This window comes from Pelecanus crispus, chromosome 6, assembly GCF_030463565.1.
Source record: "Pelecanus crispus isolate bPelCri1 chromosome 6, bPelCri1.pri, whole genome shotgun sequence".
NCBI lineage: Eukaryota > Metazoa > Chordata > Aves > Pelecaniformes > Pelecanidae > Pelecanus > Pelecanus crispus.
Window position 1 is genome coordinate 29,155,953 of NC_134648.1, and position 121,896 is coordinate 29,277,848.

The following is a 121,896-nucleotide window of genomic DNA, read 5'->3' on the forward strand; positions in this document are numbered from 1 at the left end:
GTCAGAAGCTTGCTTTTGAAAAAGGGTGAGACATGAACGGTGCCCTGAAAGTGCACTAACTGCAAAGAGAAGGTACCAGATCCTCAGCAAAATCTCTGGAGAGGGCACATAAAAACATCTCTGGAGGGCCCACATATGTAAGACTAGCTGTTAAGCACTGACAGATGGGGCGCAGGCAAGCAGAGAAACAGGGACAGACCACACAGACAGAATGCGGATAGGGGCAGGAAGATTTTAAAAAGTTCTTCCCAATGAAGGTGGTCAGGCACTGGAAGACATGTCCAAGGTTGCTGTGTTATCTCTTGGAGATTTTTCTGAGGCTTAGCTGGCCTCGACCTTGAGCAACCTGATCTAATTGTGAAGCTTTGAGCAGGAGGCTGAACTAGGTGACCTCCAGAGGTCCTTTCCAACCTATTGTTTTCTATGATTCTACGATTCAGAAAAAAAAACAGTATCAAGGGATAACAAGTGAATCAGAGGGAGAGCCCTCTTAAGTGTGTGAGAGGAGCTGTGAGGCCCCAGCAGCAGGCATTTTTGCCTGCTGTTTGGTGGGAGCCAAATGCAGTAACGCTACTGCCTGGAAGTCCTGCTCTGACTCATCCCAGGACACATTTCTGCAAGGCACAGCAGAAAAGGAGAAGTGACTGCTGAGCCCTGAATGGGGGGGAGGGGAGCTGGCCCCATGGAAGCTCAGAACAGGGAATTTTAGTCTTACTCATCATATTATTTTTATATTTGGTTTTTCAGATGTAAACCTCAGTGTTTCTGTCAGCATATTAACTCTGTGTGCACCACAAGTTTGTCCGCTAGCCCCAGTGACTCCTTTGTGCCTGCCTCCATGCACAGATGCACAACTTCCAGCTGGGAGCTCTGTCTAACCCACTGCATTTTACTAGTGTTTGTGAGGAATAAATGGACTGCCTGGTGAGTGCTATTTAATCTGGGCAGATTTCAGTGTCATGCTAGAGAAAGAATTAAAAAGATGGGCCTGGTCTGGGAAAGATATAGCCAGAGAGCAGGTTAGGGCGGATGAGCGAAATGTGGCAGATGAGCCATAGAGGATTTACAGAAGTTGGAACTGAGATTCACCCTGAAAAAAGTGCTCTACCTAGTCTTAACAAATGTAAGCGAGAAAAGGAAGGGAAATCTATATAACCATGAGCAACTAATAGTGCTGGAAGGTCTAGCAGAATCTAGACCTCTAGCAGAAGACCAGCAAGGGATTGCTCTTTGCTGAGGTTTCAGACTTAAATCATGAGGCCACAATATTACCCTGCCAAGATGGGTATCAGTATGTGTTATGTGTTTGATACATGGTCTTTATCTTACCTCTAAACGTAGTTAATGCTGGGTTCTGACCATTCTTACATTCTTCAGTGCTCAACAATGAAAACCCTGATTTCTACAACCTAACACATCTTCTTCATGTCTCCAGGATACAGCCCAAACAATTGTTCCTGCCTTTCAGTTGACAAGAGGACAGGTCGCAATTCAGTATGGATGTTTCAATATCAGTGTTGCAGGCATGCAAATACTTTATAACCAACATTCACACTTTCGTTCTCTGCACAGAGTGACATCTACATCCCTCCCTAGCGAGGTCCATATTCCGAAAGCTAGTGCCAGGATTCACACTCTCAGTTACTGCGAGTAGTGAGACCTGTGCTGTCACTCACCCCGAGTGCTGCAAGCTCCAGACTGTACAGTGCTACATATGCTGTAAGTGGAGTAGCCGTCCCTTGGCAGAGTTGTAAGATTAGTGTTTACACTCTAAGGCATGGTGTGCAGAAAGGGTTAAACATCAGGCCTCTGTAACAAAGGGGTTCATGGAGTGCAAAAGGATCTCCAAGCAGTAATATTGTGATTCAGAACAATGCCCACCTCAAGCCAGCAGAGACGTAATTAAATTCTCCAGCTTCTTAAATGCAGGAGGATCCATTACTGGTATTCACCACTCAAATTCTACATCTAGGTATTACAGCCTAGTCCAGTTTTCTTCCAATGAGGAGGCCACAACAGTGTAGAGGTCAATGGTTTACAGTCTCCTTCCAGACTCTTGATGAATCTATGCAGTCTCCAATTGGGTTAAATACAAAACTACTCAGTGGGTTGGTACAAACAGTTCTTTAAGAAGACCAAGGAGAACATCTCCTGCTATGTTTCCATCTGACATGCTGCATTATGGAATACCTTCTCAAAGACGGAAGAAAAGTATGAGATCAGGGTTTTTCCATTTCTGTTTGTCTAAGGTGACAGAAGTTGTATAAAGCTGGCACTAAAAAAAGTGCAATTGATAGCAAAGTTCATCTGAGGTACTTCAAAGTAGGTGGGGGAAGCCCTTTTTTTTTTTTTTCTTTTCTAGTTGGCAAAGGAGCCCAGGACTAGAGCAATAGTGGGAGTGCCACAGACAACACTGAAACTCAGTGGCAGACATTATTATGGAGGAGGATTTAGAACAAGAATAGCAAAGAGAATTGCCCTTGAAGTTCAACTAACATTCATTGGTACCAGCAATCTGAAAAACCTAAAGTTTTGGTTACACAGAACAATTCATACGCAACATCCAAGATGAGCAATCCAGTACACAGCAATGGTTTCCTGGTACTATGACTGGTGATGAAAAGGTACAGGCAGAAGTAAATTTAGCAGACACATCAAGAGGAATGATTAGAAGAAGGAAACAAGCAGCCTGGGGCAAGAAAGGTTGTGCAGATACCAACTCAAAGTAAGTCTTAGGAGGAGAAAATTGGGATGCAGGCATAGCATCTCAGAGATAAGGTCTAGAAAACTGATCTTAGTGTAGTTGGACATGGAAGGTATCAGATACAATAGTGATAGAGAAAAGACAGCTGAGAAAAGTTGTGAGAGACAGTACTGCCAAATCCTTTTTCCCCACAACTGCACAGTAAGTGTTTTGTATTTTATCCTTTGTTTTGTGTTCTCAGAAGCCAAATCTCTCGGCATACTGAGAGGTCCTGTGGAATCTCAGTTTCTGTTTCTTTCAGAAGTCTTTTATCAGGCAGCTTGAAAATTTTGAAAACATGAAGCTGACAAAATTGAAAAATCTGAAGACGAAAAAAGAAAACCCCAAATTAATATTGCAAGGACCTAAACATGTTTTAACCAACCATGACATTTTTAGGTTCATCCTGTATTCTGAGCTTCGCAAATTTTGCACTATCAGAAACGGGGTATGCTCTGAACAGTGCACAGCACATTTTTTCCAGCACAGGCATTTACTTTCACTGAGCAAATGCATCTGCTGGTTGGCAGAGGCAGTGGCCCCACAAAGATCATAGATCCTGAGTTTGAAAGCTTATCTGCCACCCTCATTTCTTGCTATTGCCACAGACCTCTTCTCAGCAGTCTGGGGCTTTGCTCCCCTAATGCTGGGCTTGTCCTACACAGCTGCCCACCCCTGATAACACAGCTGAGGAGCCCAGAGGAAGTTGTACAAGATGCTTTTGTCAACACTCCTTCCCACACAGACCATCTCCCGTCTCCTTTGTTACTGTAAATTGACATCAGAGCTGCTGAATCATGATACGGGAGTCACAAAAATGTTATTTATGCTGTAGAAACAAGGCCCCCTCCCTCTCATTGTTTCCTGCCTGTGTCAAAATGGAGTCACTGATTTTTGTCCTAGCTCCTCCTGCACTGGCACTGCGGGTGAAGCTGGCTGAGTTCTCCTCATTAGGGCTAGGATAAAATACATGTACAGATACAACCAAGATTTAATTCTGGCCTGCGAAAAGATAGCCTTACGGAGCAGACACTGTCTGGACAGTTCACCATGAAAAGCCATTTGGAACCAGTTTCTAAGAGATTTGCCTACAAGGTCAGAGCCCCAAGGGAATTTTTCAAATGATACACTGCACATTTGAAAAGTTGGCCTCCCACACAGAACACTTATTTGCACTGCAAAAATATTTTGTTAGGGTGCTTAGTTACAAGAGGCTTTATTCCTACGCCTGTAGATGGAGCTGAACTATGGTTTGCCTTTTCAGCACTGTAACTGGATTCCTAACAAACCAGTGTTGAGGAAAGAAAATGGTGCAGTACCTGGAGAGGGATGCATGGGATAGAACGACTTGGAAAGCATTAGACAATGTAGAAAGACACAAGAAGGACACAGAAAAGAGAAGAATGAGGCAGAGGGAGCCATGGTTATAGTCAGGGAGACATTGATGCCCAGAGACAAGAAGTTACAGAGAAATAAAATATTAAAAATATACAGGGAACGAGAGTAAGTTATGTCAAAGAGGAAGTCTGAGAGGCCTGGCAAAACACAAGGAAAGGAAGAGACTATTATCAAGCCATCCAAAAAACTTCATAATGATCAAAATTTTCTATGTATAAAGTCACAAATATTTAAAATTTTTATGTGCAGATAAGTGCTTTTCAAAACCGTATTTTCATAGCCCAGTGAGATTTAACTTTCCTACTTTAAACTAATACATAGACTCCATATAGATTTGCTAAATTATGCAGGGGAAACTTCCAGACTTTGACTGTCTAAACAAATTTATCAGGAAAAGATACCTATAGATCTTTTGCAGAAATTCAATTTAAAACTGTCATATCAGTTAGAAAAATCTAGGAAAATTCACAAATGAAAAGAACTAGTTTAATTCACAAATGAAAAGAAAGTTGTAATTTCTTTCACTGGAATACTGTTCCTCTGCTATTCTCTGCCAAATTCTTATTTTACAACCAGCTAACAAGACAAAGCTGTACTCAAAAAGAAAATATGGAAAAGCAATAAAGATTTCAGTTCTTCATTTACTGACAGTCTTCCCCACTAACTATGACTCACCCTAAGATTATCAAAATACATAATAAAGTCAAAATAACAAACTACTCTGGAATTATGAAATACCGTAGCCAACACAAATAATTGATTTTCAACACATTACGAAATTATTATTGTTGCTATTATTATTTTAGCAGTAGGTGAGAACAACATTTGGATGAAATGACACGTGTGCAAGAAAAATCTTGTAACCTAACTTGAAATCAAATGCAACAAGTGAAGGACAGAACCTATAGAAGAAATTATTGGAGAGAAAAGAAGATAAATTAAAAAAAATGCGGCTAGTGACTTACATTAACTGTGTGACTTAGGTCATGTGAAAAATTTCTTTTTTAACAACAAATGAAATCATCTCCCTTGCTCAGTTCAACTATCGTTGTTTGGCTCATAGCACACTAAAACCCAGTACAAAATTAAAAATACTTACATAGTCATTACTAAGTGGTTTCTTAAAAACAGACCTTAAAACTCTGCATAAACTTCCCTATCACGTGCTTTATGTATCTCATAGTTTCAAACATATCCATCCCAATTCTATTGAGAAAACACCCTGTTGTACCATGATTATATGAAGTTTTATAGAACTGTGCTATAATGTCATAGGCTGTTGAACTATCCTCCCTTTCAAATTGTTAGCATATGCTCAGTAAAGACAACACCACTTTTGGCACCATATTTCCATTAAATGTAGGGCAGATTCAAGACCAAGCGGGTGATTTATGCCCTGTAACTGATAAAGGGTGAGTGACAGCAGTGGCAGTGGGAGGAAATCCTTCCCTGTATGTTTTTTTCCCAGATCTGTATGGATTTTAAGCTCTGTAGCACATTTCAGCTGACTTTTCTTTGTGGTAGTAGCATTTAGTGCATATATTGCCCCCTTTTTTTTTTTTTAAATCAACAGATCTCAAAACATTTTACTCTTCTTTAGTTACAGTATTTTACTTCAAATAAGGCACTGAACATGGACCACCCCACCCCACCCCCCCCCCCCGCCATGACTGACAAGGAAAATAAAGGTGTAGAGAGTGCAAGTGGCCGGGTAATGAGTCAAGGAGCCAGAAAATTAACCCAATATCCTAGATTACAAGCCAGACCCCAAACAGTGGATCATACTCTCCTATGTTAGCATTTCCAGTTCCATTTACCTTTCCACACAAGTCATTTGGAGGTTACAGGTAATTAAAGTGACATTTTTGCAAGCATTTGAGGATTGAAAGAGAACACCAAATGTAGTAGGATGAGATCTCAAGAGAGAGGTGGTCAGGAAAAGAGCACAGCAATGTGGCTTTAGTAAAAAGGTAAAGGCAAAGGAAAATTTTGGGGGTTTGGAGGGCGATATTATTGGAAGCAGTAGATTAGTCACCTTTCATGTTGGGGAGGACTTATTTATAGCTCTTTGTTTTCCACATGGTTTGCTGTGGGACTTTGACAGAAAACACATGGGTTTGTTTCTATGTTTGGCAAGATGGGGAAGATGATAGACTGGGCTTAAGAGCCAGACAAGACTTCAGAGCTCTTATTTTGCCAATGCAATTAGTAGTTTTCCAGCTGTGGCTCTTCAAAAAACTACTATTGAGTATCTTTAATAGTTTGCATAGGATAAAATAAAAGGATTTAATTTTGGATAAAATAGTCTTGGACATACTCTTGAATGGCCACAAAATTTATCCAGTTACACATGGAACATTTACTTTGGATTTTTTCCTCAGAATTAATTTGAAATTGGTCAGATTATCAGCAGGAAATCAGGATAACTCGAGTACAGATTTGTCATAAAGTCTCTAAAATTTGAACTTGTGTTTATCAACTGTTTAATACTCTCCATTCCGAAGGGACTGAGAGGGTAAGCAGATGGTCTGCAAAGCAAAACTATAATATTTGAGGCTTTATGGGAGATGTGCATTTTGGCCAAGAGGCATGTACAGTCTTGCCTGCTATTTATTTCCTCTAACATTTAAGACACACATCCATCACTCAACAAATTGGCTGCAAAATAGCTGTTCCTAGTCATCATATGCCTATCCTAGGATGGGCTTTGTCATGTAATTGAACCTGCTGTAGAACAACAAAGGAACAGTCATTATTTGGATAATACAGAGCAAAATGGTAGTTTGACAGGTCTTTCAAATACAGAGGATAGGCCTATTTCTGTTGCAGGATGGACACAAGTTCAAATTAGAAAAGGTGAGGCAGAGAGTGATATCCGAAAAGGCTTTTTCCCTGCGAGGTTATTTAAGAAGAACAAAATCTTAAAGTCACCTATATCTGTCTTGAAGGAGCTGCTTTTTCAAAGTCTGCTAAAAGGGGGCTGGCCCTGCTAACAGGCGAGGAGATGGTCTCAATGCACTAATGGTTCTTTCCATCCAAATTTCCTGTGTGTGTCACAGCTGCTGGTCTGTGCAGCTGTCTCTGGTTTGGTTTCTTTTTTTTTTTTTTTTTTTTTTTTGCCTACCCCATCTCATGTTTATAAACGGCTTATCATTTTATGTTGCAGATCAGGGAGATGAAGAGTAAGAAATACTATTCTGATTTTTGCAACATACTGATCACGAAACCCTCAACAACCAAGTATCTGTCTTGTTTGTTAGTAATTAAATAGTGAATACCAACACATTCTTACTCAGACAGACTTTTACGCTTAAGCTTTAGATTTTCCTTTGTTTGCTTTTTGTTCTCCAGGCACATACGTTCAGGGATTTATCCCTTGCCAAAGGCTTTAGAAGGCCTCACTCCTTGTAAACTCCAGTAAGCACCACTCTTCCCCATGCAGAGATGATTTACAGGAAATGCATAAAACAGTACAATCAGTTTCCCTACTTATTTGCGGGGTTCAACAAATTTCAAATCAGATGTAGGGTGATGTGACCTTTTAGTGATGGAACCTTATGGGAGCTGCCACCAGCCTCCGGGTACAATGAATATATCCCCCTGGGGCTTGGGGGGGGCACTGGTTTTAGTCATGGGTGCCTTCCGGCAGACCGAAGCAGGTGCTATCACCCTTTAATTCCTTCAGCTTTCTCTCATTTCATTCAGCAGTTGTTAGTCAAATTCACTTCTCATCACCTAGAGGTGAAGATAATAGCTTGAGACAAAAAGAAATGACTGATGAAAAGCCCATCCCAACCACTCCAAAGCCTACACACTGTGGCAGGTAGTAGATTGGCACTGGTTTTTAAGAGCATTGCTCCATAATTGTTAGTCCTCATGCTGCCCACCCATCTTGTGTTCATGTCATCCTCCTTTTCCCTTTCCATTCTTTGGGCAGATAGACCTCAGTTGCTGAGTGTTGCTTCAGTGTAAAATAACACGTGGTGCTTGTGGTGTGGGAAGGAAGCTGGCTGTGAGAGATAAAGGTTGAGGTTAAGAGCAGACCGACTGTTATGCTCCTGGGGCTTTGCTGCTCTTTGTATAACCTTGGTGTGGCTGGGTGATACAAATCAGTACTACCTTTTCTGATAAAATCCATCTACCAGAGGCGAGCAGCAGCCATACCTCCACATCTTTTTGTAGTTTATATAGCCCTGGCGTTCCAAAGGGTCTGGATGGTCAAAGGTTAGTTTTCCATTATATTACTGAAAGAGGCGGACCAAGTTTGGTTGGGGCTCAGAGACTTAGGAAAGAAACTGAAGAAAAAAAAAATATCAGAGGAGCTGCAAGAAACAAAAGCCTTCAGGGAAATTCCAAGATTGCCAAAGAAAAGAACAGTCACTGAGAATGTTTGTGCAAAACCACCATCTTTTCCTTCCTTCCCACAAGGACTCATGCAACTCACTTTGAAAGAGAAAGAAAGACTCAAGAGAGCACGATGCATTTCACCCAGCTGTCCCCACTCTGCAAAGCCCCACTGCTTTACTTCACCCAAACCAGCAGGCAGGCAGAAATGCAAAATCATGCCATTTGTGACCTACAGAAACAAAGCTCAATGTTTGCATGGGTGGGGGAGAGACAGTCAAGCTTATCACCCACTGGAAAAAATGCAGAGTAGAAATGTTCTGGTTGCTTTATCTTTTTTTTTTTTTTTTTCTTTTTTTTTTCCCCCTTCATGCATGCCTTAATTATTTTTATTATATTTTCATCAGGAAATGCAAATCCTAAATGAAGCCCAGCTTCATTGCACATAATCATAGAGACCGAGACTGATGGTTTTGAAGGCTAGAGACTGTAACTAATGGTTCTGGAAGATGCTGCGCCAAAATCAATCTTCAACTCTTTAGTGGAAAACCATAATTAAAAATAAGACAGGAAGCATTGAAAAACCAGAGAAGATCTGAGCTGATCTCCCCAAAGTGGTCCTTAACCCATCTTAAGGAAAATCTTCTACCTGATCTGCTGAAGTTTTATTCAGTAAGAAAAGTTCTTACATTCCTGAGGGCTATAGAATAAGCATGGATACACCAGGCAGGTCTATGGCAGCTGCAGTCTCCCTTTGCAATGTCCAGAGCAGAACAAACATTGTCCTTGGACAACCTTGTCCAACCATTCTGTCATCTGATTCAGACTCAAGCTGTCTGCTCAAAGGGAAAAAGTACAGTGAGCATCTGCATAATTGAAACCTGGGGCAAGCATAATGTTAAATAAGGCTAAAACTTCCCTTCACAAAGAAGGGAAACAAAAATCTGCTCTTTCTCTGAGGTCAGGTCTATCCTGAACATAGCTCTAGCTCTGTCACATAATCCTGACATAAGGAAGTTACTCCCTCTAAGAAAATCTGGTGTAACCAGAATGGAATTGGCATGTAGAAACCCTCTGTCATTCAAAATTCACAATTTGCATATTTTAGATACTGATTTTATTAAACCAAAGCTAAAGCATTTGCTTTAAGCAATAAATAAAGCTAATGACGCTTTTCCCCTTAAGTTCTGATTACATCAAGAAAAGCTGAAAGTATTTTTCTGCACTGGTTTAGCTTCAAAAGTACTACTGATCCTATAAAATACTTTATAGATCATATGCAGCTCTGAAGAGGATTAGATTATTTATTGGTAAAATATCTAGTAGTCTAAACGTTCCAACAACTGCAGCTGAAATCAAGAGAGCTCAGGACTATGAAAATCAAGTCTTAAGTGTGTAAGCAGAGAACAAACTGTTTCCCTTTCACACTGTAGAAACTGTAAACAGAGTCAGAGTTTGAATTAACCAATTATGCTTCAAATTAATATCATAAAAAATATGTTTTGACCTAAGGTTGAATTGAGAAATTGATGGACTAAAATATATGTTAGTGTGAAAGTGATGAAACTGTGTTTTGAGCCTTAAGCCTTCCTTTCATTTTTCTGTTTCTCCATTGCTCCAATTCTTTTTTGGTCTGTCAGTTTTGTCAATTAATGCAAACAACTAAACAAAAAAAATAACCAAATAAACCTGAACCATATTTCACAAAATGAGTTCTAAAGAGTTCTAGCTTAGCCAAATTAGGTTCTGAGGGGTTAAAAGAAGCTGCTGACTGCTGAAAATACAGTATAGATACAGAACAACCAGAGTGATTATCTTGCCAGTGAATTTAAGAACAAGTGAAGGGACAGACGGAAGTGTGCAGAATACTTTTCAAATTAAAAAAAAATCAAAACAGGTGGTTTTGAAGTAAGAAATGTGTTACGGAATGGCTTATGGAGAAATGATGCTTTCTCTTGCTCTCAGTGAAGGCCTATAAAGCTATGCATTTATGGTCCTTACCTGAGGCCTTCTATCGTCTTGGTAACAACAGCTGAAAGGAAAACTAGAGGAGCCAGCTCTGAGGCTGCCCAGGCAGAGTCATAGGCAGGAGGGATACCAGCAGCCTGGCATTTTGAAAAAGTTCTCTCTGAAAAAATGGTAAGAAATAACTGATTGAAATGTAATCAAACGTAACTAACTTAGCCTCCTGTATGACAGATTTTGTTCTTCAAAACACTGATCAAGTCCACATTTTAAAGACTGCTTTTGATTTTCCAATCTGCACCCACATGATACAGTTTAATATAAGTTACACCTTTGTTCACAGAGGGTGTTTTTTCTAGCTTTAAGGGCAATTTTGTACCTCCTTGACTTGTAAAGGGCTATGTCAAATCCAATCAATCAATGCCTTCTCCACCGAGAGGCACGGAAAAAGTCTGACTACAAGAATCTCTCAGCTTCCTAAGCACTTAAAAGTCACTAGTCCTGAACACTTTCTGAGTTCTTTTGCATAAAGCGCACCCCTTTCCTTCTATTTCTTGCCTCACACATTAGATTATTTTCATACTGCATATTAGACCACTAATAAGGTACACATTTCAGAGAGCATGATCTAGTCTAATAAGCACACAAAGTTTAAGGGGACTGAAAACCCCCAGTTTCCCTGATCATCTTCATTGGCTCTGTGTTTTAGTGCAACAAAAATGAATGATAATGTGTGATTTTTCCTCCCAGAACTTAATTTTTTATCTGCAGAAGTTAATAATACTCACTTCAGACAGGTCATAAGAAAAAAATAAGTCTCAATAAATGTTAAGCTAGAAACAGGTTGAAACAAATCATCAGACCTCTGGAAAACATCTAGAAGCAAATTGTGAGTTGTAGTCAAAGCTGAATAAAGTAAATGAGGAAGAACTGGTGGAATAGTTTGTTTCTGAATGTTTGGTTTCCAGGGTGCATTTTCACAGTAACAGGCATGACAAGGATCTCCTCCTTGCTCAGAACACGCTATTTTTCACATTTACATGGCCAGGAGATGGAGTCCCGGAAGTCCAATCTTAAGTACATGCACAATATTCCCAAAGGGACAGAATTCAGTGCAGACCTCAAATTTAAGTGAGCTAGTGATTCTTTTTTGTGTGGATGCAGAGTGGTAAGATATATCTTGGAGTTTAAGGATATGCTGATTTGTCCACAAAAAAAATTCATTAAGCCCTCCATGGAAAACCTGTGACAAGTGTGTGAACTGGGACATTTTACTAGAAACAAACAGGATCAGCCGTATATTTTGCCTAGTCTGCCACCAGGAGAAAAGGATAACTGTATCACAGTTTTCAGAAGAAAAGACATGAACAGTACAGCAGTATTCTGTCCAGTAAACTTCATGGTTTTATTATTATTTTTAGAACTTTGAAAATAGCCAACAGACAGAATAACCAGAGATGTTAGATCAAAGAGAGATGTTAGATCAAAATGAAGAGAATATGGATGTGTTAATATTGGAACTAGTCATGTCGCTAATCTCTGTGCACACTTGAAATGAAAATGTATTTCATGGCAGGAAAAAAAAAACACAGTTATGACCTTTAGAAAAATTCCGAAGTGCATGCTGTTAAGAGAGTTAACGTAATGAGGGGAGTTACAAGACAAACTGAAGTTGCCTGCTGAATGACTGTGCAAAACAGAACCAATCTGTATAGAATGAGTTACTTCAAAAGGAAGTATTATGAAGTTTTCATCTCAGATTAAGTATTTTCAAAAGTAAGCTGTGCTGAAAGTGTTATAAACTCCATTCTAAAGCAATTTGGAGAACAGAAATCTGGATAGAAGACTCCCCATAGTAACAGCAGCAGGTAAAATATTCAATTTATTTTTGGTTGAACTGCATTTCTATTCGCCGTAAAGATCAATTGAACTGCAACAGAGAAAGAAGACACCTAGGAGCTAGTGCTGAGAGACAAAGCATTTATCCACTCTGCTGAATAAGATATTTGTCTGTAATCCACATCCAGGCAAGATCACTTAAAGATTCTACATATAACTTGCTGCTTTAGTAAAACCCAGCCAACTCCCTAGGGATATTTATCTAATGTTCTGATGACATTGTCTTCAAATCTACATTTACTCTCTGTGTAGGACTTTCAGCACTCTTGCAATATAGCTCTTAATATTCTCCATCTTCCAGTAATGCTGAAGACCAGAGTTCAGGAATCTGACTGCTTTTCTCGGTTTGGTTGGAGTTGTGGGAATAACTGACTTTTACTGGCTGAATCAAAAAAAGGAAAATGAAAAAAAAAAAAAAAAGAAGGAAAGCTCAGGAATTAATTTTCACTCTAAATAATTTTTACAATTTTTTTTACAAAAATGGAAATCCCCCAAGATTTAATTATGAGTTGAATGAAACATTTGTTTCAAACCAAAATTACATACTTTTCAATTTCAAACTTTGTTAAATTTTGAAACGAAAAAATTCCAGCTTTCAAAAGCTTCAACAGTTGACAAAACAATTCAGAGAATTTAACAAGAATTTACAAATAGTTTGGTTTCCAGGACCAGATTCTCAAGTCTGCATTTATTGGACAAATGAAGCATCTAGCAGAAAAATAATACCTAGATCTAGTCTCAATAGCTAACATCACCTTCCATTCCTGATCCTCTCCTGCCTTCTTATTATTGCAGTTCTTTTGCAGCAGCTTCTCTAACTCACAAACACTGCTTTTTTAATTTAAAAGTCCTTACTAAAATTTTACTTGCCCATCATCCAGCATATAAACTTGCATTTTTTCCCCTTTGATTTTGCAGAACAAATTTTCAAGATTATTTTAGTACCCAAACACAACAGAAAACCTCAAATTTCAAATCTTTTTGCATGTTGTATCTCTCCTGTCTCCTTTGCTTGTTGTGGAATGTCCTGTTCTTCTCTTTCAGCCATTCCTAGTTCTATTCCATGCCCCACAGCATCCCCAGGGAATGGTGTTTTCTACTTAGAGCAGTTCATCATGCTCCTCCTTTTATATGCAGAAGGCACCTCTATTCTCTGAAATGTTATGGTACAGTCCTTTCACTGTAACCATAAGAGTGAGAAATATTTTTTCTTGTTTAATATGAAAAACATCCAAATCACAAAACATACATATAAATCTCCACCCTAAAACCACCCATTTCTTCCATGTTGCCAAGGAAATGAGTACATAGTTAATCACGATGAACAAAACACAGTCCTCTCCACCTTCTCTATCTTTCAGTCTGTCAGCCCTCCAGACAAGAAGCTTCTTACTGCATTTCTGTATGAATTTTGGGGATGAAACAAAATAATTAAGAAAAAGTCTTCACATTCTGGGTAAGACCATCCTACCACAGAGGGTTTAAGCTGCAATGACTGAGAAACACAGGACATGTTGGTGACTGAGTTAGGCTATAGGCCTGAGAAACTGAAGCCAGGAATTGCACAGGCACCCAAAGGTCAGCAGATTTCTCATCTCTTTCTCTGTGTACCCTGCAGTGTTCTGTTAACATTTTGCAATAGGTTCAGCAGCTAAGTTTTTGGGGTGGGTGTAAGAGTGCACCACTTCCTGTGGTGGCCGTTGTGCTTCCTGTTTTCTCAAGGCTGATGGAGACGAGCTGGCGGGGCTGCTGATTTTGAAACAGGGGCAGCTGCATGATTGTCTTGTGAGAGCTCAGAATGAATCACCATCCCATCCTTATAGAAAAATCCCGAATCTTTCCAGAGTTGGAACTCTAAATCTGGTGGTATTGGGCTACCTGCTCATGCATTGAGAGGAGGGTGGGGAATGCCCAGAACGCCGAAGAGTCAAAAATCAAGAGCCAGACCACAACAAATCATGAGATCAGTTCAAAAATCCTACAACTTTTGGAAAAGATTTTTTCTGGTCATTTAATTTCCATTCTTTGAGATACATTCCATTCTCTACAATAACAGCAAAAAATATTTTCTTTTTTAATATGAAAAACATGAAGTATCACGAGACTTTTAATAAAACCACAAGTCAGTAACAGTAGATGGACAGGAAGGCTACTGAAACACAGAACTACCTTTACACAGACTTTTGACCAATAAACATTCAAACCAGTAGAGGATTCAAGGATACACTAAATACAGTTTGTTGGTAAAATAAGGGAACTTTTTGGTAAATGACAGGAAAGGAAGGGAAAAGAAATTGACAAAAAAAATCCTCGGATGTAGGATAAAAGATGCAGAATAAATTTATCCTGTTACAACTTTTTCTGGTTATTATTATTAAAACTTTAGTATCAATATTAGACATTCTCCATACCTATTTACAATTAACTACAATATAACCAGGATTACAGAAGGTGCTTCCTTGAGCGGGACACTCTTAAAACTGAAATGAATATTTGAAGCACCTGCTTGCAAGAACAAAAAAAAAAGAACAAAAAAACAAACAAAAAAGCAGTTAAATTCATACTGTACTTTGAGCTTCAGACTCACATTCGCCCCTAGATTGTCTAGAAATTTGAAGCTAACACCTGTTAGCTAACATATGTTAACAAATATGCTTGAGAAATCTTGCATAGACAAGGCAGTGTGCATTTTACCATGCACTAAGCTCACTGAATTAAATATTAGGCTTTCCTTTATGCTTTAAGTTATCCATCAGAGCACTAGATGTTTTTGGCAAACTAACATGATTTTTTTTTTAAACCTGTTTCAGTGCAGATCCAAGCTCCCCAGCCTGCTCCAGACCGTTTCACGACTAAAGCCTTAATTCATTGCTGTTGTCTTCAGTGCCATGCCCAAAAGCAGCCCAGGTCTACGTTTTGGAAACAAGACCTATGCAAAATGAAAAGGAGATAGTGAGAAAATAAGAGCCTAGAAAGGCTGAAAGGAGCATGGCAAAAGGAAGGACTACTGGGACCCTCCTGGGGAGATATGTGTGGTCACTCCTGACATTTGGAGCCAGCCCAGAGAGGAACAGAGACTACTATTTAAACCAAATAGCTCTGTTACTCCTTGATCTTATTGTAAGTCTCATGCCTCAAAACGATTGTACGTTCAACCCAGCTGACTGTCAAACGTTTACATTGTGCTGGATGCATTTAACACACATACTAGAGAATGCTTTTATATTCCATTACCTGTATGCTAACACCTCTGCTTTTAACCATCTATTTGAATCACATGCTACATTGTCTAAAATACTCCCAGATATTTGCACACCATTTTCTACTTACTGGACCTTCACACCCTCCTACTCTTGCCTGCTCCCCCATAATCTGTGTTTTACATAAATATTCAGTATGGATGAATGTCCCTTTGCTTTCTGAATTCCTGTCACGGGTCTGCCCTGAGTTTTCACAGAGAAGTGAATACAAAAGAGCTTGAGTTCCTCTCACCACACTGTATTTGTTTCACTTTCTCCTCTTTTCACTCACCGATTTAATCTGAAGCTCTCTGAGCTTAAGTGTACGGTTCCTGAGTTCCCAGTTCATAGGATGAAGACATTGGCGCTGCTGGAGGATGCAAGAAATGAGGACATGCCGTTAGATATCTTCCTGATCCGGCTCAGTGGCCCTACCTTCAAGCATCCATTTCTCTACTCGCATTCTTCTCTGAAAATCTCATCAAGCCTGCTTAGCGGTATCTACACAGAGTTTTGCATATAAAACACTAGAATAAGGAAGGGCACATCCCAGTTTCCCTACTATACCACTGAGCAAAACTCTTCTGAGACTCAGTCTATGATACATTATAAGATAACTTACTTATTTTTCCTTCCTTCCTTTCCTGCAGTCCCCAATCTTTGACAGTCTGGCATGCAGCTCAGTTTGCAGCAATATAGAGCTAGCATGGTTCTTGCAGAGCAATTCCTTATAACCTCAACTGAGGTGTTCAGAAACAGGAGAAGCTGTGTAGAGAGGTACAGGTCTTGGAACTTGAGAGGAAATGCAATGCTAGAAGATGTGGAGGGTGGTAAAATGGACGTGGATGGTGGTAAAAAAAGAGAAAATCTGGGGGTATGTCATCTATGGATTTATCAGTGTCCCTCATTTTGGATGACATGATGAATGATACTAACTTTCCCAAAATGTCCAACAGTGTTTTCTGGAACTGAACTAACACAGAGGATCAAATCACATCACTTTGCAGTTACTGATGTACAACAGCAGCTCCAAAACTTCTGCATGAGGATGCAGGCCTTCACAGACCTGTGTGATAAACTTGCCCAGTTCTTTGGAACCACATACCATGAGTGACAGAGCCCATACTGACCAGAAAGACAGGCTGCTATCTGGAAACTGGCTACCCACGACTGCTACAAGTCCGTGGCTAACCATCAAGTCAACTGTCAGACTGCTAGATGGGGGTGGGGGGGTTGCAGTGTTGTTATGAAAGTTGTTTATCCACTGATTATCAGCAGCAAGAATGTACATGAAATAACAGCAGGCTTTTACAGAAAGATCCTCTAAATTGCATTATGGTAACAGGTGATGCACTGTGTCCACAGTTTGTGCTCCAGCAGAAGTCCATGAATAACGATTCTATGATTCTATGATTCTAAGTTAACTAAAACCAATCCTACTCCTCTCTTCTTCAAGGCTTGATAAACACAGACTGATCAACACCAATGTGGACAGCAGTAGCAAAGTGCGGGATGTGGGAGTTCCTGGGAAATCATGCATATGCAATGTTGGGCAACCTGGAACCTTATTCCTTCCCATAGAGATAATCATCATCAGAGTCCACTCCGGACACTGCTAGTCTGCAGTCTTGTCCTTTCACATAACATTGGTGTTTTCACTTCAGATGGTCAGGTGGTACAGGCACGAATATAAGCTTGAGCTTGTATCTATCAGTTAGATAAATCTTAAGTCTGTTAAAGAGGAAAAGTTGCGGTGACAGAATTTCTCAGAATTTAACAAATTCATATTACTGCATAAAAGAACATATTTGTGAGAAGTTGCAGGGCTGGGCTGGATGACAATTGAAAAAGTAGTTAGGAATTCAGGGCCCAATTCTCATTTTCCAGGTAACCCTTTTCCTCTGCTCAGGACAAAGACCATGTGAGTATATCAAACCTACAAGTTTTTTAATTGGGATAAAACGGTATGGAATATGGAAGATGAAGAAGAGCTTCTGTTCTTATGTACAAGGCTCATAAAAAGATACTACTACTTTTAAAAAGAAAAGTCCTTTTCTTCATCTTGTTTTCACTCTTGCTCTTCAAGTTTCTTTCCTAATCAAACTGGGAGAACAAGTAGTATGCTCTTAACACTGTAATAAGAAACTAGTAAAAAAAAAAAAAAAAATTCCTAGCCTGGGTGAAACCTCTTTGACTCCCTTCTATATAGAAGCTTCTATATATGAGCATAAGCATATGCTGGAGACAGATACAACCAAAGACACTGCAAAATATGAAAGGAGTAGCCACTGCAAAATATGAAAGGAGTAGCAAAGCTCAGCAACAAACTGTTCCATGATATGTTTTCTGACATAATTTGAAGAAACTGGACCCAGGGGAAAAATGACTAAAGAAATACTTTGCGGAAATTCCTTGCATTTCCAGTCCAGTCAAATACAATAAACATGCTCCCCTGAAATATAGTCATGAAATCTAGAGATAAGTCATCTATGGATGTATCAATATCCAGAGAAGGAGAGGCTCTGTTTTAAGAAAGAAAGAAAATTCCTCACCTGTGCAAGGCTGGTGAACATAGGTCATACTTGTGGTGCACATGTATGTGTGAGAGGCCTTAAATTTTTTGTCCAATAATTGGTACTGAGCAGGATGTGTGCCCTTTATCCTTATACAGCTAGAAGAAAAATAAAGTAGTACCTTGTCCTAGTAGCCAGATGTTCCACAACAAATCCAACATCTCAATGGTAAAAGGCATATAACAAATGTAAAGGAAGAAAGGGGCTTGGGGATCCATACGCACACAAATAGAAGAACCAGAAACTGCAGAAGTACATAATCATTTTAAAACCACTTCAGATGTTTTGTTCATATTGATTCCAAGTGGATTCCCTAATGACAAATTAGCAATTTCTGACTGCAAGGAGAATCTGCCAAGAGAGCTTATATTCAGACAACTTGCCTTTTCTGAAGTGACAACAACAATAAATAGTTTTTGATGAAAAGGTGGTAAATAAACAGACTATCACAGATTTCACAACATTTGGCTTGTTGTTGATCTTTGGGTTTCCAAAATGGAGGTGGTTCTCTATCGGAAAATAAACATGAATCAGACTTGAGAAGAATATAATGCCTTTTAAACTTTTGAGGACTATAGGCTAACATATCTAGTTTCAAAAGTTAAGTCTTGATTGTTTCAAGAATGTAAAGAATAAAGATTTTGAAAATTAATCTGGGATGTATTAAGACTTTACTTGAAAAACTTTACTGAAAATGGTTTACATATAATTTTGTTGAAACAGCATGATAATGACTTCCTGATTTGGGTTATTTTTTATATTTCAGTCAAGCATCTTTCATCAGTGATGTTCCCAACACCAAGCCAGATGTAGTCCTTTGGGGTCAAGGTGAAAAATTTGTCCTTGTTTCTTTGAAAACATATCTAGACCATTTGGTGATGACTGACCATGAAGGTGTTGAGGATCTGTTCACTATTCTTGTCTCAGGAATCATGGTTTTATGAGTAATTACAATAGCTGCATCCAGTTTTGATCTTTCTAAGAACTGATTGGATCAGGAGAATAAACAGAAAAATATTTAGGAAACTTTCTTTCCATGATAGCTGAAAGGCAGCTGGGAGTGATCCCAGGCTTGTGCACACTGCAAAAGAACTAAGTGTATTTGTTGGATGGAAAGGGAGCTACACAGTGTCTTTCTTCAAGCCTACACACACTGGCCATAAAGAAAAGCCTGGTCTCTTCTGACCTCATACAAAATGGGAATGGAAAGAAATGGGGAATGTTCTCTGAAGGAGATTCTGAGGAAGAATACATATCCATTAGGCCATCCTTTCGTCATCAAGAGGTAACTTGCGAAAGGAAGTAATTTTAGCATTGTCTCTCTTGAAGGTTTGATGTTAACGTTTCAGCAGGAAAAAAAAAAAAAGCAGTGCAGATCCCACTACCAAGTCATAGCTATTTGCTAACCATAAAGGGCTCTGGCACCAGAGCTGGAAACACCTTGGTATATACTGGCATTTCAGGCACTACAAGCAAATGTGCTAATAGGTTTGGTGCCAAAAAGTCAATGATAAAGGGAAAGAAATCATTATTGGAAAGTCTGGGTGCTTAAACAACCCTTTGCAACTATGTTCAGCATTCTAGCTGCCAGGAAGTCATGGGATTCACGTGTTCTGTTACTGTCTTTTGCCTCCCACTTACAGAGGAGAGTTGGCTAGTGTTGTGACCCATATTGCAGCAATATAGGTTGACTGCAGATTAAACGTGTCCTCAGTTTATCCTCAAGGATCATGTCCAATTCTTCTAGGGCATGCCAATGGCAGCCCTCTTCCTAGGACTAGCATAGCTACTGAAAAGATGATGACATCTTTGTATGGTTTTCATTTTGATTCTTTGTGTTCAGATTCAGAGCAATGAACATGAGAGAGACTCTGCCAGGTCCTTCTTTCAGAGAGCTAACTATACAGTGTAACACAACATGCAGGTAACCTGCAGAGCCCCTAAGGTCTTTCCCTTTGCAATGTCTTCTTCTTCCTGAACTCTTCTGACTAGCTCTACAAGAAGTTAGTCCCATCTCAACTAAAATACACAGAATCAAAGCTGTGATCCCAGAATGACACAAAATAAAGGAGACTCTAATCCAACTAATTTTAATCATCAGCCTTTCTCACATTATTCCTCTGCTTTCTGGGTTTAGCTTTCTAGTTACACTCCCCCTTTCATGCAGTGTATCTTCCATCACCTGGCTTAGCGCTTGTAATAAGACCCAAGATAGAACTTCACAGGAGGCTTGCCTTCTGGCTAGAGAACCTCTGATCAGCTAGATTTCCTTCCCAAAGTGAAAGGAGTCAGTCTGTGCCCCAGTCCCCAACTGAGCTCTTCAAGAGCACCTTCCCATAGTCCTAACACCCAGTACAAGACAATGCAGTCAATAGTGCCTTAGATGATTTCCTGCTACCAGTGGTTTGAGGATGAGAAGCAGTCTTACACTTTTCATAGGACAAAAAGAATAATCAAGTGAAATCCACAGCCTGAAGTGGATGGGAACATCAGGAAACAATCTCAGGAGAACAGCTCAGCCTATCATGCAAAGGAGGAGTAAAATGGCAAAAGCTGTTCTAGTAAACTTCTATTTACTGGCATGCTATTGAGCAATAGTTTTGGTAACATGGTGTATATTCATACTTACATACATACACAGATTCTCACATATACGCACAAAAACATAAAGAAGTCCCTTAGAATTGGGACATGATTTGCAGGTGGTATTCAGAAAGGGATAAATATTGTGGGGCTCTCAGTTTGTGAGGTTACCGCTGTTCTTCACAGCACCCTCAACAGCAACTTAGAGCCAAGTCTATTTAAAAACAGTAAAGGCAGAGAAGTGAAGTTGCCTTTGGTTGTGCTTTTTTTTCTTTCGCGTTGTAGCTTCCTCTTTCTCTTCACCAGCTCAGCACTGCTGGCAGCTTTTTATAAACCACGATTCCTACTGCTGTCAGCTTGTTTGGAAACTACATGGTGAGCTCAGTCCAGCAGCTACTGCTGTGGGTTTGTGTTTAACTGCAGACCGGATTTGCTTTAAATTTTGTACCCACCACCATAATTTTCACTCCAAAATACTCAGAGAGCTCTGCATATTCAAAAATATTCAGTGCAAATCAGAATTCTGCACTAAATGTATGCAGTTATGTAGCATAAACTAAAAGTGGACATGTATTCCCATAAATAAGTAGTAAAGAACTTCTGCACAATGCATATGGGAGTGATGGCCTCTGGAAGGTTAAACCATGGCAGGGAGGTCAGTAATGCTGGGTTATTCTAGGTTGACAGTAATCTGCACTGAGCATGCAAAGTGATATCATGACCAGAACAATAGCTGTGAAGCAAAAAGCAATACTGAGATCTTCATTTGTAGAGGAATCTTCTACAATACCTGACATCTTTAACACCAGAGTCAGGGTGGATGGGTGAGCAGAGTGCTGTCCAGAAAGATTATGATTACATGAATGATTAGGAATAAAACAGTGAAAAAGCTTCATCTAGCCATAGCATCAAGGAGAGATTACTAGGAAAGCAGGCAGAAGCAACAACGGGGAGGAGCAGGAGCAGGACTAAGGAAGCACTGTGGGTTGGGATAGTGAGATAAACAGCACCAGCACTTCTGAAGTCTTTCTTCTCTGCCTGCTGCTCCAAAAGCAAACTTTTCCATTTGTTTGGTGGAGAAACTAACTTGGGACAGATGCATTATATTTCTTCTTACCACAGTAGAAAAACTACAGACAGTTAGAGACTGGGGGATGATGGCAAGATCTTGGCTGGAGGCAAATGGTACTCAGAAGAAAAAGCTATACAAAGAAAAAAAAATTGGAGGTTCCTCTAGGTCACAGAGTTCAAAAACTTCTTTATTTGCAGATCTCTAAAATGCTTCCATGTAGGTGCAAACACACATGCAATTTACATTGTCAGTGTAAGTCCACTGATAACAGGGTTACTTTTTGTTACTTTTCTCAGATCCCTGAGAAATGGATTTGCAGAGGCTTACAAACCATGAGTTGAAAAGTCACTAAATCATGACTGGAAAATATAGGTCTAAACGTAGTACTTGTACTAGTTAAACTAACTTTAATTTCTGTATTAGTGAATTAAATTTAAACAGCAACATTGGTAATAGCATGCTGCAACTGTAAACTATGTTAAATTTAGTCACTGTTTAAAATACAGTATTTGAATTAAATTTTAAATAAACAGTTAAGGCTTTGTATGTAGGTGACGTCTGTGACTGAAGAGACAAAAAACTTGAGTAAGCCCAGGGGCACAGGAGGGGGAATAAGGTGACTGCAGAAAAGTTGAAGCTCCATTTATCAGCAGAGCACATTTTATCAGCAGCTTTACCTATATTTGCCCATGCTGTACGTAACTGCATGTAGTATTCCTAATAGAACTGTAACTATTTCAGCCTGTTGTGTTACCAGTCACAATGGGTCACAATGGATACTAACAAGACCCCCTTCAATGGATAAAGCCATTGGGAAAGTCTGTCCCCTTCTCATCTGGCAGGAATCCTGCAATCTGGGGACAGAGTCAGCTAAGTTATAAATACTCAGCCGTGGCTCTGTTTTGGTGTCTACTCCTCTGTCTCCTACCATCTCCTACTCAGAAAAGAACCATTTCCCTTTTCTTAATGACCACTGAAATCATTTAGGGAATTTCCAGCACACGGTGTACAGATTCTGATTCACTTTAACCCCAGAAAATGTTTAACTCCTTCTGGGAATTATTGTGAATTGATCCAGTCCTACAAACTAAGATACCCCAAGTTCCTCTTCCCTTTTTTCCCCTTTCGCCATATACAAGCACTTAACACCCAAAGCATTCTGCTCCTCTGCACCCCTCTGTCACTGTAGTGAAATCTTCTTAGTCACGAGACCTTAGGCTCTCCACACTGTTAATTGGGTCAGATTTGTGGAGGTCACTTGTCCTAAAATGGGAAGATAATTTCATTTTTCTCATTTTCTGAGAAACACATATACCTCTTAGCTTATTCTTCTGTAACATTCTTTAAATGTTTCACTGCTACCACTAATATAACATGGGCAAAACAAAACCTCTGTTTTCCTTACCTTCTACCTTCTTCTTCTAGCAAAGCTATTCTTCTTACTCTCGCTGTCACTTGGGTGTTGTCTCTGACACTATGCCAATCTACACAAGCAGGCTTTATCAAGGATGTGCAGCTTCCTCTTGCAGGACACCTGTAAGATCAAATTTTTTCACTTTCATTGCCTAAACTCTCATCCACCAATGGCCTGAACTATGGCAGTTCTCTTCTGCCAATCTCCTTCTCTCTGGCCTTCCTGGCTTCAGACTGTCTTTTCCCTTTCTCCAATCTTTTGTATTTCTCCACTATATTTCTCTCAATTACCACATCAAAAACAAATTTGGAAGTCCTTTTAAGAACCTTCACGCTACTGGTCCTCCCAGTCTTTGTTTAATGTATAATACAATACAATAATGTAATTGTTTAATGTTTGATGTAACACTTCTGACACAACAAGAAGAAGAGTTAAATACAGTTCAGTACAGTCAAATACTGGACTCTAGTTACAGAAAATTGCTTGTATTAAAAAAAAGATTGCAAAATTAGAAGAGCAATAACCACAGTCATGAGAACAACAGGAGGGAGGAAATAAAGTATCAACCCATATATTGTTAGCAGAATGACTTTACAAAAAATATAGTACCAAAATAGAGAGCAAAACAACTGCAACAACACAAACAATTATCAACTCCTTCAATGGGCCTGCAGTCTTTACATGGCTGATGTAGCATTTGTCAAAGCAGTAAGCAAAAAAAAAACCCCACCAAACCCAAACGGCTTCAGATGGAGCTACTTATCTCTAGATTGTTAATTTATTCTACCAGAAGATTAGTGAAAGATGTCAGCTCTTTACCAAGCCCTGCAGATTTCAAGGCACCTGAAAAAACCCACAAGCAAGAAAGAAAAATGAAGACTAAAGAATCTAACTGCATGTGACATATATTAAAGATGATCTAAGGTTACAAAAGAATGAAATGTAATTAATTCAAACACAATTTTTCTCATCAGTAACTACTTCTGTAAGAAAAATGTTTCTATAGATAATATACTACAGAGTGTGTCGTACACACCTGTCCTAGTTATACACATAAAGCTGTGACATGAGGCTTGCATGCATGCTTCACCTCTTATACAGCCAAATGTCTACTGTGAGGATGTATAAAGAGCACTGGCGTCTAGTACTTCAGTACCTCTGTTTATGCAAAATTCCAGACACAAAGTCCTTGTGAAAGTGGTGGCAGAGAACAGGAAGTGCAGCTGTAAACCCACCAGCTACCTAAAGACATGTTTATTTGTGAATAGCGTTTTTCTCTTTAGAATTCTGAGAGATTACTAAGAGATATAATCCCAATAAGATGCAAGTCTGGAAAGTATTATTTACATTAGGAGAGCAAGGCTTCTTCCTAGGTACAGCTGCACTCTCAAGAAAGAGCTGCTGCCTAAATATCCAAATCAAACTCCATACAGCAGAGGTATTTCTGATGCAGCTTGGCGCAGGTCACTATGGACCCAGGGAAAGAATCTTCTCTAATGGTGGGTGTAGATCAGCAATTTAGTTCAGATCATAAGAACACTTCTAAAATTAATCTCCCCGCTTAGTGTACTTTAATTTGCACCACATAGCAGTATCAGAGCACATAAACTGGATTCTTTTCAGATGAAACTGAAGATGTGGCTCAGGATTCCAGCTGCAAATGGTAATTCAGTCCACAACATCAGACTAGAGCCAGTCTGAACTGACACCCAGTAAAGGAAATACAGGGTGGTTGTTGAGCCTTCAAGCAACAACATTTTTTTTTCTCTACAGTGCTCTTATTGAACCATCTCAGGTGCACCTCATCCTTATAGTTTAATTTTGACTATTAAAGTGTCTGATTTGTGGTGGGGGGACCTCAGTTGTACTGAAAGTTCAAGGCGCAACTCGATGAAGGGATGTTAGACAATACTGCTTGTATCTTACTGGTGCTACTGACAGTACATAGTATGTAGACTGGATGTAGACTTCAAGAGTAGATGGTATTAGAGCACTCTTCCATGTTAATTGCTTGAAATTATACAAAAGTTTTGAGAGATTGGATGACTATAAATGAGCAGGAATGTGTAAATTGAAAATCTGTTGCCTGCAGAATGCAGAAGATCATTAAAAACTGACATAAAATCTTATAGCTATTTGAACGTGCCTTAAAGCCAAAACAAGTTTTTCCAAATACAGTAAATAATAAAATGTAGCTGAGATGTAAACAGATCTTGAAGCCATATAAATTGCCAAAGGGAGATTTTCTTCTTTGTTGAATTCTGCTTTATGGACAGTTTAAAAGTTACTAATAAAATGAGAAATTAAGTGCTTTTAATTTCCATAAGTGGCTGCATATCATAATGGTTCTTAAAAAATCCATGAGGATTTCTGGATTAGTAGTGACTGCAATTACTCCTCTTTCTCCCAGTGAAAATGGTTATCCTCATTCTGATATGGATTTAGTCTGGTCTATGCTTGAAAATCTTTGCCAATATAGTAAAGTTAGTTAAGACTGTGATATTTTAATGACATTTTTATGACATTTCCCACTGTCAAAAGTCCTTGTACAGATGCTGTTACATAAAACTCAGGAACTCATGAAAGCTGGACTGTCAAAAGCACTTTTTTGCCACTAGGAACTGCATCAACTCTAGGAGGGGATGCCCACATAGTGAGGAAAAGTCGTCGTTCAAATGTAGCCATGGTAATAAACCTGTGGGTATCTCAAGGGAACATCAGTGAGTGATAACCTATCACAGTGGAAAGGGGAGCACATATTTCAGTGGAGTCTACATTCAGACTGTTAAGGATCCTAAGGTGAAGCTCCACATGAGAAAAGTGGTATCAAATTCTTCTCAGCCAGTAATTTGCAGCAGCCATTTTCTGGCTCCTACTCTCTCATTATGGAAAAACGCAACAAAGATATTTCAACTCATATCTTCAACCCAGTAGCAGTATATGTAATGAAGACTTAAATGTGTAAGATTGTGCTCTAGAGCTCCAGATCCCACAGGTTCCACAGTCAGAGAGACCCATAGTGTCCCTTAAGAGAAGAGGGCAGACTCCTCCATGTTGTCTGAATGGATATTCAATGTTAAAGTATGGTATGCAAGACCCACAAGCCATATTACCTCTAGCTAAAACAAGTTCAATGGCAAACATAGCTCTGGGAAGAATATGGAACATACAAGGGAATCCCTTGCTTAAAGGTCTTGTCTTACTGTTACAAGAAAACTCAGTAGCAGTAAACACCTGTTTCTGATTAAAAGACTTCAGGATGAGTGATGTTGTATGTGGTTTTAGCAGGGAGAAAAATTACCTTCCAAGCACCAAACAAGGTTTGAGGTAACGAGACCTCTCTGTGATGTGGCTGTGAGTTGAAAAACCCTTTTGCTTTGGTAACTTGCGGTTAGAAATAGCTTGAAGAATAAATGGGTAGAGGTAGGGGAAGAACTGTTTCAAAAAAACTGCACACAGTGAGGTGATGCTTAAAGGGAAAATCTTTCAGATTAATATGAATGTTAAGTGTTTTCAGAAATAATCTTTCAGAAACTTAATCTTTCAACTCAGCAGGTTTTTCTCTGGTTCTCCAAATTCTCATCATGGAGAAGGATCCCTACCCTACTTCAAATGCCTCTTTGAAGGCCAGATTACACTCTGTGAGTAGCAGTTCACATCACATGCCTCTGTAAATCGGTTCTCTGCTATACAATTGCTTGGTAACTTCATCTGTTTTCTGCAAGTAAGTCATCTAATAAAGTACTGCAAGGATCTGGGCCAAAAGTATAGTCTGTAGTAGACCCTCCATTAGGAGTGAGAAGATTCTGTGATTACAAATGTAAGATAAAACACCAGTTATATGCAACAGTGGGAAAGTAATCTATGCTGAATTTTAGCATGATTGTTACTAGTGATGTTCCTATACAAATATGATAGTGTAAACAAGCATTTTATTTTGCTTTTAGCATTCCCATTTATGGACATAGTCTTCTTCCTAAGAAGCTTATTCAACTTCTGGACTTTCTGCTGGTTCTCAAGCTTTATGGCATATTATTTGGTTCTAATTCATCATACAGAGAATCAGTTTCATTATTTATATTGATAACCTTGGTGCACTTATGATTAGTCACATGTTAAACGTGGTTGATAATGTTGGTAATCTAGCATTCCCTGAGTGCAGTAAGGCTGGTGCAAAATATCTATCCTTATTAGGTAATTTCCTGTGCTAAGAGACAGCACAGAAATATCCTCCAGCATATGAAATATAGTTGCATTCCACTTTAATAGAAGCCTCTCTGTGTAAAACACTACATTTTTAAACCTTCCAGTAGCTGCTTAAGATATCTTTCGGTGTACGATAAATCCAATAGCATATCTTCTTTGTTCTGAATAACCTTTTTAATAGACACACAATTTCCACAATTACTTTTATCACCTCTTATCCAGTTACCCACTTTAAGATTTGTGTATGCTATTGTTCACTCCCTTCTCCTCTGTTTGCACTGAATTTTATCATCGGGACTGTACTTTGCTTCTCTCCTTTTCCCCCAGGTGGTTCTGATCACTTCCAGGCTGGTATCCAAGGGGAGACTTGAGAACCATCTCAGAGACCGAAGTGGACTGTTTAGCAGCTTGCTTATCTCTAGGTTAAAGTCAAGATTTCATGGTACAACTAAAATCAGAATGAAATGCTTATGTATCAACTGATGCTAGTGAAATTCAGTTTGGGGCTTGAAGAGTTAATCTTCCATCATGTTCTTGATCTTATCCCATTGCTAATATGGTTTGCTTGTTGAGTTCCTTAAGGTGGGGAATGAGAGGAACTTGTGAGTGGCCTCTGGTTTTACCAGTGTACAAGGGAGGAAGTCTGTAGTGGCTGAAATTCCCCCTCACACATAGACCCAGGTGAGTGGTAAACAGGCTACTTTCAAAAGCAGAACCTGTGGCACATGGGCATAGATTGAAGGGGAACAACCCAGACAAAGAAACTTGACTTTTCCAAGACATTAGTAATCAACTGCAAAGCAAGAAGGCATTTTGCAGAATGAGAGCATTCTCCCCTTGTAGCAAGGCCCCACCCTCTACATCCTGCCCTGTGGTCCACTCACCCCCTGCCCCTGCCAGAACCTCAGTACGAAGACCATTCGTTCAGTGCAGCCAAATGCAAGTAAAACAGTGGGATAAAGAGAGGGGAGAACACCATGAGAGAAGAGCTAAAGCAAAATCTCTACAAGAAATTTAAGTAACCTGACTGTTTAGACACAAGTCTACAAATCTTGTTCTCTGCTCACTGTTAAAGGCACTCAGAATCTGAGAGAAGTCAAGTCATTGCATGGGACATGTAACACTTGCTCCTTTTCCCCACTCACTTTCTCCTTGCAGGAGCTAGAAAAGAAAAGAAATCCCAAGAAACAAGTAAGAGGACTAAGTATCTTTTCACTGAATTATTTTGCTCTGTTGCAAAGTTTATGAAGCAAGTCTCGTGGGCTTAACTTCAGTGTTTTGTAGAAACCTAAGACTATATTTCAAACTGCATACTCTTTTTTTCCTTTCTGCTAACTATTGCCACCTAATTCCAACACAGGACTATTATTAAAGCAAGTCTATGCCACTGCACTGTTCTCACAGAAGTTGTCAGGACTGTGTCTCTATGATACATCATTAAACCAGAGAGCAGCACCATCGTTATGGTTCATCCACAGTGGGAAGCACGTAGCCTTCCACAGAGCACTGCACCCATATGCTTGTTTATTGGTAGCAGGCCCAGGCTCTGGGCTGCTGATTATACAGTAAGCACCTGCCCATGGTAGATCTGGCTTAGGGCAGACTTCCTGAAATGAGATTTATGCAAACTGGCTACAAGCTGTGATGTCACAGCGCACTGATAGACCCAAGGGCTATCTCCCTTCTACAGACATTTGATAAAATCAGGAACTTCGCATACAACTCGGGAAGAAGTTCACCTCAGAACCTATTAGGGCAAACTATGAAAACTTGTTAGGGTCCTTCTCCTATCCTGAGATCCATCACTGCAAAGGGACTTCACGGAGTCCGAGGATCTCTCTTTTTTCCTTTTTTTTTTCTTTTTTTCCTTTTTCCTTTTTTCTTTTTTTGTTTGTTTCATGTGATTTTTTCAAGTCAGTTATTCTGGATGTTTGAAAACTGAATTAAGAAAAATTCACTCAGAAGTTGGCTGAATGTTGCAAGCTTGCAAAATGGAAGGATTTCCCCTCATTCCCCCTGTGAGTATATGGGGTTTATTCCTAATATGGATCATTGGGCTCAGTAGCAAAAGGCAAAGTAAATCAGGTTTTATTATTTGAGAATATCTCTCTTTTGGTCTTTATTTGTAATGCCAGGAAGTTTGGCTTAGGTCAATATATAACGCTAGTGACAACATTGCAATGAATGGGAAATTAACGTTTCCTCCCAAAACTTGTATCTGATTCTGATCTCCATTTGTTTTCACAGATTAAATGTATGGTATTGTTGTACAGTATGTGTATAGCAAGTCAGTAAATTTTTTTCTTCAGTGCCGGCTTTGTGATATAAGGCCGAGTCTTTCTTCAGGTTGTAATTCTTAATAATCTGGAGTCTCTGACATAGTTTATGTATTTAATTATCTACCAATCTGTGAGAGAAGAGTTGCTGAATGCTGATTTTACGTATTGCAGATTTTAGGACTCTGTGCTCTTTGCAGTGATGGCATTTTAGTTTCTAACTTCAGCTTCTCTTGAACTGAATTCTCTTTGAATCCACTTGCTATGAAAAAGCAATTGGTGAATGAGGGGAAAAAACCCACAGCCCTTAGTCGGGTCTTCCAATGTTTTCTCTAAGATACAAATTTTTCTGTATGCTTATGAGGCTGTTTCTATCCTTTCTTTAAGTCTGAAGCATTGTTACACTGCTGTAATTTATCATATGGTGAGTTTGGAAATTATTATTTACGAAGAACGTAATACTACTAACCTGTTGTTCAGAAACAAACCTTAATGGGAAATCTCTAACCAGAATGGGTAAAAGAGGCCCTAACTAGATTTTATTAAGTTTGTAGAAGCTGAAGAGATGTCAGATAAGGTGTTTTACTTGGCTTTTTATGAGGTAGATGACTTACGGTAATTGCTATATGTGTTCAGAAAACAGAAAGAGACAACACAGATCCAAGAGTCCTTTTAACAAAACTTGTATCAAGGTTTCTTTTTGTCTTGTCCCATCTAATGGGACATTAGACATGTTTCCTTATCTTCCACCCAGAAAGATGGCCCTTTGAATTCCTTTCATGTTTGGTATCCATGTTGACTGAAAAAATACGTCGTCTTTTCGGGAGACCCTTTATTCTAGCAGTTCATTATCAGTGTCCCTGAAATCCCCTATCTCTCCAAAGGGTGAGAAGACCCTAAAAATCTTTTTTCTTTTTCTTAAAAATACACCGAGTTGCCCAGTGGATCTACTGTAAATGCGTCAGGATAGAAATCCAAAAAGAAACTGAGAAGATTAAACAGTACACAGAGATTTCTCAATCTGTTACTTGTTGGACTTAAAAAAAAAAAAAAAAGAAACAAGAAACCCAAACTTTGTCCTCAACTACCCCAGAAACCAGCATCTCCATTTAAAAAAAAAAAAAAAAAAAGCTAATTTTCTGTCCACTCATTCACTCATAGCCAACTTTTCTGGACTCTTTTTCTCAGTATTGAATTCCAGTGCATACATTGAATAAATGGAGTGAAAATCTAACACAGTTTGGCCCATGTTCTAATTTGTGTTGCAGTTAATATTCTGTCTGAACTCTGTTCAGATGAATGATACAACAGGCAGTGAAAATACAATTATGTCTTACAGGAGCACTTGACAGGGCAACTTGGTTTTTACTTTTGTGATTAAAATGTCCAAAAATTACTAATTTTGTGTTTTGTACTTTCAAAATTGTTTTAACCTGACTTTGAGCACTGCCAGTTAGAGCCCCACATGGCATCATTATAAATGTCTGTGCCTCCTGGGACTTTTTCAGAGGGGAGACATAAGCCTGTTTCTAGACAGGGGTTTCTGTGAAGCAATACTTCCCTCCTCTGCCCCTCCCCTTTCAGTTGAGGGTGGGTCAGTAACTGCCTTCCTCTTGACTATGCTAGGAAACTCTTACCCTTCATTTGGAAAATGCTGCTCAAATGGTTTAGGAGTACTGCATCTTTCTCTGAAGATTAGGAATTTTGTATGGAAAAGTTCTGCAACCTGGGCCCATGTCTTCCTGTGCATGATAGAATCTAGTTGTGCTACAGGGCTAATATTAAGTCAAACACCTTTGCCTAAAGAGGGCCCAAGTTATATGTGAACCCCTAAGCAGCCACCTGTAGAAATCACAGCTTTGAATGAAATTATATTTTTATGAGAGTGAAAATGCCCCACAGAGTGCTTTTCCACATAACTGCGTTGCCAGCGTGGTCCAGTGAGGCTGGCCCAATGAGTGATCATGCTAATATTTTTACTCATCTTTTCTAAAATAGTTATACTGTAATTTTTTTCCAAGGAAACATGGTTAATCTTGGCCTTAAAACTTGTCTCAGCAGCACATCATTGGAAACTGTGTGGAGTATTTCTGAATCACATGCCAGTGAATAGCTATGTCAGGATAACAAAAAAAGATCAGCATTTAGTGAATTTACAATCACCTGGAATCATCTGACAAAGTCCTGGTGAATAACAAGAATTTTCAGATTGTTATTCAGTTGAATCCTCTGTATCTCTCTCAACCAATGCCAACCAAGCTTTCTCCAAGTAATTTTGTGGCTTTTCTCTTGCTTTTCAGCACAAAGAAGGAAGATGGAGGCAACTCTCCATTTATCAAAGTCTTGCTTGTTGACCTCTTGCTTGAGGCTGGAATATGGTTTTAGATAGCGTACTGCACCTCATGGCATGTAGGAAAGGAGGTATCAACTTCAGACCACAACTATGAGTTGCTCATAAAGCTTTCTGTCACTCTTTTACATGAAAACGATAGAACAAATGGCCACTGACATCAGTTAAATATTAAATTGTCACATAAGCCATCCTTTGCTTTTTGTCAGGGGAAACAAAACAGTTCAGTGTCATGGAAGTGCTATTAGTAAGTAAGATGATGAAATGGGTGTGTGGGTGGGGAGGTTCCAGAGAAGGACGGAGCAAGTGGGTAAAGATTGGTACAAGAGGCAACAGCAGCACATGGTGAAACCTCTTCTCTCTAACTATAGAAAAAGCTTTTAATAAAACTTAAAAAAAAAACAGAGGGAGATTAAAAACAGGTTCTTGGAAACAGTTTCTCTAATGAATAGAGGAGAATATCCCACCTTCCCATAGGATAAAGATGATCAGAGAGAACCCATGCTGTACTGTTTCCTTTGACCACCATCTGATTAAGATTATGATACATAAACTTTTAAATATTTAATATACGTCTTCCCATATTAGTTACTGTACCCTTGAAGATCAGACACCAAGATGGAAAGTAGTGGCAATTCAAGTCCCTTGTGGGGATGGATTGGTCCAGGTTGCATGAGTTAACAAGGATATACACATATATGTTTTATCAAATGGATCATTGAGCAGAAAACAAATTCAAGGAAGAAAATTCCCACAATCCATAATAAAAAGATTTTAAGTCCCAGACTTTCAAAACAGGGTGTGTAAAAAAACAATTATCTATGTAAAAGCAGACTGGTTTTTAGATGTTGAGTATCTGCAGCTCACTCTGCAGTCAGCCAGATCTGTAAATATTAAGGGAATCACTTTTTTAAGTCTCTTTAACACACCTTCCTTTAGCTCTGGTCATTGAATACACATCTGAACTTGTAAAACTAGCTTTTGAATGGTAGAAATACTTCATTCTCAGCTCTCAGACTGTGAGACACTATTGCCTGTTACAGTATATTGGACTGAAATGGGGGAGTTTGGAAAATCTTAGGGAAGAAGAGACAACAAAGGACGAACGGAACTAGGAAAAGTCAAACGTTCTTTCCCATGCCTAAAGTATGTATTGTTTATCTACTTTTGGACTGGTGCTTGGCCTTCCTGCCAAGCCTTCCTGCCTTCTGTAAAGATACGAGTGATAGAGCTTTTATGTAGCAGTAGAAATTTTATATATAGCAAATTAAGCACAGATTGACAGGACACTGATTTCTTTGGAAATTTGCTTACTTTTGGCTAAATATTTATCAGGCTACAAACTTTGATGCATTTAGATATGGAAAAATTTTATAATTTCAGTCAGTTTCTAGTATTTTAGTTGAAAGGAAACAAAGATTTTTTCTTTCATATTATATACATTTAGATGTCTTTTTTAATCTCCGTTTCTCCCAAGTAGTAGATGTGCATTTTCCATTTGGATGTTGAGGTCTCTCCTTTCATAGAATATGAGTGCTTTCCTTTGAGTTATGACAAAATAACAATTCTGAATATGAAGGCAAAAACTTCATACATTCTTCAGGTTGACATGATTTAAGAGGAAACATATATTTCTGGAAAGGAAATGGGAGAGTGGGGTGAATTAATTTGCAAAGATAATGAAAAGTAGAAATCCCATTCAGAACTTTATCCTGAAGAAAGCAAAATACAGTCTCATCATTTTTTCTTGTCAGAGGTCAGAGTACACCACAGGTCTAAGGAATGGGGATGAATGAATACATATAACCAGTCATGGTTAGAGAGAACACAAAGAAAATACATAGAGGAAAATCAGAAGTATCAGAGAAAATCCATGCTGTACTGTCTCCTTTGATCACCCGTCTGAAATATGGAAAATAGGTTGTACTTCCCATTAAATCTGTGTGTAGATGAAGGGAAATTCTATTGGAATCATACTGATTTGGAATGGGAGACTGCACGTACGTCCTCTGGAGACCAGAAATAAGAGGAGTCCCTCCACTGGTATCCCTGCTGTGGATACAACTAAATGATGATTTGCTCCTTTACTTAGTCTTTCCCTTAGATTGTCTATATTGTGGGTTATCATCTTCTCAAGATTTCCACAAAACAATTATCCACCACCACAGATTATACTGGGAGCTGTCAGCCAGGCAATAGATTTGCTCCTGAGGCTTTGAATAAACCATGGATCTGATGCCCAGTTAGTATGTATTCTGGAAGTCATGACGTTTTAAGCAGCCTTACCAGTGCATTTTAATATGATACACTAATATAGCATGCAGCTGCTGCTAAGGATCTACCAAGGTCCAAAGTTATTTCTAAAAGTACTTCCTATTTTTTTGTGTTCTAACATCTTAACCCTCTGGGAATAAGTCTCTCTTTTTCTTGATCTAATTTCTGCAATGTCATCATAGAAATCACATGCCTAGGAAAGGACAATCTTTAAATCCCCAAATTCCAACAGAATGAACTGAGGGAGTTAACTAGAAGAAATAAGGAGTAGAGCTAATGAGCAATGGTAACTCTGATGTAGTTTTCACCAGAAAAAATACCTTCTCCTTTTGCTACCTGCTTACCTACCACCTCCATCTGGATTTTAACGGCAGCTGCTGCCTTAGGTTTCATGTTCTCAAGTAGTCTATAGGAGGAAGAAAAAGAAGCTTGCCTGCATTTCTGGCATGCTGTCACCATAGCCTAAGCTTACAAAGTGCTGGTGTTCCAAAAATGAGACAGATTTATGGAAGAAGATAAGGATTTGGGACAGACAGATAGGCATATGAACATACAAACATATGAACATAAAAAATATGTCCATGATGTAAGTTATCACGTTGTTTTAAATATTTGTCCTTTTCTTTAAAGTTAAAGACTTATGCTGAAGTCATCAACAGAAGAAAAATGTTTCTATTAGTAGCTACCAGAAATAATTTCCTTTCAGAACAAAAAGCAAGAAGGTGTTTGAGTTCTACATTGCTGTTGACACTGTAAGAATTTGTTCAGATTGGAAGAAAATACCGTAACGAACTTAATTGGACAGAAGTTTAACAAAGCCCTGTGAAGGACATTGCCCTGCTCTAACTCTTCATTCTGGAAAAAGACAAAAACAAATGTTAAATGAAGCAACAGAATTGTGCACAACTAATAATAAACAGGCCACCTTTACTGAAACAACATAAGACCTTAAACACTAGGCTTGGGGAGGAAGACAAGTGGGAAAGTTACCATATGTCAACTGTTTTAAGAAGATAGAGAAGACTTTAATTCTACAGCTAAGCATCCAAGAGGTCACAACTCAATATCTGCCCCACATTTGGACTTTTTAAGTCTTCTCTGTGCATACCTAACAGCCCTGTGCAGCTGATTTGAACCAGCAAACATTTACAGTTCATCTTGGACAAAAACTGAGAAAGAAGATGTTTTTATGCCCTCTGGCAACATCATTACCCTCCTACAAACTGCCACCATTTAGTGAGACCTCCTAGAAACACTCAGAATAACATGCTTAGGCAAGACAAGTTTCTGCTTTCTCTTTTGTGTACAGGAGGAATAACAATAATAAATGTCTGTCACTGCCAAAGAAATGGTTTCCCTGCTGTGCTGGTGTGATGGCATCTTGGCTTGGGCCTGATGTCCTAGACGGCTCTCTAGAGTACTATCTGCAGAAGGTTGGAGGGCAGGATATCAAGAACTTGTGTAATAACACAGGACAAGTTCTGCTACACAGACTGGGTCTAAGGAGATCAATTACTCTTTTTTTTTTTTTCAAACCAGTGTTTGTTGTCAAGCATTTTATTCTTGCTGATTCAGTAAGAACTTGAAGCCTCCACCTTCTTTCCCTAGGCAATATAAAATGTGTTGGCATCTCCCCTTCACTAACTATATGAATAATTTTGAAGGGATTTGTGTAAGCTTACAGCTCTAAAAATTCCTCTTCTCTTTACAGCCCTCTGAAGATATGGTACCCTATGAGTCAGACCTCTACCGACAGCCCCATGACTATTACCAATATCTCAACAGTGATGGAGAGAGTCATGGTGGTAAGTTAAAAAAAATATCTCCTTGGAGCATAAAGTCTTGTGGGATACCACAGGAAAGAGATTTAGGACATTCAGGAAAAGAACAAACATGTTGCTGTGATCTATAATGTATAGGCACATACTTTCAAATCAGAAACCAACAATATTTTATTCTGCTTAATGGCACTGTTTCAACCCAGCAACTGCAACACAGTTTCTCTGAAAGGAAATTTTAGAAAGCACTGAATGATGCAAGGAGCTTCCAGGACATTCAGTGTATTGCCAGGAAGGTGGGATCTCATGATCTCTATCCTTCATTATCTTCACTGTGTTTTTACTTTCCTCTGCAGATCAAAAGCACTCTGCTTGTTTCAGAACTCTTTGAGGACATGCATTTACAATACTGTATTTCTCTTCTTGTGCTCCCATCTCCAGTTCCTGTTTGACTTAGGTCCTAGATACTCTATTTGTGCCGTCATTTTAATTATGTTTCTTTGGTACTTGCCCTTTTCCAACTCCATATATTTCTCCTTTCTTTTTATCTCTTTTGCATGCTGCCACACCTAGCTTTAACTTTCACTCTTCCTCCAGTACACCCAAGTACTTCCTCTCTCTAAATCGATGTAAAACTTCCTTGTAGCTGTTTGTACATAAACCGTGCTCAATATAAAAACACTGTATGATTATTTATTGCTTCAATTTATGTATTTGATTTCAAAGCTTTGGTGTCTTTATATTTTCATGTTGTCCGGGTGCTGAACTCTAAATCAATGCAGAGGGGAGAGTCTTGCTTTGTGAATTTTGTCTCCTGTGCAATACAATGGTCCAGCAACACCACCCTGGAAATATCAGAGTCAATATTGACTCAGGAAGGAAAAGCACCGTTCTACTGTATCACTCGTGGCAGTCCCTTCAGATCCTGGAGTTTCCCTAAAAGACTCCCACTGATATAGCAACTAGACCCATCACTGCTTAATTTAAGACATCTAACAACTTCACAGCATAGCACTGTTTTATCTGTGGCAACAGAAGCTACCTTAAGGGACAGCAAGTCACAGAATAGGATTGTTCTGAGCCTTTAACTGAAAAAGATTCCTACCTAAATTTGTTCTCTACTTTGCAATCAAGAAACACCTATGATATTCTCAATGCCTGGAGACAAAGAATTAATTCAGTTTTTATAAGTTATCTCATGGCATCTGTCAAGTCACATTAATCAAACCCAGCAAATTCCACATGGAAATTCAGGGTTTTTACATTATAACCTGTACCTGTTTACACACCCATAAAATGAGGATAACATTTATTATCTAAAAAAGCAATTGTGACAATTAAACAATAAATATAGAAGATGCCATGTAGGAAAAAGCACTGGGAAATACATTTTCTGTTATTAGATCTAGGCTACCTCAAGCAACAACATCCCTTTATCTTTCATAATCTTATCATCCCATCTGGTTTACTGCCCATTTTTCTGCTGGAAGGCTGTTCCTAAGCTACATGGTTTAGATCATTGACACGTTTTTACTCATCATAATGAACACAACAAACACTCGAGTCACCTATGGGGGTTATGGCCTAAGTTATGGCAGAAATTTGTCTCTTCCTAAACTTGTGTTGCACTTGTCCTAAAGACCCCAAAAAACATTGTTTAATGTTTTAACTCCTACAGTAAGGGGTTATGGAAGAGGCAACTTAATCCCAGCCTGCACATTTCAATCGAATTTTTATTTATGAAAGCACCTGTAATGTAGTTGGTTGTGTCTAAATATCTAATATGCCCTATGCTTTCCTGAATTGCTCACAGTCCAAAAGAGCGATGAACAACCAAAGAATACAAAGGGGAGTGAAAAACACAAATTAACACGTTTTGCTTCTTTCCTATAAACATTGACAAACTCCACTTTGGCTTTCATTTTGTTAACGTGACAGAAGTAGTGGGTCTTGAGAAGAGCCATGCAGAAGAGCAGGAAAGGGACGTCACAAACCTCTTCTAGAAATATGTTCTAAGTGTTCAGAACAATGTGGTTAAAAGCACAATAATTGAAAAATGGTGGGGAAAAAGAATAAATAAGGTGCTGCAGTGGTAGCAGTGAAGTGAGAGAGCTGAGACATGATTAGATAGGAAAAAAGAAGAAATAAGTAGGACAGAATTGTGAGAGAGGAGTTCAGCTTGGGGTACAGTGAGATCACTCACAATATGTAAAAAATAATTTTGCAGGCCTACTCAATACCACTATGGACCTCAACAAAAAGCTACCAGATAAAGTATATAGATACTACAAGACAGAATAGTACTCTGACTTTGCTGATAAGGGACTGCTAAAGAAATAGAAGGTCTTGCCTAAGTGTCAGACTCCCTCTCTCTCACTGCTAGCAAATTAATTTTGTGAAAGGGAGATGGCAGTATCTTAATCTATAGATCTGTGCTACATGCATTACTGTCACTTTTCTAGAACATAATGCTGAAGGGAACCCTTAGTCCATGTTTACATGAGCAGGCAGTAAAGTACACACAATAGCATGTCACTAATTTAATATGTAGGATATCATTGCCAATAAGCGAACACTAAATTTAACAAGCAAAAACACACCATAAAAATATCCATATGTTCATCACAACACACATTGTTTGCATTTTGTATACTGTAGTTTAACTATTTTGTAAATACTGTAATAAACAGAGACACAGTCATACAGGACAGCAGCTACTTCAAGTGACAATTAGTCCATCACCCTACCCTGAGCTTGTATGCTAGTAAGTCTGTAAATGTAATACAGCATATTTTGTAACACTAATGCAATCTTAGTAATTACAAAATTCCACTGCAGCTTTGTCTCTAAGCTATTACTAAACATTATTAGCTTAGTAAAACTCACTTTTTGTATGAAGCTGAATGCTGACCCTTGTTCACTTTGTTGCTAGTCTCACGGAACCATCAAGTTGCTAGATTTTGTGATCTGGGATTTTATTTTCATCCCACCTCCTGGAGTAATATGATCATTTAAGAATCTCAGCTTTGATTTTGTTAGGATTTTAGCCCACATAGAAGTGGAGGAAAGTCCAAACACGTGAACCTTAGTCTTAAACGCTATATGGAAAATAGAAAGAACTCCAAACTTCATTAAAAAATCCCCTCGCTTCAAAGCCATTCTCATTATTTGCTCGGGCCTGACTCATAGATTTTCGAACATGTGGTATTATTAAAATCATGAAGTTTGTAAAGTGAGAGCTAATGAGGTCCTACTGTCATTATAGATAAGACTGCTGCACTGCCTAGGAGCACAGCATTTCACTCGACAGAGAGCGATTCTGTAGGGAACCAAGACATTCATTTTCCAGTGTCCCTCAATATTTTTCTCATTTCCTCTATGGGTCTTTTCTTGCCTTGTTTTCTTAGATGAGTGAAACATGGTGGGAATAACTGAGCTGCACAATGTGGCACTGTGTAAGAAACCCTCTCCTAGTTCAAAATGAGTTGGAAAATCTGTACAGCACAGAGCAGAACCACTCAGAGACACTAGCTCAGACCTCACAAGTACAGCCACGTCAACACAGTCATCTCCTTAGGCTGGGCAGAGTGCTGTGCTGACAGAGCTGTCACGTTTCCGGTTCAAGAGCTGGCTCATGAATTTTATGCATGGTTTTGCACTGTGTGATGTAGATTTAGCCTGTTACTCCACTTTATAATAAATACCTTCCTTAAGCCTATTTCATATTCTAACTGCTGGTTCTAGCATTATTCTATTAAAACAGGAGCAAAGCAATTTACATTGGTCAGAAGATGACTGAGAAAGTTCAGTTATGTTTTCTTACTTGTAGAGTGAGAATCTACCTCCATGATGAATATTAACACAATGTCTTTAGGTCTGCTATTGCTTCCCAACAGGCTAACATCCTCTCTGTCATGGGAGGGAGTTCAGAATTCATGATTGTCCTTCCTTTAACCTTTCACTACATATAAGACCAAAACAAACACGATCTCCATGTCTCTATAAGAGAGAATTTTTTTCACATCCTCTTTCACTTCACATGAAATTTCTCATAATGACTCCATTGTGTAGCTATAGCTTGGCTTTTAATGACATTTTCCTTTACCCAAAGAAAAGACACTTTCCATTTCTAGAATTTTTCTCTCCTTTCTTTTTTCTTCCTTCCACCTTTACGTTTTTGAGAAAACAACAGAATTACTATGTGTTACTGACATAACACTAACAAAGAACATAGAAGTAAATAGCTGCTGATAACTCTAATAACTGCAGATGCAGATATTTAGAATTTTTTTGTGTTTTCACGTGCAGTAACTTAGCCAGGATGGTTAACTGCAGAGGGGCTTGTGCAGACAGAATTTGGAATTTCTCTTTTAATGTAACTAAATCAATACTGTTTTTCCTAAGCATCACTGTGAAATTATAGATAATTTACAAAGAAATAAGGACTTTTCTTCCTGTTGTAGCTTGAATACTTGGCATAAGTTTGTGTTGAAGTAATTTCTGACATAGATTGATTTTGTAATGTATTAGTATTATGTGGTCATTTTAAGTCCCTAAATGCTGTGCTATTAGTATTATTCCATTATAGTATTTTTACAGCAGCACCTGATTCCATAAAAAAAGAATTCCGTAATAACTAGGCTAAATATTACATAGTGATTAACATGAATATGCATAAATAGTGTTCCACGGGTTAATTCATTTGCCAAGACAGAGTTTAAAAGAACAGTTCTGGAGGTAGCAGGAACCTTGTCATAGGCTCCCAAAAACTAAGAGGTATCTTGAAGTATAAAATCATGACTGCTGATAAAAAAACATTTAAGAAGAATCAAAAGTAGACCTCTCAGAGCATGCACAAATACTCACGGCTATGCATGTTGGAAATGTACTGTGTTCTCTCTTGACCACCATAGTTACTACTAGTAAGACATTCCACAGCTGAAGACCTGCCATTGACAGCCTCAGAGACTTTTGCCTGAGCTTTGTCATCCTTACAATTATACATTGATCTCATTTGCTGTAGTAGATTATCAAAGACAAGGGGTCTTTGAGAATATACATTGCCATCTGACAGAGGACCTTCTGCACAAGGAGCAGAGCCAGATCATTCTAAGGAACAAGAGTATAGATTACTCCTGCAATGTATTCTGAACAATTTATTATACAGGGCTGCCCGTGGTATATGGGGCCTTAATGGTTGGATCTACTTAGAGAAATCTGCAGTAGTTTAACCCAGAAAAAGCATGAGTTAGTGTGGCTCAGTCTTCCAACTAAACAAAAAAGTTTCAGATTGAAAGTGCCCAAAGCCTCCTACCAGGACACAGCCTTAGATGACCTGTGGATTCAAACTCCCACACACTGACATTTCCTGGGTTGGAGCAGATGTGAATGTAAAAGTACATGGGAACTTTGCACCCATAAAAAACACTTTTTTACCAGAGAAAACAAAATTTTTCTCCAGGATTACAACATGAAGCAGTGCTACTGTGCATAGTAATTATAACCTTGGGCTATAAAATCCATACATAGCCCACAGAAAGCGCTATGTACAAAGCAAAGAAATTACAAAGTAATGCAGCAGCTCCCTGGGTGCTTTCAGAAGCACCTTTCTGTCCCTTTCACATACAGTGACATGGTTTATCCACGAATCAGAAAAACAGGAAGGACAAGAAAGTAAGCACTGGTGTGGTAAATGGTCTGATAGAGCCTCCAAATAAATTTCTACAGGCCTGAGCCTGCCATAAAGGCAGCTAAAAGAGCTTACAACTTCTCAGGTACAACTATGTTTGGTATAAACATATACTGAGTTCCCTCTAAAGGAAGCCACATTCAAAGTCACTATCCCAGATTTCAAATCCTCAATGAGATTAGACCTAATTGTTTGAAACGTAAGTGGGGAAGGATGAGGAGATAGAAGCTAAGAGAAAGAATGAAACTGGTATTTAAGAAAAAATATTCACAGCACATTAGTATCCAGATAATGTCATACACAATAACATCATATTGCAGAATGAGATAATTGCTCATCTATAAATTCAGTACAGCTACACTTGGAACAACATGTTTAGTTCTGTCCATCGCATTATCATAAGGATGTCAACAGCTGGGAGGGAGCTTGGAGAAGTGCACAAGTATGATTAGGGGGGTCAATATACCGATCTGTATGGAAAAACTGAGAGCTCAATACATGCAGCTGGGTTAAGTGATAATTAGGAGTAGATTGTAAGGGTACATGATAGCAACCTGAAAGCGTGTGAAGGATAAGACAGAAATGGTTTATAATAATACAAGGGAAGAAAGCTCACAATAGTAAGACATAAATTAGAACGGTTACACTGAATATCATAAAGAAATTTTGGCCATGCATAAAATGATGCATGAAAAGTTAAACTATGGAAGATTAGTTCCTAGCTCAGGCAGAGCAGAGGACGTGATGTTGACTTTGATCTTAAAAAACAGAGTGCACACAAATATGTGCATAATTATGCATGCCACTACTGTATGTAAGAGAGAAATAGAATTTGCAATGCTTCACATTTCCTCTAACAGATTTTAAATTTTGAGCAGCAAATATAAAATTCTAAAAATTTTGGAGGCTTATACTGAACTAAAAAGACCAGAAATGTAAACCTGAGAGTAAATAAAAGAAGTAAATAAATCAGGAAACAGGATAGTGGTTATCTGAGTACTTTTTTATGTTTTTGAAAAAAATCTAAATTATCACAGAAATTTCAAACATACTAATGAGATAAAAAAGGTAGAGAAAGAGTCTGCATCAGAATTTAGCCTCACTGTAAACAGTGTACACCAGACTGCCGCAACAGTTTATCCTTCTTTTCTCTAGTATCGGTCCTGAAAGGTGTGTGACATACCAACACATGATTACAGGAAATATCTAGCAAAGTGCCATGCCTTTTCTGCAGCATTCCTGAAATTTTGCTAGCAGAGTAAAATAAAGGCTGAAGATAATTGCAGAATAATCTGTACATTTTCTCCATCTCCTGATTTCCATACCATGAGGAAGAGTGTAATGAGAATATGACAATATGTACATCAGTAGAATTTGTTGCCTCAAGACTGAAAATGTAAGATTGTTATGGTTTCTTCTTCAGAAAGGTGCCAGCATTAATGTCTTTTGCATCTTGTGCTAAATTATCATTGAAATCCATCTCTCCATCTAAGAGTATGCGCCTAATTAAAGTGGCCTAAGCATTACTTTCCAGCCACAGGCATTCATGAGATTAGGAAAAGAAACTTTACAGGGATCTATATAGTCACCAGAGACAGACAGGTCAACAGGGATGGTGTGGAGAGGGCAGAAAGTACAGTGACAGGAGTAGGAACCAATGAAAGACAGGTAAATACTATGTTTCTTAGCCTTGTAATGATAGACAATCTATTTTTATTTTCTTTAGATCATTACTGGGAATATCATCCACACCACATGCACAGTGAGTTTGAGACCTTTGGAGACAATCACTTCACAGAACTGCAGAGTGTACAGCCTCCCCAGCTGCAGCAGCTGTACAGGCACATGGAGATTGAACAAATGCATGTCTTGGATTCTGCAATCCCAACCCCACACATCGGACTCAACCATCAGGTATGGCTACCAACCCTTACTCAGAATTTAGGATGATAGTTAAGGGTAAGGAAAATAATGCATCAGTGAATGCATACTCTTATGTGAAAGAGATTGCTGAAATTAATTACACAAGTTCTTACTGCACAAGCACTTGATATAAAACACTTCATTCTCGGGACAAATGTGGTTTAAGCATTCTTTTTACTGGATAATGAGGACTGTGCCTAAAAAGATAATTGCATTTTGTGGCAGTATTTGAAATTTCAAAATTTTGTTTCATTTGGAATGAAAATCAACTGGTTTGAAATTCTGCAGAGGAACTGGACCTCAGAAGCTATGCATTGTCATAGCAAGGGTATCCATGACTACTGGGAAGTATTCTGAGCCTCAAAGTAGTAGGAAAGTTTTAAACATTTCCAAGCAACCCTGATAATTTTACATGACCTGTACAAGAAACGATAACAAAGAAAAGTCACTGGTAATTTTACCACAGTGAAACAGGCTGAGGACAACCTACTTGTGTTTTTACCTGAAAATAAATGTCATGCCAAAACACACTGTCTTGTCTCTGCTCAGATTTTACATTAAGCCAGTCATCTCCCTGTAAAAAAAGATACTCCATTGTGCAGTAAAGATAGTCTGGCACCAAAGCACCAGTGAATTCTCACTAAAGCTGAAACTATAAGGGGTTCCACCGTACTGCAAAGATACTAAGCAAAGTGGGTGTGGAGATCACTTTTAACTCTTGTTCCTACAAGAATATGCCCAAAGTCATTACTAGGAGCAATAAGAAAGCTGGGTGATCTTGTCCTAAGGAGTTTCCCAAGACAGGCAAGCTACATAAAATGTGCTGAACACAAGACAGAGTAGGACTGAGGTCAGAGAAAAAGGTGTTTGCTGATTACAGTGCTGCATATAATGGTGCCATTGCTGAAGTTTTGTGAGAGGAACTGTATGCATGGAGTTGTAATTCTGGGCTTCTTTGTTCAAAGCAAACTGATATTGTATACAAATACTGTATTAATCAAACACAAAGAAGGAAAAAAATGGAGTGAATAAGTTAACACTGTCAACAGGAAACTGACTGACTGCAAGCCATCAAACTTCTCACCTACTACTCAGAAAAAAATCAGGAATAGAATATAAGATGTAGATACAAACAAAGAATTAGGAACAGAAAGTTACAAATATAAAAAATGCTTCATGGAACAGCAGTCTGTGGCAAGCTTCAAGTCGTTTCAGTTGCTCACTGCAACTGCTAATACATAATGACCAACCGTTGCCTCCAACCAAAGGCAAAGAATAAAAATTAGCCCCTTTATGGATGTCTTTGGAGGCACCACCAAAAAACAAGAGAGGGTGCTTCTGCTTATCCTGCTTCATTCTACTTAGTTATCATCTTTCATTTCAGGATGAAAGGCAGAGACTTAGTTTTGTTGCAACTTTTGATAAAGAGCACTGTGCTCTCTCTGCCCCACCCCATACCAAGGTGCAGAAGATATTAGTAGGTAGAATTCACCACTACTCTCCTCTTCTTTACCAGCTGGGGATCTTTGGCTTTTTACTTTACAGTAGCTCATGCAAGTGCTACTCAACATGCTCTGAGGTTCAGACTCTGGTGTGTCTCAGCCACAGTCCTAGGCAACACACTATTATTCAAGGCATTTTCAAAGAAACAGAAGCAGGATGCAAGCTTTAATCCTCCTCTGAATTTGCCAGTTACTAACTGCACCCATGCTTGTCATGCAATATCAGAGTTACAGTTTGCAAATAAAGGAAGAACATGCAAAGATATTTCTCTAATTTTCTGTTGATATCACATTATTTTGTGATAAATTTGAGGCTCAAGCTGTTCTTGGACAAGATTTCTTTAAAAAGTGTTGTTAGCCTGCCAACAGGTGGTCTCACACACAATAAATTAAGAAAAGAATAGTCATTCTGAAGGGAGAATGAAAGAAAAGGTTAGAAAACTGTGAAGAGCTTTAGAAAGAGGAAAATCACAAATGGTTGCCACGGACCCCGAGACAACACCAGAATATGGAAAGTAGCTAGCAGTTTCTTAAGCTTTCTTTCTCCAGAACTGTATTAGCAACCTGGGTCTTTCAAACACACTAGCAAGTCCTCTGTGACTCTGTGTAACATAACTGTGTGATTATGTATTGACCTACGCTGAGTTTCAGGTACAAAGTAAGTGTAAGCAAAAATACACTTAGCAAAAAGACAGGGACAGTGGGGACAGTGTGGGGGAAGCTTACTCAACTCCCCCAGGTTGGCCTCTGCAACTCCCTTTGCTTGTGAGACACCATTCCCCCTCCCTCCTCCACAGCACTCTTCCACCATGCTCCTCCAGCCCCAGAGGAGTGATTTCCTTACTCCCACACCACCCCCCAACACACTCCAGGTTTACACAACCTTTTTCTCTGCAGAGGCACCAATCTCTGTTCCCCTCCCTTGTAAGACATTGTCCCAGCTTCTCATTCCCCTTCCCCCCATGGCACTGTCTCTCCCTTCCTTCCTACCCCTGAGGCCACAGCTTTCTTAACTGTAAAAAGCTAAAGGTGACTCTGTGGTGAGGGCTGAAGTTTCGCTCTTGGGGATCTGACAGGAAGCTTACACACACTCTTACCCAATCCTGGCCTTCCTGCCAGATCGGCTCCAGCCAATCTGCCAACTCATTAACCGCCAGCTGCTGCACCCCAAAACCAGCCCTTTGCTCACTCCTTATTGGGACATTTTAAGCCAGTGCAAAACTCATCTGAAAAGCACCACTCGGCAATGCCCGACATGGGGTGGGTGGTGTGACTCATGAAGTGAACACCCACTCCCCGCTTCAGTGCCTAAGGTCCCCTGGGAAGGGAATCAGGCTCAAGGCGGCCTTTCTTGGTGGAGAGAAAGAAGAGCAATTCAAAAGGAACCCACCTTGCAGGACTGTCGATGCGGCCCATTTCATGAAAACAACATTCTATATGCTGCTGGGTTTGGGGGATGTTGGTTGGGGTTTTTTTAATATTTTTTTTTTTTAATGTTTGGGTTCTTACTCCCTGCCCCTCAGACTGATCTGTTTCTCATTCTTAAATAAGAAGCTGCAATAATTCATAGCAACTGGTCATGATCCCTAACAAACCAGATGGCAACTGAGAATTTACAGAGCTGAGGTATATTCCACACTGCTCCTGACAAGACCTCTATATAAAGGCAAGAGAATTTAGCACAAAAACTGGCTTGCTAGCTTTGCAGATGAGAAATCCCCATTAATGGGGAATTTTCAGATAGCCACTTAGGAAAAGAAAATGTGAGCCAATACGATGGACCTTCTATTATAGCGCTAAGGCTATTCCCTTCCTCATGGGGGAAATTCAGGACAGGAAGCTGACAGACCAATGTAACCCTGTCTCCAGAGTTGGACACAGTCCTGGAGGGATTCAGTGCTGTCAGAAGGTACTATGCCAGAGAAAGGAAGAGAACAACAGAGCCAAAGCCAGTCAAAGCAGCCATGCTAGGGCAGAACTGTTCAGCTCTTTCAAATTTAGAAGAGTAGTTCCAGAAGGTCTGTGTTAGAAAAAAAATTGTTCTCAAGAGCAATTTTACACTGGGGATAGGCAACAGGGATCAGAAACTCATAAAGAAGAATGCTAGCTTTGGGGAGGTATGGGGGAAGAGGGGCAATATCACTTGCATAGGATATAACATATGGGAAATATCTGACTTTCACAACCTTATTCCTCCTTCCCTCGTAAAGATGCATCTTTGTACATGTGTAAGTGTTGACTGTTAGCTAGAAGTGTTTCTTAATTGCACAGTATTTATTATAAATGTCAACAACTAAGTCATTCAGTATTACCCTATGCAATTTCATATACCTCTTACTTTCTCCCCTCCTTTTCTCTGAAACCCTCTCCATGACATTTCCTTTTTTTACCTCAATGCCCCACTCTCTGTCACTACCTCTCCTACTACTACTCTTTTCTCCCAAAGGTGTCCTATTTGCCCCGGATGTGCCTACAGTACTCCTCTCCACCGCAGCCCAGTTCTGATGAGGAGGACATAGAGAGGCAGAGCCCCCCATTGGAGGTATCAGATGGGGAGACTGATGGTGTGGACCCTGGGCCTGGAATTATGCATGGAGAAACAGGTCAGTGAAGACACAGGGACTTTGTCAAGCTAAGTGCTGAGCAGCTGTTACATTACTATGATGATAATGAATAAAACTGTAGAACTGCTGTACTAGTATTTTATCCCACTGGCAAAGCTTCACTTTCCCTGACTCCTTGCCCTCTCCTGTCCTCTAAATCTTTTATGACTTTAACTGTGTCTGTATCACAAATCTCATTTCTTCACGTACTCCCACTTCCTCCTTCTGCCTTGCCTATTCAGGCTTCCTGAATGGAAATGGATTTTGCCATTTCTACTGCCATTTCCATTAACAGATGGGAAAACCAAGGCAAGAACGTCAAGGAACTGACTTTTAAAAATATTTAACTCTGTTTGCTCAGTACCTGGAAGTCAGGTTCTGTATAACCTGCCCAAATTAGCTTCCAATTAGTTTCAAATTAGCAATGTTTTTCAGTTAGCTTCAAATTAGGGATAATTTCAAAACAAGGGTTTGGCCTTTGGAATTCCTTATTCTTGTTTTTTCTTCTTGGTCATCAATCCACATTATGTCCTTACAGTGTAACACTGTCTATTATTACAAATGTTGCAAACTGAAGAAGTTACATGACTGACAAGCTAGCTGAGTGAGTTATATGAATTATATGTGTTCTGCTGTTTCACCAGGAACTACACACTAATAGTAATGCTCCACTGCCTTTCTTCTCTGACTCCCACACAGGCAGCAAGAAAAAGATACGTCTGTATCAGTTCCTTCTGGACCTTCTTCGCAGTGGAGACATGAAGGACAGCATCTGGTGGGTGGACAAGGAAAAAGGTACTTTCCAGTTCTCCTCCAAACACAAAGAGGCATTGGCGCATCGCTGGGGCATCCAGAAAGGCAATCGCAAGAAAATGACCTACCAGAAGATGGCACGGGCTTTGAGAAACTACGGCAAGACAGGGGAGGTCAAGAAAGTCAAGAAGAAGCTGACCTACCAGTTTAGTGGAGAGGTGATGGGAAGGGGGGTCACTGATAGGAAGCATTATCCTCACTGAGGCCATGGGACCCTAAGCAAGAAAAAAATTAAGACCTCCTGGCTGGATAACAGCAGAGGAGATGGACGCATCCTTCTCTTTGCTTCCTGTGCCCCCTTCTCTGCCTTTAAACGGCTCTTACCATCAGATGTTTCTGGTACGAATTCCTTTCTTCAGCATCTGAGAATCCTAACTGTGACAGAATTCTTTGCTTCCGCCCTACAAGTTGGACAGAGTTGGGAAACTTAAACAATGTAAAAATATATTATTTTCAGGAAAGATTTCTTTGATTGTGTTTTGACTAAAGAATACAGCTGATGAAGTTTTGCCTTCAAAGATGGTGCTGTGTCATTCACAGTGACACTGCATTAGCTTACAGCTTTCAAACTAGCATTAAATACAGGCTCTGCCGCAGCTCTCAAAGCTAGAGAGAAGTTTGCAGATCTTGGAATGATACTTTTTCTTTTAAATAGTAATAACATGTACATATTTAATAAAATTTGATATAATGAAGTTCTGGTGTTTGCATAATAAATGACTACTTCACAAACAAATCTCATGCGCATTCAGTTATGCAGTTGCAGCTCATGTGTGGTACCTGAACAAAAAGCACACTGGGTTATAGGGCCTTATCCATCTGTCACTACTTTTTAATTTACTTCGAAACATCATCAATGCTGTCAAACTAAGTAACAAAGATAACAGGTGAGATACATTACTGTGAAAGAGACTACAGTACTGAAGTAAATTTTAAAATACATATATATATCCATCATTATCTTTTCCTGTGCAAATGAAGCTCTGCCAGTTGAATAATTTCTATTCACTTATACCAAGAATGGCATATATAGCTCTATCCGGTTTAGAACATAACAATTAACCATGTTCTTCTGTGGTTTCACTCATTTTCCTGCTCCTGTTCTTTCCTCTTGCTTGCTTACCTCCACAGTGATATCTTGATTTTCACTTATGAACCCTTCTGGGAAATAAGTTGTATTTAATCATGTCTTTGCAGAATTATACTACAAAATGTTTTCAAGCTTTTAACTGTGGATTTTAGTCCCTACTGTAAAACAATTAATAGTAACTAATAACAACTGCATTGTATAGATTACAGTCAAAATGCAAAATAAAAGATAATTTAACACCTGAGATACTATGGTAAAGTTACCCAGTACATCTAATAACAGAAAAGAAAACCAAAGTCAACCAACTCTAAAAAAATTACCATTTTAACTTTTAACATTATTTAACATACCTCAACCCTGTTCAAGCACTCAGAAATCAAGAAATATCATCATGACTCTTCCAAAATAGATGAGGTGAAATGAGATAGGTCTAGAATGAAGAGAAAGGTTTTGTTTAACAACATTAAAATGTAGTAGAACATGCCAAATATGACAGTTTGGAAGTCATAACTAAGTAATGTAACTAACTAACTTGAAGCTTTTCAGAGCTTGCTCCTCACTGAAACCAGAAATAGTTGAAACTGATGAGCTTCTTACAGACCTGAGTTCTCAAAATTATACCTAAATGTAGTCAGTTTTATCTACACTAACAACCTCACTGTGGAAGTGAAAAGTCTGGTGACATCACTGGGCTACAGCGTCTCCTTGGAGCCAAACAGAAAGAAGCTCCTGCTTAAAAAAAATCACAATGCAGTACTTCCCAATTCTTCTTCCCAGTTCATGAACACGATAAATACATCAATCAATGCCAGAAATCAACTGAGAGTTAAAAGTGGGTGAGGGCTTCAGAACTTTCTCTATTCGAGACAAGAATAATAAATAGAAATTATCTTTTAGTCTTATAAAAAATTTTGCAACTCAACTTTTAGTTAGTGTTCTTTGAGGATCATGTATATTCTCCTCATCAAATATTTTTTATTCAGCTAGGGGTAGGATATGTCAAAGGTATAAAACAATTTAAGCAGAGATTTTGTTTCTAAAATTTTACTGTAAGAATTTACTTCCTATAGGATACTCACTAAATCAGACTCGTATAAACTCCATCTGCATCCATATTGCAATTGTAGAATGGAAGCTGAAGACACCGAAGGTAGCTCTCATAAGACCAGAACAATACTCAACAGTGACATAATTTGGGTTTCTTCAATGCTGAGGTAGAAACTCAGGACTCTTCTGCTTGGTATGGAGGATGACTCTCCACCACTGACTTGCTACTAGAAAAAGACATTTGCCCTCATCAGACTTGCAGACTTGATATGCAAGAAAACTGGAGGATTAATTCCGCTCTTCATAAAAACATCTTTATCACAAACAGCTTGAAAAGCAGAACTGATCATTCTCTGACACTATAATTTGAAGGAGAAGGATCATTTCCTCTTGCAGGAAAACTATGATGACTGAAGAGAGCTAACTGGTGAGCTAATTGTGGAGATGTTTAGGATATCACAAAAGCCATTTCAAGCTTGTCAAAAAGCCTTCTTAGATCTCAGAGACCTAGTTTTCTGTTTTCCCAGTAAGTCTTGCATAGAAAACAATTAGATACTGGAGAAATAATACGAAGTTAAAATAAACATTCAAACAGAAACAATAAGAACCTTTAAATGAGGGCTTTGAACACTGTGCATTACTATAAAATGTTATTTTAGAGCAGCTACTTGTACTGAATTGAAGAATTTGCATTTTACACTTGTTTTGGCCACAAGTAACATGGAAATGGAAATGGAAGAATCTGAGGAAAAATATTTCTGGGGACAGTATTATTTATAATTAAAACATTTTTTAAAATACTATTGAATATACTTTAACAAACAGATTTAAAATTTTCTTTATCTCCAAAGTTGAAATCTTTTTCTCTTCCTCTTGTTAATGCTTTGAAATACTGTTTCTAAAAATATTCACTCCCCATCTGTTTCTGGTTAGGTTTTTCATCTGTGGCATAAAGAGTCCGAATAATCATGTGTTGCAGCTGTGAAGGAGACCAAATGATGATGCTTCTCCACCACAGTACCGTTTGTATCCTATCCAATCAAACTGGTCTGGACAGTAGGCTGTCTAATCAAGCTAAATTATCACCATTCAGTTGCATATGCAAGCAGAAGCTCTTTGGCTTTTTTAGAGAAAAACACCAAAATTAATGTGACAAAACCACTGGTTTAGGAAAATTACAGAGAAGCAAGCATTCCATTTGCTCTGAAAGTGGCCAAGTACCAGCCAGGCAGACATGCTGGAAAAAGGTAAGTTGGGTCATTACCTGGAGAGATGACCCATGATTAGCACAAGTTTATTGAAACATTTTGCAGCCCTCTGCTGTTAGAGATCATCAATCCTCTTTCAAAGCAAGCATTCATACTACAGCTGGATATTCAACTTCATATATGACTTTTGCAGCCTGCTTTAAAAAAACCTACCACCTTTATTAGCTGCTGACTAGTTCCTAATCAATTCTTGTGGAAAGATATTATTCAGAAAACTATCACTGAGCTAAATCCAAAATACTGAACTTCCTACAATATTTTAGACTCCCTCCAGCCATACATCAGAGGTGTCAAAGGTAGAAAAATTGCACTGGCTGTACTGAGGGATAATTGCTTAAAATAATTTACAGAGATAGCATATATTTTTAAATTCTGCAGAGTCAAAGAGAGTTTTAGACATTTCTAGATCTGAGCTGCTATTCACCTACATCAGACAGAACTGCAGTTAAAGGTGCTATCATTTGGTTTTGCCTGACAGTCCACATTTTCTGAATCCCCAAACTTCCTGAAAATACATATATATAGATCCTCATGTATTTACTATTTTTTTGTCTCCTCCTTTATCAAATTTTATATCCATAGCCTTATTTCATGATCCATACACTGCCAGAGTCTTATAATGTGTATTTGTCTTCATTTTCAATTACAACAGGGCTTATGCTCTGTACTTTGCCAGGTTTTTTTGCCTCAGTAAACCTTCTTCCCTCAGTTTACTTTTTCTATTTACAGTTTACTATTTTCTACTTTTTCTATTCCTATCCCTTAATCTCTTTTTCTTTCTTCCATTTCTTTCTAGGTTTTTTCTCCCTCATTCAAATCTGCACAACAGAAGTCACTTCATAATCATCAAGCTTAATTCAAACTATAGTGCCAACCTCATAACAAGCACACATATCACATGACAGTTCAATTCAGTTTATTTACTCTGTTGCTTTAATTTTGCTTATACTCTAACTGCACATCCTAAATTCATAGCAGAGACTTTATCACTGATGATAACACAATAAGTATTCTTTCTTTGACAAAGCCCAGAACAGTATCTTATCCGCGGGAATCCCACTCTTGTGTATTTAAAATGTATGGATTACTGGTAGAAAAGACTATGATATGACACAGACTACAGCACTCTGTGGGTACCAATTCCAAGAATTTGCATTTATTTCCAATTTATTTTGTGTGTTAACTTGCTATCTTACCACCTTTCCTCATTCTAAGCAATACTCAAACCAGATTTACATAATTTCGCATACCCATGTACCTAAAACACTAAAAATGTAAAGTTTGTAATAAACAAAGCTACTGTAATGAACCCTCTAATCTCATACTACAGTCAAGTAGACAAAGAGCTTTGCTCTTTGAAGCAACTGTAACGTAGCTAAAACTTCACAAAGTTTCACCTTTCCTCTCTAACAAATTTGCATGTTGCAATTCTGTTGGTTCAGTTGAGCTTGTGGTATTAGGGAGGTCTGTATATAACCCAAGACCTCAGAATCCTTATTCCAAGAGCTGGGGAATGTGAACTTCTTCCAAAGAACATGAAAACAGCAGTAGGCTGCAGATATTCTTTCTCATTTTCTCACTCGTAACTCACCTGTGTCTGCTTTAGCCCCCATTTATTTCTCTCACAACACCTCACATCACCACACAGGATCACAGAGTAACTTAGGTTGGAAGGGACCTCTGGAGGTCACCTCATCCAACCCCTACTCAAAGCAGGCCAATTAGATCAGGTTTCTCAGGGCAACTTTCTTTCCATTCTCTGTTTCTTTCCATTCTCTCCACTCATACAGCCACATCCCCCTTCTTCATGCCTTCAGTTCCCCACAGCATTAGTTTTTACTATTGGGGAGTCAAAGCAGTACGTGAGAATGAGCAGAGCAGTCTATGGACAGGAGGAGAATGAGGATGTGGTAGAGCAGATAAGGTTTAGCAGGAGGTGGTGGAGGAGAAGGAAGGGTGGGAGGAGGTGTTGGGGAGACCAAGGTTATGCAAAGGATTGGGGAAGCGGCTTTGTGGTAGGAAGGAATGCAGTTTCTGTGCTTTAAGGGCTCCCTCTGAGCTTTTGTTTTAACTCCCCAGCAGCGGAGCAGCTCTTTGTATGAGAAGCCCTTTGACCACTGATGCCTTTGTGCAGAATGCTCCAATGCCTCTGCCTTATGCAAAGTGAAGAATGTTTGGGTGCTGATCTGGGCATTTGCATATACAAATCAGTTTGGGTTTCTTTTAGATTTAGCTAACTAATTTTCTGAGTTTTGAGTGTTTGCTTTTAGGAACATAATTCTAGAATTCTTCTTTAGACACTCCCTCTTCCACTTTTTCCCACCACCAACACTCTTGTTCCTTTCTCAGCCAGTCCTCGCTATCCACTCCCAGCTCTTCGTTCAGCTTTTCTCTGTCTCTAGACTCAGCCACCAGAAGCCTCCATATTTAGTAGATCCAGTTGCTTTATTCTCAATGTCAGGTTTCAACTTTCAACTTTTGCCCGGGTAGTCTTATTTCTTCCTCTCAGACCAACTTTTCTCACATGTGCCTCCAGTCAGCTTCTCTTTATGTGAATGGTTCTCAGTTCCAAAATATTTTTTCAGCCATTTATAGTTTTCCCATCCCACATCCTCTCACAGTTTCAGTATTATCACCTGCTGACTCCCAGTTCTCTTCCCTCACTCCCATTTGTACCCCAGCTCCCCATTCAATATTCTTGATCTTTGAGGATCTATTTCAAACTCCTCCCACAGTCTCTAGCCTCAATTTTCTTCTCCCCACCCATACCCTTCAATCACGTATTTTTATTTCCTTGTCCCACTCTACTTGGTATGTTCCATTCTCTCTCTGAAGGTCCAATTCTTTGCCTCCCACAGCTCTTCCCTCCATTTTGCATGCACCTGAGGGAGATGCTATTTGGAACACAGGGTATACAAGCTGTTTGCTCTTAGTTCAACTGTGTAGATTCAGCCCAAGCCCCCCAGTAGCCCAGAGACAAATGCAGAGAAAACAGACTCCTACACTGGACCCAACTGACACAGTCAAACCTTCTTCAGAGGGTAAAATCTAGAAAGTTCTCACTGAGCATATGTAGACTGCATTTTTCTCTATAGTCTGGAATATGGAGCAACTCAGGTTGGTTATCACGAAGCCAGTTGATAGTACAGCCCTGAAAACAAAGCAAGTTAACTGTCAAATGTCCAGAAAGGCACCAAATATGGGGTGTAAAGTGTAGGGATACAAAATGGTTGTGCATAGGGAAGCTCAAATAACCAGGATCAGTGTTACCCAGATCTCGTAAGCCTTTGTAAACCCAAGTTCTGTCAGTGAGGCCAAGTGCCTTTGCACCGTAAACCCCAGAGCTCTGTGTTTCAAAAGCACAAACGAAACAGTCTGCCTGGTTTTGTGGGTGCAGCACTTCAGTGAATGAATCCTGCTGGACCTGTGCTGAGCCAGCCAGCTCAGCTATCCCAACATTCACACCAGTAAATCTGCAGCCCCTGGAACCAAGAATTAATTATAGTACCTTATCCTCAGAAACTACTGAATCACAGAGAAGGTGATATTTTCACAAAACAAAACTAAGAGGCAGAGAGACAAATAAACAGAGACAGAGACAAGGAATCAAATGACAGAAACTAAAAGCAAAAAAAGCCCAAAGTAGAAAAGTAATATACAGATTTTCCACCTGGATAGCTACATTTGAGCAAAGCCATAACCATCTAAAAACATAGCCTTTTTATAGGAAGTTGGATAGTCTTATTAGAAGGAGCTGCTGCTAACTTTGTCTATAAATAATAAAACCTCAGGTTTCGCTGCATAAGCCATGCTGCAACTATCCAAAATCAGGAAGATACATCACAGCCTGTCACTGTAGGCCACCTATTTCTGTCATTTCTGAACTTGACTCTGAACTACATGATGAGAGCCACTGTCTGAGGCACAGAAAAATCATTTCAGACTTGCAAGATAATTCCTCTGACGAGGAAGAACACCCTTTTCCCTCTCATTCACTTTTTTAGCAAAGCCCCAGAGACATTTATTACATGTTGCTTCACTATGCTTGTACATCAGTTTCATTTGAATATAGGATGAAACTTCACACACTTTCTAAAAAATTGTCTAGTGTTGCAGTGCACTGGTAACTAGTTATCACAATCTACTACACATCTATTTTGGGCCAGTGTAGCCATCGCTATCATGTATTTCATTTGCATAGCAGTTTTGTTATTAAAAGTGGCCACATAAATAAATAAATAAAATGTAGAAAATGCTAGAAAAAAGTTTACTATTACAACAATGCTGCCACCTGGTAACCAGAAGTGTAATAGCAGAGAAAACATTCATTTTGCTCTACCTTGAACATGCAGATACTATTTTAAATAACATTTAAAATCACAAAAGCTGAAAATTTGTAACTGGAATAGAATCATTTCCCTGCACCAAATTAAATCATTTTTGTGGCTCTGTTTCATTGTGGGGAAGAAGTAACTCATACCCTCCCCAGATTAAACTTGATTCTGAATCCTGGAAACTATCTATGGAGAATAACCAGCTAAAGGACTGACTCACCATGGTGCTTGAATTAAATATGCCTGATTTTGAGCAGACAAGTAGTCAGAATTAAGTCCATGTTTAAAGTTATTCATGTCCTCCAGTAGCTTGCTGAATTAAAACTGTACCACTAAACCTTTACAGAAAGAATCAAATCTACAGTGAGAAAGATATGGAATAGATAAAATGAAATCCTGAGAAAAGAGATCCAAAGAAAATAAGATGTCACGTGTTGCAATAGGTGGAAAATCCATTCATGAAATGGAAAATGCTACAACCACATTAAATAAGGAATATGTATTTAAGCAGAGGAAAAAAAAAACACATATAAAGGTTGGGAAACATGAAATGCATTGGGAAAAGGCTCCCAGGCACTTATAAGAGTCCGCAACTCTTCAGGTCTAAAATACTCTCTAAGTATCAGTGTTAAATAAGCAGGAGAGAGTGCAAAACAGAATAAACTTATTTACATGACCCCAGCAAGCACCACTGGGATGAACTCCTGCACCTGTATTCCCTACATTAATAAAGAAATGCAGAGTATATTGTCTAGCTTTCCTTTCTAACACACAGTGTGAATGCTTCATCATCTCATTATATATTTTTAGTGACTTATTATCCTAGCATATTAGATTTTTTAGATTAGCATAAACTTCTCTCAAATTCCCTAGGAAATAATGGCTTATAGACAGTTACTGGGATACTACCTTCAAAAAACACACCCTTAGAATTCAATCTAATGAATGACTGTATCTCCTTTGAATGGCAACACGGTTTAGATCATTCCGTAAATTTCCAGAGAAACATACAAACGCAATTATTCTGCAAGCCATGTGATGGCAGGATGAACTCCCCATTTGCCCCGGAGGAAGCAGGACCCTTCCATCACTGTCAAAGTGATGGAAGTGACCTCTTACAGACATGCCATCATCAGACACATGCCTGACAATTTTACAAATACCTGACAGTAAGAAAGCGGCAAATAAAGGAAAATGTTTCCATATGTAACGTCAGGTTTAAAAGTGTTTTAATGCAGATTTACACAGCTGTATTTTTTGTCCTAAAAAATTGGAGGTGCTGTGACAAAAGTATAGAAAACAACCAACATTCAGACACCGAATGGCAATTTCTGTTCTCCCAGAACAAGATGATATTCAAATTAAAAGTTGGAAAATTGAGAATCAGTAATAGAATTCCTATTTTTACAATGTGTATTTCAATAGTGGAATCACCACTGTTGGAAAGTATTGAGTCCAAGGAGTTAATGTAATTTTAGAGCGAAATGAGTATTTAGGTGAATCAATAATATTGAGAGTTCCAAGACCTTAGAAGAAATATTTAAGATGAACTTAAGCCAGTATCTATTAGCATTCAGAATGAGTTCTGTATTAGATATGAATTATCCTATATTAATTATTCCAAGGTTCTCAGTTCTTGCTTTGAAGCACCTCCTACTGGAGACTTGCAGAGAACAAATACAGGCTTGGAGTATATGATAAATACTACATGCCTGCATTTTAAAAAGTTTGTATGTAAGTATATATTTCCTTTAAACCCATAAAAATGGGTTTATTTCTACTTCCACTATTTTAGTTTATGGTAATAAAGGCCTATGGTGCTAAGTGTAAAAAAACCTTCAGAAATGAACAATCTTTTGAATCCAAATCTAACATAACATGTCAGCATACTATGTATTTTATCAAATCAAGAACCTCAGAACATAGCATATAGGCTTTCAGTAAAAATAATTATTTGCTAATAGGTGAGGGAGAAAGGATGAAGTAGCAAAACTAACTTCTCTAGGCAAAATGATTCCTGAGGAAGATTAGCATATTCTGATAGCAATTGCAAGAGGTTCATGTTTTAAATACTGCAGAAGTGACTTCTAGTCAGCTAATTTTCTTTGTAAACATTATTTCAAGGACACATACTAGAGAGGTAAGTTGAGAAGAAGCGTGGCTCTGATCACAGTCCACCTCTGGATAATCGGCATAGATTTTTTTTTCTTTCTCCATATCAGTCAGTGGTAGCTCTGCCTTCTGTGGCCTCTGTTGTCTAAAGTTGCAGGGAGACAACTCTCTTCCCAGAAGGGATCTGGATGTCTTTCCAACAGTGTGTTGGGGATCAGCTCTGGAGAGACGAGGGAGTTACTGGCAGCTCTCTAATAGGAAGAAACATTTAAGAAAAGAATAATGACCTTCACTAGTCAAGTGACAGATTTTTCATACTGTGGGACCCAAGTCCTTTGAAGGAGTTCAAGCCAAAGCAAACAGCTGAGATTTCCTGAATCCCAGTGAAATGCCTCAGGCACAGCACGGTAGGTCAAAACAATGTCATGCTAACTTGTGCTCCACTAGAAACAGAGGCAACGGAAAATGTGCATAGGTCACATCCTGCCCATCTTCCTCACTCATATGTAAAAAATTCCTTCAGGGGAAGGGGAGGAAGTATTTGGCCCCAAATCAGGAGAGGTAGCAGCAGTCATTCTTGCATGTTCACATTTGTCCTATCAGATTACCCAGAGAGCCAGATGTGAAAGACAGCCACAAAGTACAGTGACTGATGGGCTGCGTGCACACTCATCTATTCTGAGCTCCCTGCCAAAAGCAGAAATCCTTTAGATCAAGGTTTTTACATGCTAGTAAAACTGGAAAAACTGAAAACCACATTTTTTAAAAAAAATTCTTTTTTTCAGTACTAGTGGTAGCTAACATGTGTGAAATGCTTGGTCTACAGAGTTTCCCTGATAAGGCTCACAACTCACAATGAGACAGACAAAAGTGACAGGAAATGGATATACCACAAGTCAATAAAGGGAAGATTGTCCACAGTTACTATTTTGACATATGTTAAATGTATGAATAAATAAGAAGCCATGACTGGAGCATGAAATGGCAATACCAGAGTAATTTTCTAGTGAGATTTCCCCCAGATCTTTTCTATATAATTAAGCAAAATTAAAATTTCTAGAGGTATCTAATAAAACCTTGGAACTATATTTTAAATGTTACCTTAAAGAAAAAAAAAATGAAAGACTTGCTCATTTTCAAGAAATATATGCTGTGGATGAAGTGGGTGGATGGGGAGGGAGGACTGAAACTATTTAAGTAGTGTCACGCTTTCTAGTTGTGACTGCAAATGTCAGTAATGTGTAAGTGTCTCTGAAAAAGAAAGTTCTTTCCTGAAGGTTCACATTTAGTTCTACAACCACGTCTTCTGTAGAAGAGGAAAAAAAAAAGAAACAAGAAAAAAGCTCTCTGAGGGGCTGTTGAGTTCTGACCCAATTATAACAAAGACTGGAAGAGGTAGCAAGAATGCAAGCAGATACATACTTAGAGTATGTACAGAACCAGCATACATGAGATGTAACTATCAGATCTAGTTTGCTGAATGTGCTATAAACATGGCAGTGTAGGAATTCTTGATGCAACACATATGTGAAGCTGGAAAATGTACTGTACGCATGTGCAACACCAGATTGTGCTCTGGTTTGTACCAACAGATCAGTGGTAGCCAGTCTTGGGTGGTTTGAGCTCTCTGGCTCCTGGAACTTGGCTATATTTATCACAGCTGATGTAGCCTGTCAAGTGTGTCCTGCTGTTGATAAGGTGCCATAGTTGACAACAGTGGGGGATTGAGGGGGAGGAGCAGGATGGGGGCTTCCACCGAGTGTTTCTTTAGAGGGTCTCAAAAGCCCTGCAGTCTCGTTCCTGTTTTGCTCTGACCCTGCTTTCTAGATACCACTGGGAGCTTCATCAGAAACAAAGTGAAGATGCCAGAGCCTGTAAAGAAAACAGGTAAGGATCATAACTGACAGACAAAACCTAAGAACAGCTTGAAAGAGAAAAATGTGAGTAGCTTTTGTACACTAGAGAAATGAGATGCCTCAGTGGAAAAAAAAAAAAGAGAGGAAAAAGAGATGATATTTTATGAAGTTATAAATATAAGAGATGTTGAATAATCTTCCAGCAAAATCAGTAACTAGTTTGGCAACCCTCAGCCACAGAATTTTCTCAAGAGACTTTGGATGAGGAAAGAATAGAGGTGAAAGGTGTTTAATTCTCAGATTCTTTTCATTTCTCATTTCCTTTCCCAGTCACCTTTAGGACTCTGAAAAAAACTTGTAGTCTCTCTCTTGGGTAGTTAGGAAGTATAAACCTCTCTGGTTTTGTTTTATTTTTTTCCCTGATACTTTCACGGAATTCTGTGCAGCAAACTTTGATGGTATTTGTTGTTAGTGAAATCTCTGTGAAAATTAAAGCAAATGGCACCTGGTTCAGAGTGTACTCTTTCCAGTTCTTCCAGACAGTGACAGTAGAGCTCTAGGAAAAAAGAAGACATTGTACTGTAAAGAATATATGTGTATTTCTTTTCACTCACCCTCCTCCATCCTTTCCCCTTGAGCCAGAAGATAACTAGCCATTTTCAGAAAGCCAAGGTCACAGAGCCCAGTGCAAACCCTGCCCCACTAGAAAAACGTCAGGAAAAGATTTCAGATTTAGGACAGTTCTAATTTAAAATTGAGAAATAAGGAATCACTCAGAGGCTGCCCACATAGGAAAGAAAGGGAGGCCTAGGATGGGGTGTAAGGTGCAATGAATCTGTTTGTCTGAGAAGGAGGAAGAGAGCCTGGGAAGCAGAGGTAGGGAGAGTTTAGCTTCAGGACACCTGTGTGTGGGTAGAGGAAGATGTCTCAGGAGCGCTTGGTGTCCACAATTAAGTTTGGAAAAAAAGTTGTCAAAAGCTGAAGTTGTCTGAAAGATTGTTTGAAAAGTGTGCACATATTCAATACACAAAGCTGGAGAAAATTGTACTAAATCTGGGATTCTTCACTTTTAGAGCTCTCACTTCAGTGATGCCAGTGTATACCCCGAATCACTACTACCTGAATGTACAGTACAAGGTGCATGCTTTTTTAATAACATACAGTTTCCAGAGTTAGTCGATAATAGCTGTTGATACTTATTAATGTAGACCTTTGTGCTTTGCAAAGGACTGAACAGACATCAGTCTCCTGTTAGGCTGCTCAATGGGAAAACCTCCTGTGGTCACCACAACAAAAGAAGAACTCATTAAGAAGAACTTTCATTTTGGCCAAAATATTTGGAATCAGCCACTGCCAGAGGCAGAACACAAATCCAGCCTTCTGCCATTAAGAACTGCAAAGCACTAAAGCGTGATTAAATCCAACAAGATTGCTTATGTTCCCTCTATATGATAACTCTAAAGCAACAGTGGTGTCACCAATCCTTCAATTTTATCACAACTATAATATATGATCATTTGATGTTCTTAAAGCTGCAGTTTCTGAAATGAGATGGAAGTAGGATCATATATAAAAAAGAAGTATCTACCAGACCTTGTAATTATAGAGAAAACCTTGAAAATATAAGCTGTAAAGGTTCAGCAATCACCCCAAAAATAAGATGTTCATAATCATATTCTCTTTTAAAGTCACATGATTGTTTTAGATTGAAATGTCTAATGCTTATGGTTGACAATGCTGGCAAAAAGAAATATGATGGAGTAGGCAAAATTTGACAGTGTGATCCCCTAGGCATTGTGACTTTTGATTTCTAATGGTTTAACTGTCTTTAACATTTTCAGTCTCTGTGGATGAGAGGCAACTTCTGTTTGTGAAGATGCCCACCTTTGCTAGCTAATGGTGAAGAGAAATTCTATTCCAGCTTATTTCTCCAGAGAAATCTAACAGGTGTCTAACATTACTAGTCCTACACAATTCTTACGAACAAACCAGCCCAAACACTGTGATTATCAGAGCAGGGGGAGGAAAAGCTCTTATTACCCACTCTGACCAAGACAGAACCAGTCACATGCCCCATAACTTCTAGAGGGGATCTTCTCATTCTCCCAAGAGACATTAATCCCTTTGGTTTTCTATTTCATGTTGTTTATATAGTTCAAGCCATTTCAAGATGGGATAACATTGAGTATAATCTCAGGCGGGCTGAATAATCATCTAGCAATTCATACAAAGGAAAACGCTTCATGCCAGAGAATGATGAGATATTCTGCCTGGATCTGCTGTTTTAACAAACCTTTTAACGTGTTAAGAAAAAAAAACAACCAACAAACAAAAAACCCACAAAACCTAAAACAGTGAAGTAGATTTTCCAACAGATGTTCTTTTACTTTAAACTGTCCAAGTGAAATACTTCAGAATAAGGCACTGCCCTCTTTATTTACAGAATACCAAAAGAAAATACCATAGCTTTCCAGAAAATCTATACAATCCCCAAGAGCATCAGGATTTACAAGACCTGTAGCAATGTAGTGTCAGAGCAAACAATCAAACATTGAAAAGCATCGCTTTTTGCAGGGTGCTGTTGCAGAAACTTTATGTTCTTCTCCCTTTGATTTAAACATTTCATAGTTAATCTTTGTTCAAAGGCTTGTTTTTTGGAAAGTTTTGATTGCTTTTTTTGTTGTGAAAATTCAGAAATGTTAAAAAAGCCCTAACCATTTCCCTAACAATATTTTGTGACATTAAGATGAAACAGCTGACCTTTTAAACATCAAATTTAGTAGAGAAATAGGACTTCATGAGAAACATGGGCATTACTATATCTGGAAAAGGAAAAGTCTGGCATTACTCACCTTCTCTGAAAATCAGTCAATTTTTATTCACACATTTTATAGATTGAGGAATCCAGATTTTTGCAGTTCAGATTAGGAAATTTTATCAAGGGTGTATAAATAACCTGGCTTGTAAGTACACAGAGGCTTTTGGCATTAAGAATAATAATAATCAGTGGTGCATAATGAAGAGTAGACTGTAGCATTTTAGTTTTAATATAAGCTCATCATTCTACATTTGCAAGCACATAGCACAGTACTGTTCCATGACAATGAACTTCTGTGCACTGCAGTATTACAAAAATAAATCATAATAATTCATATAGATACATTTTCCTCTTTTGAAAGTTAAGATTCAAAGCAAGCTGAACATCATTATCCCCATTTTACAGAAAGTGTGATGGACGCATAGAGAGATAGATGACTCTGCTTAGTGAAACTATTCCTCGCCTGTTGCTCATGTTACAGGAATTTACAATATCAGCTGCTAAAGTAGGCAAGGAATGATAAGATTGAGTAGTTCAATAGCTTTTGGATAATGGAATGATTAAGCTTGTAATTGCAAGAAGCCACTTAGGTCCTGACTGAGGAACGCATAGCATCTTTATATAGTTCCTCAGCAAAGAATTTACAAGCTCAGTTACTGAAGTCTGCTTATCCACAGCTTGGCTTTTAACTCAATGGAAAAGCAAATGGTATAAAAGGAAAACTAGATGCCAAGTGTAAGTACTAAAGCAAAGATAAATTTTCAACATGAAGCCTTAACAAATTAAGGAATTCCAAAAGCTAATACTACTTTTGTACTATTAATTCAATACAGTGGCCAGATACATATTTTAATACCAAATACACAGAATGTGCAGTAAGGTAGCTCAGCTTTGTGGGAGAAAACCTGTGGCTCTATTTTTTCTACTTACACTCATCACAGATTTCTGCTGGAACTTGTAGCATGTGCATTCAACCACATATATTAGATTCCCCAAAAACATTTATACCTTCAAGAGTTTTTATTTCAGAAAGACAGAAATATCATTTGAAAGCCTTATCTAACACACATTCTCCTTAAGTGCTTATCTCCCCCCTCCTCCACGTACATATCACAAATAATGAACGACAAAAGAGCTGAAGTGAGAGCACCACTCTGAAAAGCAGGATGAAATTAAAAAAAAACAACCAAACAAACAAACAAAAAAACCCCACAAAAAGCCCCCCAAACCAAGAGAATGGCTCTCCTCTGTCACTCTATCACTCTATCTAGTTAAAACCACTCTTGTGAAATCCACACTTCTTCCTCCCTTTCATTTCACATACTTCACACATACTTTGAAATTCAGTGATTTTAGGAAAAGATTTTCACTTAATGCTTGTGATTCTTAACAAGCAAAATTATTTAAAGAATGTGGCTAGGAATTGAAATTATTCCAGTTATTTAAACATTATTTCAATATACATCTCATCTCCATTTTTCCTGACAATAATCAAATAGGAATTTCTCTTCTAGCTTCTAATACTAACTTTTATTCTTATTAGGGATACAACCTTACTTAGTAGCTACCTACTAACAATTTGATGCTGTACAAAGACAACAGAAAAACATTCTCTGCCTCAAAACACTTACAAAATAAAAGCCCAGTAACTAGATAGATAGTCCAACAAGAGAGCAAAGGGAACAATGATTAGTACAATAGAGAGTGAGCTGTGTAGTAGCTTAGCCATTTTCTAGGTTTTTGCATAGGAGAGTATGAAAAAGTTTTGAAGCAGAATAGTAAACTAGGTTGATGGTGGATGTTAGAAGGAGATTGCTTCAAAGCAGGTCAGAAAGTAAGGGGAAAGCATGAAGGTGCTAGTATGAAGGTTTAATAAACGGCAGCAGTAGGAAGGTAGAACACTAGTTTTATTATTTTATATAGGTGAAAAGTAAAGGAAATTGTTTTGGAACTTAAATTATTTTATTCTAGTTTAATTTGGCCAAAAGTAAATGTATTTTATATTTCTTCAGCCTCCTGATTGAAAGACTTATTAATAAACTATTATCAAAATACAATCTGATCATGGACCTCCAAATAGAGCTTTTTATTACTAATTAATAAAGCTGTAACTCATGTAACACACCTAACTGTATGGCTGATGTGTACATCTTCAGGTGTTACAAGACTTTTAAAGGATGGGTGCTGCATGCAAGTTCCAGTAGTGGCAGCAGCATTAGCCACTGTAAAGTTTTCTATTGCAGACCACACACACCCTGCTTCCTCTTCTGCCTGGGATAGAAATTTGCTGTTTTACATTACTGAGAAGTTATATGAAGTTCTTTGCATTATGGAAGCTAGAAGTGATTAGAAAGGTCTGGGATATGAGAAGCGCTGAAAAATGAGTAAGTACAAAGTGCCTTTAGCCTCATTTTCTTTCATTAGCTCCACGTCCCTCTTCCCGTGTTAACATCCCACAGCAATTCCAATTCCGTCCCCACAAAACACACACACACACACACACACACACAGAGCACCTATCGCTCTCCTGCCCTTCAGTAATTCCTGTCATCATCAGCACTGGTAACTCATGTGCATCTCTGCCCTCTCTCCAGAATTGCTATAGTATATTAGTACTAATGTCACCTTTCTCTCCCTTTGTGCAGGGTGGGTTAGAATTTACTGGGAAGCAGAGAGTTAACCAAGTGGGTGGCAGAGGACATGGGCTACTTGGTCATCAGGTGCCCCAGCCCAATGGCTCTTAAGTGCATGTTCAACTGGAGTCTGGATAAACATGTGATAGTGCCTGAGATCTGTCAGTGCCTGACAGGCACAAGAGCTGTAGGACATTCCACAACATCACGAGAGGTGTCACAGCCATTGGGTTTTCCACAGCCTGATGGTGGTGGTCATATTCAAGAGTTTTGAGTATGGGATGGATATACGGAACTCAAAGGGGCCTATCTGAGTAGAAGCCAAATGTTGAAGTGAGACAGATTGCCAAATGGGGAATGTGTTTCTGACAAAAGCAGGCAACAGTGAGGCTCTCAGGACAGACAAGAAGTTTTGAATGGTGGTGTTTAGAACATTCCTAAAGAGGAAATAGCTGGATAAGGTTGGTATAACTGCATGAGAAAAAAAAAAAATCTGATGGTGAACTTGGATTTATGTGTTACTTAAAGTAGCAGCCACATGAAGGAGACCAGGAATAGCTGAGCTCTCACTCCTCTTTCTTCTGTTAAGCAGCCCATTTTTCCCCCAGAAGGAAAAATGATGGCATTCTCTTCACATGCTTGTTCAGCAATCTCTCTTCTGCAACAAAGTAATTTCCTGTAAAATCTCCAGCCATACATCATTTTTCCTTTGCAAATATGAACAGTGAAAGGTGAAAGGGAATACAGATGGATACAGAGAGTCACTACTTGGGACACCGTCACCCACTGACTCTGAATCTCAAGTGCAGGAAAATGACTCTTACAGTCGTTTTTACCTGTGAAAAAGTTGGTTCTCAACAACTGTTCTTGCAGGCCTTTATTCTCATGGGAGATTTTGGTCTTCTCTAATTTTATGCTTTAATGAAAGTATTCACAATCTTTTTAAGCTGGAAGTGAAATGAGTCTTTTGGCAGGAAAGGGAGAGAGAGGAAAAAAAAGACAAGGAGACTTACTTGTAAACTTGTACATATGTATTTAGATTTCCCAAAAGTCAGAAATATTACATGGTGGTGGAGATTTCTCACTGTGCATGTAGTTTTGGCCAATAATCTGTTTTTGTTGAGTCATGTAAAGCAAATATAAGAAACCTAATCACTTTGCAGCAGATCAGAGAGATACTTGCAAGTATGCATGTCTTGAAACCCTGCCATTTGTAGGCTGGAACCTTTACAGGCTACATTGCTGTTAAGTAATTAATATATTTATAGATTCTTTTGTGCTTAAATAGAAGAGTGATGATGATAGCACTCAGAGACAAAAACCATGCCTCTTAGCTGCTTTATCGCTAGCGTCATAGGGAGAGGAGCCACATAATAGGTATTTCAGGAGTGGGTTCCAGAACTGACCTGGCACCCCACTGTGCAGTAGCCTGGCCACCTTTACATGTCTTTTGAATTCCGTACATCAAACCTGCTATCTACAATAACTCTTACACAATTATTCATGATACACTGCATCAAAGTATACCCTGCTGTGTTATTTACTGAAGTGCAATAGCATATCAAAAGATGTGCAAATAATAGCAGGCATTTGAGTATTACTCTGTAGTATGAAGCCCTATTTTCTACACAGTACTATATTCTGGTAAAGAACAATCACACCACTTAGAGGCCTGAGGTTAGAAAAAAAAATAAATAAAAGTTTGAGTTTATATAAAATAAAATAAAAATTTCCTCAGACTCCCAGAGGAAATTTCACACACTTATATCTTAACATGGAAGAAGAGCATGCAGAATACAACAGGAGCTCAGTCAAGGCTACTATAGGCTCAGTGCAAACCAAAGCTGTTTTTTCATCAAATATCTAAAATGTGGGGAAAAAAACAAAAAGAAAGAGAAAAATGTAATTTAGGTTTTTTTATATAACAAAGAGAGGCAAAATACAATACATACTAAATTCTAAAAGTATTTGTATTTGATACTTCAATTTATGTTTAAGCAGCTTTGAAGCCTTTGCAAACAATGCAAGAAACGTGAACTGTATTATGACTAAAGTCCAAAGGCGATCAGATGAAATCTTCCCAGATGTAACTCCACTGAGGTCAATTCAGTTATGCAGTCTGAGGACATGCTACAGGAATGGAGATTTTGTGCAATGAACAGATGGTATTATTAGTAATATACCATTTACACTAACTAAAGCACCTGCTTGAACATGAGTATAAACTATTTCTTTTAAAATATTTCTATGCCATGTTCCCATCATTTTTATAAAGCAGAATCAAAAGTTTAAAGCTAGTTATAACCATTGTTGTGGTGTTTGGAAGAGTTCTTGCTGCTGCCCAAATAGAAGAGCCATAGACGATTTGCCACAGAGGTGACGGATATAGTTAAATGTGATGGAATTACTAATATTTTATAAAAGTGTGGTTATGCAGAGGTAAGTCAATAAAAAGATGACATAATGATGCACAAAACCATTCTGTGTATGAATCAGAATGTTAATTACTGGTATTTTTATACATGAACATACCTCATGGCAATTAGCAAAAAGATAACAGATTTCATCAAGACCAAGACATGAGCATAAAATGAAAAACTTGATCCAAAATAAAGTTGAAGAAATCTAAATAAATAAATCAGGGTAAAGAAATTAAGAAAATAAGTCACCTTATTAAAAATCTAATCTTGAGAAAATTAGGATACTCGTGAACCAAAATCACAATACATTGCTTGCTTTCCAAATTCCTATCTATTGTACTACTTTGACTACATATGAACCAAAACAGATCATTTGGTTTATGCTTGTTCAGCCCATATATTAATAATTTAATTAATTCTCATTGTAAGCATCATAAGTGCTTCTTGACACATAGAGGAAATATTTTGAGTCACCTTGTAATTAATTAGAAAACTAGTTGTTGTAGAGTGCTATGTAGGCAAGTACTTTAACTTTTTATGCTGAACTAAACATGAATGCAAACAACAGTTGATATTATTTTAGCTGGGATAAAGTGACAAGGGCCATCATACGAATGTGCATCCCTTTCCACTAAAACTTTGATCAGTCAAAACAGAAGGACTAAAGACGAACCATGAATTCATTGTGGTATATTAAGACACAGGTTACTGCACAAACTGCAATTTTGTTGGAGGAACAGATCGTGATCCAGTTTAACAACTGCATTAAGCAACTGTTAGGACAGAATTAATATTTCTAAATAAAACTGCATAGCAAATTAATATAGAGAGCTTGCTATGTAAGAATACATATCATACCATCTTGTCATAGATTAAAACATTCACTTATGAAAAATTGGAGCTCATTATGGGGGAAAGAAAGAGGAAGATGGACAGTGAGATGAGTTTGCTATACATTCCATTTTATTTCATGACAATATGGAGAAGATATGACATCTCAGTCAGAGATAGAACTCGATAAACACAAAGACAATTCCACAACTTCTCTGTGGAAAGTGTTGTAATTTATATCTTGCATGGGCAGATGGGAGAGAAAGGAGACAGCTGCTGCAGCCACAACAGCTGACTACACCAGATATGCCACAATTGCAAAACAGATTGTAGTGAGCCCTTTCTCTTTTTTTAGTTTCTGCATTTACCAAGAAGCCGAAGACAGCAGAGGTGACAGCCGGAAGCACAGCTGTGTTTGAAGCAGAGACAGAAAAAGCCGGCATCAAGGTGAAGTGGCAGCGTGCTGGCACAGAAATTACTGAAAGTGAGAAATATGTCATCAAGGCAGAAGGAAACAAGCATTCACTGACAGTCAATAACGTAGGAAAAGAAGATGATGTGACATATGCTGTAATAGCTGGAAGTTCCAAGGTCAAGTTTGAACTCAAGGTCAAGGAACCAGGTACAGCATTTCCTAAGCCATTCTAATTTCATCAGTATTTCCAGTCCCTCATACAAACTTCATGAATGAGGTCCATGGAAATTAGCCTAACTTAACACTGTAAAATTTCTCTACCAGAAATACATCTGTTTTGCCCAATTATTTGAAGCTACTCATTAATATTAAGCTGAGGAATACATCTCCTGTGTCTAAGACACCCATTTCCAGATGTCAGAAGTCCATACAGTGGAGATCACAGAGGAAATCTCAATGTACACCTTTAGAATTCTCTGTCAAGCTTTTCAACTTAACTATTGAAAAGCAAAGCAAAGTCAGTCTAACCTAGCCTGACTGAAACTAAGATGCCTGCATCTTCGGCCTGGTATTTTATTTTTTTCAAATTATTTTATTTAAATACAAAATTGTAACAATTGACAAAAGGTAGAAATTATGCTGGAATGTTTTTAGAAGCTCATACTTTCCCCAAAACTGTCTCAGAATCACCTGTTAATAAAAATACATATTTCAAGATGGACTTGAACACAAAGAGTAACCGTTGTATTATTTGTATATCACCTATCGGTACTACCTCTGTATGCATTAAAGGATCAGTTAGATGGGAAATCAAAAAACTTCCCCAGGCCTTTCCTGGAAAAAACTATGAAGAGCCAAATTCTCTGGAATTTTCTCATGAAAAATGTCTGAAGATGCCAGGATAGATGAAATCACTCGGGTTTTGAAACATTTTGACTTTCCCGATCCCTTTTTTCCCCCTCCAAAATGGTCCCTATTTACCTCGTCTGGTATTTTAATTTTCCCTTTTTATTTTGGTGAAAAGCCTCAAACTCAGATTGTTTATATCACCTCCTCTCCTTTGCTATCACTGTTATTTTAGCAACATGATGGTAGTGAGATCTTCTGGTCAGCTGAAAAGATACTGGTGAATATTTAACAGGAGACTAGACATCCTGTTCCAGATGAAAAGACTGTGCATGACAGGTTATGAGGAAGGAGAAATCCTAGTATGGATTAGGACAATTTAACAGCTGTCAGAGCATACAAAAGTATGATCCTGCTGACTATCTCATCCTGAAAATAAACAGGTACATATTATACTAGTTAAATCTTCCTCGTTGCCTTTCAGGTTAGTTGCAGGTAGAGCCTGCTACAGTCAGATAGCCTACAAATAACAGAGTTAATGAATTTGGAAGTGTAGTCGTTACCTAAAAGCAATACACCTCTGACAAGCACACAATGGTGATGGAGATATCAGGATGCCAAAGGAGAGACAATTTTCCTATATACATTATATATTGATGACTCTAAATAAGCCTTTTCTAAACAGCTACACATCCAAGTATGGGACCATCTATGCTACATTAGTTAGAATAAAGGTTAGTTCTTTCCACTAAAAATTGAGTTGAAATTTATTTGGACAAGCTCTGATGGGATACCTTCTAACAATAAAAGTGGTAGAATTTGATATGTAAGTATTAAAATAATAAAAAAATAATTCATAATCACACTGTTTTCTTTCAAGACACAAATACAGTTTAGGGGAAAAGGCATAAATTTTCTGAGAGTGGGGTTGACTCATGTTCATCTGTTCACAGATAGTGTCTTGTTTTTCAGACCTTTAGTTTTTCAGCTAAAGATTAGATTGTTAAAGAGTAACTGGACTACCCATTATTATTTTCACAAACAATAATAATTTCAGCTCTTCATTATCAAAAAATGGAACCCTAACTTGCCCAGACACAGCCATCTCCCTTTGTGACAAAGGAGCCACTCAAATTAGTCATCACATGACACAACAGGGCCAGAAATCTCTGGTGGAAAAGGCCTTGCAAATAGCTGTGAAACCGCATGTGGGACTTAAGTGAGAGGCAGGCAAGGCCCTTTGGATGTGGCTCCACTACCTATGGAAAAAAATCCTTCTGCAACTGATCTGTTTCAAGAAATTCTACCGCCCTCCATCTGCCCCAGTTGCTCACTCCTACTCCCTTTTCATACATTTCTATCTTCTCCATTGTGCTAAATGCATTTGCCTGAATTTGTCTGTGAGGTCAGGTTTAATTGAGAGGCCATAAACTCCATGAGCTGGGGGAAGAAATGATAGACAGATTTTTAAAATACTTTCTCCATATTCATTACTAGCAGTGTCTAGAGCTTTTCCCAAGCCACACACAGCAATAGCATTTGGAATATTACATTCCAACAGCAGAGTTAAACAAAATCTCACAAATAAGCAAATTGTTTACAAAAATAATAATGGCATCATTTTTCATTACCTTTTCTATTTAGACCACTGAAGTTAACATTAAATAATAGTGTTATACATCAGCTGACAAGTTTCTACACATCAAGACTATAGAATTTAAAAACCCAGGCATCAGTTCTTTCCAAGCTCAGCAAAAGAGCGAGCCTCATCATCCAGCTTCAATAGGCCCCTTCTCCTTCCAGCACATCCTCTAAGTTCTAGAAAAACCACAGCTAATTTCTCTGCATTTCCTAACATATATTAAAAGCTGTTCTTTTGCAAAATTTCTTCAGAAAGGAAGTAGAAACATGATTCTCTCTAATCTTGGCTTACATTCATTTCCAGAAAAGAGTGAGACAGTCAATCCTGCTGAAGCTGCTCCAGCCCCAGCTGCCTCAGCATCGCCTGCTCCACCAGTAGAAAGCAGCCAAAACACAGAAGGTAATAGAGAACTAACACTGTTATCAAGTCTGGTTCATTAACAGAAGGGAAGAACAGGAACGGGGAATCCTTGAAGTCAGTGAGGTAGAGACAGTAGCTGAAAGGATAGCACTAGTGATGAATGATGGAAAATAAAGAATAAGGAATCTCAGAGACAGAAGAAACTTACTGAGATATTTTGAAATGACTTAACAAATTCACTATATAGGCTGTAAGAGAAGCTGATGCAGAAAGTTCTAACTAGTAATTCTGATGTTGATTTCAGTTGCATCTGCTGGGGCTCAACCAGAAGAGCCTCTGGACCCTATTGGGCTCTTTGTGACACGACCCCAGGATGGAGAAGTTACTGTTGGTGAGTAGAAAATGTGAGTCAAGTGATGTTTGTAAACTGTACCAGCTGCTTGACTATTTAGCTCTCCTTGTACAGCATGACAGCAGTGATATAACAGATAAATTAAACACTATTCATAATCTTATTTCAACCTACTGCCCTTACAAGGTGGAAACATCACGTTCACTGCCAAAGTGGCAGGTGAGAGCCTGCTGAAGAAACCATCAGTGAAATGGTTCAAAGGAAAGTGGATGGACCTGGGAAGCAAAGTGGGGAAACATCTCCAGCTACATGACAATTATGATCGAAATAAAAAGGTACAATTGGCAGAGTAAGGTTCTCAGTCTTCTAGTTACTAATCTTTAATCTGGGGAAAATATAAGCTAATATAGGTATGTTTTGATACTAAGGTCCCCAAAGCTACACACAATGCTATACCTATGCATAAGAAGTCCTTGTTTTGACCATGCAGACAGGAGAGATGCACTACATACAGACTCTTGCATACCTTATCTATGATGAAATGAGAAAATTTCTGGAGGACTAGGGGAGCAGTTTTGCACTATCTACTGCAGCATTCCTTCCATCTTCCTCTGAAGTAATAGATGCTCATTATATTTAAGAGAAAACAATAAATCGGATATTTAAGTATGGTCTATCTTGGTTTTAATAGATCAAGCATTCAGCTATTAGTGTTGGAATTTATTGTTCTCTTGCATTGTCTAGACTGCTTTAAATATCTGAGTAAGATCCATTTTTACCACAAATGTGTTCAAAGATAAACATGAATACAAGTGAGTCTGTACCATGACTTCTCATCCTGTGTGGTATATGAAACACTACTACCCTCTCCTGGATGGAACAGACCAGACTTGCTCACATTAGCCACTCCTTTTGCTGAAGTTTTAAATGTACTGTATACATTCTGGGTAGAGGCTGTATTTGTTTAATGAAAGCTCTATTCCTGTTTCCAATGAACATGCAATTAGTGTATATGATGACTGCACACACCAGTACACCAGCACAGTTTGCTAATATAACATTGTATCCTCTGGAAGACCAGTACTAATACTCTTCAGCTGTTCCTACAGAATTGCAGGGGGCATATGTAACTTTTATGATGATTTACCTGCTCAGGAAGTTCTTAATTCTAAAAGAACACAGCAGCATATTTCATCCCTTGTCTATTTCTCTCCATGCCTTAATATGCTGCATTCTCTCTCTGTATTTCACCATTTCATTTTCTAACATGAATTGTATCACTGGTGTCTGTTCTAGGTGTACACCTTTGAAATGGAAATCATAGAAGCAAACATGACTTTTGCAGGAGCATACAGATGTGAGGTGTCTACCAAGGACAAGTTTGATAGTTCTAATTTCAACCTGACAGTCAATGGTAAGATGAATTCCTGCCACCTTGTTTCTTCCTTTTGTTATTTTTTTTTTCTTCCTGTATGCACACCAACAATTCTTTCTGGAACATAGTGGCTACTAGACAAGCATAGATCTGAAGTATAGACCTGAAGAGCTACAGATACACTTACAGAGGCCCACAGATGAGGACTGGGATGGACTGGCAGAGATATAGAGCATTAGAAGTAACACTTGGATGTCACTCAGGTCAGAACTGTGATGCTCTTAAAGAAAGTACACAGAAAGATGCAAAACAGCCCAGCTTTTCTCTGGCTTTATTCTGATTTCACCTCCATTCTCTCATATTTAATTCCACTAGAATAAAAGAGAGGTCCATTCTTACTTCAGCAAAAAATCAGTAATAAAAATGTATACTTGAAAAGAAAAAAAAGGGGGAAATGGAAAGATTTAAACATGTGACACTATTATCAATTCCTTTCTTCCCAATAAATTCAAGTAATGCACAAGCACTTGTGATATAAAATTGCTTTAAGATTAGGTGACTTATTTTACATAATATGTGGTGCCACACTCACAACTGCTATACTGAAAAGCTTATCAGCAATTGAAAAGGAAGTACTTTTTAACATCAATTTCCCCCTAGTGTGGAAGAGTTTAGGTAAAACAATATAAGCATGGACCACCTGAAAGAGTTGAACGTTTGGACCATTTCCTGTTTTAGGGAACAGGTTCTGTTGAAGGGGCTGCAACATTAATTTGCATCTGGCAACCAATAAGCAAAGACAAAAGTTTATTGAAGTTACTTAATTAGCAGTGTTCATTTCTGAAGTTCCACTAGTTGGCTATAGGACTCATAAGACCTGGGAGCTATGACTGAGAAGTTTTTCTCCCAGTAGTAGCAGTGCACCTATTCATACCAGCAGAAGCTTAGAACAGAGTAATAAAAGTTCTCTCTATGCAACATCCTCAGTGGGGTTTCTGTACATCTCTACATATTTCCAGGAATTTACCTTTGCTTTCAGAGGATGGATTACCATTTATTATTAGCAATAATATTCAGTTGATATCCAGTGGTTTTCTCATTAGGGTTTAAATATCCTGTGAAGCCAGTATTGAAACTAAAATTCACCAGCAGGAGAATTGACAAACAAGAGATAAGACAACCGTCTTATCTGCTGCAGGTTATTACGAAGCATGAGACAGAACTAAGTTATACACAAAACACTGGATGCTGAAAGCTAATTAGTGAAGGCTACATGTTGAAAGATGATGCTTCAATCTTTCAATATGTAATTGATCACAATTTACAATATAAGAACTTTAGGAAAAAAAAGTCTGCAAATGAAAAGCTTTAGAAATATCACTGTATTTTTGCGTTATTTTGACTTGCCCTCCCATTCTTGTTTGTCACTTTTTGTCACATCAGAAGCACCAGCAACTGGAGACTTAGATATTCGTGCTGCCTTCCGACGCACGTGAGTATGTACAGTAGAAACTTACATAGATCAGATTATACTTCCATGTGGAATTCATTACTTTCCTGGACAAAAATAACTAAAAGCAAAGCTGATGTACAAACAAGCACAAAGATAGGGATGTCTACTAAGAAAATATTTCTATTAAGAAAATATTTCTACTATTAAAATACTATACAACTCCTAAAAATCATCTAAGAGTTTAAACTTTGTACTAGCATAGCAATCATGCTTCTCTTCAATTATGCAATTGGTATGTGTATAATTCTACCAAGAACTTCAGCACTTTTTTTCCAGAACTGTCAAGAGCACTCCAGGCAGACCAACAGAGAAGGAAAAGATTCTGTGTAGTGCCTAGTCTTGATTTGGTCTGGCTTGAGGAACTACATGTATTAGTAGTTAATACAAACATTTGCTAAACAAAGTGGAGTTTGATGTGAGCTCTGTAAGCAGGGTATCACTGATAACATTAATACAAGCTTTTTGATTTCATGTTCTATAATTATATTAATTGAATGAAGACAATGATACTGTAAGTGTCTGCGTAAAAACTCAGATATATGTAGGTCTTAGATATTAAAGACTGCAAGGTATTGCACTGGTGTTGAAAAGGCTATTCTGCCCACATCTGTAACACTGTCTGAACTGATATATGATTTAATGGAGTAACGTTCCCTTCTATTAGTAAAATTTGCAAAATTGTTTGGGTTTTTTTTTTTATTTAGACATTAACAACGTGTTTTTTCACTGTTGAGTATTTCTTCTCCCTTTGTATAATTCAGTTTCTGGTTTAGGTTTTATATATTTTTGAAAAGTTACTATACCAAAAATATTCCAACAGATACTTATTTCTCTGACATAGGACACAAACCATCTGTGACAACTCCTTGAGTTTTTCCCTATAAGTGCTATATTTATATGAGATTTCTTTTTTAACATTCTATCACAAAGAACTAAAAAAGGCTTGCAAAATTTATCTACAGTCAAATCCAACTATAGGTAGCTCACCAGCCTCGCTGTGATGCCTATTAAATAGAGGACACTCAGTGCATAGCTGCATTGTGTTATTTCACTGCAGTGAAATTAGGCTTCAAGAGCTTCTCCTCTTGATAGCACAATTAGAAGAATTTAGAATCAGTTCAGAGTGACTGCAGTGTGAGCAGCTTCAGGCTGTTCAGATTTTCAGCTTCTTCTGCAAGAATGGAGCCAAATTTTGAACTGAACTGTTTAAATCTCAAGCTTTGTCTTTGATACCCTCATTCAGGAGCCTGGCAGGAGCGGGGAGACGGATGACTTCAGCCTTTCTCAGGTAGCTACTGTCTGTGTCAGCAGACAAATTCAAGTCTAACAATGAACTGTCTCTCTCTGCTTAGGAAAAGAAAAAAAGAAAAAAAAAACCCCACAGAACTAGCTGCAGCTTAAATTCCAAATAAATCATCATTTATAGTATGTAGTATTTATATGAGATGAATATATACAAGCAAGCAGTAACGTAAGATGAGTATAAATAATAAAAAGAGTAGTTTGATAGTTCAGCGAGAGGCAGATTCATCTACAGAAAACGCATGTGTTTGGTAAGTGGCATCTTCTCACCACTGTTAGAAGAAAAAAAGTAACTTCAAATTATATGCATGTCTGCCCCCTCTGTTTTATATGTTTTCCTCTCTACTGAGCACATCCTGAATAAAACTGCCACTGCTCACAGAAATGTACCAACACACATGTATATGAAAATCTGTTGTTTCCTGGCACACTCTTTATCCCAATATTATTAAATTTCCCACCCTATCCCTTTTGGTCCCAATGTCTTCTACCATAACAAAAATAGGAACTCTGAGATTAGACTTAACTCTATGCATGTTACAGCAATTACTAGGGTCTTATTCTTCAGAAAAGCTAAGCATTGGTTGCTGCCCTTTCCTGAAAATCTGATTTAACTACCACCTAGGAAGCAATAAGGTCTCTAGTTATTCTCCCAGATGTAGATTCTGATTTCCTGAATACTTGATCACAAGAAGCCCTTTTCAAATTCGGGATTATACTAGTGATTTTTATGTACATTTTATCCCTGAAAACATTGTTCCCTACTTTCAGAAGGTTTTTGAAGTGGCCAAAAATACACTTTTCTGTTTGAGCATTATACCCAGAAAATTATCCTTTCCAGTACTGTACTGTCTTGGAAGTAATCACAGAAGTAAAAATGGTACTTTCTTAATAAAAAGATCTCTTCTCACAACATAGTCAAAATTACACTGATTCAAAACTGTTATTTATTCTCACTAATCTTGCATTGTCAGGCAGTACAAGAAGTTTGGCACTCGCTTCTCTTCCATTTTATTAATATTTGAATGCCCATCATTTATCTGTTGAGGCTGTTTTCTTACTTTTTAAAATTCCTGCAGTATTAAGTTTTCTTGACATTCTGGTTTGCACTTCTACAGACAGACTGATTTTGTCTGAAGCAAGTAGCACTGTGTATTGACAGAGACAGCATTATGGGCTACCAGTACCACCAGTACAACTGAAAAGAATAATTTATGTGTATAAAACAATAATTAAATATAAGGTGTTGCTGCTGGAAGAATCTGAATGCTGTGAGATGGCATCACCAGATTCTTATACTCAAGACAACAGAGATACCAAGCAGCAGCTAAACACTGATGATGGGAGACTGTCTGAGATGAAGAAAAAACATTTTGACTTTCTAAACCCTGTCTGAATGCAAAAAAGAACTTTTTTCTTGCTAAGTTGAATAATCAAAAGTCATGAAATCTAGTGTAAATCCCAATACTTTTGTATCAAATCCCTGAAGTGATTTTTAAGGAATTAAAGTAAAAGAAGTTATTTTAGTGACTTTAGGCTAAGTTTTCAGAGTAGATCTGTACTTCAAATGTTCAGAAGCACAGCTAAAACATAATTTGATTCAGAACACCAAAAATAACATTGTGCATTCCATCTGAGTTCACCATATGTAACAGACAGAATTACACATCAAAAAACTCCTGCTTGTTGCTTCTTGTTCTCATGAATCAATTCAAACTACAGCTTTCCAAAAGCAGTAATGATTCTAAAGGAATGCTTCTGCAATGTCTTTATGTTAACGAATACATTCCAGATCAATACGACCACCAAATTAATACCCTGTACAACTTTATGCATAACCTGTACAGAAAAAATAAAATTTCATTAAATATATTTCTTAAACCTATGTGAAGACCAATATGGACAAAGAGCCTAATTAAGTCACTTTCCATGTCAGTGCACATTCTAAGTCATTCTAAACCCATCTACTACTCCCTACAAAAATATAGCATCTACATAATGATATAGTCTCACAAGCTGTTCTGATTTCCTTCTGAAACTAATTATGGTTTTCTGTTATTATACAGTACCGAGGGACTTGAAGAAGGTGGAGAGTTTAATTTTAGTGCCCTACTGAAAAAGAGGTGAGTAAAAATCCATACACTTAGAGAAATAAAGTAACCAGCTTCTGTTGAACAGCTCTGAAAACACTAAAACTAGCATAAGTGAAAGTTTCATAAATTCAGAATCCTTGTAGTTTTCCGAAAGCAGCTCTAACTGGAAAAAGTATGACAAGTAATTATGGCAACTTCTCCAGCTACTCAGCATTTGCTGCAGTTCTGCTAGGTTTATGGAACCTAACGGAACTGGTTACTGGAGGTTAAGGTTAAGGAGGAAAATGTTACTGGAGGAAAAAAAAAAGAAAAAAAAAAAAAAAGATTGTTCTTTCCCAAGATAGAGAAGTCTGGGACTAGGGTAATTACCTGCTCCCACCAGCACTTTTCATTGAAAAAACCCAAAACAGAACAACAATTTACAATACCTGTCTGTAATGCTGCCTTATTAAGAATTTTCTGTCCTAAGTTTTCACAATACTTTGCATCAGAGAGCTGGGAGGACAAGCCTTTTTATTAGATATCTAAATGTTACTATTGCACTATACATTATATAGCTGTTTATCATATATATAAAAAGATATTCTATGTTGTATAAATATTATGTAAATATTTTTTACTTTTCCAATTCTTATTCTTATTTCTTGCCTTTACTTTCACTTTTTTTTGTGGAATTTCCTCTCCCATTCTCATCCTTCCTTGCTACATCTGTTTTCATAACCCATCTACTTTTTTCTCTTTTTACCACCATCTTAATCCGGATGTTTTGGATTCCACTGTTGCCAACAGAGAGTAAGATTTCTGTTTCATTTTATTATAAATGCATGGGTCAGACTGAATATAAGAACCATTTGGTTTGAAATAATGCATGTATCTTTATCTTTCTTACATGTAGAGCATGACAAAAATTAGGTAGTATGAAAGAAAATCATCAGCGACCAGTTTCTGAGACAGAAATGCTTCTAAACAATTAGTAGAAGTTAAGGGTGGACCATTCAATACAAATCAATGTATTTCTCTGAATGTCCTTTGGTTTTCACCATCATTTTCTTTCATAAGCAGTTTTAAATTATCCTTGAATTTCCAGATTTTGTCAATAACCTGCTGTTTTAAATTCCTATTGTCATAGAAATGAGAATCAGAAAAATCATCTGCATAATATGCCTGCTAGTGCCTATCAAATATGCACTGAAGTTTTGTTCCATCCACACTTAAACATGTTAAGTGAACATATTACTGAAGTCACTTATTCCATAAATGTACAGACTTCTCTGTTACAAAACATTTATTTTTATTCCAAGTAAAGTTTCCATTGCTCATTATTATCCCATTACTCCAAGCATGCTTCTTGCTGTTCACTGCCCCTGGCCGCTCACTCTGTCTTTCCAGCTCTTGAAGTTACTATAAACACTTGTCACTAGACTCATGTTTTGCAAACCTGAACTTATCCAGTTTAAATTTTCACAATCAACTACTTGGATGAATGTTGTTGTGAATCTGTGTGCAGTCTCTGCTCAGGTATTGGTATCACTATTTATAAAAAGTGTTTTATCTTCACAAGGAGTACAGGATTATGTAGACATCTGAAGTAGCTTGGTTACAGAGGGCAATAAAGCCACAATAGCCTCATGTTTCACTCAGGTTAACTCACCCAAATTTCAGTGGGGCAAACAAGGTCACATAGGTATACAAAGCCCTGTATTATGCAATACGCAAGGTATCCAACTAGAAGTGAATTCTGGCTTTGTAGTAACACCACAACCAGATCTCTCAAGGGGGACAGCTAGATGAGACAGAAAGCACACCTATCAAACTTCCTATAGCTGACATTGATATCAAAGTTTCTTGTTTCATCATGAACCCCAGAGAAGTCTGAAACAAAAAGTGCATTAGAATTTTTTTTGCCATTTGAAAGTAGGGAAAATATGCTTTCTGAATAATGGCAGTAATCAAACTGTGCAGGTTTGAGAGCTGAAATAGAGTAGTTGTACACACATTCTAATTTCTATAGAAAATGTAAGTGAAAAAAGAATTGCTGATCTCTTTTTAAAAATTTCAACTAAATGGAGGCCAACATGAAAATATTTGCATAATTTCATACAGTGACTCCAGTTGGAATAAAGTGCTAAGTACTATGAGCCCCGCTCCTAGTGCCTTTCCCTTCTGCTTTCATAATTAGTTTTGAGCAGTGATAAAACTCTAAAAAGTAGTAAAAAACTCCAGTATTTCCAGAAATGTTCAATTTGTAGATTTAACCATTTATTGTTTGTTAGACTAGAAATATAATTCATTAAAAGAAGCTTCATTTAAAAGAAGCATTAAATCATAAGTTTCACTGCATTTTATCAGTGCTTTTGACCCTTCTTGGCTTACAAATCTGTTTAGTGAATTTAAGCATACTGATAAATTCACTGTTCCTAGCTGGTTTTCCCAGCCACACTAGAAGTGATTTGTGGATCCTTCAGGCTTTGCACACCACAGGTTGAAGACCACTCCTATATTAATGAAAATTGATAGGCATAAAAACTCATCATGGAATGAAAGTATTCTTCATTAAAATAGAATAGAAAAAGGGACCTCATGCTGAGGAACTCTCAAGAGCTATGCAGATTCAAACAGAATTGAAGATTACTCTTTTACCACTTCTGCTTTGTCCCACCTAATTTACCAGCGCCTCTCAATCCAGAGGTAATGAACATTCCCACTATAATAAAGAGAGCTTCATTTAATACTATATCTCCTATCGCTGTAATTTAATTAACTAGTGTTGACATACAGATGTCATGGGCCAAGGAGAGGTCATTGGGAAGAGGAAGGGAACAGCTGTCACAGAACTATTAAATGGGATAGTGAGCAGAGACCTTGAAGGAGGTGACAGCTGACAGGGTCCAATCAGTTGACAGTAATGGGATAGGAAGGAACCATCCCTGGGATGTACAAAACTATTTTTAACCCCTCCACATATGTTTAAAACATATCAGCTGCATATTCCATTTACAGCAAGTTCACTAAGCTGCATCTTAATGCCCCCAAGTGCATAGTTAGCCTATGAGGTGATCACTCTGAATAAGGAACCCCAACATCAGGGAGAGTAACATAAGGATGGGAGAAACTTCAGGAGTCCAAATGCTCTATTATTTTTCATACACTGCTTAGTTCCTGTTGGTATTGAAAGAGTACAGCCTAGCTGTGGAAACTCTGTGTCTTTATGGGATCAAAGAGAATGTTTTAACAAATACAAAATGGTGAAAAGGAGTATTGGGATAGGGAAACCTTTGCTTAGAGGGAGAGAAAAACATTTTTTTTTCTTTTCTTTTTCAGAACTCAAACATTATACAAATTACAACCTTTAGCTTTTAGTACCATTTTACATGCAACTTAGAAGCCTTTCCCTGTAATTAGAAAATATTACTATTTCCAAGGAAGAGACTATACTCTTGCTTAGGGTCAAATTTCTTGTATTTCAGCTTGCATACACCAAAACAGTACTGCCAGATATAACAATGGCATGACACTGAGTAATGGAAAAGCTAGAGCAAAAATTAAGGAAGTTGTCTCAATAGCGAGATATACTAGACTGTGGAATTGCTTCCAATTTGGAGGATTTTTCTCATGGTGTATTTAAAAATAACTCACACAAAATATTTCTGAAAACTCCATGAATAATCCTACCTGCAAATTTTCAGGTAAAGCGGTGTATATGGACGAGCATATAAGTAGACAGATAGACAGAGAGAGCACCAATATTTATACAATGCCTGAGGGAAAATAATAACATATGAATCTGTTAAGTCTTTCTTATTTCCTATGGTTTTATATTTCCTTTTGAGATACAGTTTGCTCCACAGAACATTAATTGTACTAGTACAAAGAACTTAGCACATATTAGAAATATTATATATTCCTAGTTTTATGTACTTATATATCTATTCCAATTTACATGTATTTAGAAATTTTTAAAGTTGCTCATTGATATGATCAGGGCAACTAGCCTAAGAACTGCTTGTGTTAAAAAAAAATCTTGGTCTATTTGGCAAATCAGTTCAATTGTTCTGCCTTCTGATAGGCAAAACTACAAACCATTTGTAGCTGCCCCAAACTAAACTACAGATATATAGAGAAGAGGAATACTGATTAAATTTGTGGGTGATGTTGGTGCAGTGTTATGACAAAGCAAATACACAGTACACTGCACTTATCACAAGGAGTCCAAGCTTCAGATACACCTATCAATTCAACGAGTGCCAGTGAAGGCTTTGTGAGTGCTAAACCACTCCCCAAAGACACAAGATATTGCATGCCATGTTTCAGCTCAAACTCACTGAGCTGAAATCCTCTTCTCTTGCTTCCTTTCTGTTCAAGAGCTACAAGGGTGCTGGAAATCCCAAGCCTGGACTGCAGTACTTTAATAAACATAGCGCTCTCGTTACAAGCAACCCTTTTTTGGGCAATAAAAGGGGTATCAGAAATGTTTGGCTATACCTGCTGTCTAGACTGACTACAGGCATGCTTTTTTAAGTAGCAGTATTTCTCACAGACTAATGGGACTGTTCTTTTCCTGAAAAAAATGGAAATATGTCCAATAACCCTCCACTTCCCTCTGCATTACCTGCTGCATAACTTGTCTTCTTGTTGGGGTTTACCACTGAACATGGCTTCTTTATAAGGGTGTGTTCTGCTGCACTGGAATCTGCTTTGTCCTGGTGATATCAGAAACAACAGCTGCAGGAAGTTCCTTTTCCTAAAGAAATTTTTAAGAAAATGTTACTTCTTTCATCCTTTCTCTGTTTACCAAAATGCAAACTATGACAGGCAACAACTTCATAACGACAGGGCAAAGTAGAGCTACTTTTTCCCTGTAAGGTGGTCAGCCATAATTAGGAATGAGCAGAAGTGCTTACACTTATAATATAAATTGCAGTGGAACTGTACAAAGTGTGGGACTGAGTTTGGTTTCAATAGGGAACAGCATTTTTCTTAAGCCTATTTCAGAGCTTTTGCATGAGTCCCTTCATCTCCCTGCTACTGAAGCACAGGCTTGTTCTGCTAAAGGTGAAGATGGCATTCATGGCTCTTTTGTATTAACACATGATGCCCTCTTTCTTGCCCATCGGGATGCTGCATGTTTTTCCAAACGGTTCCCTGCGTCGTTCTGAAGTACAGCAGCTTCTTGCGCTCAGTAAATCGGTAAGGTTACACCAATTTCTTTTTCTATTTATGATCTTTCTATTTATTTATTTCTATTTATGACAGAAAAAGAATGCCTTCCCCAAAGCCAGACAACCAAATTTTCACTTGGTTTTGCTAAACTGAACATTAATTCTTCTATAATCACTAGTTCTTTGGTTAAACTATAAGTAGTCCATTGTAAATATTGTCTTGTTTGCCACTACTCACCAGTCTATGTGTCTTTATGTTTTATAGATTACTATAGCCAACAACTGTCTTTACAATAGACAACAAATATTTTAATAATCTGTGATTCATTTTAGTGAAGAGAAAAAATGTTCTGAGTAGAAAAGGACTTATTTCTTATTAACATAAACCGACTGCCTTGTTTCTAAGGTGTTCCCAGGATACCAGTTCAGTTCCTTGCTTTGCCACATGTTTTGTGTATGACCATGCCAGGAAAATAAGTCTCCTTGTGTTTCCATTACCCATCTTTAAAGGGAAGTTAATATTTATTTGCTTTGGCCATTATAAAGTGAATGCTTCAGGACAGCGATTGGATTTTAATCACTGTATATATAAATATAAGTAAAACTAGTCACCAGTTTTATTTCATTGTTTTAGGCAATAATATAGTAAAAAGTTAGAGTGCTAAATTTTTTATTAAGAAATGGCTTCATCAAGCCACTAAGTAGCTTGCCAGGCCTATGGCTATTTTTAAATCCTCTCAAAAGTGGCATTCAGATACTCTAATCCCTTTCTGCAGAGGTGAAGCAAAATCTGAATCACAATCTGATGTTGATGTCTGGGAAATCCTGAGGAATGCTCCTCCTTCTGAATATGAGAAAATTGCTTTTCAGTATGGTATCACAGATTTGCGTGGGATGCTGAAACGCCTCAAACGCATAAAGAAGGAACAGAAAAAAAGTACAGGTTGGCGAGCTGTATTTATTCCAAATATATGTGTTCGTATCTTCTTCTCTGGGAGTTCTTCAAATATTAACATCAGCTGGACAGCAGGCAGATACAAGAGCATGAGAAATAGGAGTTTCCTATTCCAATTGGTACACAGTCCTTACATGTGAAATGCTGATTACCAAAGATTAAAGCTATGCCCCAAAGCTCTGAGCTACCTTGCTCTGAAACTCTGGATATTCTGAAGCTGCTCATTTTACTAGTTTCTTCTGCTCTGCTCCTTACCTTTCCCTGAAGATAAAGCAACACTACCCCCACTCCCCCCGCCCCCAAAACTGGTATGTCAGGCATCAGTGATACATTTAAAGAATTTAATTTCCATTGGGATGACAGATTTTGAATTCTTGAGCCTTTTCTAGTCTTGTGAAGTATTAATTACTGAATTTTAATTAATTTGTTTTAAAAGTCTGAAACAGAGAAGGCAAACTGCCATTCATTAGTACTGAGAAGATCAGTATCATTTTCCTATGTGGGCAGACGTAGCTATAACTCTATTTACGATGTGTTGAAGTACATATTCACATCTGATTTAGAATATTCTATGTTGCCTATTTTAGTTTATATCACATGCTTTTTGTCCTATGTTAAGGAAAAACAGAAAATGGAACAGGATGAAGAACAGACAGAAATAGTAAAAATGCAAACAGGGATGCAGAAAGTGGGGAAGGTTTAAGGTGATGGTAAACAAGAGGAAAGGGAATAAAGATTTCCTTTCCTGACAGAGAATGTAAAAACCCCAATGTTAAGTGTAAGAATTATTAAGAAATTATTATTTTTTTAAATCATTCTTCATCACAGCATTCCTCAAGAAACTGGATCCAGCTTACCAAGTGGACAAAGGACAAAAGATTAAATTAATGGTTGAAGTTGCCAATCCAGATGCTGATGTGAAATGGCTAAAGAATGGACAAGAGATCCAAGTGAGCGGCAGGTAAACTAGAAATATGGGAAATCCAAAAGGGAATGAGCTACAGCTTGGACAAAGTGGAAAAACTAGCTTTTCTTAGAAAGAAAGGAATAAAATAGGGAGAAATAGGAGCTGAGAAAGAATCTGCATAGTGCTTTGGCTCAGGGTCAGTTTGCTGTTCTCATAACTTTTTCTTTTTCTTCCCTCTGCTCTATATATCTACACCTGGAACTGGATGCTTATGTCTACCTACTTAGCAAGTAAGTCCTCAGATTATATTCTTATCTTTATGTGTATACCCAGGGTTCAAAATTACTTTCTCGTGATATGGGATATACTTCAGTGTAGCTTGTTTGTAAAACTAATTTCCAGTGATTTTGTGCTGAAGCCATGACAAAGCATTTTTAACAGTAGTCAGGTTTGTTGTATGGCTAGATGTTAGAAAAGCATCCAACACCATTCACAGGAGTTTGTATGTCTCACACTTGTATGAAGATTTCTCCATAGTTTCCTACGCTAGTTTTTCAAACACTACTGCTGTCCACTGCACCAGAACAGGGATATAGGGCTTGAGTCTTAACAAACCTTGCCACTGATGTCAGAAACCTTGCCACTGATGTCCCCCTGCCAGGCAGGGGAAAACAGTGAGTGGGTCCAAAAGAGTTACTCACTGATAATTACATTTATATTCTCTTTTCAGATATATTTTTGAAGCTGTTGGGAACAAGAGAATACTGACCATAAACCACTGCTCTCTGGCCGATGATGCAGCATATGAATGTGTGGTAGAGGAGGAGAAGAGCTTCACAGAATTATTTGTAAAAGGTAGGCAATGGCAGCAAAAGGAAAGAGATCTTCCCTAACATTTAGCATTGAATTACTGTCACCTTCTCTACTCTCAGATTAGGTAATCTCATAGGAAAGGAAATTCTCAAACATAGGAACAAATTCTGACATCTGTTGAAGTAGATATTTTTCTTACAGTTAAATGAAGGAAAATTTTCCCTATAGCTGCAACTAAGAAAGCACAGGAAAACAGCACAGTAATAATTACCATTAATTCTCATTTGGAAAGTGATTTATGTCTCCCCAACAATAGGGCTGGAAACTTACTTTAAAAATATGATTCCGCTCAAGATAAACATGTGCCTCAAGCTCCACAAGTAGTACAGAAAACTAATGCCTCCAGTTTAGAATTTCAGAATACATATGAAAACTGATTAATCCTGTGTTTGTATTCTGTCTCATGAAGCAAAAACCAAAAGGTCATTTGATAATATTGATAATGTGATCCGGCATAGCAAATTTTAAGTTCCAACACAGAGAGCATCACCAAGTATTTGGCCAGGGGTTCTTCCTGTGGAGTGCAGAGTGGTGAAATTTACCTCTGGTCTTCAGTCTTTCAGAATAGTGTTTTAATAAAAGTCTCTTCATTTCCAGAACCTCCAATCCTGATCACTCACCCACTGGAGGACCAGATGGTGATGGTTGGAGAGAGAGTGGAGTTCGAGTGTGAAGTGTCTGAGGAAGGAGCTACTGTGAAATGGTAAGGGAATAGAAAAGGGAAAAAAGTCCCAAACAACATGAAAACATCTCCCTCCATGGGACGTTCTAGGACCAGTGTTTGTGGACAAGAGTTGTGGAATAAAAAGGAAGAAGGCATCCTACACAATTGTTTTCAGGAAAAGACTGATCCTCCCCCTATGTGTCAAACATTGAGGAGGAACTGAGAGGCCAGAATATGGCAGAAAAATTCAGTATAGACATTTTATAGTGTCTCTAGAATTTTTTGTTCAGTGTTTACAGGATGCTAGTGACTGTACCAAGCTGATATCTTTAAAGTTTTCTAAACACTTGACAGTAATGTCTAACTATTGCCCAGAGTAATCAGATCTGTATTGTGATGAGTTTGCTTTACTTTATGGACTCTTCTGGTCTTCTCAACTGCCATGAGGTTTTTTTTTTTAAAGTATTTTTTTCTTAGGTAACAGGTAGTGTCTCTTGAGACAGAGAGGGAAGGTCATTGCCTTATTTTAACATACCTGTTGTGGTGATCCTGCAAAGCCAGTCATTTTGCATATGCAGCAAGCAGGATTAAGATGACAAACCACAGAGTCCATTTTGTTGGGCATTCCAGCTGAGTGGAAGCTGGAAGATTCACACTGCTTGGGCAGGCACAGCAGGCAGGGCTCACATACCAGGTCTTACGCACACTGTTCTCACTTCATTTCTCTACCAGATGAAATTCTCTTGTGCTTGTTAACAGCTTCAGGCACATGGTTATCAACTGTTCCCACAACTCCCATTACATTCCTGGAAAGTGCCAACCACTCATCTGCTCTCCCAAAGGAAGGAACTGCAAATTTAAATAGAGCCCAAGAGCTAGTACAGCGTATGCATTACACTATTAAAGCCACATGCACAGGCATACGCATGCTATTGTTCAGGAACTGCTTACAGATGCCTGGTCACAAGAGATGGGGACAACCAGATCTGTCCCTCTCAGAGCACAGTGCAGCTGCCACACTTTGATCCTGTGCCTTTGAACAACTCCCATACATCTTGCAGAGCTGGTATCTGTGGGATGGGCATTTGGTGTGACAAGGGCAAACCAGCAGCTGTCTCAGCCTGAAATGCAGCAAGTGGTCAGAGAAACTCTTCAAATCATAGCAGCAGAAAACTGAGCAGTTAGACATTTACACTGTATTTTACTGGTTTTGTTATATGAGACTCAGTCAATGCTTTTTGATGACAAAGTAAGCGTTTTGGGCAATGGAGAGAAGCGTCCAGGGAAAACATGCAACACAGTATGGAGAAAGAGTTCCAGTTTTATGGCTCATTAGGGAAATGCTCAAGAGTTTAAGCCAAGTAACAGGCACTAACTCAGGGCACCTGTTATAACTCTTGCACCCTTTAAACGTGGGATATGAAATCACAAGCACATGAACAAAAGCAATTACGTGACTTGCACAAGACAGAAATAAGGCCTCTTAGGCATGACCATCAGACTAGGGCTTGGAGAATTCACTATGTGGTCTTTTCATAGTAATCAGGAACGTTCTCTTGATCACCCAGAAAGGTCTCACATTATTATTATGCAGTAATATGCAATAGTTATTCCTAAACTTCAGATGGTCTTGGAAATCATATAATTGTTGAAGGAAAAAATGCAATAAAATACATAGTTTTGACCTGATTTTTCCATCTCTGAATGCTGGATGTATCATCTTATCAGCTCCAAATGAAAACAAAATATAGTAATATAATAATGACAATAAATCTGTGTGTCCCCATTATCACATAATACTTACATCAGTGATATCTCAGAAGACATTAACCAATTTATCCTTACATTCTAAACAGGAAATAGGAAAGCACTTCCAGAGAGAAGAGGCATTGAATGGCAAGGTTGAGAACAGATATTTGATCATGCAGATGTTCAGGACTTGGATAGGCTAACCCATGGCTGACCTATTGTACTAGTTCTGCTTCAAGTGTGAGGCTGGACCAGATGATCTATGGTAGTCTTTAAACCAATATTTCTATGGTGCTATAAAATCCTCCACTGACGCTTTAATATCAGCTGATTCTACTTCTTTGCTCTAGTTAGCAAAGGAAAGCCGGTAATACTACCTTATATGAGGTTTTTAACTTTTCACTGCAGCAGTATATTATTTTAAGCCAAATGATATCTGGGAGTTCTTTTTTGAGGTTTACAGTTTTATCACTCCACTATTTGTCAGTACATCCCTCTGCACTCTACTTGTACACAGCATCAGCAATAACAAACACGAGTTAAATATACTATTCCTTTCCCAGGGATTTAAGACACTAGTCATTGCAAATAATCTATTTTCATTACTTAGACAAGATTTCAAGAGACCTCTTTGTTACCAGTGGCTGAATAGAACATTCAGATATCTTTGATGAGCAATGTGTCAAAAGACACCAACAAAAAAGAAATTTAAAAGTTCAGCTTTGGAACACTAACCACAGTGCACATGCCTGGTTTTGCCACAGCAGTGTGTTGAACTTCTGGATTACAGTCCATTCTCAGCAGTTCAGCAAAGGTTTACGCATTGCATTGTAGCACTTGTTCCAGAACTAATCTGCATGAATGAGAATATCAGCCTTAGGAGAGCATCCTGCATGTGGCCTCAGACTCTTGCCACTCAGCAAGCAGAGGAAACATTACCCTGACATAACAGTAAGCGCTGTGTTTCAACAGGGTTGTTATAGGCATCCTCTGTTTCCTCCCTTACTGGTGTTGTAGTCCTGTGATTTGGAAAGGAGGCCAGTGTTTTTCTAAACCAACTGTAAGTTCCGATAAGCTGTGCTCTAAAAAACAGTTAGGAGGGAGTAACCTGTAGGTATTCTGAAACGCAGTTGCAGCAGGTACATCTAAGTCACAAGTTGTAAGCTTCCTGTCTCTGCTTGAAGTTTTGATCTTGTGATTTACTTCAGCAGACTCTGACAGAGGCAAGAGGTTTCCTTGCACGCATCTACCCAGAGATTAGAGCTATAGTATTTTAATGACACCCTAAGTACCATTTCAATTTGCTATCCTGTAAGCTCTTTTGTTAAGCTGATAGTCACTGGTAACACGTAACACAAGGTAGAAAGAAAATTCTTACCGCATTAAAAGCGTAACTTCTTGTCTATTTCTTCTTCCACATAAGTAAATATCAAAGAGAAAAACTTTTTCATTTATGAACTACAGCAGTAGTCAAGTAACATAATATAAATATATTCAAATAATAATGAAGAAGATTAAATGCTACAAAAGGAGTAAGATCAAGAAATTCCAAGTTATTTTCTTGTAGCCTGTTTATGTTATTTAGGATTAGGAACAGGAAATCTTTAAAAAGTCTTAAGTATTTTCGTGTGACCTTGACTAAACAGCACAAATCCTCTCTACTTGTTTCCCTTCATGATAATTGGAAATCATAATAATTAAATTTCCTCCCAGCCTGGATGGTGAAGCTTAATTTAGTAACGTCTTAAATATACCGTGGCATCCTTGAATGGAAAGGGCTAAAAAATCTGAAATACATCTTCATTTAAATCCATCCTAAAATTTTCTTCTTTTACTGATGCCCACACAAACCATGAGTTTATAACAATTATAATTCACATCAGGAAAATTAAGACTTTTAAGTCATTTCCAAGTCCCATTTACCTTATAGCAGTTTTTAAGATCTATATCTTCTACAGCATTTAACATATTTCCATGTTTATCTATAGCATATAAATAGTAACTATCAAGTAATTCCTTGCGAGTGAACTCCCTTGAACCAGAAGTCAAATACCTAGTGAAAATTAATGGTCAAGCTAGAAGCATTCTGGTTTTGGTTCCACTAACATTTGTGCAATGGTCTCTTTTTTTTCTAACTTGAAATGCTGCAAAGATTGGATTTATCTTGTGTCTTCCCATCTCTAGTAACAGTGAGCTGACTCTTACTCTCCTCTTCCAACCATATTAAAATGACTCAACACTATTTGGCATTGCAGGGAAAAGGACGGAATCGAGCTGACACGGGAAGAAACATTCAAATACCGATTCAAGAAAGATGGAAAAAAGCAGTATCTAATTATTAATGAGTCAACCAAGGAGGATAGTGGACACTACACTGTGAAGACCAATGGTGGGGTATCAGTCGCTGAACTAATTGTACAAGGTAGGCACAGGTAACATTACAGAACCAGAGAAGGTGAAAAATGAAAACAGGCTAAAGGTAACCTTCTCCAAGATAGTGCATAGGAGTAGCATAATCCTTATGCCAGGGAAAGATTTAATAAGGGGCATAAGGTTTGATAATAAAGGCCTCAAGGAGAACTCGGACCTGTGTGCCGGATGTAACAGATACCCTGATAATAACAGGTGCTTAGCTATCAGTCCTGTTAAAGCCCTGCATGCTGTGGATTTCCCTTCATATTTCACCCTTCCACAAACAGCTTGCTCAGGCCCAGCCTTTTCTACTCAGTAAATCCACACCAACAGTTTACTTTACAGATCTATTCTGGTTTGTTGATGTGTGTATCGATTATTCTTACAATATCAGAGAAAAAGCTGGAAGTTTATCAGAGCATTGCGGACCTGACAGTGAAGGCACGTGACCAGGCAGTCTTCAAGTGTGAAGTTTCTGATGAAAATGTTAAAGGAATCTGGTTGAAAAATGGAAAGGAGGTGGTCCCAGATGAAAGGATAAAGATCTCCCATATTGGCAGGTTAGTCTTGTTTCAGAAAGCAGGTACAGACTTGGGTATTGCATTACAGTCCACGGGAACTATTATCTCAGGGGATAGGAATATAAACCAAGATATTGTCCTGGATCCAGCTAAAAGGAAAAAAGTTAAAAACCTTCTCATACACAATCAACATATAGTCACAGACTCGCTTTGGTATGTGTGTAGTCTTTCTGTGTTAGTATGTTTTGCAGGTATGGCATCAGTGGTATATCAGCAGAATTCATACTCTGTTTTCATTGGGATTTCATGTTTTATTGGTGTTCAATCAATCTAGAAAATATTGTTGATAGTTTTAAAATTAGCAGTAGTGTTTAGACAGATGAAGATAGCACTTATGTATAATACCCTTCAGAAAAATTAGTGTTTATATTAACACGTACAGTTGCACAATTCAGCGTTTAAGTTTCTTAGCACTTTTACTACTACTGGAAATGAAGACCAAGAAGATTCAGAAGATACATAAGCGTTACATGTTAGGTAAAGTCTTCCTTGGTACTCCCTTTCTGTATTCTGTTTTGAATTTATAATAATACAGGGATAGAGCATCAATTTTTATCTTGTTTTTCCAGAATTTATTGTAGTCATAATCTGAGCAAATGAAACCAGTCAGCAGTGTTACAACTGCCCTAGTGATGGTAAAGGACTCGACTAAAGCAGAGAAACCGCTTCCTCTATTCAGACTAGACTATGCACCTACCTCGACAAAAAAAATCCATTCATAGACAACATGCTAACATGGATTTGCTTGAATACTGAATGTAGAGCAGTCTAGAGCCCTGGTGGTTGTTGACTTGATGTTAGGGCAAGAGGAGAAGAAATAGTAATATGTCTGTCAATATCCTATAGCCTGCACCTTGTCTTTTGCTATAGCCCTGTTTCTCCTGTAGAGGGAAGGTAAGGGAGTGGAATATATTTGTTCATGTTTCCAGAATCCATAAGCTAACTATTGAGGATGTAACACCAGGTGACGAGGCTGATTATTCCTTCATCCCTCAGGGATTTGCTTACAACCTTTCTGCCAAGCTTCAGTTTTTGGGTAAGTTGTCTTAGAATATGTAATGGGAATTCCAGAGGGATAAAATGATGGCATTAATCATGGTTATACCAGGAAAGAGTATGCAGAATCTCTTTCCTGATACCTCAATATAAGCATATTGCTTTTCCCTGTTATTTTGTGTTATCATTATCACATTGTTTTACAGAGCCTGTTTTCCAGTTTATTGTATTAATCTGTTGATGTATATGCCTTATGAGGTTTTAATGATGAATAGTTTTAAAATTACTTTTTGGGTGCAGATGCTATGTATGTAAATTCTGTTTTCTGATCTATTTTTCCTACCTTCCTCCTTTTTTTCCCCCAGAGGTCAAGATTGATTTTGTGCCAAGAGAAGGTAAGAACAGCAGTCATTATCTATATGCAAGTAAACATGTTTTCAATAGCAAAGGAAGCAGTGTTTTTTTCATTTTTAATTTAATGAATGAAAATGAATGAATGAATGAAATTTAATGAATGTTCACCTAATGAATGTTCACCTCCTTCCCCCCCCCCCCCCCCCCCGACATACGGAACGCTCAAACTGTATTTAAAACTTATTTTCTCTGCCCTTGCTGTAGAACCTCCCAAAATCCACCTTGACTGTCTGGGCCAATCCCCTGACACTATTATCGTGGTGGCTGGGAACAAATTGAGATTGGATGTTCCCATATCAGGAGATCCAACACCCACTGTCATCTGGCAGAAAGTAAACAAGGTAACGTGTAACCTGACACAATGTCTGAGGCAAGGAAGTCACAACTAAAAGTTTATTTTCTTTCTCAAATATTACTTTGATTTACAATTCCTAGTTACAAGTATTTTCATCTTCCTTTTAATTTTTTTTTAAAAAAAACCTCAAGAAAGATTTAATAGCTGCAATGCAGCTGTTTGGGATTTAGCTGTTTTTCTGAGAGTCATCCTGAACTGTTCTTTTTCTGAACTGTTGTCTGTTTTTCTCTTCCAAAAGAAGGGACTGAGTATATATGAGTAGACACATGTACATGCAGACAGTAGGATACCATACAGGTTTATTCTCTTCCTACCTCAGAGAAAGAGAAGTAAATGATCAGTCAACCCCATCACCTTCATCTGATAGGATGGACATGTTCTGGAGATGGCAGCTTCTTTTTAAAAAAAAAGAAAACTTTCTCAGGAATTCTGTAGTCTATGAAGAAAATGTCTTCTTAGCAGACCACAGGCATAAAACTGTATTTGATAAATGAAAATAGAGGACTTGCTATTTGCCTTATCAAAGCAATTACACGATATCAGAGAAAGAATTTAGAAGCTAGACACAAAATGTTAAGTGAGCTTCCTTTCTGGCTATCTCAGAACATCCCCACCCTTCACCATCTGTGGGCTCTTGAGCTATAACTAGCACAAAACACAGAAATACTTTGCATAACATTCTACAGAATCATTACACTTCCCATAGGTGTAGGTATATTCAAGATAATATTGCCAGTTATATTAATTTCCCCAGTCTCATTTCTTCATGATTCTGCTGCATTCATTGTTCAGGTTAGCATATTTAGGAACACATAGGACTTTTATCTGCAATGCAGAATTAGTATGGAAACAAACGAAAAAGCCATTTGTCTCTCTTTTGGGAACCAAGAGAAATTGACTCTCATACACAAGTTTCTCTGATAAAATGACAATTGGGTATCAGACAACCCTTATACAGTGTTACGTCTAAGACATGAAGTGTCAACATATGAGTAAAAGAAGCCAGTCTTGATTTGAAGGATGTATAGCATATACTTACTAATGAAATCCTAAACAAACAGTAGCACAGCTTCAGAATACATTGTTTGATGTGTGTTACAGACCTGACTACATTTCTGAGTGTAAAACATTTACATTGACTCACTACCCCATTGTTACAGAAAGAAGTAATCCTTTTTTTTGTAGTTACTCAAGATCAGTAACTAGTAGCACAGGACACAGACAGATTCATAACCAGTTACAATTCTACTTCAGGAATGTCATGTATCTTTGTTTGTTAAGCTGCAAATTTGGTTTTGCTGACTTATCCTTCCCTTAATTCACTGCAGTCTGATACATCTATTTCCATTTCTGCTTTTTACTTTCATATCAGTTGATTTCCTTCCCGGGTCTGCTTGCTGCCTCACTTTGCTCTTCACTTTTCTCACACCTCTATATTCAAGCCCTCTAACAAACCTATGGATTTTTCTCCTCCATCTTGCAGAAACAGCTTCACTGTTTTGCTCAGAAAGATTTAGCTGACTTCCTGTGGTTTCTTTGTTTATCTAGAAAAGTGACCTTGTTCGAAACAATGATGATTCCATGACTCCCTCAGAAAACAGCAGTGATTTAAATACTGATAGTAAGGTAAGTTCCTTATTATTTATGCAGACACACAAATATGCCTAGAGTTTTCCAGGTAAAAGGTCCTATTCAGAAGGAAATAAAATTAAAGTCAGTAGATGTTAAAGCTGGTGAAGAAAATAGCACATCAGGCCCAACATCCTGCTTCACAATGGTGATTACCAAACACTTTGAATGGGCACAAGGGATCTAGTGAGTAATTTTACAGTAAGACGCTGATCAAGGAAATCTCTTTCTAATCACCATCACATGGTAGCTGGATTACAAGGAATCAAAGCAGTTATTTGAAAACTCTTTTTAATATATTTGTGAATGTTTATCTTCCCCCCCCCCCCCCCCCCCGTAAGCTTCAATAATAACTACAGGGAAAAAAACTAGAACAAAATCTTACAGGACACAGGGAAAGATGACAATGGGTCAAGAGAGTGGACTATGTCTGTACAAAACAGTGAAAGAGGATTCATTTTCCAACAAGGTTCCTTTTTTCATAAAGAACTTCTTTATTTTGATAGAGTAAAAAAATATTTTACATTTATTATGCAACAATAAACCTTTCTCAGGGTTAGGATTCTGCTGTACTAGTCACTATTTAGGCACATATGCTTTCTAATGGTTCCTGTTCTAAGTCTAAAGATATGTGGGCACATAAAGAAGAAAGGAGTGTGTTATAAATGCACAGCAAAGTTGTGGTCATTATGTTTAGACCTCAGCTCAGAGAAGAGTAGAAAGGTACCCCATATGACATTCTTGAGTGACAGAAATCACACTGATGCCATTAAAAGTTACAAGAAACATGGTAAGTTTTTTAGAGGGAAATGTTCAAATCCATGATATCTGATGCCAAATGTAGATACTGTTGTTCAGGAATGTTTGCTCAACCATTTGAATTTGAATTTGCAAACCTTCTTGAATTTACACAGTACCCAACTGTTATCCATGAAACTCCTTCAGTTGATACTAGTGGTTATCCCAAGAAGAATTTGAGGAAGTACTTAGTAACTTCTTTGAAATGTAACGGGGTATGTATAACTAGCAATGAATCTTAACAACCTGCAGACTTTCAAAACCAATTTTCCCAAATGTTATTTATGTGAGCCACGTAGTCTGTATTGTCTCTCCTCCACATACAAGTAAAACTTGACATACGTTATAGCTTTTCAGTAATTTTGATAAAATTCAATGATTTGAAGATTTTCACCAGCTTACACACAGGCTCATCAGGCTGTCCCTGACACAACTCACAATGCCTTTATCTGTTACTTTCACTGCCCACAGCTTCTGTTTGAATCTGAAGGCAGAGTTCGTGTGGAGATGCATGAAGACCACTGTGTCTTCATCATTGAAGGAGCAGAAAAGGAGGACGAGGGAGTATACAGAGTTTTAGTTAAGAATCCAGTGGGAGAAGATAAGGCTGATATCACAGTCAAAGTTATTGGTAAGTGAAGGAAGGAAACAACCAGAGCATGAAAGCATCCTGAGTTCACTGAAACTCACCCTTCTCTAAAACCAAGGCAAGTTCTGACTTTAGGTTTAAAAAAACAGAAAAGGATCATAAAGGCAGGAATACTATCAATCACAAAATTTGGCAGAAGTATTTTTCACAGGTAGTTGTCTTCTGTGTGAAAAGGTAGGACAACAACTCCCAGTAGAAATCCATGTATTTCCTTTTTATGTATTTCCAGTTTCAGACGATCCTATCATTTTATAGATGACATCCCTTTCTGAAGTGTATGCTTCATGCTTCTCTGAGATAAGAAAAACATCTTGTCATTTTGTTGCAGTTTATGTTTTTAAGCAAAGATTGTTTCATTCTATAAGCAGTAAATGATTAATGGAATAAAGAGACATAATGTACCTGATATAAGATAAACAGATTGCCACTGTGAGTCACAGAAGAGCTGGGGCAATATGATTTTGAATCAGTAATTTTTATAAAATTTTTAATAATATTTAACTTGTTTATACCCTGCCACACATATGACAAAAGGTCAGGTTATAAGTAAACTTAGAAATAATAAAAGAAAATTATTTTCACCTACAGTATTAAAATTCAGAATTCACTGCTTAGGTGAATACTAAGTCTCTTCTTATCTTTTATAAATCCTAAGTCAGAATATTTACTATGAATATCTCCAGAATAAGAAAATATGAGACACACAGCCATTATATTCTATATAAAGTTTATTCTAGAAAAAATAGGAACCCATGGAGCAAGCCTCTTCTTACAGAACAGAATTACTTTGTTACCTTGCATTTTTGCAAAAAGTTGATTATGTCTGGGAAGAACAAGGGAGGTGAATAATCAATGGTATTTAAAGGAAAACCAACCTAATACAGATGCATCAAAGAGCAAGATTCACTTTAGACTAAGGTAATACATTCTCGATTGTACCTACTGATGCTATCTGACAAAGCTGTATCAATATGATATGGAAAAAACGTTAAAGAAAAATATTTCATTGACTTGTATACAGAAATTGAAACAGTAACAACTCTCATTCATTCTCACACTTTCTACAGATGTTCCTGACCCTCCAGAAGCTCCCAAGATCAGCAACATTGGAGAAGATTACTGTACTGTGCAGTGGCAACCTCCTAAATATGATGGTGGGCAACCAGTACTTGGTAAGAAGTGCTAGAATATAAAGTCCACGGCCGCCTTGCCTATATTTTTGTTGCTCCTTTAAAATGGCACAGAAGGATTCTCTATGTTTATTCACTGTAGGGAGGCTGAGCCTCAGAAACTAATATAAGCAAACCTTCAAACTGATCTAGATTCTGGCCCTTCAATTTTAGGGAGAGAGTGCCCCCTACCTGTGCTATTTGAATGAGAGAAATATTTCAGTGAAGAATTTACCAAAGCACAAGAAGGTGATACCAAAAGTAGTTAAAGATAATCATTCTCATTCAAGACTGAAATTTTAGGTCAGTTTACAGGCCTTCGGACTTACCTAGGAATACCAAAACAGATCTGTGGCCACCTCAGCCATCAACTCCAGTTGTCTGCAATCTCAAGCACTCATGCAGTACATGTTTCTTTTAGAAAACTACTTCATAATTCTACTTCACATACAACCACACACCACAGGTCACAAAACAATTTTCAATCATTTTCATGACCTTAAATTCTGTACTACAAACTAGAGGCCAAAGTTATCATGTGATACAGGAAATGAGCAGAAGCAATGAAGAATATCACTGACACCATTTTAAGTTCTCTGCAGAGCATGGTATTTTTTAGTTAAAACTCCCCGTGATCCTCAGAAGGAAAAGAAAATAATGCAGGGTCTTGGCCAATCTTAGGGAAAAATTCCTCTGGACTCCAAATCTAGCAACTTGTTTAATAAAGATCACTGGAGTTTGAGTTTCTTTTAAGAAAAACAAAAACAAACAAAAAACCCCCAAACACTGAAAGCTATATGGACTCCCTTGGGGATGCAGGGCTAGAAATGTTCTAAAATTCTTTTAACCCCCTGCATAGTATCTGGAAGAGAGGAGTTTGTATTTGCTTTTGGATATTCAGACTTCATTCACTTCCACAAGAATAGAGTAACCTCATTTAAATCAACAGAAGTTACCTGTGCAGGAATAAACAAGATACTACTGGGTCAGCCCTTGTGGTTTCATCTGTTCTGACAGGAAGCAAGCAAGAAGTTAACAATTTAAACAATTTAAATTTATGTGCAAAGATATATACCAACAGCTGTCCTGTTACCACAGCCAAACTCCCCCTTGACTATGCAAAGCCCATGATCTGGTTTTGTAGAGTTTTCAGGACACATATTTTGGAAAGTTCTTTGTTTTGTTTTCACTGTCAAAGGAACGATTTTGTTAATGTTCCACTAACAACCCATTGTACTACATGAGTAGGCTTCTTCAGTTAGTGCAGGACTGTACTACTAATAGATGTAGAATAAAACACCGGGGGTGGGGGGGGGTGGGGGGGTGGGGTGGAGGTGGGGGTGGGGGTGGAGGACAGAAAGCCAATATGCAGCACTATCCATTCAAAGCAAGCTTTAAATGCAAGTTACAAAGGCAGGGGGAAAAGACATATGCATTCTTATCTGTCTTCATATTGTTACAGATGGCACTGTAGGCAGTCTGCTGCAGTCTTTATTAGCTATATCCAACAGATAGAGAAAAGAAATTCATACCCCATCTTCACTGTTATGCAAACCTTTCATGGGATCTCATGTACTTGTTATATTACTAAAGTAGTATCTTTATCTATCATACATTCTGTGCATTTGGGGAAATAATCTGCTTTACCAAATGTCACCAATAGTACCAGTATTGTCTTTTTACCTCTGTTTTACTTTTTTTTTTTAATTGCAATTCTGGTATGCCAGTGCCACAGTGAAGAAGTGTCTCAGTTCCGACAGGAAACTATGCATATCTAAAATGGCAGAAAAACAGAGTTGCTGAAACTTCTCTCAGTCTCACAGACCCTGGTGAAGAGAGAAAAAAAGCAGGAACATGTCAAAGGAACCATAGGTTCTTTGCTTACAGCATTTAACCCTGTTTAAAAGCTACTGAAAACAGGCATGCCAGAGTAACTTATACATTAAAAGTGATGATACAGCCTGTCAGCTCAAAGGTACTTCCACCACTCATTTCCCAAAACATTCTGTAGACTCCCATGCTCTTCTTGCAATTCAATGTAGACAGGGAAGGCTGCTGATGCATGATGTCTGTGCCTACAACATGTCAGCAAACTATGCCTGTTGTTCTCCATCTCCCTTTAGACGCTGTGTGTATCATACTTCCCAGATATACCAAAGGGACATCTGCAAGTTTGATAGCCACGACCTTTGTGAGCAGCAGGGATTGAATCACTGACCTATGCAGCTCAATTCATAAATCTTTACAATGTGTTTGCTATAGACTTACACTACTGTAGCTGACCTCTCTTACAGACATGTCCTCTGTAGACTATAGGTAGAAACAGACATACAATACATACAAATACATGGTATGTGTAAATAACTATTCAGTGTATTTTCTGATTATTCACTCCATAGTTAAAAGATGAATAGCTTTTACAACAAAATCTGTTTAAAAGAAGTCTACATGCATCACATCCAGGCATACTATCTGCAACACAGAGAAGCAAAAGAAATTTAATATAGCTAGATGGAAAGAAACCGTTGATAACTCCTTTGTAGCAGGTCACTGGAAAATAATTTATACAAACATTTCCAATTTGATATACAACCATCCTCCATATTAAGGACCAAGAATCATAGATTCCATTCCTAGTTTTGGGAAATGAGAAGTTTATCTTTTAAACTGATAACCCTGATAAGCCTGACTTAGTCATTCTGAAACACAGCATAGTAGCATGGAAAAGGCTGTGGATGTTGAGGGATGAAGATGTACTAAAAACCTGGATTCTGGGCATACAGGCTACATCTAAGCTATACTACAGATTTGTTCTGCGGTGCATCCAGCTCTTTTGGTTCTCTGTATAATCATACAGGTTCACTTTCCTTCCCAAGGGAATCAGAGCAAGAAAAATGGTGCGTGGCCAGGACTCACTCCATTATAGGGCTGAAGCAGAGCTGGAATCTGCACTGCCTGGGAAGCACTCCGCAATTCCACCACTTGGCAATGGACACAGGGATGTAACATAAGTTCTTTAAAAAACCATTTAAAAAAAAAAAAAAAAACAAACAAAGGGAAGCATCAAACTGTTCTTCCCACTAAATTTTTGCATTGGGATTTATGCTGTTAGTCAAGATTAGTGAATTGCAGCAGAATATAAGACAGAAATCAGTTTTTTAACTCTATATCTCATCTTACACATTTCAAGGCAATTTCTCCTTCACTGAAAGGGCTTTCTGTTGAACTGCTGTGTCTCATGCACTTCTTTGCCATTAGGAGTGAATGACGGCATTCTCACCAGAAAGGATTTACCATTTAAACCAGCTCTGCTAGAATCTCTATTTTGCATACATCTAAATACCTTAGCAGTAGTGTATAGCATGCAAAATGTGCTTAAAGCCTAATACCAAACATAGACAATTCTAAATAACTTCTACTCTGAAAAGTATAATTGTTCAGGTAAGAATGTCAGCTAGAAGGAAAGTAATACAAAAGGAAACTGCAGGAAAATACCAAAGCTTCACACAATTCAGCTATATGCAATGATTCTGAATCACATTTGGTTCTTTTATGCCATTGGGGGGAAAAAAAGGTGATTTTCTTTTTTCCTGCATGTGAGATAATAATTTGCAGTTCTTTTACATCATAAGAGCTATCCTTTCCAGGCTATATTTTAGAGAGAAAGAAGAAGAAGAGCTATCGATGGATGAGACTGAACTTTGACCTTTTAAAAGAGCTAACCTATGAAGCAAAGCGAATGATTGAAGGAGTAGTTTATGAGATGCGGGTTTATGCTGTGAATTCTATTGGTATGTCCCGGCCAAGCCCTGCCTCACAACCCTTCATGCCAATTGGTGAGTTTTACCAACCTCTACATTATTTCTAGGACAAAACCAAGATGGGACAATTTTCACCTCCTCTCTTCAACTGCCCTTATACCTAAAAAGAACATGTTGGGAAAGACGCTATTAACCATCTCTATATTCTATATTTAATGAACCTTTTCCTTTGTAATATTCCTCTTCTCTCTCTCTCATTCCCCTTCCTGAGAAGCACAGAGGTTCCAGTTTCATGAAATTGCTGATGAATTTTTAGTTGTTATAATTAGAAGTGTGAGAGTCAAGCTAGATCTGGAAAGGAGGAGAACTAATTGACAGAAAATTCCCTGTCCCTCTCAGCTTCTCCCATTCCCTTATGGGTGCAAATATCACTGTATCCCACCCAGTACTCCCTTAATCCTGGCCCTCTCCACAGCTAAAAGGATAGCTGATTAAGAAAATATTTGAGGAATTCTTTTCTATAAATAATCCTTCCCAACACAGCAGTGCAGTCTCTCCTGCAGTCCCTGAGAAGGAGCAAACTAAAGGAGTCCTCAGGAAGCCTGCCTGCTAAGAGCTTTAGAGAGAAGACCCACAAAAATACAAATAGCTGGAGATTAAAATGACTAGAGTTGTTAAATCTACAAATATCAGCAAAGGTGAACAGCCTGCTGAAGGAGATAATGTAAAAGCAGATGATGCAGTGAAGGGGTCAGAAGGAAAGAATGAACTGCAAGAAGGGTCTCTTAATTCTGGATTTCAAACAGAGAATGGCTGGTCTGCAACAAAAGAGGACAAACGAAAACCATCAAGCGGAGCTACTGAAAAAAAAGGTCCAAAGTTTTCATGGGCTAGGCAGAGTTTTGCTGGATTAAGGAAAAAGTTCACACTTACTGCTTCAGAGAAGAGGTTTTGGGTTTTGATTGTGTACTGTGTAGTTGTGTATGCTCCCAACTGCCTTTGCCTCCTGTGTGCTGTTCACAGTCCTTGCTGACATTTGCCTATGAAAAATTTTGACACAGCTACAGAAAGGAAACTGAGTGATATTTTTTTAATTTTTTTTTTTTACAATAACTTTAGGAACTAAGATCAATTTCAATCAGTTGCACAATTTATAAACCTGTATTTAATTTACTTTATAGATTAAATATTTCTAATATATAAAATGTTACATATATTCAAAAGATGTTCCGTTTATAATTCATACACAGAGAGTATGCCAAATATACATTCCTTTAACATGATTGCTTTTATGCCATGTGTACTAAAGTTTATGTTCCAGCACTCTAAATGTTATTTTGAAAAAGTTATCCTTCTGTTTGCTTTTTGGAATCAATGATTTCACAGTAGCATTTGTGTGTATTTGGGATTCTCCAGTAAGGGCTTTTCTTGATTGTTTTGCAATTAGTAGACAACAGTCATGCCTAAGAAGACTGAATTTAGCTAGTGGTCTTTCTGAACTATGGATTTTAAAAAAGCCATGACACTTCTGTTCTGAAAAGATATGAAATATCTATATCTAACTGAAGTGAAAATTTTTCAGCCCCAAAATATTTTTCTCAGGCATGCCTCTATTACAAATGCACAAATCAGAACTAGTGTTTCTGTAAACATGTAGTCATAACTTTTGGTCATTTTCTCCACTGTTAAAGGAAAATGAGTGAAGTCAAATTCAGCTACTGATGAACTTGGTCCTCTGACTATGTGAATTTTACCTAATTACAAGCAGGGTGTAAGTACAGCACACAAATTTTATGCATTCTTATTTCTAAACTTTTCTGCAGACTTCCGCTGACAATTTGACTCCCTTCTGCAACTCTTCTTTTTTCATTGCCTTTTACTCATAAGGGAGCATATGTGAAAAGGAACTACTGTCTTAACCTCTTTTTCCCCTCCCTATTATAGAAATCTTATGCTGCACTTCTATTAAATGAAGTATTAGGTGTTACATTTTACAACTGAGCTTCAGCGAAATGCATTTTATTAAAACAGATAGTGGTATATAATTCAGCTGCTAATCACTCCTCCTATAGCCTTTGAATTCTCACAGTTATATTGCTATTTCTCAGAATTTACTTCTACATATTTCCTTATAGCTCCTCCAAGTGAACCAACCCACTTTACAGTGGAAGATGTTTCTGACAGCACTGTTGCCTTGAAGTGGAGACCCCCTGAGCGAATTGGAGCCGGGGGATTAGATGGTTATATTGTGGAATACTGCAAAGATGGATGTAAGTAAGCACGAGTACTAGGCAGCAGCAGCTGAACATTATGAAAATACTACAATTGCAATAGCTTCACTGCAATATCCCAATAAATTAACCATATTAACCATATTAAATTTGAACTCTAATCTATGACTAACATCCTTGCCAACCACCACCAGACTTACCACAACATGACTGTAAAACCATGAAAGTCACATCAACCATAACGTCATCTTCACAATTGTCATAAACTTCAATACAGAAAAGTACAACAAAAATACCAGTGCTGTTCTATAGTCGCTACTATACTTTTGTAGCATTCACAAATTGTGTATTCCTTAAAACCAATATAAAAACATGACTGTAACAACATAAGTCAAACTTTCAAGTAACTGTTACCTTATCTCATTTAATACTTGTGGTCTGATAATAAAGAGTAGAACTGCACCATATCTACAACACTCAATTTACTGTGATGCTACAACATAACATTTATGTCATAAAAATAAAAAACCAAATTTATAATTACTTCAATCATGAAATTTTCTCTGACACTAAGCTCAATTGCCATAGGGTTTTTACAGGGTATAATTTATCCAAAAATAATTTATAGTCTTTAATGAGATATCATCATGGAATGACCACCCTATGTCATCATCACAGAGGAATGATTTTATCAGTTGTACTTCTATGTCATTAGAATAACTAAGGAAGCCCTAAGAATTTTGTTCTACAGTGTCAATTCAGAAGTTAATAATAAATTTCAACAGTTATGTGCTCTATTATTGTTGTCAGCATATGTGGCTCTGACCGATCCATTTGGACACCCATGGGAGATATACTTATTCCAAGAAAAAATTAAATTAAGGCTTCACTTTCTTGCTAAAAATACTTCCAAAATTCTCTCCCCCCGCTCTTGCTAATGAAAATAAATGTAGAGAAGCCCCACAGCTCTAAACTCTATAAAACACAATGACAAAGGAACTACCCAAAGATGATTCCCTTACCCTTAGCTATTTTGAATAAACAAAGTGCATACATTCCCTAACTCCATGTGTAAACACATCTTCTAGATCCAGAGTTCTTTTTCCAGCTTAGTTTATTCCCTTTTAAGGGTATTGCATGTTAAATTCATTTTACCCGAACACAAATTTACTTTCAGTTGTAGACAAGGCATCAGTTTGGAAAAATAATATATTATTACAATATGCAAATCCTGTACTTGCAGCTACAGAATGGATTCCAGCTCTTCCTGGCCTAACAGAGCGCACATCGGCACTGATTAAAGACCTGGTTACAGGGGACAAACTTCATTTCCGTATAAAGGCTATAAACTTGGCTGGTGAGAGTGGAGCAGCAACAATCAAAGAACCCGTTACTGTTCAAGAGATCCTGCGTGAGTATCTAGACTGAATAAATCCTATGTATCTGTTTCCTCTGGTCAAAACTCTAATCATGTACACATGCAGAAAAACTCTGGGACTGACAAGCCTGTGCTGCCTTCTGAGAATAACACCGAAACAGCTCTTTCACTCTGATTGGATGCCCAATATCTTCTGATTCTGAGAACATTACTTTATTGTCCAGGTCTTATATTTCTAAAGCATAGCTCTTAAAACAAAATCCTACTTCTTACTTTCAAAATATGGACATTTCACCACTTGTAATGGCACTGTCAGCATTTAAGAGACACATTTTTAAATATTTAGCTCTCTGCTGGAAAAGCTGTTATATTACTGCAAAATGACCATGTTGGCTACGGCAAGAGACCTATTTAAATAAAAGCAGTTATCTGTACTTGGTTGTCCTAGGTTATTAATTAACAGCCTGTGTATCACCCAACAGCAGTAGATTATAATTCATTTGACTGGAGTCCTAAAGATATCAAGAGCTGCTAATAGTGGATTCCTCAACCTTGACTCACACAAAGTGTCTGCCAGAGTCTCACTGACAGTAAAATGACTCAGTGTAAATGAAACAAAGTTGTAATGCATCTCAAAACCAAATGGACATGAAGACAGATACTCCAACTGTATGTTAAGAAATTCTTTCTGTAAATTACTAGGAAAAGAATAAGGAACACATGGAGAATACAGAAAGCCTTTCAGTGAGGTAGAGGAAAGCAGGGACTAAGTGAAAAAACACGCACTAAGGTCCTCTTTTTGTTAGTGAAAAGTAAGCTGCTACAATGAGACTCCACTCCTTCCACCTCAAAGAACATTCATACAATTATTGAATGATTGTAGAAAGGTAAAGGAAATCCATTGATTGCTCTACTTGCTCAGTAAGTCCATAATATGTCCAAATGGCAATTTACAAGGAGCTGCAGTATCAATATAGCAATAGATTAATCATAGTCTATAATCACTCTTTTACTCCAACACACCCTTTGTCCCATCCCTTGTACTGAACTGATAAAGTTCTCCAAAGAAACAAAAACCACATAGAAGGCCCACATCCAATGAAAGTCACCCAAATCTGGCATTTCAGATGCAATACAGTTTCACAAATCCTGCTGTCATTGAAACCTGCTCAGCTGTAAATATATAACTGAGATTTGCTACTAAATTTGTATCCAGTAGTCAAATACATTTGAAAGTACTTAGAGAATTAACGACTCCCTAACTGTATAAACAATGTTTGCACAATTTTCTTATGCTTACAAGTATCCAAGCCTCTCCTCTTCAGTGTTTTGTCTTATTTGTGCTATAAGTAATGTTTCAAATTATCAAAAGCTTTGTATTTAATGTACTAATGCTTAACTGCAGAGCGTCCCAAAATCTGGTTGCCACGCCATCTCAGACAGACTCTGGTGAAGAAAGTGGGTGAGACAATCAATATTGTGATCCCTTTTCAGGTATGTATCCATTTCTATTTTGTCAACAGTTATTTATCATCACTTACCTAAAGTACTTTCCCTTATGCAAGTTCCCACTGCTTCACTGCTTAAGCAGTATTACATAAAGCACAGCTGATGATTTAAAAAATCCTCTCAAACATTAAAGGGAAAAAAAAAAAATATCACTCTTCTTTCAGTCATGATGTTTTTTACAGTCACAGTTTCTTCCATAATCTTTTGGGCAAGAAGAAAAAGTAAGTGCTGTAAGTAAATGCAAGCTTATTGACCATAGCATGCTTCTTAAAGACAGAAGTACACAAAAGCTTAAGAATTCAACCAACTACTCTTCTGGAGCCAAGGTACATGAAGTTACTGGGCAACTTCTTTGCCAAAAGTGTGTATGTTCATTTCTGAAAGGCTGACTACAAAAATTAGAGTTTGTACATAAGCAGACTATCACAATTGGCCTTATATAGAATCTATGTGTATACAAAGAATAGCTTGGGTATTACTGTACCTGAGCTCAGGTGTAAAAAAACCACAGCATGCCAAGGATTATCAAGAGTGCATGCATGTAACTACACATGCCGCTATGGCATGCACCAAATTGCTAAAATATACACACAGACTGACCTAACCAGTTACCCTGTCTACAGCTGTATAAGCAACTATAATGACTGTTCGTAAAACACCACATGCATTTTTTCAGATGCAAGACTGTAATATCAATACAGTGCAAGAATCAGTGTGTGGAAGGAAAAGGTTTTCTGAGTGAGACACAGGAAAAGAAATTGTAAATTGCAGATTCTGGCTCTGACAGAGATATCCTCAGTAATAACAGATATATCATTTAATCTACTCCTCATTTCTAATTTGAAGAAACTAAAATTTCTCTGCTGTCCAGGGTTGACATTTATGAAAATGCAATCACTGTTATTAGTGAAGAGTTTTGAAATTCTCATGTAAAAGATGCTGGAAATATGCAAAACATTTTTTCAGTAAGGGAGACATATATGCACACATTACCTGTATTCTTCTGTTTGGGCACTACGAGCAGGGGGGAGGGGAAAGAATCTATATAAGAGCAAAATCTATGTAAAATAAAATATACACATCTTTTGCCCTGTGCTTACTGGGTTACATGAAAAGTTGCTTTTTCACAAAGATATATCTAATCAGTAAAGTAGCAAACCAATACATGGAGTAACCGCTTTGAATTGCATGCTTGCACTACTTCAACATAATCACATGCTTATTTTTTTCTTTCACATTTCTTATCTGCAAAATTGCTAAAATGGCCCCTTCACTGAGGTCTAGCCACATGCAAAATTCAGAACTTTACATCTGATATTTCTGAGTTATGTAAGTCTTAAAAAAATTAAATGAAACAAACATCTTTTTGCTGCTTTGATGTCCGAGTTGAAGAAAATTTGCACAAAATTGACAAGCTGTTCCACAAGCAGAGGAACTGATAGTTTGGCATTTTATAGATTTGTGTCTTATGTCCCCTATATCACCATCTTCACAGCATAACAACCCACCTCTTTTGCTTAGAGCAGCCTCATTGCAATATTCCCAGAGATTTACCAGTTCTTTGCCCTACTCCCCTAGGTAATCCTAGCTGACATGTCCTCAGTTCCCCGGGCCAGAGAAAGTACATGTAGCAACTAATCCAGAGCTTCACTTATCCTGCCTGATCATTCAGCTGTTGCCAAACAAAACGGATAAAGACCAAGTCTTCCCTGACTTTTCCTCGGTGGGGACACTAACTGAGGTTTCGGCATTTCACCCTGTCATCAGTTTTCACAAAACTGTACTAAGCTAATCTTAGAAATTTCTAGTGCACTGTCAAATTTAGCTGAAATGAACCAACGGATTCAAAAGTTATTTGAGTAGCTGACTGACAGACAAATCATGTGTTGGTATAAACTCTTGTCTCCTAAAAGATAAGGCTAACAAAAAATGCTAAAATCTATCCATCGACACCAAATTTAGCCCAAGAACAAAACCAGAAGATTTTAATTCAAGAGGTATTTTTTGAGCAAATTAAATTTGTAATTGTGTTGAATTGCAGCTACAGCTACAATTCTTAATACTGCAGAAGTGATTTAGAATATGTAAAACTGAGGATCTTTCAAAAAAAAAAAAGCAAAGCAAAAAGAACATTTCACTTTACATTTTGAAAAAGTTTAAATTGCTGACCATTTCTATTGAAGAAAAAGACTCTAAGTAGATATGATTGCAATCTTCGAATTACAAAAAGGATATAGGAGAAAATCCATAAATACTGGAATTACTATGAACCCTGAGCTAGGGAACCCAAGCAGGCAGAATATCACCAAACTAAAGTGTACGTCAGTGTCTTCTACTATTTAGTTTCTGTGCAACCCTGCCAGTGACCTCTGTGGTCACTACTGTGTCATTTAACACTGAAATTCTATTAAATACCTTGTCAAGGTATCCTGGGCTAAATGCTGTTTGCAAATCTATTCAAATCTTTAGATTAAAAGGTACAGAAAAGAATAAGTACAACATTATTACTAACCCTTTTTCTGTTGAGTGCATTAAGCAGGTGGGATATTCTGCTGAAAGGAAGGGAATCAACACATGCTTGTTTCAAAATTAACTACATAGGTACATGATCGAAGGGATATTACATGCTATTAGTGGATAAAATTCAGAGTATTACTGAGCAGTCTTGTTGCCCATCATGTACATGTGAATAAAAACATCTAAAAGCATTTAAATTTGTTCTTCCCTGGCAGTAAACTCCCTGAAGTTGCTCTGGTGTGCTGTTTACCCACTCTGTCACTCACTGTTCTCTCTCAGATTACCTATTACACATTGCAGAAATCCAATCCTCTGAGATATGTATTAGGAACATGCTTTCTATCTGTTTATGCTTTTCACAGTCTATAAATATAAGAGTATATGAAAACCAACACTTTGAAAACTTGCGATCTTTCACTGGCACTCATAGCACCTCAAAAAAGGAGGTGCTATGAGAGAACATATTTGATCAACCACATTAGAACACCAGCAATAGAAAAGCTTGATTTATAGTCAAGATATTTCTTATGATAAAGATAATGCTATGGTTTCTCATGCCCATTTTTGACAAGATATTTAGGGCTAGATCCTTGATTCACCTTATTACTCAACCCATCAAGAACTACTAAATCTTGTAATCAGCCTGAAAACCTAGCCAAGTATTTGTCTGACAAATTAGAAATTTAAATAAAACTTCTATATAATTATACCATTTTAAGTAGATTGGTTTTATTTTGAAAACATTCCCCTAGCCAAAATTTCAAGCAGAGTCCTCATATCATTTTAAAATATACACATATGTGGAAAGTGAAATAGAGTCAATTCTTGTCAAGTTCACCAATAATCAGACATGGATATGGAAAAAAAAAAACAACCCAAAAAACCCCACACCACATCCTTTTACTTGTTCAAGAATTTCTATTATACCTTCCAGCTGAAGAAAGGAAGCCATGTCTTCCAGTAATAGGTTTTTATAAGGGTTCTGTGAAATGAGACCAGAGTGAAGTCTACACTAGAACTGGACAAAATAATCTTGTATTTAATGTTTCAGAGCTACAGGCTTGAGGTGACTGTACTTCTTAGCAGAAAGCAGTAAGAAAATCAGTTACCAGATGGTGAAAATGGAAAATCCAAAACTATTGCCCATTCAAGGTTTATTATCAGCCCCGATGTAAAATCAATTACAATACATCTGATTATTTAGATGTCAGAGAAAAGAGCATCTATTAAAGAATAGCAGTTTCTAGGTGTTTTAGAAGTCCTTGAAGTGCAATTTTGGCTAGATCATGGCCTAACTCTTATAAAAGAAGTTTTTTTCCTAATACTGTAGAAAAATAAAATTACGCTGCACAGACTTTCTGAGCAAATACCAGACACACCTGAAACAAATGTGCAGCAAAGCACAAAGATTCATTTTTATTCTGCCTACCTGTAGGCACCTAAACCAAGAGCCTGAGTATCCTAATCTCCCTCTGTAGCCTAAGGAAAAAGATCCAGTCTTACAGAGTATGTTCCAGGCACCCAGTGAATTGAGGAGCCTTCTAGAGGTGCGCTTTCTCTGCTGTTTACTAGAGGTGGAGGGTAGTGTGTGTCCTAATTTCAGTGCCTTAGACTTCAGTTCCAGGGCAGCCTAAGCAGATCTGACTGCTGGCTTGGATGGTCTCCCTTTCCCTCCCCACCCATTTAAGCTACTCCTGACATTCATCTAGCCCTGTGCTGCACTGTTTCACCATGTCAGTCTGGCAGAAACTTAAAAAAAAACACCGAGATACTTTCTACTAGATTGACTATACAGTTAATAAATTTGATATGGCCCTTTCCTATTTTGTTGGGATTCTTGGTTTGAAGCTGTACTGTGGAAGTAGTACTCAAACAATTTTTGAAGAACTAGATATTATCTACCAGTTTTCCTGGAAATGGCTGAGTGACAGTGATGTAAACCACAGATAATTTACTGATTCCACAACATCATCTTCTATGGGTGAGGCAACACTGACTGCTTAGGTTGACAGTCACCAAAACAATTTTTGCAATGCAGAAAGAATTATGCAGTAAGTTTCATGTCCCAAGACTTCAAGATTATAACAATTTTTCGAAAGATCTTAAAAATGCCTGGGGATCGAGAATCAAATATTTTAAGAAAGGAAGGAGAAGGGGGAGGGGGGGAGCTAATAAATGCCTCAGATATTAAAGACTTCTGTACTTAATAATAATCAGAGCAAGACAGATCAACTGTTGGCTTCACAAATGTCTGGGAAAGAGTACCAGACCAGCATGAGTATATTTTTTTCTGGGTTTGTTCTCAATATAATTTCAGTCTCTTCTCTAACTGTAACTAAATGGCATCCTCAGGGCATGGTGCCACTAAACCACACAGATGGGAACAAACATTTGTCTGCAAGAAAACAGAAACTGGAAAGTATTTAGAGAGTTTACTGTCTCAACTCTGCATATTAAATTAGGCTTTCTAGACTTACAGATCACTAAAAAACAAAAAAAAATTAAAATGGAAATCTACTATAGCCTAAAAATAATAATAATACTTTTTTTCTCTTCAGGGGAAACCAAGACCCAAAATCACTTGGATGAAAGATGGTCAAACTCTAGACTCCAAAGATGTGGGAATTCGGAACAGCAACACGGACACAATCCTTTTCATCAGAAAGGCAGAGCTTCATCACTCAGGGGCATATGAAGTCACTCTTCAGATAGAAAATATGACTGATAGAGTTGCAATAACAATGCAAATCATAGGTAAGAGACTGACAACATCAAAAATTAAGCATGTCATACAAAACAAAACAGTGGCCATACTGAGGCAATCCGAAGATCCAGCTACCTCAGAACCCCTTCTCTGACAATGGTCGATAGCAAATGACTAGGACAAAGCTCAGAGCAGGGCTAGCATGTTACTTTATTTTCCTAGTATATTTTTCCAGTTTGAAATTATCTGTTTCCTAGAGACTTTCAGAGGGAGAGGGATTATCTATGTGTCCCATAGCTCATGAGGGATTTTTTTTCTTGCATGATTTTATCCAGTCAGTTTTTTAATCCAGGTCTAGTTTCAGAATCCAAATATCCTTTTGTAAGGAATTTCAGTTTAAGTGCATGTACAACTAACTATTTGGTTTGTTTTGATTCTCTCTCCTGATAATCTCATTTGATGTCCATACAGTTTTGTATCAGAAGAAACATGAATAATAATTTATTCACCTTTTCCACGCTACTCATGATTTTATAGCCTTCAGTCACACTTTCCTCAGTTAAGTCCCTCAAGTTCTAGACTCTTTGCTTGTTTATTTGCAAAAAGACATCATTCCATATCTTTGATTGTCTTTATCACCCTTCTTTCTACCACTTTGAAAGCGACAGAAAGAACTGAGAATTCTGGTGCTCTTGGGAATAGCCATATTGTCCTAAAGGAAGGAAATATGAATCCTGGAATGGATATACTCTCATCGGGTTTCTTCAGCAGATAAGGACAGTGAATCATTGCACTAATATACCTCTACTGTTCTGAGAATTAGAAATGACAACAAGACACAGTCCTGTGAATTGGCACAACTCATGTTTAATGCCTTACTCTGTTAAGAGTGTCTAGTTAGCTTGAGGCTTAGTGGAAGCTTATTCTCTGTTACACAAATTCTAATCTCTTTTCTAGTGTCATTTTAAAGGAATACACTGCCAAAGTTTCAGTAACTTCCCCTGGGATTTTGTGAGATATATTTTGAGATCTTGCCTACTTGGATTTCAATAATGTTCAGCCAGAGCTCTTCTATTTCTCCTCATTACAGCTCTATGTAACATTCTTGATAATTGTTTTTATTTCTCTTTCCCCACACTTTCACACTAGCATCCCAGATTTCCTCCAATGTATCAATACATTTCTAGAATATGTATTTTGGCACAAAAAGAGTATTTAAACATAACTCCTAATGCTTTGGAATTAAAGATACAATGCTGACTGTATTCTGCTTAAAGTTTTATAAAATAATGTTGGCAGAATGGGTATGCAGAGGTGCCAACACCCAACAAGAAAGGCATAGCAAATTGGAGCAAATATGTCTTAGTACCACCAGCTGCTTCCGCTCAAGAGGATGGCTGCAGTTCTGCAACAGCAAAATAAGTAAATGACAGCTAAAACAAAGAAATCCCAAGGGACTCTGATAAAGGGGAGTAGTGCTTTCTAAAACTGGTTAGTGACTCCAGATTCCAGCACATTGCTCTTACAGCATAGTACCAAGTATCTTCCACCCATTGTTTGGTACTGTAGGAAGGCATAAAAATGCATACATGTACTACTGTCAAAGAGTTATTTCATATCGAAAACGAATGGCTGAAAAAAACCCAACTAATCTTATCACACAGATTAATACATGTCAGAATTGGAGGACAGGTATTAAACTTTTCACGTCTTGGGCAGCTTGCTCAATGAAAGGGAATAAATAAATTTCATTTAATACCTGGCCAAGAATAGAAAGGGCTCTTAACATATGCAGATACTTCTGCAACCAAGGTGTCTGCTCTGATTCTTGATTCTGTCACTCTTTCATCAGAACTACCTCTTTTCAATTCTGTCAACAGCACTTTCTGCTCTCCAGATTTTATATTCTCTTGGCAAGAGAGAAATACAGGTTATTCAGGCACTCTTTCTGTACTACTAGTAATTCTTTAGGTGCTGTAGAATGGCATGCCAATCCAGCTTTCAGAGACAGAATAAATCAATCAGTGATCTTTTGAGGTGTCTGCTTAACTTCCCTTGGCAAATGTCTACTCGATGAAGGAGTAACGCTTGTAGCTTCAGCCCTTATCTTTTTTGGAGTAAGGCAAGAATGCAGGTAACCAAAAGCTCTGCTGCTATGATGAGTCACCTGTTAGTTCCAAACAGGAGGAAACACTTATTACTGCCATTACCTGCCCTTGTTGTCAAAATAATTGCTGCGCTTTACTCTAGAGACCTACAAAATATCGACTTTTACTATGGGAATACATTATATTTCAAATACTTATAGAAAAGTCTTAGATAATGAAAATATTTCCAATCTCTGAAAAATATGGTTCCCTCAACTTTTTCCCCCCTCTACATGAATCAATAAATGATGCCTTCCATTATGCCTTCTACTGACCAAAGCAAACCTCAGTTCTATATTTTTAATTTTTTTAACTGGAATTACTTATTGTTCTCATTGTTTATTATTTTCAAATGTAAATTATTATTTCTTTCTGAAAGATAATTCACACTTAAAACTCTTCTTCCCATTCTATAAAATTCAGTAATATGCAAAAATCCTCAGATGAGCTTGTGCTGAGGGTAGCAGAATATTTCCTCAGAATATAAATCCCCACTCGAACACAGTGTCCTACAGAGGAAAATAATTTGCTACAGATGCATTGCTAGGGTTAACTTTTCCCATCCTTTGTTCAAATTACCAGATAGAGATGTACTGATTAGTACTGCAAAAGGAATATTCTACAAAGGAATTTTGAATAGATATTCCTGCAGATTGCATTATCCCATTAAACCACAAAGATCAAGAATATAAAAATCCATTTAGCAAATTTATTCATCTCTACATTTTGTAAGATTGCCCTTTACAAAGATTGAGGCTTTCGGTACCCTCTTTATTCCATCTATACCACCATGGGTAGATGTAATAATTTATTAAAAATTAAAAAGGGATTATTTAATACATCATTGAGTTGTTACCATATTAGTCTAACAGCAGGTTAAGGCTTAAAGTGTTTTTCTGTTCTTAATAAAGTCATACTCTGAAATTGTTTCCCTGCCAAAATCATGTCTATATCTATGTACATAAACACATACATAAGAATGTCTTTTTTATATATATATATACACACACATTCCTGAAGTCTAACTCTTCCAACAGATTACTGAATTAATGAACAACCTGCCATCCCATTGTTTTTAGTTTTGAAGGGAGGTTCCCAGATAATTGCTTTTAGGTAACTAGGAGCAATAAGGCACATGCTTCAAAATCCATCTGTCCAGTGAGGCCTCCCCAAAAAGTGTTCTTTTTCCTTTCCTTTCATTGCACCTAAGATTGTATTTTTCTTCCATTTATCAGTCTCTTCCTATAGTATTTAAACCAAATACCATCACCAAGATCACCAGTATTTGACAAAGCATTGTGTAAGCATCCCTTTTAAACAAAAAAAAACTGTTGTGTAGATGTATCTGTAGGTAAGCACACAGGAAAAATACTTGTAAAGCTCTAGGCAGACACTGTGGAGGGTTATAACAGTAGGTAGACTTGAAAATAATTAACAAATTGCTAAACATCACAACATCTGTCTACTATTAGATTACAATTCACTTACTCAGGGCTTGTAGAGCTTTGCCCACTGAGACTGTTGCAGTTTTCATACCACGCACACAGGTATTCGTATGTAGTGTCCAAAATTATTCTCTTCAAATCAGAATAGATTAATTTATTTCTGTTTAATGAAGATACACAGCTGAGAGGAATACATACCCAGTTGCCTTTGTTGTTTATATTACTCTCAATGTATCTAAATGGCTGAGAAATTGCACTGAGGTAACAAAGCAAGTAATAAAACTGTAGTAAAAGAGTTCATCACACCCATGCAAACACCACAAAGTTCTCACTCCATTTCAAGGAAGAGTTTCTCCCCTTCCTATGTTAGTAATTCTACTGTGTTGTCTATTTCTCAGTAGGTTTCAGGCCTCTCAGAAGAGTATTAAGAGGATATTTGAAAATTTCCCAACTTTCCTGTTTACAGTTTCAGCTTCACATAAATGAAGTGAATTGCTATGGAACAATTATAGATTGCTATCAAGTTCTATTTTTTCCCTGCATGGGAGGAAGTGACAAAGCTCTTGGATCTTGAACCAAAAGCTAAGGGGTTTTTTTCATGTCTCCTCTGCAGACAAGCCTGGTCCTCCTCAGAATATAAAGCTTGTAGATGTTTGGGGATTTAATGCAGCCCTGGAGTGGACACCTCCACAAGATGATGGCAATGCACAGATCTTGGGCTACACAGTCCAGAAAGCTGACAAAAAGACAATGGTAAGAAATTGCACTGAGTCAGTGACTTCGTATGCAGTTTAAACAACCACCTGCTCTGGGAACACAGAGACTTGAGGAAAACAGCTGAATTCATGACTCTCAGTTGTGTGTCCAAGGTGTCCTGTGGCATATCAGAGGCAGTTAAACATTGAAGAATAGAATCTAAAAAGAACCAAAAGGCTAAGTATAGAACTGTATAAAATGCCTGGTAGAAAATGTAAAGAGACATGGCCTGTCCCATCTCTGGCGGTGACTGGACATATAGCTCTACTCAGAAGGTGGAATTATATTTTTTATTTGGAATTATATTTTTCCTAAATGCAGGGAAAAATGGAAGGGGAGGAAGGAAGAGTTAGATTGAACTCAGATGCTGGGCATACTAGGGTATATACTGGGAGAGGTATGTATCCCAGTCAAACTGGGAAACCTTTTTTTCATGGAAGTCCCCATCAAGTAGTCATGTTGTGAGGACACATCCTGTATCAGGTTCCTCAGATATGAGTAGGGCTAAAATGTAAAGAGGCGGTTTTTCTCAAAATGCAAGTATTCATACATCTATCACACCAGCCAGAAAATAAAAGTAACAAAACAGATCAGCTGATCTTCATGGGAAGCAATGTAATACTCATTTTGCAGGCTAGTGTTAAATACCTGTCTACCTGTCTTTTCCTTGTAGCAAGAAGGATCTCTCCATACCAAAACTAGAACCATGTCTGACCTCTCATAGCATCTTTCTAAACAGTATAGTCTTGTTACAGGAATGGTATACTGTTTTTGATCACTATCGTCGCACAAACTGTGTAGTGTCAGACCTGATTATGGGAAATGAGTATTTTTTTCGAATCTTCAGTGAAAATTTGTGTGGATTGAGTGAAACTGCTGCAACCACCAAAAATCCTGCCTATATCCAAAAAACAGGTAACATATTCTTCAAAACAAAGATCACAAAAGCTGCTATGTACCAGAAGTAATACATTGGTAAATGGAAAATACTGTATTGCTAGATGCATCACTAGAGATATTTTCATTATTTAGTAACTAGCATTTACATTTTAGCATCAAGAGCCCTTATCTAGGCTGATCTCCTGTACTAACACGAATATGTGTTCAAAAATATTTAATCACACAGTCTTCCTAAACTGTATTATTTTAAGAAAATAATACAACTGTGGGGTTATATTTACATTCTGGGGTTAAAAGTTTAAGATGGCTGTGGTGAAGACTTCCCCTGCAGACATATGGCTTTCATATTTTTAACTGAAGTTGAAAACCCGTGATTGCCAGGACCTTTTATTTTAACTAAAGCATTAAACATGAGATGTGTTTGAGAGTGAAGTGAATTTAAAGATTTGTTATATCATAAATGCCACAGCTTTGAAGCTTCCTTAAATCATACAGGCAAATGAAATGACAGATTGTACAAAAGTCAACAGAATTGAAAACATAGTTCTTACTGGTTTGTTTCTTTGAATTGCAGGCACCACTTACAAGCCACCTAGTTACAAAGAACATGACTTCTCTGAACCTCCTAAATTCACTCATCCTTTAGTAAACCGTTCTGTGATTGCAGGATACAACACCACACTCAGCTGTGCTGTAAGAGGAATCCCCAAGGTACAGATTACATCAACTGTCATTGATACTGTTGCAACAAAGCCAAGATGCTGCCTTAGAATTCATGCCAGTTCAGTGTGACTGGAGTGTAACATGACTATATTAAGAAAAAGTAAAGGTCACACAATTATCTCCCACCTCACTCACAACTGATGCTTAACCAGAATGCACGGTGCAAGCATTTGTGTGGTTCTGCACAGAAACAGTGGGGCAATACAGTAAAGGAGACAGAGGAAAGGACAGTCATTGCTTACGGTAACACCGTGCCATTGAAAATGTACCATGTGTACCTAAAATCTACTCAATGAAGAAGGTAAACAACAACCAAAAGAAGTATCTTCTCACAATGTATACTTTGTTCTCCTCAGTCTTTCAAAAAAACAGCAGCTAATGTAATATACTGTTCCATTAACCTAAATGATACATAGGAACACCAGTTCTTCTGTTATGTCAATACATCACATAACTTTTAGAAAATCTGAGTTATTTTGCAAAATTAACTACAATAAGACCTGCTGTCATGTGTGAAGTTTTGTGGCTTTTTTTTTTTTTTTAAATCTTACAGGAATATTTTCTTAGTCTAAATATATTTGTTGAATTCTCCTCAAGGAGTAGAAAAAGATGTAGTTTTTTGTTAGAGTCAGGAACAAGCAGTAAAAACTGTATCAGCTAGGAGCTAAATTTAGGTTTCTCAAAAAAGGGAAATAGGCTTTTTGTCTGCAGTGAAGGAATTTACCATATTATGACATAACCTTGTCATAAATTTAAATTAGTACAATACAAAAAATGCAGTACCCTTTTCCCTTCCCCTTCTGGCTGCTTATTTCCAGCTCCTTCCTCATGCCTGCACAAGGATCTGATAGCTACACAGCAAAACATGTGAGATAATTGCTCAAAGTTCAAATTAACTAAAAAAAAAAACCCAAACCAGTCTTAATGCAATCATTTGCTGCAGTTCATTGGATAAAGAAGGAGCTCCAGACAAAACTCAAGTATAAAAAGGAAGCATACCCATGCAAATAGCTGCAAAAGAACATTATAGAAGAAATACCAGCAACTGTAGACAAAATCCATCCTCCAGTAGCTGCTTCAGCTTAGATTCATCATAAAATAACAGTGTTAGTAATGATATGCCGTCTTAGTTAACTGACCTTTTTGTGCATCTGTATCCACTTCACTCCGTTTCCATGATTTTAAGAAGATTCTAAGACAAACTTCATATTTTACAGCTGTTAAATACAGTAGTCGCAGGCTTTTGAATGTGAGCATGCTAGCTCTTCCTTCCACATTAGCCTAAAGGATACAAATAGTCCTCATCGTTCAGTACACCTAATACTCTTAAAGCAGCTTTTCAAGATACATTTCTGTACTTGCATTGCCCAAATTAACCTTAACAAAAAGTTTCTGTACCTACTGCAGAACTCTGCAACAGGTCTTTTTCACAGAGTATCTTATGTTGATAGAGCTTTCCAGTTCTGAATAACTATAGATTATCAAGTATACCTCAGATATGATCTGTATGGCAAGAAAAAGTTACCACTTCAAGCAGAGCCAATATTCATGCCCTGGTAGCAGTGTTGAAATGAAAGACATATACCCAGAAAGACAGAGGCTGTAGAAAAGGAAGCAAAAAATTTTGAGGCAGGAAAAAATACAGCTGATATCTTTAAAGAAAATTAAGCATGACAACTGGGATGCACTGAACTGTATATCACAGGTCAAAGACACAAGCGATTCAGTGGATTTGAATGCACTCTATAAAACAGTACACTAGTATTATTTTTTTTATGGGTGAAGAAACAGAAGATGTTAATTCTGAAAGTAAAACAGATGAATGCAGAGCTTGGTCTTCTACTCTTTAAAGCCTATTTCTTCACTATACGTACTAATGAGCTTGAAATAAACAAAAGCAGTTTGCTTTATATCAGATTTTTCATTTTCAAAATTTCATTTATAAAAACTAAAGGCACATTTTCAGGTACTGGAAACAAAACACAATGAATTGTGAATTGGTACACTTGCTCACCTGAAGCCAACAGGAACTTATCTTGAAATTCCTGAAGTATGCTTAGAAGATAAAGATATGGAAAATCCTTTCCCAGCCCAAACCTTGGCATCCCAAGTTGGCCACCCAACATCCACAGACCTTTATGACACTTCTGCTCTAATAATCTGTGCAGTTTAATTCCCCTTCTGTACGATACTTGAAACATTCAAATATATTTTAATAAGCACAATTAAATAACTCCTGAAGGAATTAATTTGTAGCCAGCTTGAAGGGTTTTTTAAAACAGGGTACAGACCTACATTCTCTACATGCTACTTGGGAGTTAAAGAAAATACTGAACATTTGAATTATTACTTTCATGAGTTTGTACTGAATGAGGAGATGTTCCTTGAAAAATTATTACCACTGCTGCATAATATATAGCCCTTATAATACATAAACCCTTGATGGTTAAATTAAAGCTGTAAGATCAGCCATAAGTCTTCCATTTTCTACCTTTTGTTTTAAAATTCTTCTTTTGTGTTCTTCAGCCAAAGATATTCTGGTACAAAAACAATATGGATCTCTCTGGGGATGCCAAATACCGCATGTTCAGTAAACAGGGTGTGTTGACCCTGGAAATCCGGAAACCCACTCCATTTGATGGTGGCTGTTATACCTGTAAAGCTGTTAATGAGTGTGGTGAAGCCGAAATAGAGTGCAGACTGGATGTCAGAGGTAATCAGATGAATCTTATGGGTAACACTAATACTACAATGAAGAAAGAGTAACAGATAGCTAACAAAAACATAAAAAAAAAAAATCATAGTTCCCCTTTATCTAACCCTGACTTCTTTGATAGTATATACAAAGTTTGTTAATTACATGCACCAGCAAGATTGTGTTTTTCATTCTGAACTGTTATGACAGAATTAAGTTACTTGGTAGGTAATACAGGTCTGAAGGTGGACAATTATTATGCTTCTGACTTAAAATTTCTAGAGAAGATATTTAGCACTGGAACGGAGGTCTACCTACACACAGTGCATCATGGATAATTTTATTATCCTTTGTGCCTTACTCTGTAACTGAAAGTTTTAAATTAAGTCATTAGCTGTTAGACATATGAAAAAGGTAGTGCATGCTACATCACAAACATTTTTCAAACATTGATAATTTATTTTGTTTATCAAAAGGGCCAGGAAAAAAAAGTCACATTTACAACACAGTAAGAAATATTCACGAAATAATTTTTGGTAAAGCTGCTGCTGATGTATCTATTTGTCAATACAAACCTATATAGCACCACTTTAAATGCTCATCAAAACCAGAAAAAGCTGTGAAAGTGACCTGTGTAACAGCCATTGACGGAGATCCGTCTTCAGCATGGCAAGCGTGAAGGTATTTCTACACAGCACAGAGTTTGATATTTTACTCAGTGCTAAGTCAGGGATGTGTACACAGTACACCTTGCAGTGCTGGGCACCGATATCTTCATTTGGCAGCAAGCAATATAGCTGCGTTAGTACTGCGATGAACTCGGGCTAAGAACTCTGAAATGTCCAGCTAATCTATGCAGCAGCTTATTA

General features: G+C 37.8%; 2 protein-coding genes across 5 annotated transcripts; both read left to right on the plus strand.

Annotated features, from left to right (window-relative positions):
• The first annotated feature begins 29,263 nt into the window (after window positions 1–29,263).
• Window positions 29,264–49,339, plus strand: SPI1 (Spi-1 proto-oncogene). 4 transcript variants are annotated; one of them, XM_009490002.2, is made up of 6 exons: window positions 29,264–29,454; window positions 29,721–29,723; window positions 36,048–36,141; window positions 43,530–43,717; window positions 47,675–47,831; window positions 48,531–49,339. In XM_009490002.2, exons 1-6 carry the CDS (start codon window positions 29,410–29,412, stop codon window positions 48,845–48,847), a joined length of 804 nt encoding a protein of 267 aa, XP_009488277.1. In that variant the 5' UTR covers window positions 29,264–29,409; the 3' UTR covers window positions 48,848–49,339. The 4 variants fall into 4 exon arrangements, with proteins under 4 accessions (XP_009488277.1, XP_009488278.1, XP_075568813.1 ...); XM_009490003.2 differs by lacking the exon at window positions 29,721–29,723; XM_075712698.1 differs by lacking the exon at window positions 29,721–29,723 and having other exon boundaries at window positions 47,705–47,831.
• An 11,018-nt stretch (window positions 49,340–60,357) lies between these two features.
• On the plus strand, window positions 60,358–121,098 carry MYBPC3 (myosin binding protein C3). The gene is made up of 33 exons (XM_075713018.1): window positions 60,358–60,382; window positions 69,409–69,675; window positions 72,260–72,355; window positions 72,621–72,707; window positions 72,855–73,003; window positions 73,965–74,082; window positions 75,487–75,535; window positions 76,800–76,844; window positions 78,925–78,981; window positions 79,741–79,743; window positions 84,115–84,138; window positions 84,887–85,053; window positions 85,894–86,026; window positions 86,260–86,262; window positions 86,703–86,827; window positions 87,443–87,548; window positions 91,514–91,680; window positions 92,065–92,230; window positions 93,181–93,287; window positions 93,613–93,642; window positions 93,866–94,002; window positions 95,565–95,642; window positions 96,915–97,074; window positions 98,160–98,264; window positions 101,909–102,097; window positions 104,158–104,292; window positions 105,497–105,664; window positions 107,037–107,125; window positions 112,216–112,411; window positions 116,567–116,706; window positions 117,465–117,624; window positions 118,184–118,320; window positions 120,859–121,098. The coding sequence occupies exons 1-33, from the start codon at window positions 60,358–60,360 to the stop codon at window positions 121,096–121,098; spliced, it is 3,858 nt and encodes a 1,285-aa protein (XP_075569133.1).
• Window positions 121,099–121,896: the final 798 nt, after the last annotated feature.

What these genes read in the sequence shown, in the direction of transcription:
- SPI1 (XM_009490002.2), top strand. Translation starts at nt 29,410, where the DNA reads ATGTTGCAAGCTTGCAAAATGGAAGGATTTCCCCTCATTCCCCCT. An exon ending in TGATGGAGAGAGTCATGGTG is followed by an intron (nt 36,142 to 43,529) that starts GTAAGTTAAAAA and finishes TATTTTCTTTAG; the next exon opens with ATCATTACTGGGAATATCAT. An exon ending in AATTATGCATGGAGAAACAG is followed by an intron (nt 47,832 to 48,530) that starts GTCAGTGAAGAC and finishes ACTCCCACACAG; the next exon opens with GCAGCAAGAAAAAGATACGT.
- MYBPC3 (XM_075713018.1), top strand. Translation starts at nt 60,358, where the DNA reads ATGCCAGAGCCTGTAAAGAAAACAG. An exon ending in ATTATGATCGAAATAAAAAG is followed by an intron (nt 73,004 to 73,964) that starts GTACAATTGGCA and finishes TGTCTGTTCTAG; the next exon opens with GTGTACACCTTTGAAATGGA. An exon ending in TGCCAAGCTTCAGTTTTTGG is followed by an intron (nt 93,288 to 93,612) that starts GTAAGTTGTCTT and finishes TTTTTCCCCCAG; the next exon opens with AGGTCAAGATTGATTTTGTG.